The 144179-nt window shown below is 43.1% G+C and overlaps 1 protein-coding gene across 1 annotated transcript; it reads right to left on the reverse strand.

Annotated features, from left to right (window-relative positions):
• Positions 1-18996: 18996 nt before the first annotated feature.
• ISM1 (isthmin 1) lies at positions 18997-116304 on the reverse strand. The gene is made up of 6 exons (XM_077282575.1): positions 116013-116304; positions 52527-52748; positions 31888-32152; positions 25916-26059; positions 20396-20485; positions 18997-19667 (listed from the first exon to the last, which is right to left on the reverse strand). The coding sequence occupies exons 1-6, from the start codon at positions 116127-116129 to the stop codon at positions 19150-19152; spliced, it is 1356 nt and encodes a 451-aa protein (XP_077138690.1). The 5' UTR covers positions 116130-116304; the 3' UTR covers positions 18997-19149.
• Between the last annotated feature and the right edge of the window lie 27875 nt (positions 116305-144179).

Raw genomic sequence — 144179 nt, forward strand, 5'->3', positions numbered from 1 at the left:
TCTTGTGCGTTTATTATTTTTCCAAGCGAGGGTGTTCCTGATGGATTGAGAGAACAATAAATTATTACAACAACCGCTGTGTTTATTTCATTAAACTACTTTTAAATCATGTGTGTGTGTGTTTTTTAACCCTTTCCAACAATTGGATTAATAATGGATAGGTGTCATAATTGACGCCTCTCCATTATTAATCTGGCTTAATGTCACCTTCCAATAGCAAGGTGGCATTAACCCTTCATTACCCCATATCCCACCGCTACAGGGAGTGGGAAGAGAGTGGCCAAGTGCCAGAATAGGCGCATCTTCCAGATGTGCCTTTTCTGGGGTGGCTGGGGGCAGATGTTTTTAGCCACGGGGGGGCCAATAACCATGGACCCTCTCTAGGCTATTAATATCTGCCCTCAGTCACTGGCTTTACCATTCTGGCGGAGAAAATTGCGCGGGAGCCCACGCCAATTTTTTCCGCCATTTAACCCTTTATTTTAGCAGCTACAGCGCTGAAATTTTGCACATACACACTACTAACATTAGTAGTGTGGAATATGCAAAAAAAAAGGGGATATGAGATGGTTTACTGTATGTAAACCATGTCTCATATCCTGTCGGGTTTGTGCAGGAGAAATGAAAAGCCGGCAATTGAATTACCGACTTTTCACTAACACCGCTGCGTATTTCTCGCAAGTCACACTGCAGGTCAGTGTGGAATCCGTATTTTTCTCACCCCCATAGACTTTCATTAGCGATTTTTTTGCGCAATATGCTGACAAACGCAGCATGCTGCGATTTTGTGCGGCCGTAGAAAGCCGTATAATACTGAACCGTAATATACGGCTAATAGGAGCAGCCCCATTGAGAATAATTGTGCCGTTTATTTTGCGAGTTTTACGGACGTAATTTCTGCGCTCTTACGTCCGTAAAACTCGCTAGTGTGAGGCCGGCCTAAGTGCATGTAGGGGTTGCCTGGTTGCTAGGGAATCCCCACATGTACTTATGCTGGCTAACAGATGTAAATCATTCAGCTGTGCACTGAAAACTAAATCTCCGAGCAATAAAAAAATACTTGGAGGACCCCCGAGCATGCTCGGGAAATCTCGAGTACCGAGTATATTCGCTCATCACTAATAGTGACCAATAACAGTGCTAGTCATTTACACACTAGAGAATAGTGGCATCCATAAAGCCCATACAATCAGCTAACCAGGTACCTAACATAGTAACATAGCAAGGCTGAAAAAACACATTTGTCCATCCAGTTAAGCCTATATTCCGTCAGAATAAATCTCCAGATCACCATCCTTCTAAAGAACGTAATAACTGTAAGATACAATATTGTTACGCTCCAGGAAGACATCCAGGCCTCTCTTGAACCCATCGACTGAGTATGCCATCACCACCTCCTCAGGGAAAGAATTCCAGATTCTCACTGTCCTAACAGTAAAGAATCCTCTTCCATGTTGGTGGAAAAACCTTCTCTCCTCCAGATGCAGAGAATGCCCCCTTGTGATCATCACCTTCCTCGGTATAAATAGATCCTCTGAGAGATATTTGCATTGTCCCCTTATATACTTACTAGCTGAAGAGCCCGGCGTTGCCTGGGCATAGTAAATATCTGTGGTTAGTTATAGCACCTAACTTCTCTTATTTTCCCATCACGCCTCTCATTTTCCCCATCACATCTTTCATTTTCCCCCTCACATCTCTCATTTTCTCCCTCACACCTCTCATTTTCCCCCTCACTCCTCTTATTTTCCCCCTCACTCCTCTCATTCCCCCCTAACACTTGTCATTTCGACCTCACATCTGTCATTTTCCGATCACTCCACTATTTTCCCTCACTCCTCTCATTTTGCACTCACACCTTTTCATTTTCACCTCACACCTCTCATTTTCACCTCAGTATATACATGTTTGTCATCTCCTTTATATATAGTATACACCTGTATGTCATCGCCTGTATATAGTATATACCTGTATGTCATCTCCCCTGTATATAGTATATACCTGCTGTGTGTCATCTCCCCTGTATATAGTATATACCTGTATGTCATCTCCTCCTATATATAGTATATACCTGTATGTAATCTCCTGTATATAGTATATACCTGTGTGTCATCTCACCTATATATAGTATATATCTGTGTGTCATCTCCTCCTATACATAGCATATACCTGTATGTCATCTCCTCCTGTATATACTATATACCTGTAGGTAATCTGCTCCTGTATATAGTATATACCTGTGTGTCATCTCCTCCTGTATATAGTATATACCTGTATGTCATCTCCTCCTGTATGTAGTATGTACCTGTATGTCATCTCCTCCTCTATATAGTATATACCTGTGTGTCATCTCTCCTGTATATAGTATATATCTGTGTGTCATCTCCTCCTGTATATAGTATATACCTGTGTGTCATCTCCCCTGTAAATAGTATATACCTGTGTGTCATCTCCTCCTGTATATAGTATATATCTGTATGTCATCTCCTCCTGTATTAGACCTTGTTCACACGTTATTTGCTCAGTATTTTTACCTCAGTATTTGTAAGCTAAGTTGGCAGCCTGATAAATCCCCAGCCAACAGTAAGCCCACCCCCTGGCAGTATATATTAGCTCACACATACACATAATAGACTGGTCATGTGACTGACAGCTGCCGGATTCCTATATGGTACATTTGTTGCTCTTGTAGTTTGTCTGCTTATTAATCAGATTTTTATTTTTGAAGGATAATACCAGACTTGTGTGTGTTTTAGGGTGAGTTTCGTGTGTCAAGTTGTGTGTGTTGAGTTGCGTGTGGCGACATGCATGTAGCGACTTTTGTGAGATGAGTTTTGTGTGGCGACATGCGTGTAGCAACTTTTTGTGTGTCGAGTTGCATGTGACAGGTTAGTGTAGCAAGCTGTGTGCAGCAAGTTTTGCGCATGGCAAGTTTTGCGCGTGGCGAGTTTTATGTGTGGTGCCTTTTGAGTATGTGCAAGTTTTGTGTGAGGCAACTTTTGCATGTGTTGCAACTTTTGTGCATGTGGCAATTTTTCCGCGTGTGCAAGTTTTGCGTGTGGCGAGTTTTCCATGAGGTGAGTTTTGCACGTGTGGCGAGTTTTGCGCGTGGCGAGTTTTGAGCGGCGACTTTTGTGTTTCGACTTTTATGTGGCGAGGTTGGTGTATGTGTGGTGAAATGTGCGCTGAGGGTGGTATATGTGTTCGAGCACGTGGTAGTGTGTGGCGCATTTTGTGTGTGTGTTCATATCCCCGTGGTGGTGTGGTGATTATCCCATGTCGGGGCCCCACCTTAACAACTGTACAGTATATACTCTTTGGCGCCATCGCTCTCATTCTTTAAGTCCCCCTTGTTCACATCTGGCAGCTGTTAATTTGCCTCCAACACTTTTCCTTTCATTTTTTCCCCATTATGTAGATAGGGGCAAAATTGTTTGGTGAATTGGAAAGCGCGGGGTTAAAATTTCACCTCACAACATAGCTTTGACGCTCTCGGGGTCCAGACGTGTGACTGTGCAAAATTTTGTGGCTGTAGCTGCGACGGTTCAGATGCCAATCCCGGACATACACACATACACACATTCAGCTTTATATATTATATATATGGTTATTAGATCGCCCCTCAGTCATCTTTTTTCTAGACTAAATAATCCTAATTTTGCTAATCTCTCTGGGTATTGTAGTTCCCCAACTCCTTTATGAATTTTGTTGCCCTCCTTTGTACTCGCTCTAGTTCCATTATATCCTTCCTGAGCACCGATGCCCAAAACTGTACACAGTACTCTATGTGCAGTCTAACCAGGGATTTGTACAGGGGCAGTATAATGCTCTCATCACGTGTATCCAGACCTCTTTTAATGCACCCCATGATCCTGTTTGCCTTGGCAGCCACTGCCTGGCAATGGTTGCTCCAGGTAAGTTATCATTAACTAGGATCCCCAAGTCCTCCATGTCAGATTTACCCAATAGTTTCTCGTTCATTTCTCGTAATGGTGATATTGTTTTTTTCTTCCCATGTGTATAGCCTTACATTTATCATTGTTAAACTGCATCTGCCAGCTCCCGGCCCAAGTTTCCAAATTATCCAGATCCGTCTGTAGCAGAATACTATCTTCTCTTGTATTGACTGGACTGCTTTACATAGTTTTGTATCATCTGATACCGACAAATATCGATATTTTACTGTGTAAATCTTCTACCAGATTGTTAATAAATATGTTGAAGAGAATAGGTCCCGACACCGACCCTTGCGGTACCCCACTGGTCACAGCAAGCCAGTCAGAGAATATACCATTTATAACCACCCTCTGCTTTCTATCACAAAGCCAGTTACTTACCCATTTACACACATTTTCCCCCAGACTCAGCATTCTCATTTTCTGTACCAACCTCTTGTGTGGCATGGTATCAAACGCTTTGATATACCACGTCCAATGACTCACCTTGGTCCAGTCTATAGCTTACCTCTTCATAAAAACTGATTATATTGGTTTGACCGGAGTGATCCCTCATAAACCCATGCTGATATGGAGTTAAACAGTTATTCTCATTGAGATAATCCAGAATAACATCCCTCAGAAACCCTTCAAATATTTTACCAACAATAGAGGTTAGACTTACTGGCCTATAATTTCCAGGTTCAGTTTTAGAGCCCTTTTTGAATATTGGTACCACATTTGCTATGCGCCAGTCCTGTGGAACAGACCCTGTCGCTATAGAGTTCCTACATTTAAGAAATAATGGTTTGTCCATTACAATACTTAGCTCTGTTAGTACTCGTGGGTGTATGCCTATTCCATCATGTTCTCATGCAGCTTTCAGCTACAGACGGTTACTTTTCAGCATAATTGGCCAGCGTTACATGCAATAGATTGCCAGATAATTAGGTGACATAGACATCTTGCCTGTTGCATAAGCAGCTCCAGGCGGGCACTGACTACTCTGCATGAAAAATTAGATTAGCCCTTACAGGTGACCATTTGACAGTGGGTGGGCAAGGGGGGTAGAGCTGTGAAATTTTGAGCCTGCATAGACTTTGAGAATTGGGCCATGCGCCCCATCCACCCTACCTCCCCATGCTACACCACTGATAGAGACAATTAGCATTTGAAGACATTAAAGACCCCAAAAAGCATTAAAAAGCATTGAGGTTGTAGGTAACATTACTGGCTCACTATCGATTTTTGGGCAATTAGGTTACTTTTGCACAATGAGCTATTTTTCATATTGAGCAGTCTTCTTGTAGACCACATCTGTTTGAGGTGGTAACTCAACTTCTCAGTAGAGTACCAGCCTAGAACCATCTGTAGCCAATTGGTCTGAACTGGTTGAGCAAATTTGAATTTCTTAGAACTGATTATTAAGACAAAAAAGATTTCCTGCTGGATGGAGTACATGGTAAATATGCAATGCCAAGAATGTTCTAAAAAATGTCAGAAGTGGTTCTAATAACCAGCAGAAAGCATTCCATCCTTTTTTGTGCTGTTGACTTGGCTATTCTTTTACGCTTACGGATATCATCTATTTTCTTCTGTTCATCCAATACCTTATGCTTCTTGCTTTTTCTTGGTCAATAGACACATCTTTTATGCAGTATGCCTGCTTATGCTTCTATTGATGTGGGTTATATTATACAGATGGTAATCATCTCATGAATGTATAAACTACAGGGATGCAAGGTATGAGAAGGGGTGAAGTATGGCGTGCTTACGTGCAAACAAGAGATTCTGTGTAATAGGAGAAGACTGTGCTTTAAGCAGAGTAGACATTCAGTCTTCAGATTTTCTTGATTTCAGCACATTACAAAACTCGCAAGATTACACACAACAATAATTGGTGTAATCAAATGGATTCCCTCTCTTTCGTTGATGCCATTTGCAGGAGAACCACTGATTGACATGGCGGTAGAGCAGGGATGCACAATTTTCTGAGGGGCCAAGGGCAATGACTGAACCAATTCCAGGGGCTGCAATAAAATGTAAAGGCTTAAAGGGAACCAATCAGGTCCGATTACACTATTAACCTGCAGATATAGGGTTAATCTACAGGTTAATAGCGCTATAAAGGTGTTAGGCTCCTGTAATAAAAGTGCGAAAACTGGGAGAAAATGAACTTTATTTCTCCTGGGAGACGCCGGCTTTCTGTCATGCCACACGAGAGTGTGGGCTCTAAACACACCCTGGTCCTTGGATTGAGATTAAGAATGGATTAGGATAGTGAAATTGTGTATGAAATCTCGAAGTCAAGGCCCTCATACACATTAGACATAAGTTGTACCAAAAGGACGATTTTGACCAAATCAATCGTTCGATATACAGTAGATGGTGAATGTTCGACTTTTGGTCAACGAATGTTCGTAGTCATCCGAAATATTGATCGGGCATGTCTGATATTTTGGTATGACTATTGTCCATGGCATATGTTTATGTGGGTCGTTCGGAAAACGATAGATCATTTATTTCTCTTAACCCGTCCCATCAATTATAATGTAAAACATGACAATCATTCCTAGAAGTACTTTAATAATCTATAATAATAATAATAATCTTTATTTATATAGAGCCAACATATTCCGCAGCACTTTACAATTAAGTGGGGACATATACAGACAGATTCAATACAAGTTAAGACAATTTAAACAGTGACATTAGGAGTGAGGTCCCTGCTCGCAAGCTTACAATCTACAAGGAAATGGGGGGGGACACAATAGGTACTTTATATAATTGTTTAGTAATGGCAGGCAAAAACAAAAAATATACTAAAAAAATTGGAAGAATTTTATATCTGTGGTGCACATGGTCTAGTAGATCTCTATTCAGGCCTCTGAGCTATACGACGCCTATAGACTTCTATAGGATGCTAATATACCTCTAGATACCTCTAATACAAAACATGTCATATCAAACTCATCGCTTTTAGGGAAAAATCTCTTTATACCATGCTGCCTGCAAGGAGCACCATACAGCGGCACACTGAGTGTCTACTGTACAGTCCCAGAGTTTTGAGCACACGGATCATTTTTGTATCTATACTTGCAGCACATAATAAATAATGTACTTTCTGTATATCTCTTTTTATGACTGTAAGTGCTAAGTTGGGCAGCACCAAATAAAATGACATATAAGATAATTAGCCTTATTTTTAGTGTTAACTCAAAGTTGCCAGAATAACCTGCGACGCATTTGATGTGAAAGTGGCCAAAAGAAATATTTATTTTTAAAAGGGAGAAAACATAGGCTGAGTTGTATGAAGTTTACCCTCCTTGCTTCCTCCAAGGTTTCTTTTGGCTGCTATATATTAGAAACAGTCATAGTCTTCATTCATTTTCATGGTCTGCTTGGGAGGGAGCTGAGTGTTTTTGCATTTAGTGACTGGCAACCCTTAAGCGCTATGCATTTGAATGGTTTCTCTCTTTTACGTACACAGGTTGCAGTCAAGAGGCTATAAAAATGCAAAACACATTTGCTCACGACTGACAAACAAAAGTTACGTGTTCCAGATCCTCCGGATAATTTTTTCACTATGTCAAGTCAATACGTTAGTGAGCCATTTTCATAAACTCTGCCCATCCGTTGACCTGTAGCTCTTCTCTAACATCTTCTATCCTTTTACAAAGTTTGGAAACTTGTCAAGAGCTGAACAATTCTGCAAAATTCCTTGGCTGGCAATTGTTTGATGGTGAAGTTCCAAACGTTTTTTTTCTTTTTTTACTAGCAATGCTGTTTGGAGTCTTCAAAGGAAACTATTTCTGTAGCTACTCCAAGAACGACCTACTCACATTCCTTTTCATAAATTTGCTGCAGGTGATTTTGTAAGGATAGGATGGATGAGATTGTCAAAAGTTCTGCAATTGCTCTCCGTCTCGTACTTCTAAAGAATTATTGAGGGTGTTGGAAAATTGGAATAAAATGATACAGTAATTCTGTGCTGACAGAAACATACAAGAGAACCTCATACTCGGAGAATTCAGCAGAGCAGTATTTTCTTTCGCCATGAATTTAATGATAAAGTATGACAGGTATTTGTTTAATTAAAAACATCAGAAAATCACATTATTTCAATCTGCGTTCATTATTTTACTTTTTTGTGACGCTGCATATATAAAGATAACATAACCGGTTAACTGACGTTTCCCATTTTCTGCAGCTTTGCCATATAGACTGGGACAGAATCAACAGTTATCTTATTATCATTACAACGCAGAGAGTGTGACTGATCAGGCTGCGTTCACACATTATAGAAACCCTAATGTACTGCTCTGCTGAGAGTACTGTATCTGTACGGGTGGGACGTTACTATAACAGCTCTCTTGTACTGCTAGAACACTAGACTGCAAGACAAAACAATAAACCCATACTCTCAGATAAGGCACTGCATGCAGCACCCATTGCTACACCTAATTACTAGGAGATAGGCTTTTCTCTATCTTTATCAAGACGGTATTAATCATTTTCTTACCAAGTCCACAAGTCGATCAGACGCTTCAACAGGTGCAGTTCTGATCGACGCGAAACGGCCGTCATCCTCCGCTCCACCTGCATCCATGTACTACTTGTATTGAATAAAGATAGGATAGTATTACTGCATCACAGAGTGCCATGTATTTGTTCCTCTTTGGCCTGGAATTTCTACGACGCTGATTGTTTCAAGTATTGAATTCATCAAAGCAATTTAGCCTGAATTCTGTTGCAAATTGCTTAGAACACTTGACAATTTTTTGTACAACTTGGATTGTGCAAAAATTTTGTCTAGTGACTTTTGGCATTTTCACACCAGTTTCCAAAATGGTCAGAGCTGGGATGGGAAGAGGATGGGAGAAACCACAGCTCAACTAATTCATGACCAACTGTGGCATTAATTACTCCAGAAACCTTAGTGCAGTCTGGGACTGGAGTACGATTTTTGGTGTGGTATCTCCTAATGAATAAGGAGTGTCTGACTCCAACACACCCGTTCATTAAGGCCAATGCGGAAGTCATCGTTCTCAATAAGTCGGGGCCAAAGTATTTCCAACTTAGACTATGTTTGGCCACTGCTCTATTAAACTAGGGGGCTCTAAACCTCCTTTGTCGTGATCAGTTGCAATGAGAAAGTAATCTTGTAGTCTTGGTACAACCCCTTTAATTTTTACATTGAATATACACTCTTCAGCATTAAAACTGCAAGTCGTGGAATTATGGAAATCTCCGAATTGATAAAAATATTAATAATATGAAAATAAGAAAAAACTGGAAACTAACTTTTCAAAACTTCTCAATTTATTCAGTATTGAGTATTAGTGCCACACACAGAAATACACACATTACATACCTTGCTTCTATCAACGAGGATATTAATGGTTGTCTAAAGAATGTTCTGCCACGCTGAATGCACTTGAGCCAATCATCAAAATTTACTGCTGGCAGCTCCCTTAGCAAATGATGACCGATGTTTTCCCAGATGTGCTCGATGGGAGACAAGCGCTACAGGCCATGGTAGTACATTTAGACCATGCAGGCTGTTCTCAGTAGCACCATGTGGCCTGGAGTTTTTGTGTTGAAAGATGATTCCTGTGATACTTTCACATTCCCCTGATGAAGGTCTTTTCATGGCGGTGCCCCCTTGTCTCTAGAACAATTTCGGTCTGTCAATGCGTCCAAGACAAAAGCGAGACTCATCAATGAACTGGACAGAGCTCCATTCAAGCCTCCATTGCCATCTTGCTCTGCACCATGATCGTCTTTACAAGTGGTGGTATGTGGAGCTCAACAGAACTGTTGATGGACAATATCGTGTAAGAGCCTTCTAATGTCACTGCTTTACGCCTTAGGCATGATACGTGAAATTATTTTCACTTGCAGTACAGAATAGATCAATACGTTCCCTTCTTCAAAATAGACGAGACCACATGGAAAACCCCCAAATGAGGTTTTGAGGAGAGATCGTCACACCAGTCCTGTCCTGGGATTATGGTGCAGGGTCACATCACATACAATAGCCAGACCCTGCTAGTCTTCATTGCAGGAACACTAACAGCTTTCTGATGCATTGATTTGATCAGGAAACCAGTGATGTGTCCATTTCTCCAAAGAACCAGAGGAGCCATTTTTCAACAGCGCAACACCAGGCCACATCTTGCTCATGCTACTTTGAGCAACCTGCATGGCCTAAACGTGCTATTTGCAACATCTCCGGACTTGTCTACCATCGAGCACAAATGGAATGTCATTGGTAAGGGATTGAAAAGGGAGCTGCCAGCAGCGGATCTTGATGATTTGCTGGAGTTCATTCAGCATGGCAGAACATTCCTCAACCATTAATAACCTCATTGATAGCAGCCAAAGTGTGAAAGCGCATGTATATTTGTCTCTCATATTTGATACTCAATAAATCGAGATGCTTTGAAAATGTTTCCATTTTTTCATCATTTTCATATCATCAACATGCTCTATCCATCCTTTGATTTACATAATTCAACAACTTTTCCAAAATGGTGTTGCCATTTCAATGTTGAGGAGTATATTTGAAAATAAGAATTGTAGAATCTGTTTTAAACCTTCATTGAAATAAATGGGACCTGTCACTTAATACTTGATTTTTTGTTTCATTATAAAAGAAAAATGCTAGCGCGAACAAGGTCTTACATAATGGGAACACAATTTCATGTTCAGTGGTGTGGAAAGAAAGATTTATGGATGAAGTCATTTTAGCTGCTTGTAAAGAAAAAACATAAAATATTTTTTTTTAGCGGCCACTATGTTTTTTCTTTTTTGTTTCTCCTATACATTTCAGTACTTGCCATTAGTTTATGTTCTTTGAGTCTACATTTCTTAGAAAGTAGGAAATCTGTCAATCATCGAAGTATTTCCAGAGTTTGTTTCCAAATAGCCTGAGTTGCTCTTTTACAAATGTGGAGATCTATCAGCAGCCCCCGAGAGTGTGGCGGTCATTAAAATAGCTTTACTTGTGTTACCAGCGTAGTCATACAGAAGTCGGCGAAACACAAGAGCACTTTGTGACATGGACTCGTGTTCAAGTCAAGATATTTTATGGCTCTACCTGCGCACTTTATTTTTCCTTTGCTGTATAAAAATGGATTCTGAAATATGAATGGATAAACGAGACATGGAATGACTGGCTGAACGTCTGAAGCCGGAAAGGTAGAAAAAATAAATATGAAGTCTAAAATCAGTCATTTCCACTTGAAACAGAAAGTTTCTGTCACATCGCCAACAAAAATACAGAGGATGTTGTTTTTTAAGGCACAGAAATCTCCTTTTTTTTCCTTTGGCAGAAATACCTTGACTGTGAATAAGGGCGTGATTGTCATATTAACGTAACTTGGAGGAGGACTATGAATGACTATCTAATCAAATGGTTTACAAATCAACATAAAAAATGTAAAAAAAAATAAAAATAAAAAAAAACACACCTTACAAAAAAAAATATTGATAATCCAAACCTGGAAAAGGTTAAGAATTAGTGATGAGCAAATATACTTGTTACTGAAGATTTCTCGAGCACGCTCGGGGGTCCTCCGAGTATTTTTTAGTGCTCGGAGATTTAGTTTTTCTTGCCGCAGCTGAATGATTTACATCTGTTAGCCAGCATAAGTACATGTGGGGGTTGCCTGGTTGCTAGAGAACCCACACATGTACTTATGCTGGCTAACAGATGTAAATAATTCAGCTGCGGCAAGAAAAACTAAATCTCCGAGCACTAAAAAATACTCGGAGGACCCACGAGCATGCTCGAGAAATCTCAGGTAACGAGTATATTCGCTCATCACTATTAAGAATGATTTCATGTACAAATATAATATTTCTACAAAAGAACTAAACGATAGATCCAGTGGCTAAATTGCATGATTTATCTGTGTCCTCTAGAGCCCAACACTCAAGAATATATGGCACCCATACATTAAAATGTAATCAAGAAGAATGGTGCCAGGGATGTCTAGGAGTTATCCATCTCTGCAACAAAGGAATTAATATTCAAAGGATTTCCCACGTAGAAAGGGCATAAATGTCTTACTGCGAAGGTCTGATGGCTGATGCTCCATATCAGGAGATTCCCTGACCCAAGTAGGACTGACAACTATCCTATCCCAAATACACCCATATAAACAGAAGGAGAACATGCAAACTCCATGGAGTAGTTAACCTTGTCAGATTCAAACATATACAGTGGGGAAAATAAGTATTTGATACGCTGCCGATTTTGCAAGTTTTCCCACCTACAAAGAATGGAGAGGTCTGTAATTTTTATCGTGAGTACACTTCAACTGTGAGAGACAGAATCTAAAAATAAAAAACAGAAAAATCACATTGTATGATTTATAAATAACTGCATTTTATTGCATGAAATAAGCAATTGATTACCTACCAACCAGCAAGAACTGATTCTTACAGAACTGTTACTTTTTCTTTAAGAAGCCCTCCTACTCTGCACTCATAACCTGTACTAATTGCATCTGCTTGAACTTGTTATCTGTATAAAAGACACCTGTCCACACACTCAATCACACTCCAACCTCTCCACCATGGCCAAGACCAAAGAGCTGCCTAAAAACACCTTTGCTTGGGAGAGACCTTGCTGATGCTGTATAACTACCTTGTGGTCAGTCTTGCCATGGCACACAATGCACAAAAGGCCACGGCACTCCTTAAAGGCAGCGAAGAAAATATTATTGATGACAACATTTCATGTTTGAGGGTACCATGCTTTACCTGATGGCCATTGTATCTGCTCTGCCCTTAAAGGGACTGTCGGCACAGAATAACTGTTCAAACTGAGCCCTGCCACTCAGTGCTTCATGGCAGGGCCAAACATTTACCTACACTTTCCCACATGCTTGTTGTCCCTCTATCTCTAGTCTCCCTCTTCTTTGGCTGACCATTCTGTCTTCATAGAGCAAGAGAAGGGTGGAGATCGATGGAAAATAAGCAGGTGCGAAGGTGTAGTTAAACGATTGTTCCCCGCCAAGAAGCACCGATAGCAGGCTTGAATAGTCATTCTATGCTGACACTCCGTTTAATCACAGCCATAATAGTCGTGTGGTGGACGCTCAGTAGAGAGGCTGACCGCACACAGATTCTTATTGAGCATCCACCACAATTCTTCTAACAATCTGATCAAGGGCAGTGAAGACTGAAACATTGTCCATCTTGTAAAATGTGGTTCCCCTGAACATAACATGGACAGATCAATAACAGTTTCTTCACTGTAACTAATGATTTCTGTGGTCTTGTGTATGGTCTAGATATCCATTCCACCAATGTGCAGCACCAGCCACACGGAGTGCCGATTATAACCTATTGTTTTGTGGTATGATTGTGACTATATTCTCGTCTTTGTCTGTTCCTCACCCAATTTTTAAGAATCCCACAAAGCTGTTTTTCTTTCAATTACTGTGTTTCAACCTACAAGAAAAAGTTGATCATTTTCCCCTGGTCGGTATAGTTGGTTACTAACGGTGATGAGTGAACGTGCTCGGACAAGAGGTTAGCCCAACATGCGCGGGTGCTTACCAACTGTCTTCGGTGTGCTTGAATAATATGTTCAAGCCCCCGATTTTGCATGTCTCGGGGTTGTTCAATAAATAATACAAAACCAGGCGCTCAACTTTGTAGTGAGAAGAAACGAAAGATTTATTACATCCCAAAGCAGTAAACGTTTCGGTCACACAAAGGGACCTTCATCAGTAACGTATACTGGGATAACGGATAAGTTCAAGTGGCTATATGGCCTGCCCATAGATTGCTACCAAATCATATTGGATACCGGAAGAGGAAGAGAGACTACAGCCTATATATGAGCTGTCATCTCGGCATCCACCGCTAAATTTTCACCTGGTCGGTATAGTTGGTTACTAACGGTGATGAGTGAAGGGGCTTGGACAAGAGGTTAGCCCAACATGCGCGGGTGCTAACCAACTGTCTTCGGTGTGCTTGAATAATATGTTCAAGCCCCCGATTTTGCATGTCTCGGGGTTGTTCAATAGCCTCAACACATGCGGGGATTGCCTAACAGACAATACCTGCGTGTGTTACGGCTGTTGAACAGCCACGGGGACTCGAACATATTTTTCGAGCACGCCGAAGACACTTGGATGGCACACGAGCATGGTCAGGTAAGGTGTTCAGTTCTTCTAGGTAGACTCGTGCATCTATTTAGGGATTCTGTAGAACTAATGAAAAGCGATGTTGTTTTCAAGGCGGCCACACCAAACATTGATTTGATTTAGATTTCCATTTTGATCACTTTATTTTTATCAGTTAGAGAATGCTAACTATTAACACTTCTATCTTTGGAAGCATTCTTACTTTACCATACAAAAGTTTTAGGCAAGTGTGTGAAAAAATGCTGTAGAAAAGAATGTGGAAAGGAAATTGATGTCTTTTTTTTGCCATGGAATACCTGATGAAACATGGAAAAGTGTTTGAAATAATGTTAACATTTTTTTGGGTCAGTATTTTTATTAGAATATTGCCAGCAACAATTAGAAAAAAATAACCAAAACTGTAAAAGCGTGTCAAGCAACTTTTGTCTTAAAGGGTTTGTTAACCTATGTAACAATTCTTTTTATAGTTCAATGTCTCTAAAAAGAGGAAAACTAAGCAGCTTGAAATTTTTTTTTGTAGTCAAGGCCATCTTACATTTAGCAGATTATACATAATATTAACAGACAAACATCTCTGATCATGCAGATTTGGACAATGGCAGACTCAGTCCTGCGAGATCAGAAATGCCTTATTTAGTTAGAAATTTTCAGATCTCATCTGACCCAATAATTTGCTTTAAATATAAAGCTCATAAAACGACTTCATTGTGCACTGGTGGGCTTCACTGGAGACCTATACTATGGTGCTCCAAGAAGGCACCTTAGGTTTTTCAGGCAAAGTCACTGCAGCCAGCGTGGACTGTATGACTTGATTGTTAACTGATGTTTCACTCTATCTTTACGTGTCTTTTAGCACTTTTTTTGGGGTGGTGAGGAAGAGAGAGACAAGGAACCTGAAATTTTTATCTATTATGACATTTACTCCCCCCCCCCCCGCATATTTTCTAGATTTTCCCATGATGAGGCCTAACATAGATTTAAAAAAAAAAAAAAAAAGAACCTAAACAGGCCACAAAAACAAAAAACAAAACTGTGCATGAAAATAAACCACAAAAACCCTTGGGAAAGAGAAAACAAACAAAAACACAACCCATGAAATTCATGGCACTTGTTACTTTGACAGTAAAATGTAGTCTAAATTTAGGTTCCTAAGTTTTCCAGATATATTCAATTGATTTGAATGAAAACAAAATTATAGATGTTAAAAAAACAAACAAAAACAAAATAAAATAGACAGAAAAAACAACTCTTTGGGTGAATTTATTTAGCATTGCTTTCTTAATGGACATCAAAAATAACAGATGACCAGCTTCAAACGTGGTGGTTGTGTTCCACATATGTGATGACATTCCAGCAGAGGAAAAAGTAAAGACAAAGCAAAAAAAACATAAAGTCACAATACAATAGACATGCGCAACGCATGATATAACTACAATGTAATAAATACTTTACAAAAATATTGTAGTATCTGTAAACAGCAATAACCGATGAACCCCACACATTCTTCAAATATTCTCTTCTTTTAGACTCCATTTGGTTGAGGCCTACCCCAGAAATAGAAAATAAATGCAAGGACTAAACATTAAAATAATGTAGAACAAGACAAAACACTGAATTTGCTGTATTTTTGAGAAAGTGCCACTTTTCTTTATATTTTTAGTCCCTGAAAAATAAGTCACATGACATAAGCTACCCTGAATTCTCCTAGTTGTGTATAAATAACCATGGTGTCCATTTTGAAAAAAGGTAGCATGTGAAAGGTCACCCCCTATATTAGGAAGGATTTTCATTTATTTAAAAAATAGAATACAAAGATTTAAAAATAACCCTCTATTTTTCCTTCACTTATGTTTTTTTTTTTTTTTTTTTAAAAAGGGAGTCTGTCACTAGCTTTTGCTATGCAGCATGAACTAGAGGCTGGGACCCCGATTCCAGTGATGTGTCACTTACTGGGCTGCTTGCTTTCATTTTAAAACAATCAGTTTTCTCTGCTGTAGACCTAGCAGTTCTCTTCTGAATGCTGAGCCCTGTTTAAATACGCCCACACCACTATTTGCAGTTTTCTGTGTACATTGTATATTGATAGAAAGTTACTAATCAGTGGTGGAGGTGGGGTTGGACCACGAGGCACAAGACACCTAGTCCTGCAGTGATAATCTCCTGATGATAAGTCACTGATTTTATTGAAACAGCAGTCTAGTAAGTGACACATCACTGTAATCAGGGTCACTGACTGATCTCAGATTACATAGCAAAAAACTGCTGTCAGATTCCTTTAAAGGCCCATCTTGAAAGCCAAAAATATATGGATAAAAAAAAAATGCAAAGAAATGGAAGCTCCGTTAAACAACTACTAAACCTGATAGATATGGGTGGCAAACAGTCATGATAAATATATACAATTTTTATGACCAATTCAGAATGAGCATGTTTGTCAGACAGGACTGGGAGAGGAAGGATTAAAAAAAAAAAAGAACTATGTGTACTTAGTTGTTAAAACCCATAAAATACCAAGTTTTAAGAAAAGACCCAACTAGTCTTGAACGTTTGCCAGTAATGATGTGCTCGTTACGAGAATTTGCCAAGGGTGCTCGGGTATGCCCAGAGTATTGCGGGTGCTTGAGTAAAATGTTCGCGTCCCCAAGTTTTGGGTCTGTTTTCGGGCATTGCCCGTGTTCGTCAGGTAATACCCGCATGTTTTGTAGTTGTCTAACGCCTTCGGCAAAGTCGAGTAACGAGTACTTGTGCTCATCACTATTGGCCACTTGTCCTTTTCCATTGGCTACTAAAATTAAATATCTGAAGACTCTGGAGCCGATCCACTTACACTAGTTTTCTGGTGTATAACTGCTTTAAACGTTAGAATTTTTTGAGCAAAAATCTTGCAACTTTTGGCTTTTTTTTTAAATATATTTCTTTTTTTAAGCAGTCCTGGTCAGTGCTACCAAAATTTTAGAAAAGTGTCCAGAACTCAAGATGGGATGGAGCGTAGATGAGTAAGCCCGACAACTTCATCATCATTTATGCTACTAATGAAGGGAATGTACTCCAGTCGCTGACTGGAGTACACGTATTGCAGAGGCGCACGTCTCCTAATGAATATGGGGCATCTTACTCCAGCGCACTCTCCATCAATACTGGAGTACAAAATACCAATCTTCATGAATCAGGACCACTGCCTTCCTCAGGTCTATACACCTGGATACAAAGACATTTTCAAGAGGAATAATTGCTGTACCACAAACCAGTTTTTCCGACCCATAATCAATTTTAAAAGACACTAAAGTCGTCCCTGCCATTACTTATAGCGACCAATCAGGTTTGATTTTATTTTAAATAGCTGACAAATCTGACAGATGCAATTTATTGGGGTAATAGGATCAACCAGTGGAAGGGTAAGGCTCCTCTATTGCCATTCACAATCCACCAGAATACATTGCCTGTGGATTTGATTGCAAATTTTGCTTTCCAAATAGGGAAAATCTGAAATAAATACCCGCACAGTCCACAACAGAAACGGACATATCGCGGATATAAAAATTCGTACCGCAGCTCAATTTCCATGTGAAAAATGTTACAGCGTGTGAATTACAAATGGTAAAATCTCATTCTCTTTCCTTGTACTGTATTCTGCGGCAGAACATTTTTTTTCTTGCAGAAAAAAATCCACCACCATTCCGTCCTGTGTGAATTTCTTCTTATAGATATGTAATTAATAGCTAATTACAGGGCTGTGGAGTCTGAGTCATGGAGTCGGAGCCCATTTTGGTGGAGTCGGTGTCATGGAAATTGAGGAGTCGGAGGTTTGGCTTACCGAATCTACAGCCCTGGCTAATTAAATAGGTTTTTCCACTACCAAATTTTCTCACCTCATTGGCTTGTCCTATTTACCCATCATAAAATCCGCCGTACCTACCTCCCCCTGCTCAAGTGCCAGCTCTCCACCGCTTCTCCCGGTGATGGGGATGTTGCAACTACAGAGCACATTACCGCTGCAGCCAATCACTGGGTTCAGCGATGATGATTATGATGTAGAGGGCACAAGCGACTGAGCTCAAGAATTGGCTGCATCAGTCAAGTGCGCTGTAGTCGTGAAGTCATGGCTGCCGCTTGTAACCACCACCAGGAGCAACGGTGGACAGCCGGCGATGGAGCAGGGGAAAGCAAGTATGGCTGCTAACAAACCCCTTTAATAAAAACAATAACTTATTTTTTTTTTTTGATTAGCTGGCCATTAACAAGGATGACATGATGGTTGGAGAGCATGGGTCCAAGCCAGCAGAAGGAAGTCCGAAAATTAGTTTTGTGCATTAGAAACACTATTTGTGAATTTATATTAGAAAGTTAAGTTAATAGATGAGAATTGTTAATGGAGGCATCCCCCGTCTGTTAGCCATATCAGGCTCTGGAGCACCCAACACATACTTCCCATCGATTTCAGTGAAGTATCAGTAGAGTATCACCTCCAGCACGCTATTAAGGTCAGGTTATACACATTAGAAACATGGGGTAGCGGGAAAGTCGTTGCCAGATTATGAATACTGCTTACTTGGGAAGGAGCAAAAAAATGTTTCTAGAACAATGGGAGGACGGTGGGATGTAGGCGTGCCGACGTTGGCCTGTTCATACATAAATATGCAGTGGCAAAGGGGTTTTCTGGGCCACATGTATGATGTGCCCACAGACTTTAGAGTCAGGGCCATCATCAATAAATCTCATGCAGCAACTGGAGGGCTATCTGGCCATTGCAGCAGCAATACAAGCTGTCTACGCAGCGGAAAGCAACGGCAGGTCATTGGATTACCGTAACCAAAAGCGCTTGATGTCTTCAACACTGAGCTCCGGCTTTAACACGGTCGGTATAAGCATCATGTAAATAATTCACAGGATCCAGATTAAAAATTGCCATCTGCCAAATTTTTATAGCGATGCCTAGGTAATCTAGATACAGACACTGGGCTACAAACAAGGTCTTATACACCCCACAGGACTAGCACTGAAATGGTGACTCCGTCCTTCTATAAATATCTTTCCAGCACGGCAAATGTCTAGAATTCTTGAGCTTCTTGGAACTGTTTTAAATAGTCTTCTTCGGAGGGGTTCTCTGTGCATTTCTGTCCATTGTTTGGAGGTCGTATCTCATTATACCGACTCCAGTCCCCTTTGCACATGATCCATGGCAGTATGTCCACTTTGTAATGTAGTTCTGCAGAAAACTCTACGCTGATCAGATTTGGGGTGCCAGCACCTTTACCCCTGGTGATTAATTGCATGCTGTCATCGAAGCAACAGTGCTGGGCAGCTAGAGTGGTGCTCTCCAGAGAAAGCATTGAGCGGATGCAATATCTGGCTGTTGGCTTGTAAATCTCAAGTTTCTCTTTCGGACCGCTTGCGTCCTTCCAACGAAATTCCTTCCGTTTTATGCGGTCATATATGTCAGCGGTGCTGTAGGCGACTTCTGTAGGATAAGAGCAAGGACAGCTTGGAAGATCGTTGGCCACTTTATGCATGTACTTCTTGAGGAATTCGCTTTTGCAGTTCATCCAACGTTCACAACTATCAGTATCTAGGAGCAAAAAAAAAAAAAGCAGATACGCTATATTACAATTGCCGGCCAGACTGGTACCATCCAAAGCCCAATTCTTACAGCTACCACTCTTGTAGAAGTAGAATTTCTTGACAAATATCTTTTTAGGGTCTGCCAATAGCAAACCTTAAAATAGGAAAGGTAACTTCTGGTCTGGAAAATACATTTTCAAAAACCCTTGTTCAATACCCATATCTACTAAATAAGAGAGGCTACAAATAGTGTAGAAAAAAACAAAACAAAAATAGCAAAAAAAGAAACAAACAGTCCATAAATTGTAAAGGACACTAATACTCTTTTTCTCCTGCGGAGGCACTGCAGGGTAAATGCATATTTGCTACAAGTTGCAGTCACATATTCCATCTAATTCCCGGGAGTTCCTGCACTGGAACACTAAGTGATGACTTTATAGTGAGTCCATCAGCACAAAATGACTTTTCAAACCAAGCACAGGCGCTTGGTGCACCCTTGGCAAGGCCAAACATTTCCGAGCACCTTCCTTCTCTGGGCTTCTGTAAAGCCAGAGCTGTCAATCAACGAAGAGGGCAGAGATAGATGCAAAAGAAGCAGGTGAGAAGGTCCAGAAAACTGCTGGGCCAAGTGTGACTGAGCCCCTGTGCCTGACCAGTGATTCTGTGCTGACAGACTCCTTCTAACCATCAGGGATTGATCAAAGCAGGCAACATCTTTCACATTATACCACTTACCAACTCCAAACAACTTTGTAGCATTAAATTCATCATTCCCCGCGAGGAGACTCACTTCTGTCGCTGCCGTCCTGAATGTGTCTTCAATTCCTGGAGAATCGGAATGAAAGGCAGTTAATAAATGGCAGCTCCAGCCTTTCTTGCACATACAGATCTGATTTGCACACAAGTATTTGCAGGTGGCTTAAACAGTTCAAAGCAGGTGGTAACACATGGCTTTCACTGACTCACAGGGGAGAAGGTTATTCAGAACAGACGCTAAAAAGTTGCATCGCCCCTCACAAAGTATTCGTTCCTAAAGCCACCTTGTTCTTCTTCGTCCCAAGCCCTGTGTAGTAAATGAATGCGCAGACAGGAGGCCCGTACAACTTGCTCTAGCAGTTGATTAAGAACACTGAACCCTGCAATTTTTTGTAAGGCAAGACAAAATGGCAAAAAGCCAACAGTGATGACAAACAATTTATTAGAGGAGTTATCCGGTTGCTAATTTGTCAGTAATCTGAAGCCATGGGACGGGAGCAGAACCACTTCTTACCTCGTGGCATTCATGGCTCTCCTTTCGATTAGCCAGCCTGGTACAATACCACATTTGTGTCACCACATGACAATGCCAGGCCCTCTAATCTAAAGAAGAGGACATCATTATTGGCTATATACGCTTGGTTGACGCTAGATTCAAGACGTAGTCGACTATGTCTTGCTGCCTGCCTCCAACAGACGTAAATGGCCAAAAATAATGTCTAACAGCACACCGACTCCGTCTGCATCATTATAGTCAATGGTCCGATCAGAACATACGTCTGAATTCCATTTTTGCGGGACTTCATATGTAACCCTCGACTAGGCGACTGAATGTAGGGTCAAATATTAGGTGAACATAGCCTCAGAGAATTCAAGTGCTGTGATTTTATGAAATATATAATGAAACTGTATGTGACGCCCCTAGAGAGAACCTGTCATTGATTCCCAAACTCCAGGCAGCACAAATCGGAACTTGGCTGCATGACAGCTGGACCGTTCCAGAGAAAATATAGTTTAAAGTTCTGTCGGGGGACTGTAGTCAGAGACCAAACTAGTCCGACTCTGCCCCCGGCCGGCTCTAGCCGTTGTTGCTGCAGGTGATTGACAGGTCTATCCTATGGCAAAAGACATATCAATCACCTCAGTCATGAGCAGAAACACTAATTACCTGCAGATATAGATGGAAAATGAAGGTTCATTCTTCCTGCAGCTATTTGCCTACTGTCATGTCATCTGAGCAGGGGCCCTCCCCTCACTTTGATTGACAGCCTGCTCTCCACACACATGCTGAACACAGAGCAGATGGTCATTCAAAGTCAGGGGAGTGATTACAGCCACGCTCACTGCGTATCAATATACGCCCCGATGACTGGAAGCGAGCAGCTGCAGGGAGAACAAAACTTAATTTTCTCCCTGCAGCTGCTGCTCCAATAAGCCGGAAGGACAGGATTTAAAGGCTTTTAAGAATCAAATTAACCCTGTATATGCAGGTAAAGGAGAGACAGGTTCCCTTTAACTAATATTAGCAACCTCGAAGAGTTTACGGCTGGCCGTCCACTATTCTGTAAGTTCGAGGGAGGTGGATCAGCTGCAAGTGAAGTCAACGAATCCTGTCGTGATCATGTTATTTTTGTGACTAAGCCAGTAACAAAGAGACACCAACACAATTTTTTGCCCTTGTAATTGGTGTTATAAAGTACGGCAGTGCTTAACTGTACCCAGACATGTTCTGCCATTAGCCAAAGACAGCAATACGTGTATTAGTATAAAAATCAATCTTAACCCTGCATCCTGTGAACCATAAAATCTTACTTACTGTAAATGTATTGTGCTGGAAATGGCAGCTTTGGAGAAATCTCGGAGGCTCAGAGACCACACAGAACTTTAATTACAAACACCTCATTGGATATGAAATGCTACACTTTTCTTACCAACTTTAGGAAACGCCCTGAACTGCCAAAAAATGACTTATTTGAAAGGAATTAAGTGGTACTGGACTATAAGTGGAGAAATAAAATAACATTTTTATACCAAATTCTCCATTACGCCTGCTGTGCCTCCGTGTAAAATCTGATCACCAGATGCCACCTGTGCTCTGGAGAAAGCCGTGAACCCTATGAAATGAGGCAGGAACTTGTAATCTTCAGGGAAGATTTTCCTACTTTTCACGGCTATGATTTATTCGTCTTTGTAACACAAAAAATGTTAACTAAAAAAACAGCTCCAGACTTCTGTGAACTTTATGGTACGTGGACACTTGTGCACTTAGAGTAGAGTTCCTGACATATACTGTAGGCTAACTTTGCCATAGTCCCCCATTCACCAGATGGAGGCCATAAGTGGGTGCGTTCGGTCTGTGTCTGGTAGGTAGGAGTCTGCCTACCGTTTGTTTTACTGTAAAGCACAGCAAACTGTGATGTCTATAAAGGGAGTCATGCAGTATATGCTTCTTTACAATGGGACCCTATGGTGGAGAGATGCCTCAGCATCAATGCTCATGGTGCCCACTGGTGGGCGAATACCTCCAGAGTGAGCACAGACGCCGTGTGATACTTGCAGGCTTCCAAGAGTTTGCAGCATACGAAGGAACCATATCAACATCATTTTCAAAAACATTAACAACATATATATTAAAGGGGTTGTTCCATCTCAGAAATTATTGCATACCGATATGATGAGACCCAAATTTATCTTATTACAGGGCCCTGGTCTCAACACATGGAGAGGTGGCGGCATATATATGGTTCATTAAATTAATTTCATGCCATTAATATACTATAAATGTCTCTAAACTTTGGTAAACTTTTAAAAATAATTTTGGGTCCTTTAATTCCTTGAACAGTGAGGTCTGGGTCCTAAGTCCCCCTTAGCAAACATTCAATAGACTATTCACAAGGGTGCAGCTCAAGAGGTAGATGTGCATGCCCCCTGTGTGAGCATGCGCACAGCGGAGTGTAGGTTCAATAGAAAGCCTATAGATTCTGCACGCCGCTCTGGCAGGAGTTTTGCACTTTTGCCTACTGACCTGCACACTTCTGAGCAGTCTTTTCAGTGATCATATGGAGGGGGGGGGGGGGTTCTGAGGATCCGGACCCCACATGATATGCAGGGAATTTAAGGGCCTAAAAAAATATATACATTTTGTGAGAAAAAGTGTTTGACCCTTTCCTGATTTCCTGATTGCAAGTATTAGACAAAGATTCCACAAGTAATCACAAAATGCAGTTTTTAAAATGAAGGTCTTTTTATTATGAGAAAAAGAAATCCAAACCTACAGGGCCCTGTGTGAAAACGTGATTGCCCCCTAAACCTAATAGCTGGTTTGGTCACCCTTAGTAGCAACAACTTCAATCAAGCGTTTGCTATAACTGGCAAGGAGTCTTTTACAACGCTCTGGAAGAATTTTGGCCCACTCATTTTCGCAGAGTTGTTGTAATTCAGCCACATTGGAGGGCAAAACAGCGCCAGACCATCACACTACCACCACCATAATATTTTACAGCTCGCATTTCAGAAAAGGAACATCTTACAGTGTTACTTCTAAGCCAAATGTAATGGGACTTACACCTTCCAAAAAGTTCAACTTTTGTATTGTCAGTCCACAGATTATTCTCCCAAAAGTCTTGTGGATCATCAAGATGTTTTCTGGCAAAACTAAGAGGAGCCTTTATGTTCTTACTGTTCAGCATCGGTTTTCACCTTGGAACTCTGCCATGCAGACCATTTTTGCCTAGTCTCTTTCTTATGGTGAAGTCATGAACACTAACAAAGGCAAATGCAGTTTTTTGGATATTCTTGTTGTAGAGTCTTTTATGACCTATTGGATGAGTCTTCACTGCGCTTTTGAGGTAATTTTGGTCAGCCGGCCACTCCTGGGAAGGTTCCCCACTGTTCCATGTTGTCGCCATTTGTGGATAATGGCTCTCACTGTGGTTCACTGGAGTCCCAAAGCTTTAGAAATGGCTTTCTAACCATTTCCAGATGGATGGATCTCAATTATTTTGTTCCTCATTTGCTGCAGAATTTCTTTGGAAATGAGGTCTAGCTTTTGAGGAGCTTTAGTCCATTTCATTTTGTCAGTTAGGTCCTTTTTAAGTGATTTCTTGATTGAGATCAGGTGTTTCAGTAATCAGACCTGGTGTGGATAGGGAATTTAAACTCCGCTTCCCAAATATATGATATATGTGTGTGTGTATGCGGGGGGGGGTGCAAACACTTTTTCACACGGGGCCCTGTTGGTTTTCTTTTTCCCTTAAAGGGGTTGTCCACTACTAGGATAAAATAAGGCGAACCTATACAATACACACTTCCTGTGCCAGCTCCGTTACAGCACTCGCGGTCCCGGGGTTGTGACATTGGGCGCCGGGCACCACATCAGCGCTGGCATCACTGTCCCTGCATCCTGTCGAAATGAATATGAAGAGGAAGTCCAAGATCAGCTGCAGCCCCGACTTCCGCTTCATGTTCAGCTCATACAAAGGCAGTGACAGTGATGCCAGTGCAGATTAGGCACCAGTCATCACGTGGCATTCCACCGCATCACAGCTCAGGGACCACGAGACCTGACACTGCTGGAACGAAGCCGATACAGGAGGTGACTATAGGTTGGTTTATTTTATCAGGGCCAAACATTTAGTTTAAGAAGGGTTTTTTTTCTGGTAGTGGATAACTCCTTTACTATTAAAAAAACCCCTTAATTTAAAAACTGCATTTTGCCTTTACTTGTGTTATTTTTGTCTAATATGTACATTTATTTGGTGATCTGAATCATTTAAGTGTGACAAACATGAAGAAGAACAGGAAATCAGGAAGGGGGCAAACACTTTTTCACACAACTCTAAATAAAATAAAACTAGTGTTATGAAAGAAAAGAGACAAAACAAACAAAAACAGATTACATAATGGTATGTTTTCTAGAAGAATTTTAAGGAAGCACCTGGCAGCCCAAGGATGGTCTGTCTGTAATACAGAACCGGAGTAACACCTACTTTTATACACTTGGTAATGATTCTTGTGGTGATGAGTTTGTACCACGAGGAATGAGAAGGAGTTGCGTTTTTCCATATTTGGCCCCATTAAAATAAAAACACCCATACTCGCCTCTGGTGCCAGTACCATTCCAGCGGTGTCAGCATTCACGTTCCTGCGGCTCACAGGAGGTTGTTACGCCACATGAGCCCTGTGACCATTCAGTGCCGTCGTCACTGTCTCCGCCTTCGGATAAATCAAACGGAAGTCAGATCAGTTGCAGCCCTCAGTTCCTGTTGATGTTCAATACGATCGGAGGAGGGGACGGTGACGCCAGCGCAGATTGGGCGCAGGGCTTGTGTGACGTAACTATCTCATGTGGGCCCCAGGAACGCGAGTGCCGACACCGCTGGAGCGACACCGGGGGCGAGTATAGGTATTTTTATTTGTTTGGCGGGGCCAAACCTGACGAATGAGAAGGGGGTTGTTCTAGTCGTGGACAACCCCTGCAAGTAATCCTCATTCACGTACCAGGACAATTTGGCATATCACACGTCCGGGACTCTGTGGCTGTGCAGGCATATCCGCAAGACCTTGTACGCTTCTGGTTTCCACTGCCGCAGGTAACGCTGCACACAGACCATGTGCTCCAGTCTCCTTCTCCATCTGCGTAATCTATGGAGAAAAGCAACAACAACATCATTTTTCAATAAAAGTCAATAAATGATATAGATAATACATATACGAATGCAATTAAACTGTGAAAGTTAAAAAGGTCATTAAAGGGATTGAACATCTCAAAGATTTAGGTTTAATTAAACGGAATCTGTCAAAAGGTTTTTGCTACTCCATCTGAGAGGAGCATAACGTAGAGACAGAGACCCCGATTCCAGCTCTGTGTAACTTATAGTGCTGTCAATTTGTTAAAATCATTGTTTTCTGTGCTGCAGATCTAAGGTTCTCTGACTGTCCGAATGCTGAGCTCTGTATAAATCCACCTCGCCCCTGATTGGCAGCTTTCTGTGTACACTGTGCATAGGTAGAAAGCTGCCAGTCAGTGGTGGGGCTGGAGTTACACAGAGATCATAAATATGGAGGACTACCTGGCAGTAGGTTTACTAGTCCTCTAGTGATAATCTCCTGCTAATAAATCAGCGATTTTGTCAAATCTACAGCAAGCATCCCACATTGCTGGAATCAAGGGCTCTGTCTATACATTATGCTGCTCTCAGATTAGGTGGGAACAAACTGGTGACAGATTCTCTTTAAAGGGGTTGTCCACTACCAGGAAACATCACTTGCTGGAACGGTGTTGGTGCATTAGATGAGTATATGTTATTTTTATTTTACAAGGGGGACAACTGTATTTAAAATGCAGTAGTCCATGTAGTGGACAATCCCTTTAACGCCTCTCTGTCATTGGTTTACTGCAACACAGAGATGCTAGTAGACCGCGTTGTCTGATTTCTCCTGCACTAATTAGAAGCCCGTCACCTGCATATTAAAAGGGATTTTCCTGTGAACAAAAGTTGATTTTAAATCAACAGAAGTTCCACAGTTGTGTTTAAATATAATGTCCCTGTGCAGAGATAATCTTATATATGTGCCTCTGCTGTGTAATGGCTGTGTCTGACCGTACAGGAACATGGATTAATGTTTTTCAACCAGTGTGCCGCGGCACACTAGTGTGCCGCGACACATGGTCGGGTGTGCCGCGGGGAACGGGAGTCAGCTGTTCTCTGTGCCGACTGTCAAGCTGACAGCCGGCACAGAGAAGCTGCAGCGCGCCGGCTCCCGGAGATCAATTGTACTCGCAGACATCTACCAGCTGCGAGTACAATTGAGGCTCTGACTGCCGGGTCAGAGCGACGCCAGCAGCGTGATCAGGTCATGTGATCACGCTGTGACGTCACTATCCGGCGTGCAGGAGAAAGAAGAGACTTGGTGGTAAGTGCTCCTGTGCTGTGGAGCTGAAGACACCGAAGATTCAGCGTGGGGTGGGTTTATGGGGAGTATGTGTGGGGATTTATTAAGTGTGTGGGGGGATTTATTAAGTGTGGGGGGATTTATTCAGTGTGGGGGGGGGATTTATTCAGTGTGTGGGGGGATTTATTCAGTGTGTGTGGGGGATTTATTCAGTGTGTACGTGGGGGGGGCTGGAATTTATTTAGCATGTGTGGGGCAGGGTGCATTTATTCTGTGGAAGGGGATGGATTTATTCTATCGGAAGGGCAGTGGATATATTCTGTGGGGGTGAGTGGGGAGATGGGGGTGGACACAGTAGCGAGGGGAAAAATGTGTGCTGACAGTACTGGGAGCAACGGTGATGGGATGTGTGAGGACAGTATGGGGAGTCGGGGGAATGTGTGAGGGGGGAATGTGTGAGGAGGAAATATGGAGAGAGCAAAGGGGTATGTTAGCAGGGGGGGGGGATGTACAGGAGGAGGCTATTAGAAATGTGTGCAGACAGTATGGGGGGATGAAAGTGTGAGTGGACACATAATAGATACTGAGTAGTGTGAGGGTAACAGCCAGGAGGAGACAGTATGCCAAGTAGGAGGAGTGTAATGAAGGGGCACAGTAGAGAGACTGGGCTCTCTATGAGGGACACCGTATGAGAAGGCAGTGTGAAGTATGGAAAAGAGAGAGAGGGTAGTGTGGATGGCATGTACCATAAGAGGGACAGTGAGGGTCATATTATGTGCTGGGAATAAAGTGAGGGGCAATTATTTACTCAGAGGCTCAGCCTAGGGCAGATATTGTTATTCCGGAGCATTATAATAACACTGCTATCTTTAAGGGTGTTGTGTCGGGATGTGCTGCAGAAGACAGGAGAAGATGGAAGTCTGCAGAAACGAGCTCTGCCGGTGGATGAGAAGAGTCATCATGGCATCTGGACAAGGTGAAGATGAAAAGAAAGAGGCGACTCCACAAACAACGTCATCTATCAGGTACCTGGATGTAAATGTGTTTTTTTTGTGATACTAATTCTCATTTTTATTTGTTAGGAACATTAAAGGGGATGTCCAAGGTTGTGATGAGTCTGCAGTCATACTATGTGACTGCAGACTTCTGAATTCTCACAGTGCACACTGCTATCACAATTCTCTGATGTTGGTGATTTACATACATGCGGTCACGTGCTGACTAGACATGTGTGGCCTCATTCAATGAAAATGAATTGACTGAGGCCGGACACGTCTAGTTAGAATGTGACCAGAAGTATCCAAATCACATACTTGTGCTGTCATGACCGTCCACTCTGGCCACCGGCAAGGGAGAATCCTGAAAGTGTGCAGTGCTTGCGCTGTGAGAATTCAGAAGCCTGCAGTCACATAGAATGACTGCGGACTTTCATCTCAAACCTGGACGCACCATTTTGTGCCATTTTGGTTGGTGGTGTGCCTCGGGATTTTTTAAGTATAAAAAGTGTGCCGCGGCTCAAAAAAGGTTGAAAATCACTGGTCTAATCCTACCACAGCTCCTGGGCAGGGGAGGAAGCAAAAGAGTATTCAGACAGTACAGCAGGGAATAGCAGCTAAATTCTTTTAGAGAGATAAAATATTTCCCTGCTTGTATTTACACAAAGTTTTACTTCAAATAAATAATCAGTTATGATTCTGTGCTGTAATGAAACTTATCATTCCAAGATCGATTGATTAAAATCAACTTTTGTTCGTGGGAAAACCCCTTCAAACAGTGCCGGTGTCTGCTAGCAGTGCAGGGTTAATCTGTTCAGTTGGGAGCTCCTGGAGCTTTCCTGCCTTGATGATCTCAGCTGTTCAGTATTGGCCACTCCCCTCTCCTATATGTACTAGCTTCTAGAAAGGAGGCATTGCCAGTGTTAGTTTCACAGTGTCTGGTTCTGGAGTTTAAGGTCTTGTTTGTTTGAGGGGGCATTTAGAGTGTTTCTCAAGAGACTGTTGCTTGGTGTTTTGTCAGTGTACATATCCTCATCCTCTCCTATTTGGTTTTTCCTTCATTTACTTCCACTCTGTTTGTGAGTGCCAATTTGTAGCTTTGGTATTTTCATTTATCACTGTAGGTCTTCCCTTGCTAATCTGGTTTGTGTATTCATATACATAAATACCCACTTTCCTGGGTGGGAGAGGGGAAAGATAATGGCCGATTCAGGAGCTCAGTAAGGCATGTAGCCCCGGCATCTTCACCATCAGGAGTAATAAGGGGAGCAGGGATAGCTACAACGCCTGTAGCTTTAGGGATAGGGAAAGAGCAACTGTGCCGTGACTCTCAAAATGGTGCAAAAGTAATAGAATTTACAATATCTATCTTACAGATCCCTCGATACTCCAGATCTGACGATTTCTTGTTCGCTCATTAATTTCTGTAGATTCTACTCAGTGACATCCCCCTGTCTGTGTCTGACTGCAAACAACTATCCTCACGATAAAAGTACAGACACAGAGGGAGATCCTTACTTTTATTATTTTATACTATTGTGAGAAGTAAAAGAAGAAATTAGGAAATAAGAATAGGAGATTTACTGATCCATTAGAAGAAAACTGCAACGTTTCGCCAGATTTCTCTGCTTTTCTCAAGAGCGATAGAGAAAAAAAAAAAAATTATATATATATATATATATATATATATATATATATATATATATATAATTTATATATATATATATATATATATATATATATATATAAATAAAATCATATCCATGTGAAGTGATAGTACTATAGAGGTCTTGTTTTTCAATCAATGCAAAAATCCTACTAATACAACCCCTGGCAAAAATTATGGAATTACTCAATTCTGAGGAAAAATAAATAAATTATGGAATCGTCAAAAACAAACAAAAAAACACTCCAAAACATCACCAGTGTTTTGTTGCACCACCTCTGGCTTTTATAACAGCTTGCAGTCTCTGAGGCAGGCATGGACTTAGTGAGTGTCAAACAGTACTCTTCATCAATCTGGCTCCAACTTTCTCTGATTGGTGGAAGTTGAAGAAAATGGTCCATGACAAGGCTCCAACCTGCAAAGCTGATCTGACAACAGCAAAGATTTTCAATTGGATTGAGATTCGGACTATTTGCAGGCCATGACATTGACCTTACGTGTCTTTTTTCAAGGAATGTTTTCACAATTTTTGCTCTATGGCAGGATGTATTATCATCTTGAAAAATGATTTAATCATCCCCAAAAATCCTTTCAATTGATGGGATAAGAAAAAGTGTCCAAAATATCAACATAAACTTGTGCATTTATTGAAGACGTAATGACAGCCATCTCCCCAGTGCCTTTACCTGACATGCAGCCCCATATCATCAATGACTGTGGAAATGTGCATGTTCTCTTCAGGCAGTCATCTTTATAAATCTCATTGGAACGGCACCAAACAAAAGTTCCAGCATCATCACCTTGCCCAATGCAGATTCGCGATTCATCACTGAATATGACTTTCATCCAGTCATCCACAGTCCACGATTGCTTTTCCTTAGCCCATTGTAACCTTGTTTTTTTCTGTTTAGGTGTTAATGATGGCTTTCGTTTAGCATTTCTGTATGTAAATCCCATTTCCTTTAGGCGGTTTCTTACAGATCGGTCACAGACATTGACTCCAGTTTCCACCCATTCGTTCCTCATTTGTTTTGTTGTGCATTTCCTGTTTTGGAGACATATTGCTTTCAGTTTCCGGTCTTGACGCTTTGATGTCTTCCTTGGTCTACCAGTATGTTTGCTTTTAACAACCTTCCCATGTTGTTTGTATTTGGTCCAGATTTTAGACACAGCTGACTGTGAACAACCAACATCTTTTGAAACATTGTGTGATGATTTACCCTCTTAAGAGTTTGATAATCCTCTCCTTTGTTTCAATTGACATCTCTCCTGTTGGATCCATGATTCATGTCAGTCCACTTGGTGCAACAGCTCTCCAAGGTGTGATCACTCCTTTTTAGATGCACACTAACGAGCAGGTCCAATTTGATGCAGGTGTTATTTTTGGGTATGAAAATTTTCAGGGCAATTCCATAATTTTTTCCTCAGAATTGAGTGACTCCATAATTTTTCCCCTATGCCTGGTTAAAAAAAAGTAACCATTACGGACTACCACAATTTTTGTTCATGATTTCTTTTAGTGTTTCTTAAAGCCAGAAAGTTGCCATTTGAAATGACTGAATGAACATCCTCCAAGGCCGGTGATTCCACTATTTTTGCCTGGGGTTGTACAAGCTTTTCAAAATAATTATAAGAATAGACAGAAAAAACACCAACCCCGCAAATCCCTACACAGCCTATCCTAAAAATGACCAAACAATGACACTTTGAGGTACAGCTCACCATGGTTTCATTGCACTGAAAACGTCTTTCAACCGCACACACACACACACACACACACATTTATGACGTATCCTCATCCATGATCTTTACCTATAATTTTCAAAACTGATTCCACCTTCTCAAGAACGACCTGGACACCATTTTATTGACCCCTTATCTGTGAGTACAGGGCGAACTGTGTAACATGAACTTACCATACTCTGGCTGTTCCTTCAGATCAAGTGTACGATGACTGGGAACTTGTCTGTTCCAACCACTCAGAGGGTTTAAGAAGTTGCTATCCTCAGTGGTGCTGTCATATTTGTAGTCTTGGCCTCCATAATTTATCCTGGGTAGTGTTGATGACCTCTGCCACCAACTTCTCCAGTCAGGTGATGGAACTGACCAGCTGGGCTTGTTGTCCTTTGGCATGTCATTTTCCGGCTCCATGTCTGCTCCGTCAACTACTTCAATTGTAACCTGAGAAAGTACAAAGAGTAATGGGATAAAAAGTGAGGCCTAGTTGATGTACAGGACAGTAATCGCCTGCCATGACTGATCGCTTATAATCCAGGTTCTGCATAGATTTTATAGATCATATGAGAATATCCAATGTATAGAAACATTACATCCCCAAAAATTAAAGTAATGAATGGGGGCCATTTTCTGTCTGTGTTCACCAGTGTAGTAATATACAACAATATTTCAAGAAACTTAGCATAGACATTGATGGATTGCTAGATATTCAAGACATTACATTGGCAAGTTCTAGATCATGGGCTAACTTTCTTTTGAGAAAATACATGTGCGTCACAGATGTTGCAGAATACCAGCAATTTCAAGGACAGTAACATCTGCATTAAGAGCAGGATTTTTGACACATGTGCGCATACACCTAGAGGTCAGACCATTCTTTCACTCGTAAAACAAGGTTTTTGATATGACAAAAAAGCAGACATAGTGAGTTAATATTTCTTTTTTTTTTTCTGGAAGTCATCGTAAAGAATATGATTTGGGATTTGTATGGCTGAAAGCTAAAAGAAGTCTTGAATAATTTTGCTGAACTTGTTGCCAAAGCTGAAAATCTAAAGACAGATTCTTCATCCTTTAATGGGAAGCCAAGACCCCCTTCTTCACACGTAATTGAAATTCAATTGGATCCATATTTAGTTGTTGCTTTAAGACAGATCTACGGGAGAAATAGGGAATAGGATGGCTTATAACCCCCGTGGCCAACATTCAGATGTCAAATTCAAGCACATCATGAGGTCTTAAATTTTCCAAACTTATAAAAAATCTCCACCATTCAAGGTGGCAAAATAATACTGGAGTAATAGTTGGAGAAATAAGAGGACACCCACCAATAGTGATCAAATCAAAAATGTAAAAACAGAAGATTCTAGAGAAACATTGTTTCTAGATTACGGTACTTTAATTTGCCTTTGTTGCAGTATACTTAGAGAACTTTCTAGATATGATACATGCATCTGAAACTCAATAAAACCAGTAGTCCAAGTTGAATTAGATAATTTGGGGATGTGTTTTAGGTTTTTACAGGCTGGTTGCAGTAAGAAATCAAAAGTCAAACTAGTAACAATTAGGATCCATTGCTAAGGGGATAAGGGAATGTAATCCGGTTTTGCAATTACTGTCATGTTGCGCAGCCTGGCAGCTCCCCGGTGAGGTAATTATAGTTGTACAGTCAGGTGTAGACGAGTCTATATTCTCTCATCCCAGAGAATCGGGACAATTGTGCAAATCACTCACTGATCAAACTATGATCAGAGTGTGATCCAATTCCCTCGGATCAAAAGAAGATGGAGAAAATGTTTTTCTCCATCTTCTCCATTGTGTCAGTGCGTCATCTGAGTCTGGTTTCCATGGACTGATTGACTTGCATGGCAGAGTGCGATCCAAACATCGGATCAAATTCGGACATGCGGCAATATTATCCTCAGACTGCCTCGGTTTGAGAAAAAAAAAAATCTGTACAGTCCCATTGGTCAGAGTGAATTCCAATGTTTTGTCAGATTGGACGCACACCAAAATTACAGCCACATGTGTGAGCCCTTAGAGCAGTGTTCCCCATCTCCAGTCCTCAAGAGCCCTGACAGGTCACTTTCTCAAGATTTCCTTCGTATTGCACAGGTGGTCTTTGCATCACCTGGCAGATAAGAATTCCATCATCTGTGCAATACTACAGAAATCCTGAAAACTTGACTTGTTGAGGACTAGAGTTGGGGAAACACTGCCTTAGATTTCTGGCTAAACAAAAAAAATTAATCTACTTCTGTGTGCATTGGATAAAAGTTGCAAAAACTGGGCACAAAGCATGGCTAACGGGGGCCATCACCAAATGAAACCAATATATCCAAAGATTTTCATGGTTAGGTTGCTAGATGGTAATTAGTATTATTCTATCAATATTATTCTACATTATCCCCTCTAAGAGTATGGCATTTCGTTTTTTAAGGGAGGCTGTTACCACAAATTTACAATTCAAACCAAGCACAGGCGCTCTTCTGCACCCTTAGCGTGGCCATACAGTTCCAACTGGTTCTGCAAATATCTGAGCCTTCTTCCTTCTTGATTGCCCTTCTCTGGCTCCTGTAAAACCCGAATTGTCAGAGATGGATGAAAACCTATTAGTTGAGGAGGTGCATTGACCTGTACGGCGTTTTAAATCCAATAGCCATAAAAAAAATTAATTAAAAAAAGAAAAAGTTATGGCGCTTGGACGAATTGGAGAACAAAAGCAAAAATGGAAATTGGCCATGTGGAGAAGGTATTACAGAAAAAAAAAAAAAAAAAAATAGACTAATAATGTGTTATCTATCACACATGTGGTCATACATGTAGATGGACCATTACCCTGGACTTTGCAGAGCTGTATGATCCATAGTAATACGTTTGACTTCATCAGTGCATTTCCATCCTGCCAGTGACACAGTTCTGGAATTCGCACTTTAAAGACTTTCTAAAATGACATGTCGACATAACCCACTTCATTGCTATTCAAGATAAACCGACCAGATTAAAGAAATTATAGGCATTACTGAAATAACTGTTTACATTACTAAAGGTAGGAAATTGCACTTAAAACAAGACGTTCAAATTGTTAACATCTGTATTTGGATCTAGCCTGAAAAATTGCACCGTGTCTAGTCTTCAACTCAGTTCCTAGTAAATGCCATCAAATACGAGCGAAGGGGAGGTCACTTCTTATACCTTCACAAAAATATTACCGGTATGATCGTTCACTTCTGTTCCAAGTCACGCAAATTCTAGCTGCACAAATATAACAGTTCATATAAATTTACAGTGGGTACGGAAAGTATTCAGACCCCTTTACATTTTTTTCACTCTTTCATTGCAGCCATTTGGTAAATTTCAACAAAGTTCATTTTTTTTCCTTAATGTACACTCTGCACCCGATCTTGACTGAAAAAAACAAACAAAAAAACAAACAGAAATGTTGTAATTTTTTGCAAATTTAATAAAAAAGAAAAACTGAAATATCACATGGTAATAAGTATTCAGACCCTTTGCTCAGATTCTCATATTTAAGTCACATGCTGTCCATTTCCTTGTGATCCTCCTTGAGGGCTGTCCCACACGTCCAGATAATTCCGGTACCGGAATAAATCGGTACCGGAGTTATCCGTGTCCGTGTGCCTGGGAACTCACGGAGGCCATACGTGCGGCACACGTGTGCCGCCCGTATGGCGAGTGGGTACCACACGGAGCGTGTGGTACCCACTCTGCATGGTGCTGAAGCTGCTGAAGCTGCGATTCATATCCTCTCTGCAGTAGCGTTTGCTGCAGAGAAAATATGAAGAATTGTGTTAAAAATAAAGATTTAGGTGTCCGCCGCCCCCCCACCCCCTGTGCGCCCCCCCGCTGGTCAGAAAATACTTACCCGGGTCCCCCGTCGGCTGTCGCTCCTTCCTGGTCTGGCCGCGGCTTCTCCTGCATGCGGTCACGTGGGGCCGATCATTTACAGTCATGAATATGTGGCTCCACCTCCCATAGGGGCGGAGCCGACTATTCATGATTGTAAATGATCGGCCCCACGTGACCGCATACAGTAGGAGGCGCGGCCAGACCAGGAAGGAGCGAGGGAGCGGGTGAGTATTTTCTGACCAGCGGGGGGGCGCACAGGGGGTGGGGGGGCGGCGGACACATGGATCTTTATTTTTAACACTATTATTCATATTTTCTCTGCAGCAAACGCTGCTACAGGGAAGATATGAATACCGGCTTCAGCACCATGTGGGGGGGACAGCGCTTACTGTAGCGCTGTCTCCTGCACGCACACGGACCCCAGACGGAGAATGTCCGTGTGAGGTCCGTGTTTTACGCGGACCCATTGACTCTATTGGGTCCGTGTAATACGTGCGCTCCCACGAACACTGACATGTCTCCGTGTTTGGCACACGGAGACACGGTCCGCAAAAAATCAATGACATCTGAACAGATGCATTGATTTTTATGGGTCTACGTGTGTCAGTGTCTCCGGTACGTGAGGAAACTGTCACCTCACGTACCGGAGCCACTGACGTGTGAAACCGGCCTGAGATGGTTCTACTCCTACATTGGAGTCCACCTGTGTTTAATTAAACTGATAGGACTTGATTTGGAAAGGCATACACCTGTCTATACAAGACATCATTAGGGTTGAGCGAAACGGGTCGTTCATTTTCAAAAGTCGCCGACTTTTGGCAAAGTCGGCGTCTCATGAAACCGAGCCGATCCCAGCATTGCATCGGCCATGCGGTACGCGACTTTCGCGCCAAAGTCGCGTTTCAATGACGCGAAAAGCGCCATTTCTCAGCCAATGAAGGTGAACGCAGAGTGTGGGCAGCGTGATGACATAGGTCCTGGTCCCCACCATCTTAGAGAAGGGCATTGCAGTGATTGGCTTGCTGTCTGCGGCGTCACAGGGGCTATAAAGGGGCGTTCCCGCCGACCGTCATCTCTCTGCTGCTGATCTGAGCTTAGGGAGAGGTTGCTGCCGCTTCATCAGAAGCAGGGAGAGCGTTAGGCAGGGTCCATTAACCACCAAACCGCTTGTGCTGTAGCGATTTCCACTGTCCAACACCACCTTCGGTGTGCAGGGACAGTGGAAGCTCCTTTTTTTTTTTTTTTTTTCTCAGCGCTGTAGCTCATTGGGCTGCCCTAGAAGGCTCCCTTGCTGTGTGTACGCCACTGTGCAAACCAACTGCTTTTTTCAAAGCACATATCCTCTTGTTCCTTCCTTTCTGCACAGCTATCTTTTTTGTTTGTCCACACTTTTTATTTAATTTGTGCATCAGTCCACTCCTTATTGCTGCCTGCCATACCTGGCTGAGATTACTGCAGGGAGATAGTAATTGTAGGACAGTCCCTGTTTTTTTTTTTTTTTTTGTGGGAGATTAAGATTGGCATTTCTGCTAGAGTGCCATCCCTGTGTGTGCCATCCCTGTGTGTGCCATCCCTGTGTGTGCCATCTCTCACTCAGTGGGCCATAGAAAGCCTATTTATTTTTTTGCTTGATTTGGGTTCTAAAATCTACCAGAAAAAAAAATAAAACATCAATCAGTGGGAGATTAATATTGGCCTCAGGGCTTGTGTGCCACTCCTGACTCCTGTGTGTGCTATCTCTCACTCAGTGGGCCATAGAAAGCCTATTTATTTTTTTGCTTCATTTGGGTTCTAAAATCTACCTGAAAAAAAAAAAAAAACATCAATCAGTGGGAGATTAATATTGGCATCAGGGCTTGTGTGCCACTCCTGACTCCTGTGTGTGCCATCTCTCACTCAGTGGGCCATAGAAAGCCTATTTATTTTTTTGCTTGATTTGGGTTCTAAAATCTACCACAAAAAAAAATAAAACATCAATCAGTGGGAGATTCATATTGGCCTCAGAGCTTGTGTGCCACTCCTGACTCCTGTGTGTGCCATCTCTCACTCAGTGGGCCATAGAAAGCCTATTTATTTTTTTGCTTCATTTGGGTTCTAAAATCTACCTGAAAAAAAAAAATAAAACCTCAATCAGTGGGAGATTAATATTGGCCTCAGGGCTTGTGTGCCACTCCTGACTCCTGTGTGTGCTATCTCTCACTCAGTGGGCCATAGAAAGCCTATTTATTTTTTTGCTTGATTTGGGTTCTAAAGTCTACCAGAAAAAAAAATAAAACATCAATCAGTGGGAGATTCATATTGGCCTCAGGGCTTGTGTGCCACTCCTGACTCCTGTGTGTGCCATCTCTCACTCAGTGGGCCATAGAAAGCCTATTTATTTTTTTGCTTCATTTGGGTTCTAAAATTTACCTGAAAAAAAAAATAAAACATCAATCAGTGGGAGATTAATATTGGCCTCAGGGCTTGTGTGCCACTCCTGACTCCTGTGTGTGCCATCTCTCACTCAGTGGGCCATAGAAAGCCTATTTATTTTTTTGCTTGATTTGGGTTCTAAAATCTACCAGAAAAAAAAAAAAAACATCAATCAGTGGGAGATTAATATTGGCCTCAGGGCTTGTGTGCCACTCTTGACTCCTGTGTGTGCCATCTCTCACTCAGTGGGCCATAGAAAGCCTATTTATTTTTTTGCTTCATTTGGGTTCTAAAATCTACCTGAAAAAAAAAAAATCAATCAGTGGGAGATTAATATTGGCCTCAGGACTTGTGTGCCACTCCTGACTCCTGTGTGTGCCATCTCTCACTCAGTGGGCCATAGAAAGCCTATTTATTTTTTTGCTTGATTTGGGTTCTAAAATCTACCAGAAAAAAAATAAAACATCAATCAGTGGGAGATTAATATTGGCCTCAGGGCTTGTGTGCCACTCTTGACTCCTGTGTGTGCCATCTCTCACTCAGTGGGCCATAGAAAGCCTATTTATTTTTTTGCTTCATTTGGGTTCTAAAATCTACCTGAAAAAAAAAATCAATCAGTGGGAGATTAATATTGGCCTCAGGGCTTGTGTGCCACTCCTGACTCCTGTGTGTGCCATCTCTCACTCAGTGGGCCATAGAAAGCCTATTTATTTTTTTGCTTGATTTGGGTTCTAAAATCTACCAGAAAAAAAAATAAAACATCAATCAGTGGGAGATTAATATTGGCCTCAGGGCTTGTGTGCCACTCCTGACTCCTGTGTGTGCCATCTCTCACTCAGTGGGCCATAGAAAGCCTATTTATTTTTTTGCTTGATTTGGGTTCTAAAATCTACCTGAAAAAAAAATAAAACATCAATCAGTGGGAGATTAATATTGGCCTCAGGGCTTGTGTGCCACTCCTGACTCCTGTGTGTGCCATCTCTCACTCACTGGGCCCTAGAAAGTCTTTTTATTTTTTTAGTATTTGGTTTCTAAATTGTCCCTGAAAGAAATCATTTGATCTTATTTGGTTTCTAAAGTCTCCCTGAGAAAAAAAATAAATAAAATAAGGTGTGAGATTAATATTGACATTTGTGCTTGAGTGACAGTCCTGCGTGTGTGGCATCTCTGTGATTTGGTGCCACAGAAAACAGAGTGTGTAACATTGTGCCTGATTTTCCTTGTGGTCTCACCAACCTGTTAAGGGATATTGAAATCATACTGAAGTTATAGCTCACCGTGTAAGTTGTTTGACAGCAACAAATAAAGTTACTTTGGTTAATTTTAAAAAAAAATTAGGAAGTCTGGTGCAAGAGGTCGTCGTGGCCGTGGGCGTTCATTGTCAGCTGGTAATGATGGTAGTGGTAGTGGAGCATCAGGTGGTCGTGGGGATAAAAATATTCCACCTAAGTCTGGAGCTGTGGAGCCAGTTTCGTCGTCTGGCTACACAAGGCCTCGAACGCTCTCTTTTCTGGGAGTCGGAAAACCGCTTTTAAAGGCGGAGCAGCAACAGCAAGTTTTGGCTTACATTGCAGACTCAGCCTCTAGCTCTTTTGCCTCCTCTTCTGAAACTGGTAAATGTAAAAGCAGCGCGTCGCTTGTGGATGTTCACGGTCAGGGACAAGTCGCTTCCTTGTCCTCTTCAGCAAAAACTACAACAAGAGAGAAGGATGCAGCAGGCGACACAACGGTTTACTCCATGGAGCTCTTTACACATACCGTCCCTGGCTTAGAAAGTGAAACACTTAACAGGCCATGCCCATTACAAGTAGATTCTGACATGGAGTGCACTGATGCACAGCCACAGCCAGAGTACTATGCTGCTCCTTTGACTCAGACCACCACATTGCCCTCTCAGGGTACTGATCCACAATCAGACCCTGATGAGACTATGTTGCCCCGCCACGAACGCTATACCACCGACCGACACAGTGACACAGAGGAAGTTGCACACGAGCTCGAAGAGGAGGTAATAGATGACCCAGTTGTTGACCCCGATTGGCAGCCATTGGGGGAACTGGGTGCAGGCGGCAGTAGTTCAGAAGCGGAGGTGGAGGAGGGGCCGCAGCAGGCATCAACATCGCAACAGGTTCCATCTGCCGTGCCCGTATCTGGCCCAAAACGCGTGTCAAAGCCAAAACCTGTTGGAGGACAGCGTGGCCATCCGGTTAAAGCTCAGTCTGCAATCCCTGAAAAGGGATCCGATGCTAGGAAGAGTGCAGTCTGGCATTTTTTTTAAACAACATCCAATTGATCAGCGCAAAGTCATCTGTCAAAAATGTTCAACTAGCTTAAGCAGAGGTCAGAATCTCAAAAGTCTAAATACTAGTTGCATGCATAGACACTTAACCACCATGCATTTTCAAGCCTGGACTAACTACCAAACGTCCCTTAAGGTTGTAGCACCCTCGGCCAATGAAGCTAGTCAGCAACGCAACATCCCTTACGTCACTGTAAGGCCACCATTTTCCGCACCACCGGCAGTATCTGTGCAGGTTTCTTTGCCAGCCAAAAGCAGTCAGGGTCAGGGAATCACCAGTTTTGTAGGAGGAAATATTGCATCTAGGTCACCGGCGGAAACAATACCGTCTCCAACCGTCTCTCAGTCTGCCATGTACACCGGCACACCCGCAAGTTCCACGTTCTCCATCTCTCCAGTTCAGCTCACACTACATGAGACTCTGGTTAGGAAAAGGAAGTACTTATCCTCGCATTCGCGTACACAGGGCTTTAACGCCCACATAGCTAGACTAATCTCGTTAGAGATGATGCCCTACCGGTTAGTTGAAAGCGAAGCTTCCAAAGCCCTGATGTACGCTGAACCACGATACGAGCTACCCAGTCGACACTTTTTTTCAAGAAAAGCCATCCCAGCCCTGCACCAGCATGTTAAACAGCGCATCGTCCATGCACTCAGGCAATCTGTGAGTACAAAGGTGCACCTGACTACAGATGCATGGACCAGTAGGCATGGCCAGGGACGTTATGTGTCCATCACGGCACACTGGGTGAATGTGGTGGATGCAGGGTCCACAGGGGACATCAATTTCGGGACAGTTGTGCCTAGCCCACGGTCTAGGAAACAGTTGGCTGTAGGCGTTCGCACCCCCTCCTCCTCCTCGTCCTCCTGCAGAAGCTACAGCTCTTCCACAGACCGCAGTCGGCCAACCACTCCATCGGCAGATGACACTGTTGCACACCAGTTGTCCCATTATGGGCCAGCTACTGGCAAGCATCAGCAGGCTGTATTGGCTATGAAGTGTTTGGGCGACAACAGACACACCGCGGAAGTTCTGTCCGAGTTCTTGCAACAAGAAACGCAGTCGTGGCTGGGCACAGTAGATCTTGAGGCAGGCAAGGTAGTGAGTGATAACGGAAGGAATTTCATGGCTGCCATCTCCCTTTCCCAACTGAAACACATTCCTTGCCTGGCTCACACCTTAAACCTGGTGGTGCAGTGCTTATTGAAAACTTATCCTGGGTTCTCCGACCTGCTCCTCAAAGTGCGTGGACTTTGCTCACATATCCGACGTTCGCCTGTACACTCCAGCCGTATGCAGAACTATCAGCGGTCTTTGAACCTTCCCCAGCATCGCCTAATCATAGACGTTGCAACAAGGTGGAACTCAACACTGCACATGCTTCAGAGACTGTGCCAACAGAGGCGGGCTGTTATGTTTTTGTGGGAGGATACACATACACGGGCAGGCAGTAGAATGGCAGACATGGAGTTGTCAGGTGTGCAGTGGTCGAAGATACAAGACATGTGTCAAGTCCTTCAGTGTTTTGAGGAATGCACACGGCTGGTTAGTGCAGACAACGCCGTAATAAGCATGAGCATCCCCCTAATGCGTCTGCTGATGCAAAGTTTGACGCACATAAAGGATCAGGCGTCTGCACCAGAGGAAGAGGAAAGCCTTGATGACAGTCAGCCATTGTCTGGTCAGGGCAGTGTACAGGACGAGGTAGCGGGCGAAGAGGAGGTGGAGGACGAGGAGGATGATGGGGATGAGTATATTTTTAATGCGGAAGCTTTCCCGGGGGCACTGGAAATTGGTTGCGTGGCAAGGCCGGGTTCTGTTTTTTTGAGGGACAAAAGTGACGTAGATTTGCCTGAAACTGCCCCTCAACCAATCACAACCGGAGATTTGACAACTGGAACTTTGGCCCACATGGCGGATTATGCCTTACGTATCCTAAAAAGGGACACACGCATTACGAAAATGATGAACGATGACGATTACTGGTTGGCCTGCCTCCTTGATCCACGCTATAAAGGCAAATTGCAAAATATTATGCCACATGAGAACTTGGAACTAATATTAGCAACCAAACAATCAACTCTTGTTGACCGTTTGCTTCAGGCATTCCCAGCACACAGCGCACGTGATCGTTCTCACACGAGCTCCAGGGGGCAGCAGACTAGGAGTGTTAGGGGTGCACACATCAGAAGTGGCGTTGGACAGAGGGGTTTTCTGACCAGGTTGTGGAGTGATTTTGCTATGACCGCAGACAGGACAGGTACTGCTGCATCAATTGAAAGTGACAGGAGACAACATTTGTCCAGTATGGTTACTAACTATTTTTCATCCCTTATCGATGTTCTCCCTCAACCGTCATTCCCATTTGATTACTGGGCATCAAAATTAGACACCTGGCCAGAATTGGCAGAATATGCATTGCAGGAGCTTGCTTGCCCGGCAGCAAGTGTCCTATCAGAAAGAGTATTCAGTGCTGCAGGTTCAATATTAACCGAAAAAAGGACTCGTCTGGCTACCCAAAATGTTGACGATCTAACATTCATTAAAATGAACCACAACTGGATTTCGAAATCTTTTGCCCCACCTTGCCCGGCCGACACCTAGCTTTCCTATGAAAAGCTCTTGCCTGTGGACTACTGTGAATTACTTTTCTAATGAATAATTTGCTGCAGCTGATTGTCCAGCATACGACATGTTTACACCTCCCTAAATGGCCAAACTCCCCACACGGGGCCGTGGTATCGCGACTTGGCGCAAGCACCCGTGAGACTGCTGTTTGTCTGAAGAGGTGGGTGTGCTCGCTTTTGGTCGACGGCATTGCTACTGGGTCCCTCATAGTACAATAAAGTGTCTCTGGCAGTGGTGGTGCGCACCCAACGTCAGACACACTGTTGTAACATGAGGGGCCCTGGGCCTGTACCGCCGGCCACAAGAGAGTTCACCCACCCCCAGGTCAAACATTGCTCTACCACTTCCACAGTTATCTCTCACACTTCCACCAATGTTTAGTCTATGCGCTGACATCCTTCCATACCTGCCACTGACAATACCATTGTGTTGACATGTATGATGGTACTTAACATAGTCAGGGGCATTTTCCTCTATTTACCACAGTAAATACTTTGCGCTAAATTAGTAGGTCTGAAACAACGCAGAGGATCCCACCCCTGAACCTAATGATTGCACCCTTTAGTGTTTTTGTTTTGTTTTAATGCGAGACATTCACATTTATTTGTTGTTTTGGACTACTATCTGCGGTCCCTCCTTCCACTCGGCCTCCACTGACCAGACCACTGCTGCCCGTGTCCCCTGGAACCAATTATAAAGTGCCTACAGCCAGCCCATTTTATTGTGTTAGGCCTTCGAAGCCTGTCTGCGGTCCCTCCTTCCACTCGGCCTCCACTGACCAGACCACTGCTGCCCGTGTCCCCCTGGAACCAATTATAAAGTGCCTACAGCCAGCCCATTTTATTGTGTTAGGCCTTCGAAGCCTGTCTGCGGTCCCTCCTTCCACTCGGCCTCCACTGACCAGACCACTGCTGCCCGTGTCCCCCTGGAACCAATTATAAAGTGCCTACAGCCAGCCCATTTTATTGTGTTAGGCCTTCGAAGCCTGTCTGCGGTCCCTCCTTCCACTCGGCCTCCACTGACCAGACCACTGCTGCCCGTATCCCCCTGGAACCAATTAAAAAGTGCCTACAGCCAGCCCATTTTATTGTGTTAGGCCTTCGAAGCCTGTCTGCGGTCCCTCCTTCCACTCGGCCTCCACTGACCAGACCACTGCTGCCCGTGTCCCCCTGGAACCAATTAAAAAGTGCCTACAGCCAGCCCATTTTATTGTGTTAGGCCTTCGAAGCCTGTCTGCGGTCCCTCCTTCCACTCGGCCTCCACTGACCAGACCACTGCTGCCCGTGTCCCCCTGGAACCAATTAAAAAGTGCCTACAGCCAGCCCATTTTATTGTGTTAGGCCTTCGAAGCCTGTCTGCGGTCCCTCCTTCCACTCGGCCTCCACTGACCAGACCACTGCTGCCCGTGTCCCCCTGGAACCAATTAAAAAGTGCCTACAGCCAGCCCATTTTATTGTGTTAGGCCTTCGAAGCCTGTCTGCGGTCCCTCCTTCCACTCGGCCTCCACTGACCAGACCACTGCTGCCCGTGTCCCCCTGGAACCAATTATAAAGTGCCTACAGCCAGCCCATTTTATTGTGTTAGGCCTTCGAAGCCTGTCTGCGGTCCCTCCTTCCACTAGGCCTCCACTGACCTGACCACTGCTGCCCGTGTACCCCTGGAACCTATTTTACAGTGCCTACAGCCAGCCCATTTTATTATGTTAGGCCTTCGAAGCCTGTCTTCGGTCCCTCCTTCCACTAGGCCTCCACTGACCAGACCACTGCTGCCCGTGTCCCCCTGGAACCAATTATAAAGTGCCTACAGCCAGCCAATTTAATTGTGTTAGGCCTTCGAAGCCTGTCTGCGGTCCCTCCTTCCACTAGGCCTCCACTGACCAGACCACTGCTGCCCGTGTACCCCTGGAACCTATTTTACAGTGCATAGAGCCTATTTTTTTATTTTATTTAATATTAATAAAGCAAGGATGGACTACGATGTACCACGCTATGAGCTACCCAGTTGACAATTCTTTTGCGAGAAAAGCCATCCCACCCCTCCACCAGCATGTTAAAGACCGGATTGTCCTTGCATTCTGTCAATCTGTGAGTCCAAAGGTACACCTGACAACAGACACATGGACCTGTAGGCATGGCCACGGAAGGTTACGTGTCCTTTGTGGCTCGATGGGTTAATGTATTGGATGCATGGTCCACACAGGGGACAGCCTGCTAAGTCTGTCTGCAGTCCCTAATTCAAGTTGTCCTCAACTGAATAAAGCTGAGCTTCTACCTTCTGGCTCTGATTAACTGCTGTTTTTTAAAAAAAATGGTGGTTCCGGCCTACTAACGGTGTCTGCCCCTGCCTGGTGTTGTCCTCAACTGAATAAAGCTGAGCTTCTATCTTCTGGCTCTGATTAACTGCTGTTTTTAAAAAAATTGGTGGTTCCGGCCTACTAACGGTGTCTGCCCCTGCCTGGTGTTGTCCTCAACTGAATACAGCTGTGCTTCAACCTTCTGGCTCTCATTAAGTACTGTTTTTAAATAAAAAAAATTGGTGTTTAGGGACTAATAACGGTGTCTGCCCCTACCTGGTGTTTGTCCTCAACTGAATAAAGCTGAGCTTCTACCTTCTGGCTCTGATTAACTGCTGTTTTTTAAAAAATTGGTGGTTCCGGCCTACTAACGGTGTCTGCCCCTGCCTGGTGTTGTCCTCAACTGAATAAAGCTGAGCTTCTACCTTCTGGCTCTGATTAACTGCTGTTTTTTAAAAAATTGGTGGTTCCGGCCTAATAACAGTGTCTGCCCCTCCCTGGTGTTGTCCTCAACTGAATACAGCTGTGCTTCAACCTTTTGGCTATCATTAAGTGCTGTGTTTTTAAAAAATGGTGTTTAGGGCCTACTAACGGTGTCTGCCCCTGCCTGGTGTTTGTCCTCAACTGAATACAGCTGAGCTTCAACCTTCTGGCTCTCATTAAGTGCTGTTTTTAAATAAAAAAAATTGGTGTTTAGGGCCTACTAACGGTGTCTGCCCCTGCCTGGTGTTGTCCTCAACTGAATACAGCTGAGCTTCTACCTTCTGGCTTTTGGCCTATAGTATCAGATATTAAACTGCATTTGGCCTACTGGTGTGGTTGGGCCCTTGAAAAAGTGTTTGCTGCTCTTGGGTTTGCTACTCCACTGAACAAAGCAATGCCGCCTGTTTAGTCCTGTTACCAATTTTGAACTGCATTTAGCCTAATTTATTCTTTGGCCCTATATCTGTTTCCTCCTCATCCTGCCCATTGCCCAGCCACTGCTAGATGAGTCTGCTGGTACATTGACCTAGACCACTACATTCCCCTTGCACTCTACACAGCCAGAATCTGACCCTGCTGAAAGTAAGGTTCCCCTTCCCGCATGTTATACCACCTTACACAGGGACAAAGAGGAAGGTGCAGATGAAAGTGCAGGTTCCTTCATCAGGTGGGGGGGGGCATACTCGTTGGCGACGTCACTGGCACAGGGCCCCTCAGAGTACGCAAAAGTGACGCTGCTGGTGGGAGGCGCCCCCGCCATGCAAACACACCGCCTTACTTTGAGGGGCCCTGTGCCAGTGCCAATGCGAACTAGTGGGCCCCCCCTGCTTGCTCAGGATCACAGCACTTGCAACGTTGAAATACTTACCTCTCCCTGCTCCACCGCCGTGACGTAGTCCACGTTTCCTGGGCCCATTAAAACCTTGAACCAGCCCTACCCCCAACAACTTTTGCCAAATGACCCCCAAGTTCCAATGCCCAACTATTATTATAAAGTTAATTAAGATTGACAAGCTTCAGAAACAAGAATGGATGTTTTTGGCATTAAAATGGGCACTGTAGGTGTTTTCCTGGCCTCCACTCACTGCCGACTATGCTTCCCCATTGACTTGCATTGGGTTTCGTGTTTCGGTCGATCCCCGACTTTTAGCGACAATCGGCCGACTGCACTCGACTCGACTCTGGACAAAATCGGGTTTTCCAAAACCCGACTCGATCTTAAAAAAATGAAAGTCGCTCAACCCTAGACATCATAGCTCACAGTGCATGTCAGACCAAATGAGAATCATGAGGTCAAAGGAACTGGCCAAGGAGCTCAGAGACAGAATTGTGGCAAGGCACAGATCTGGCCAAGGTTACAACAGAATTTCTGCAGTACTCAAGGTTCCTAAGAGCACAGTGGCCTCCATAATCCTTAAATGGAAGAAGTTTGGGACTACCAGAAGCCTTCCTAGACCTGGCCGTCCAGCCAAATTGAGCAATCATGGGTTAAGAGCCTTGGTGAGAGGTAAAGAAGAACCCCAAGATCACTGTGGCTGAGCCCAAGAGATGCAATAGGGAGATGGGAGAAAGTTTCACAAAGTCAACTATCACTGCAGCCCTCCACCAGTCGGGCCTTTATGGCAGAGTGGCCCGACGGAAGCCTCTCCTCAGTGCAAGCCATATGAAAGCCCGCATAGTTTGCGGAAAAAATAAAAATAAAAAAAACACATGAAGGACTCCCAGACTGAGAAATAAGATTCTCTGGTCTGGTGAGACGAAGATGGACCTTTTTGGTGATAATTCTAAAGCTGTATGTGTGGAGAAAAGCAGGCACTGCTAATCACCTGCCCAATACAATCCCAACAGTGAAACATGGTGGTGGCAGCATTATGCTATGGGGGTGTTTTTCAGCTGCAGGGACAGGACAACTGGTTGTCATTGAAGGAAACATGAATGTGGCCAAGTACAGAAATATCCTGGATGAAAACCCTTCCAGAGTGCTCTGGACCTCAGACTTGGCCGAAGGTTCACCTTCCAACAAGACAATGATCCTAAGCACACAGCTAAAATAGCAAAAGGAGTGGCTTCAGAGGAACTCTGTGACCATTCTTGACTGGACCAGCCAGGGCCCTGACCTAAACCCAATTGGCAGTCCACCAACGTTCACCATCCAACCTGACGTAACTAGAGAGGATCTGCAAGGAAGAATGGCAGAGGATCCCCAAATCCAGGTGTGAAAAACTTGTTGCATCATTCCCAAGAAGACACATGGCTGTACTAGCTCAAAAGGGTGCTTCTACTCAATACTGAGCAAAGGGTCTGAATACTTATGACCATGTGATTTTTCAGTTTTTCTTTTTTAATACATTTGCAAAAATTACTACATTTCTGGGGTTTTTTTCAGTCAAAATGGGGTGCAGAGTGTACATTAATGAGAAAAAAAATTAACTTCTTTGAATTTACCAAATGGATGCAATAAAACAAAGAGTGAAAAATTTAAAGGGGTATGAATACTTTCTGTACCCACTGTATGTAATGTCTTGTTCACGTGCCAATATCTGAAATTATCCCTTAAAGGGGTTGTCCGGGATTTTAAAATTGATGGCTTATCCTTAGGATAGGTCAACGTCTGATCAGTGGGGGTGAAGCAACTGCCACCCCCTGCCGATCATCTGTTTTCCGATGTTGGAGGAAACAAATTGCACAGCCATGTGAACAGCCAGATACTGAACATCCGCCCACTATATAAATTAATAGAGTGCGAACATGCAAAACCCGGTCACGTCCACTATTCCATCAATGGAGCATTCCGCCCCCTGACGATATCAGGGGATTCTGGTTGTAGCACCCCCAAATTACTAAGTGGCTCCCTGGTCATCGCTAGAGCCTCTGATTGTGAGGATAGGCTTGGTCCACGGACTAGTCATCAGGTGCCACTCCAGGGCAGTACCGGATATCCAGCAGCTCACCAACGGGTCAAGGCAGGAATACGAGGTACAGAGGGTACAGGCAGAAACATAGACAGGCAGTCTGATGTCAGGACAGATAGCGCAGGTTCAGGATACAAAGCCAAGGTCAGGAGCAGAGAGGACAGACAAAGTGAGTAGACAAGCCGAAGTGATAAGAGGAGACAAAACAGGAACACACCTAGATTGGAAGCTAGTGACAAACTGCTAACTAGTGGTGATGGGTCGTTCGCGAACGATCTGGTACAAAGAGCCGGCTCCTTGCTGTGAACGATGGGAGCCGGCACCCCAGCGAGAGCCACTGAATTCTCTGACTGGCTCTTACTGGGTGTAAAATCCCTTTGTTCAGAAGACATAACTCCGCACACTCAACTGAACTGTTACTAGAAAGTGGGCGCAGTTTCTGCGATAGGAGGGCGTGGTTTCAGATGCGCAAACACATTTAATAGGGATCCATTTAGGATCCAGAAAGAGCCGGCTGGTGAGCGGAGCCATGAGAGCTGGATCACCAAAAGGAGCTGGACTGCTCATCACTACTAACTAGAACCAATGCTCAGGCAAGGAGTTGAGGGAGTAGCTGCTAATCTCTGCAGGACACAGGAGACTGGCCACGCCTCCCTATAGCCATGGGAAACAGCAGGAAGATGCAGCAGTGCAGAGGAGTGCTGCAAGAGGCAAACTGAGTGAGACAGCCTGACACAAGGAGAAGCAGAGCAGTAACAACAGTGAGTAGGACGGCACTGAGAAAGCATGAGAATTAGGCTGCCGTCACACTAGCAGTATTTGGTCAGTATTTTACGTCAGTATTTGTAAGCCAAAACCAGGAGTGGAACAATCAGAAAAGTATAATAGAAACATATGCACCACTTCTGTATTTATCACCCACTCCTGGTTTTGGCTTGCAAATACTGATGTAAAATACTGACCAAATACTGCTAGTGTGACGGCAGCCTTACCGTACTATCAGCGTGACAAAAATAATTAAAAAGAATGTGCCAAGTAATAGTGGATCAAAATTGTTGAAAAACAAAAAACAGAACAACGCAATACATAAAACACAATTACTACTACTGGACACTTAATATGGATCTTGTGGATATACCGTATTTTCTGGCATATAAGATTACTTTTTAACTCCTGAAAATCTTCTTAAAAGTCGGGGGTTGTCTTATACGGTGGGTGCGAAGCTCTGCGGTCGCCGCATATGGTGCGGGGAGCGGTCCCGATGAAGACATGCGTCACCAGGAAGGTGTAAGTGAATCAAGCCCGTCCTTGTATCCTATTACCTCATCTTTCACCTGTCTGGCCCGCCCTTTTCTGCCGCTCAAATCTCGTGAGGATGGAAGTGAAGTGGCTCCTTCTCTTCCACCTGTCTGGCCTGCCCTTCTCTGCCTTTCCAGGCGCGCATGTGCCACTACACTTCCATCCTCGCGAGATTTGAGAGGCAGAGAAGGGTGGGCCAGACGGGTGAAAGAGAAGGAGGTAATAGAATACAAGGACGGGCTTGATTCACTTAAAAAAGAAAAACTGATCCGTTGCATCATTTTTTAGACTATTTCCAACGGATCCGTTTTTTGGTACATTAGCCGGATTCTGCCTGAAACAAAAATCCTGATGTGTGAAAGTAGCCTGAGTGGTAATAATAAAAATGTCATGTTTTTGCCTTCCTTGATAAATCTAACAAAGTGGAATTCCAGCACTTGTCCGCGGAGCGTCAACAAAATTTTATTCCTTAATCTTCAAAGTAATATTCACTCATCTTCAGAGGAGACTCCTGCGCTTCAAACCCCAATCTTGGTCCCAAGTAATATTTCAGAGACAAAATACCCATATGGCTGCAGAGTGGAAGTCACCAGCCACATGAAGACCCAAAAATGACCAACAGATGACCCCAAAACTTAGCCGTTCTTTGCAATGGTACCACAATCCCACAACGGCTGATACAAATTCAGGATCTCCAGCTGCTCTTTTATACAATTGCAAACAAGATAAGAAATGAGACAGAGCTACGTCAAGTCTTCTCCGTGTAGTCACCATCCGGCAGCATGTAATGTATCATCAGACCCCAGACAGCTGTTGTAACTAGTATCCCATACAGATCACAAAACGATCTGCTACTAACGTCAGCACATGTAAACATGCAGTCTGTCTAGTATTCATGAAATGGCAAAGCTAGGTCAGCAGAACGACAGAACTAACGGAAGAAAACACAGTCCATGCTTCACGCTGCCAACACATACCATGCAATCAATTCATTGTATTAGACTCCAACAAGTCTCCTCACACTATATTTGTCACATTGCACAAAAGGGAACCAAAGTAGCCATCCGCAGTCTGCACTGCATCAAAAAATAGTTTTGTTAGTTTATAATCTTACGGATGGGCCTCTCTAGCAATAATCATGGGGGCGTAACTGCCGAGACCCTCCTGGATGCTGAGAACAGAGAGTTCATATTGCACAATACTTCAAGACAGCTGCTTTGCATTGGGAAAAAAAAAAAGATAAAGAGGAAAAATATGAATAAAGAGCAAAAATATGAGCTAATTAGTACCACAGCCCCTTCTTAAAGGGACGGTGTCAGCACAAAAATGATTGTTCAAACCACACACGCGTGCTCTCAGTGCCCCCTTGGCGAGAACTTGCAGTCTGGTGCACCTTCCTACCGACTACTTTCCCCATTTAGCGCCACCTTTTTTCTGTCTCCTAAAAAAGCCAAAACGGTCAATCAAGAAAGAGAAGGACGAAAATAACTTAAAGACAAGAAGGTGGGAAGGTGCACTGAAATGTTTAGTCTTGCCGAGGGTGCACCAAACACACAATTCTTGCTTTGAACAGTCATTTTGTGCTGACAGTGTATACAAAAGAAATCAATCAATTGGTAAAATTGATTAAAATATATCCCAAACATCATGCATGTGTTACCCCCTTTACCCAACTCAAAATCACTGATAAATGTGACAAATGTAAAGAATACCATTTTTTAGATAATAAATAGTGATGAGCGAACATGCTGGGATAAGGTGTTATCTGAGCATGCTCCATTGTCAACTGTGTGCTTTCAGCGTGCTCAAAAAATATGTTAGCACCCACACAGCTGCATGTCTCGCAGCTGTTAGACAGCCGTGAGACATGCATGTGCGGGGACTCAAACACATTTTTCGAGCACGCCATTTGGTTAGCACCCGAGCATGCTCAGATAACATCTTATCCGATCACGTTCGCTCATCACTAATCATAAAGCTCCAAAAACACTACAGTGGAGTCAGCTTTATTTGTAAATCTAGTTATAAGGTTTGATTTTACAGGGAATCTGTCACCAGGTTTTTGCTGCACCATCTGCATGTATAATATAGGGGCAGAGACCCAGATTTCAGAATTGTATCACTTGTGAGGCTGCGTGTTGTATTTTTTTTAAACCACCATTTTATCTTCTGCAGATATACCAGATCTCTGAATGCTTTGCTCTGTATACCCTGCCAACACCACTGGTATGCAGCTTCCTGTGTACACTGTGCATAGGCAGAAAGCTGCCAGTGGTGGAAGCGGGATTAGAAAAAGCTCATAAATATGCAGGAACACATGGCAGTAGGTTTTCTAGTCTTCTAGTGATAAAACCAGTATGAGATTATCAAAATTACAGCACCAGCCCAGTGACACATTGCTGGAATCAAGGTCTCTGTCCCTACATCATGCTGCTCTAAGATTAGGTGGCAGATTCTCTTTAAGACATTAGGGTACAAGTCTTTATTATATAATAAGGTGATCTAGACTGTAGGCAAATGCTGTGGGATTATAAGGAAGCTTCCGCCTGTAGAATGATGACAGAGCCTGTGCCGCTATGGTGCACGGCGCTTTGCCACCTAAACTTTGAACATCTGCCATTTACCTGAATATTTGGATTCTGTCCATCAATATCAGCCTTGGACAGATCCGGAAAGTTTGGAAGATCCAAAAGGAATGAACCTGGTCCATCTCTTTGTAAAGAGGAGTGTCCATTGGTCAGAAGATGATGTTTAGGAAGAGACCTGCGCGCTGCCTGGTCCTCTAGATATCCTTGTCTTTCAACATGGGAAAACGGAAAGCTGGATTCAGAAGAAGACTCGCCGTTCTGCATAACAAAAAAAAATAAAAAATCACACAAACTAAACTTCATGTTCAATATTATTAAGGCAAACTATTATAATATATATATTAGAAATTCCAGTGGTGGCAGAGATTTCAGAGGTCAATCTGGCCTATAATTATGAGGTGAGATGTATACATTAACATTAACAATTCAGAGCCATGAACCTGAGGTAGAAGAGCGCTTTCTCTGACTTTGGTGATGATAGATAGATAGATAGATAGATAGATAGATAGATAGATAGATAGATAGATAGATAGATAGATAGATAGATAGATAGATAGATAGATAGATAGATAGATAGATAGATAGATAGATAGATTGAAAAACTCAGATGATCACCTAAAAATTATACTGAGAAATGGTTTTCTTAGGCTATGTTCACATGTCCTCTCCAGTTCCATTTTTTTTTTAGTATTGTAATCTATGGAAACTGGATCCAGTAAGCAAAAAACCAGATCCGCCACAAATAAAAAAAAAACCCAAATAATAACCAGATCCGTTTTCCATAGACTTCAATGTTAAGATAAATGGATGCAGCACAGATCACTTATTGAAAAATGGACTAAAAAGTTGTGTTTGCACAAGATTGGCCAAGGGATGGCTGCTGGATCCCTTCTAAAAGGATCCCTACTGGACATGTGAACAAAGCCTTACAGTATATACTGTACATGATAAACATTAAATTCTGTCCTAGTAAAGGTAAGCACATTATTTGCTATGGACATTTCTGCATCAAAAACGAGTTTCTAGGCAGGAAAATTGCTTCATAAAAAATAATTTTTGTAATGCTTTTTTCTTATGCATTAGAATGGGTGAAAAATGGTCAGCAAGTTGAACTGTAAAGCGCTGCGGAATATGTTGGTGCTACATGGGCTGTGGAGTCGGAGCCCATTTTGGTGGAGTCGGAGTCTTGGGAATTGAGTCGTCGGAGGTTTGGCTTACCGTCTCCACAGCCCTGCGAAAAATGCAGCATAAACGCGACATGTGAACATACTTTAAGGCTACGTTCCCACGACGAGTTTTTGTTGTTGCAGATTTTCTGCCCCTATTAAGTAAATGAGGTGACTTGCGTTTTCGTTGCCTTTTTCATGCTGTGGTTTTTTATCTTGTCACGCTTTGTTTTTGGTGCTTCCTGGTATTTGGCTTTGACAAATCTTTATTGATACAGCCATGGGAGGATTACATGAGTTTTTAATGCGCTTTTGCAGTGGAAATGCACGAAAAACACATGTGCGTTTGTTACCTGCGGATTTTCTGCATCTAATACAAGTCTATGGGGAAAATCCGCACATAAAACTCTGTGTACAGGAAGAGAAATTGACACGCTGCAGATTAGAATCCCGCACCGCAGGGCAGATTACGCTGAGTAGAAAAGCAGCTCAGGCACGAGATTTCCATAAATCCCATTCAATTTGCTGGAACTGTAAGATGTAGCATTTTTTGACTTATTAAAAATATGGTGCATCAAAAACTCCTCATGGGAACACGGCCTAAAACGTGTTAGAGAGCAGGTGGCATTCTCGAAGAGGTGGTCTTGTAGAGTGGATTCTATGTAATGGTTACAAAAAGAAGGGGACACAGGTCCTGCAAAAGTGTTGCAACTTCTTTTAATTAGAGTTGAGCGAATATGTTCGGAATCGGTCGCTGAATCTGAATTTGCCATATTGGTGCCCAATTTATGGTTGATGATCGACTCCGAACATTATTCGTTCATTTCTACTCCCATTGACTCCAATGACGTTCGGCGAATATCGCAAATACAATACTCGCTGCCGATCGTAATCGGATCAGAATTTTGAAAAATTCGCTCAACTCTACTTTTAACCCATGATCAACTGGGGGTGTGTGGAGAGCCAGACCCCAAACTGTTTAAGGTTATTGGCATATATTACAGGCCCCCCATACACATTAGACTAGAGCTGGCCTGGAGGGAATGACCAGCAGACTAATGCGTATGGGGCCTCCTGACAGAGGATTTTGGGGAAGAAAAGGATCTGCACACAAGATTTACAAGGGCCGATCCTTTTGTTCTCTGGGAGATAAGCCACCGGCAGAGGAGTCTGGCAGCAGCTCTATCATAGAGAACATAGGAGCTGGAGCTCGTGTATGAAGGAGTCAAGGGAAATAGTTGTTGGTTAAACGACTGCTCATCTGACACCTATCTTATGTGTAAGAAAAGGGCGCGGGGGGTAAGGATTGGGAAGGACACCAATTTTAAAGAATTGGACAATCACTTTGAACTTTGCCAAACACTATGCCATAAGCAATGGCGTCCATTGGAGGCAGAGCTTGTAGTAACAAGGGTAAGCTACATTTTGGAGATTAACATTTCATACGTCTTTTTTTTTTTCGATAAAAAGAATGATTGTGTCAAAAAGGGAAAGAGGAAAAACAATTTCTCCTTTCTTTTGTGCCAGTCTCCATGTGTGATGTGCGAGGGGGATTGTTCAATTCTATGGAACAGTTTCCTTCATGAAAGTCAATGAGAAAAACCATTAATCGCAAGGAACATAGCAAATGGGATTTTTACTAATCCTGCCCGAAACATCTGGCTGTTGCAGGAAAATAGAAAGCATGCACAATTTTTTAATTTTATTTTTTTAAAGAAAAACGTGGTGTGAACAGAGCCAATAATGGGAGGGATGAGGTTGGATCTTCTATGCGGTTTACGTAGAAGTGTAATATTCGCTCTGAATGCCGCCTCTACACGTCTCCCATTTACCACCACAAACATTTGGACAGGGAGCAGACAATTACATCTCTGTGCTGACAAATAAACCCATCACCGCACAGACCTGTCAGATGGCCATTCCTGCACTGTAAATGAGGAGTTTAAATAACCTTGCACCAACACACAGGAATGACAGGAATGTCCGAGCCAGCAGTGTGCGGTGCTCCCTGCAGAGCGCATTAAAGAGGTGTCCACGGTACCACCGCGACACCACCAACCACACAATCACTGGATCCCAAACTTAAAAGCACTACTCCAGTGCAGGAAAAAAAAGACAAAAATACCATGCTGGAGTGGTGCTTTCAATATACTGTAATAATGGTAATCTGTCAGAAGTTAGTTACCATGTAATCCGACAGCAGCATTGGGTAGGGACAGAAACCCTGATTCCAGTGAAGTGTCACTTAGAATAAGAGTTTTCTCTGTTGCAGATCTTAAAGGCTGAGCTGTGTATATCCCTGCCCACATCAGCACTTTCTGTTTCCATTGTATAGTGACAAAGCTGCTAATCAGTGATGGGGGTCTCAATTGGACCAGGAAGCACAAGTCACCTAGTCCTGCAGTGATAATCTCCGGCCAATAAAACACTGATTGTATTAAAACAGAAAAACACAGCCCAATAAGTGAAACATTGCTGGAACCAGGCTCTCTGCTCCTACATCATGCTGCTCTCAGATTACATAACAAAAATCTGAGGACAGATTCCCTTTTAAATATTTTAATCCTTACTTGGGACCTCAAATTACAATCCTTTCCACTGCAACGGATTGTCATTAGTATATTACAACTTGTACCTCATGTGCCGGTGACATCCACTAGGCATACTATTACGTCCCAATGAATTCAGAAGACTATAATCAGGTCATAACGGTACACTCAATTAAATCATAGGGTCAAGGAGGACCTGGATTACTGGATTGTTGACTGCTTCCAAAAAAAAACAAAAAACAAACAAAAAACAGGCAGAATTGTGAGTGCAGCTCTGAAGTACTGAAAAAAAAACAATAGTTATCTTGTACTGGTCCTATGAACTTTGAATGTTACATAGATTTTAGTGTTGGTTAAACCTTGCTGAATTTATTAAAATAGGTGGAGTAAAAACAAATTAAGTCTATAGACACATACCGTACTTTTGTTCTCCCAGCATATAATTTTAAGAAATTTGAGAAAAGTCTATTTAACATAAAGCCGGAATTTCTTTTAACCCCCAAGGATATTAAAGGCTTCCTGTATTAGAAACGGTTTAGTTTTGATCATTTAATATATGTAACACTCTTTAAGCCGTTAACAACCAAACTATCTTAGGGGGTATCAAGTGATGGATGTTTTCCAGATCCAATTTCTTTCAGAATTCGGTTAGTGCTTCAAGATTGTGTTATTGAACATGTTCCTGGATTTTGGCAAACACATTCCAGCAGCTTTCCCTCCACACCCTCCTCACAATTATCACCAGGAAGCACTATGGTATCACCAGATAGGAACCGTGCGGATCTCCTCCACCGCCCCCAAGAGACGGAATGGAGAGGGCTTTTGTGGGGAAAAGCCGAATGGGTCTCCACTTAAAGCGACTGGCTATAAAATGTTTCAAGTCGATCCAAATATCTTGAAGATATTTTGTACAAGGCTCAGTCTTTTAGGCATGAAACCTTTATTCCATATGAGTAAAATTGATAACGTTTAATACGGTTAGAAACGTGTAAAAATCTATAAAGCAAAACAGATTTTCAAAAGAAAAAGACAAGGAAATATAGACAGAATAAAGTCCGCTGTTGTCGTCGTCATATTGTTCATTAATTATGGAGAACATGACCGTATTTTAAAAGCCAAGGTCGTAACGAGCCTGGACATCGGGGGTGAGACCTCAAGAAAGCCCGTTACGGCAAGAGCTATTTTCGACTGAAAGTGCGTCCTCAAACGCACGTCCTGTTAGAAACTATGGTGGAGCAAGGAGGAGAAGGCTCCCTGCCCCGCAGTTACCCTCCACCTGCAAAGCACAACGGCGGTGTTACATGACACGCGCTGGGGTCACCGAGATCTGCGGCTATGGAATAAGAGTAGCAGTGCAGCACTGTGGAGGCACAATGGGGGACATAGACAAGGTATTGGAGGACATTATTACTGTATGGGGCCATATAAAGGAACATTATTCATTTATGGGGCCACAAAGTGAAATATTCTTATTATATCAGGGCTACAATGAAAGACGTTACAGTTTGTAGGACCATAATAGGTGGACAATACTACGGTACAATTCCCATAGTGGGGGAAATTCTACTGCATTTGGGCACATAGGGGACATCAGCATTACTAGTGTATGGGGGACATAGGGGCAAATCACTACCGTATGGTTTTTATTTTTGAGGATACGGTTATTGTGGGACAGAGTGGAGGTACTGATACTATAGAATTGGGAAAAGCAGAAAGGCTACGTTCACATTTGCGTTGTGCGCCGCAGCGTCGGCGACGCAACGCACAACGCAAACAAAAACGCAGCAAAACGCATGCACAACGCTGCGTTTTGCGCCGCATGCGTCCTTTTTTTGATTGATTTTGGACGCAGCAAAAATGCAACTTGCTGCGTCCTCTGCGCCCGGACGCGTGCGCCGCAGTGACGCATGCGGCACAAAATGCAAGTGCGATGCATGTCCATGCGCCCCCATGTTAAATATAGGGGCGCATGACGAATGCGGCGACGCTGCGGCGCCCGACGCTGCGGCGCAGACCGCAAATGTGAACGTAGACAAACACATTGCTTCCACTGTAAGTGTTACCGTTGAGTATCTGGAGCTCCTTGCACTGTATATATATATATGGATACCTTCTACTATATGGGGGTAGTATTAGGGTTAGTACAGTAATTTTTATTAATCAGTATAGTGCTATTTTTGGTCACTATCTGGTCGTAATATATGGACTGGCTATGGTGTGGCGCCATTATTTGTTTCTTGTATGTGGTATTATTGATGTACTGGTCTCGGTATAGTGGATTTTGTTCAGTAATAGTATATGAATAATGTGTATGCATATTAGTCCAAAGAATATATATGTGAACACATTCAAGATAACATAAATACCTAAGGGCCCGCTAATGAAATAGACAAACCACCAGAATGTATAGTTCAGAAATAAAATAAACCTTTATTAATACAACATCATTAAAATCAGGTGTGAATATAACACCATTGAAACATTAAAAGGTGCCTCCAGTCATAGTGATCAGGGCTCAAACAACCCCCACTTAACGCCTAATTTACTGACACACAGTAAGTGACTATTCTAATGGCAATGGAATAAACAGTTAAGGAGAGAAATGATGAATAGAGATACAATATTATAGTGAATCTACCGCCATATAGCCCATATAGCAAAGCAAAAAAGGTTCGAGTATATATATATATATGTTACACAAGTAACTAAAACTAATGCTGAATGAGGGTGGCAGCAAAAAAACTAATATGGATTGTAAAACTACTAGAAAAAATCTCCTGAACAAATTTACCCAGTGGAGGCTGCACGAGACCTGAAGGTTCCCCAACGCGCGTTTCGAGTTGAATTCTTCTTCCGGGGGTGTGAAGAAGAATTCAACTCGAAACGCGCGTTGGGGAACCTTCAGGTCTCGTGCAGCCTCCACTGGGTAAATTTGTTCAGGAGATTTTTTCTAGTAGTCTTACAATCCATATTAGCTTTTTTGCTGCCACCCTTATTCAGCATTAGTTTTAGTTACTTGTGTAACATATATATATACTCGAACCTTTTTTGCTTTGCTATATGGGCTATATGGCGGTAGATTCACTATAATATTGTATCTCATATTCATCATTTCTCTCCTTAACTGTTTATTCCATTGCCATTAGAATAGTCACTTACTGTGTGTCAGTACATTAGGCGTTAAGTGGGGGTTGTTTGAGCCCTGATCACTATGACTGGAGGCACCTTTTAATGTTTCAATGGTGTTATATTCACACCTGATTTTAATGATGTTGTATTAATAAAGGTTTATTTTATTTCTGAACTATACATTCTGGTGGTTTGTCTATTTCATTAGCGGGCCCTTAGGTATTTATATGAATAATGTGTATTATTCTTTATCTACGACTGTTTTATTCAGATTTATAACCGAAAAATGTTTATTACCATGTTCTGTCACATTTACAAATTGTATTTGTAATAAATATATACATATATCTAATATATAAAGCTGAATGTGTGTGTGTGTGTATGTATGTATGTATGTATGTATGTCCGGGATTGGCATCTGAACCGTCGCAGCTACAGCCACAAAATTTTGCACAGTCACACGTCTGGACCCCGAGAGCGTCATAGGCTATGTTGTGAGGTGAAATTTTAACCCCGCGCTTTCCAATTCACCAAACAATTTTGCCCCTATCTACATAATGGGGAAAAAGTGAAAGGAAAAGTGTTGGATGCGTCGCAGCTACAGGCACAACATTTTGCACAGTCACACGTCTGGACCCCGAGAGCGTCATAGGCTATGTTGTGAGGTGAAATTTTAACCCCGCGCTTTCCAATTCACCAAACAATTTTGCCCCTATCTACATAATGGGGAAAAAGTGAAAGCAAAAGTGTTGGAGGCGTCGCAGCTACAGGCACAAAATTTTGCACAGTCACACGTCTGGACCCCGAGAGCGTCAAAGCTATGTTGTAAGGTGAAATTTTAACCCCGCTCTTTCCAATTCACCAAACAATTTTGCCCCTATCTACATAATGGGGAAAAAGTGAAAGGAAAAGTGTTGGAGGCAAATTACCAGCTGCCAGATGTGAACAAAGGGGACTTAAAGAATGACAGCGATAGCGCCAAAGAGTATATACTGTACAGTTGCTAAGGTGGGGCCCCGACATTAGATAATCACCACACCACCACGGGGATATGAACACACACACAAAATGCGCCACACACTACCACGTGCTCGAACACATATACGACCCTCAGCGCACATTTCACCACACATACACCAACCTCGCCACATAAAAGTCGAAACACAAAAGTCGCCGCTCAAAACTCGCCACGCGCAAAACTCTCCACATGCAAAACTCGCCACACGTGCAAAACTCACCTCATGGAAAACTCGCCACACGCAAAACTTGCACACGCGGAAAAATTGCCACATGCACAAAAGTTGCAACACATGCAAAAGTTGCCTCACACAAAACTTGCACATACTCAAAAGGCACCACACATAAAACTCGCCACGCGCAAAACTCGCCATGCGCAAAACTTGCTGCACACAACTTGCTACACTAACCTGTCACATGCAACTCGACACACAAAAAGTTGCTACACGCATGTCGCCACACAAAACTCATCTCACAAAAGTCGCTACATGCATGTCGCCACACGCAACTCAACACACACAACTTGACACACGAAACCCGCCCTAAAACACACACAAGTCTGGTATTATCCTTCAAAAATAAAAATCCGATTAATAAGCTGAAAAACTACAAGAGCAACAAATGTACCATATAGGAATCCGGCAGCTGTCAGTCACATGACCAGTCTATTATGTGTATGTGTGAGCTAATATATACTGCCAGGGGGTGGGCTTACTGTTGGCTGGGGATTTATCAGGCTGCCAATTTAGCTTACAAATACTGAGGTAAAAATACTGACCAAATAACGTGTGAACGAGGGCTAATACAGGAGGAGATGACATACAGATATATACTATATACAGGAGGAGATGACACACAGGTATATACTATTTACAGGGGAGATGACACACAGGTATATACTATATACAGGAGATGACACACAGATATATACTATATACAGGAGAGATGACACACAGGTATATACTATATAGAGGAGGAGATGACATACAGGAACATACTACATACAGGATGAGATGACACACAGGTATATACTATATACAGGAGCAGATTACCTACAGGTACAGTATATAGTATATACAGGAGGAGATGACATACAGGTATATGCTATGTATAGGAGGAGATGACATACAGGTATATACTATATACAGGAGGAGATGACACACATATATACTATATATAGGTGAGATGACACACAGGTATATACTATATACAGGAGATTACATACAGGTATATCTAATATATAAAGCTGAATGTGTGTATGTATGTATGTATGTATGTATGTATGTATGTGTGTATGTCCGGGATTGGCATCTGCACCGTCACAGCTACAGCCACAAAATTTTGCACAGTCACACGTCTGGACCCCGAGAGCGTCATAGGCTATGTTGTGAGGTGAAATTTTAACCCCGCGCGTTCCAATTCACCAAACAATTTTGCCCCTGTCTACATAATGGGGAAAAAGTGAAGGGAAAAGTGTTGGAGAAAAATTGACAGCTGCCAGATGTGAACAATGGGGACTTAAAGAATGAGAGCGATGGCGCCAAAGAGTATATACCGTACAGTTGCTAAGGTGGGGCCCCGACACAAACACAAAATGCGCCACACACTACCACGTGCTTGAACACATATACGACCCTCAGCGCACATTTCACCACACATACACCAACCTCGCCACATAAAAGTCGAAACACAAAAGTCACCACTCAAAACTCGCCACACGCAAAACTCGCTACATGCAAAACTCGCCATATGCAAAACTAGGCTCACGCAAAACTCGCCACACGCAAAACTCACCTCATGGAATACTCACCTCATGCAAAACTTGCACACACAGAAAAATTGCCACATGTACAAAAGTTGCACCACATGCAAAAGTTGACTCACACAAAACTTGCACATACTCAAAACGCACCACACATGAAACTCGCCACGCGCAAAACTCGCCATGCTCAAAACTTGCTGCACACAACTTACTATACTAACCTGTGACATGCAACTCGACACACAAAATGTTGCTACACGCATGTCGCCACACAAAACTCATCTCACAAAAGTCACTACATGCATGTCGCCACACGCAACTCAACACACACAACTTGATACATGAAACTCGCCCTGAAACACACACAAGTCTGGTATTGTCCTTCAAAAATAAAAATCTGATTAATAAGCAGACAAACTACAAGAGCAACAAATGTACCATATAGGAAATACGGCAGCTGTCAGTCACATGACCTGTCTATTATGTGTATGTGTGAGCTAATATATACTGCCAGGGGGTGGGCTTACTGTTGGCTGGGGATTTATCAGGCTGCCAATAGCAACCAATCACAGCTCAGCTTCTATTTTGCTACAGTTAATTAATCTGAGCTCTGATTGGTTAATATAGGCAACAAAGACATTCTCAGTATAACAAAGCTAATATATGTTGTGAAATTCTTCTATTAGCTTAGTTTTTGCCTTTTAATAATTACATTTCTATCTATTTGTTTTGTGGTTTTTGTGTGCAGAATAAATTTTTGTTAACACATTCTATTTTGCTAACAGCAGTCATTAACCCGGGCGAAGCCGGGTAGTACAGCTAGTCTAATATATAAAGCTGAATGTGTGTGTGTGTGTATGTATGTATGTATGTATGTATGTCCGGGATTGGCATCTGAACCGTAGCAGCTACAGCCACAAAATTTTGCACAGTCACACGTCTGGACCCCGAGAGCGTCATAGGCTATGTTGTGAGGTGAAATTTTAACCCCGCGCTTTCCAATTCACCAAACAATTTTGCCCCTATCTACATAATGGGGAAAAAGTGAAAGGAAAAGTGTTGGAGGCGTCGCAGCTACAGGCACAAAATTTTGCACAGTCACACGTCTGGACCCTGAGAGCGTCAAAGCTATATTGTGAGGTGAAATTTTAACCCCGCGCTTTCCAAGTCACCAAACAATTTTGCCCCTATCTACATAATGGGGAAAAAATGAAAGGAAAAGTGTTGGAGGCAAATTAACAGCTGCCAGATGTGAACAAGGGGGACTTAAAGAATGACAGCGATGGCACCAAAGAGTATATACTGTACAGTTGCTAAGGTGGGGCCCCAACATGGGATAATCACACCACCACGGGGATATGAACACACACACAAAATGCGCCACACACTACCACGTGCTCGAACACATATACCACCCTCAGTGCACATTTCACCACACATACACCAACCTCGCCACATAAAAGTAGAAACACAAAAGTCGCCGCTCAAAACTCGCCACGCGCAAAACTCTCCACATGCAAAACTCGCCACACGTGCAAAACTCGCCACACGCAAAACTTGCACACGCAGAAAAATTGCCACACGCAGAAAAATTGCCACATGCACAAAAGTTGCAACACATGCAAAAGTTGCCTCACACAAAACTTGCACATACTCAAAAGGCACCACACATAAAACTCGCCACGCGCAAAACTCGCCATGCGCAAAACTTGCTGCACACAACTTGCTACACTAACCTGTCACATGCAACTCGACACACAAAAAGTTGCTACACGCATGTCGCCACACAAAACTCATCTCACAAAAGTCCCTACATGCATGTCGCCACACGCAACTCAACACACACAACTTGACACACGAAACTCGCCCTAAAACACACACAAGTCTGGTATCCTTCAAAAATAAAAATCTGATTAATAAGCAGACAAACTACAAGAGCAACAAATGTACCATATAGGAATCCGGCAGCTGTCAGTCACATGACCAGTCTATTATGTGTATGTGTGAGCTAATATATACTGCCAGGGGGTGGGCTTACTGTTGGCTGGGGATTTATCAGGCTGCCATTTTAGCTTACAAATACTGAGGTAAAAATACTGACCAAATAACGTGTGAACGAGGGCTAATACAGGAGGAGATGGCATACAGCTATATACTATATACAGGAGATGACACACAGGTATATACTATTTACAGGGGAGATGACACACAGGTATATACTATATACAGGAGGAGATGACACACAGATATATACTATATACAGGAGAGATGACACACAGGTATATACTATATAGAGGAGGAGATGACATACAGGTACATACTACATACAGGAGGAGATGACATACAGGTATATACTATATACAGGAGGAGATGACACACAGGTATATACTATATACAGGAGCAGATTACCTACAGGTATATAGTATATACAGGAGGAGATGACACAGGTATATGCTATGTATAGGAGGAGATGACATACAGGTATATACTATATACAGGAGATGACACACAGATATATACTATATATAGGTGAGATGACACACAGGTATATACTATATACAGGAGATTACATACAGGTATATCTAATATATAAAGCTGAATGTGTGTATGTATGTATGTGTGTATGTCCGGGATTGGCATCTGTACCGTCGCAGCTACAGCCACAAAATTTTGCACAGTCACACGTCTGGACCCCGAGAGCGTCATAGGCTATGTTGTGAGGTGAAATTTTAACCCCGCGCGTTCCAATTCACCAAACAATTTTGCTCCTATCTACATAATGGGGAAAAAGTGAAGGGAAAAGTGTTGGAGGAAAATTGACAGCTGCCAGATGTGAACAATGAGGACTTAAAGAATGAGAGCGATGGCGACAAAGAGTATATACCGTACAGTTGCTAAGGTGGGGCCCCGACATGGGATACTCACCACACACGGGGATATGAACACAAACACAAAATGCGCCACACACTACCACGTGCTTGAACACATATACCACCCTCAGCACACATTTCACCACACACACACACCAACCTCGCCACATAAAAGTCGAAACACAAAAGTCACCACTCAAAACTCGCTACATGCAAAACTCGCCATATGCAAAACTAGGCTCACGCAAAACTCGCCACACGTGCAAAACTCACCTCATGGAAAACTCACCTCATGCAAAACTTGCACACACAGAAAAATTGCCACATGTACAAAAGTTGCACCACATGCAAAAGTTGCCTCACACAAAACTTGCACATACTCAAAATGCACCACACATAAAACTCGCCACGCGCAAAACTCGCCATGCACAAATCTTGCTGCACACAACTTGCTACACTAACCTGTCACATGCAACTCAACACACAAAATGTTGCTACACGCATGTCGCCACACAAAACTCATCTCACAAAAGTCGCTACATGCATGTCGCCACACGCAACTCAACACACACAACTTGACACATAAAACTCGCCCTAAAACACACACAAGTCTGGTATTGTCCTTCAAAAATAAAAATCTGATTAATAAGCAAACTACAAGAGCAACAAATGTACCATATAGGAAATACGGCAGCTGTCAGTCACATGACCTGTCTATTATGTGTATGTGTGAGCTAATATATACTGCCAGGGGGGAGGGCTTCCTGTTGGCTGGGGATTTATCAGGCTGCCAATAGCAACCAATCACAGCTCAGCTTCTATTTTGCTACAGTTAATTAACCTGAGCTCTGATTGGTTAATATAGGCAACAAAGACATTCTCAGTATAACAAAGCTAATATATGTTGTGAAATGCTTCTATTTGCTTAGTTTTTGCCTTTTAATAATTACATTTCTATCTATTTGTTTTGTGGTTTTTGTGTGCAGAATAAATTTTTGTTAACACATTCTATTTTGCTAACAGCAGTCATTAACCCGGGCGAAGCCGGGTAGTACAGCTAGTCTAATATATAAAGCTGAATGTGTGTGTGTGTGTATGTATGTATGTATGTATGTATGTCCGGGATTGGCATCTGAACCGTCGCAGCTACAGCCACAAAATTTTGCACAGTCACACGTCTGGACCCCGAGAGCGTCATAGGCTATGTTGTGAGGTGAAATTTTAACCCCGCGCTTTCCAATTCACCAAACAATTTTGCCCCTATCGACATAATGGGGAAAAAGTGAAAGGAAAAGTGTTGGAGGCGTCGCAGCTACAGGCACAAAATTTTGCACAGTCACACGTCTGGACCCTGAGAGCATCAAAGCTATGTTGTGAGGTGAAATTTTAACCCCGCGCTTTCCAATTCACCAAACAATTTTGCCCCTATCTACATAATGGGGAAAAAATGAAAGGAAAAGTGTTGGAGGCAAATTAACAGCTGCCAGATGTGAACAAGGGGGACTTAAAGAATGACAGCGATGGCGCCAAAGAGTATATACTGTACAGTTGCTAAGGTGGGGCCCCAACATGGGATAATCACCACACCACCACGGGGATATGAACACACACACAAAATGCGCCACATACTACCACGTGCTCGAACACATATACCACCCTCAGCGCACATTTCACCACACATACACCAACCTCGCCACATAAAAGTAGAAACACAAAAGTCGCCGCTCAAAACTCGCCACGCGCAAAACTCTCTACATGCAAAACTCGCCACACGTGCAAAACTCACCTCATGGAAAACTCGCCACACGCAAAACTTGCACACGCAGAAAAATTGCCACACGCAGAAAAATTGCCACATGCACAAAAGTTGCAACACATGCAAAAGTTGCCTCACACAAAACTTGCACATACTCAAAAGGCACCACACATAAAACTCGCCACGCGCAAAACTCGCCATGCGCAAAACTTGCTGCACACAACGCTAACCTGTCACATGCAACTCGACACACAAAAAGTTGCTACACGCATGTCGCCACACAAAACTCATCTCACAAAAGTCCCTACATGCATGTCGCCACACGCAACTCAACACACACAACTTGACACACGAAACTCGCCCTAAAACACACACAAGTCTGGTATTATCCTTCAAAAATAAAAATCTGATTAATAAGCAGACAAACTACAAGAGCAACAAATGTACCATATAGGAATCCGGCAGCTGTCAGTCACATGACCAGTCTATTATGTGTATGTGTGAGCTAATATATACTGCCAGGGGGTGGGCTTACTGTTGGCTGGGGATTTATCAGGCTGCCATTTTAGCTTACAAATACTGAGGTAAAAATACTGACCAAATAACGTGTGAACGAGGTCTAATACAGGAGGAGATGACATACAGATATATACTATATACAGGAGGAGATGACACACAGGTATATACTATTTACAGGGGAGATGACACACAGGTATATACTATATACAGGAGGAGATGACACACAGATATATACTATATACAGGAGAGATGACACACAGGTATATACTATATAGAGGAGGAGATGACATACAGGTACATACTACATACAGGACGAGATGACATACAGGTATATACTATATACAGGAGGAGATGACACACAGGTATATACTATATACAGGAGCAGATTACCTACAGGTATATAGTATATACAGGAGGAGATGACATACAGGTATATGCTATGTATAGGAGGAGATGACATACAGGTATATACTATATACAGGAGGAGATGACACACAGATATATACTATATATAGGCGAGATGACACACAGGTATATACTATATACAGGAGATTACATACAGGTATATCTAATATATAAAGCTGAATGTGTGTATGTATGTATGTGTGTATGTCCGGGATTGGCATCTGCACCGTCGCAGCTACAGCCACAAAATTTTGCACAGTCACACGTCTGGACCCCGAGAGCGTCATAGGCTATGTTGTGAGGTGAAATTTTAACCCCGCGCGTTCCAATTCACCAAACAATTTTGCCCCTATCTACATAATGGGGAAAAAGTGAAGGGAAAAGTGTTGGAGGAAAATTGACAGCTGCCAGATGTGAACAATGAGGACTTAAAGAATGAGAGCGATGGCGCCAAAGGGTATATACCGTACAGTTGCTAAGGTGGGGCCCCGACATGGGATACTCACCACACACGGGGATATGAACACAAACACAAAATGCGCCACACACTACCACGTGCTTGAACACATATACGACCCTCAGCACACATTTCACCACACACACACCAACCTCGCCACATAAAAGTCGAAACACAAAAGTCACCACTCAAAACTCGCAACGCGCAAAACTCTCCACATGCAAAACTCGCCACACGTGCAAAACTCGCCACACGCAAAACTTGCACACGCAGAAAAATTGCCACACGCAGAAAAATTGCCACATGCACAAAAGTTGCAACACATGCAAAAGTTGCCTCACACAAAACTTGCACATACTCAAAAGGCACCACACATAAAACTCGCCACGCGCAAAACTCGCCATGCGCAAAACTTGCTGCACACAACTTGCTACACTAACCTGTCACATGCAACTCGACACACAAAAAGTTGCTACACGCATGTCGCCACACAAAACTCATCTCACAAAAGTCCCTACATGCATGTCGCCACACGCAACTCAACACACACAACTTGACACACGAAACTCGCCCTAAAACACACACAAGTCTGGTATCCTTCAAAAATAAAAATCTGATTAATAAGCAGACAAACTACAAGAGCAACAAATGTACCATATAGGAATCCGGCAGCTGTCAGTCACATGACCAGTCTATTATGTGTATGTGTGAGCTAATATATACTGCCAGGGGGTGGGCTTACTGTTGGCTGGGGATTTATCAGGCTGCCATTTTAGCTTACAAATACTGAGGTAAAAATACTGACCAAATAACGTGTGAACGAGGGCTAATACAGGAGGAGATGGCATACAGCTATATACTATATACAGGAGATGACACACAGGTATATACTATTTACAGGGGAGATGACACACAGGTATATACTATATACAGGAGGAGATGACACACAGATATATACTATATACAGGAGAGATGACACACAGGTATATACTATATAGAGGAGGAGATGACATACAGGTACATACTACATACAGGAGGAGATGACATACAGGTATATACTATATACAGGAGGAGATGACACACAGGTATATACTATATACAGGAGCAGATTACCTACAGGTATATAGTATATACAGGAGGAGATGACACAGGTATATGCTATGTATAGGAGGAGATGACATACAGGTATATACTATATACAGGAGATGACACACAGATATATACTATATATAGGTGAGATGACACACAGGTATATACTATATACAGGAGATTACATACAGGTATATCTAATATATAAAGCTGAATGTGTGTATGTATGTATGTGTGTATGTCCGGGATTGGCATCTGTACCGTCGCAGCTACAGCCACAAAATTTTGCACAGTCACACGTCTGGACCCCGAGAGCGTCATAGGCTATGTTGTGAGGTGAAATTTTAACCCCGCGCGTTCCAATTCACCAAACAATTTTGCTCCTATCTACATAATGGGGAAAAAGTGAAGGGAAAAGTGTTGGAGGAAAATTGACAGCTGCCAGATGTGAACAATGAGGACTTAAAGAATGAGAGCGATGGCGACAAAGAGTATATACCGTACAGTTGCTAAGGTGGGGCCCCGACATGGGATACTCACCACACACGGGGATATGAACACAAACACAAAATGCGCCACACACTACCACGTGCTTGAACACATATACCACCCTCAGCACACATTTCACCACACACACACACCAACCTCGCCACATAAAAGTCGAAACACAAAAGTCACCACTCAAAACTCGCTACATGCAAAACTCGCCATATGCAAAACTAGGCTCACGCAAAACTCGCCACACGTGCAAAACTCACCTCATGGAAAACTCACCTCATGCAAAACTTGCACACACAGAAAAATTGCCACATGTACAAAAGTTGCACCACATGCAAAAGTTGCCTCACACAAAACTTGCACATACTCAAAATGCACCACACATAAAACTCGCCACGCGCAAAACTCGCCATGCACAAATCTTGCTGCACACAACTTGCTACACTAACCTGTCACATGCAACTCAACACACAAAATGTTGCTACACGCATGTCGCCACACAAAACTCATCTCACAAAAGTCGCTACATGCATGTCGCCACACGCAACTCAACACACACAACTTGACACATAAAACTCGCCCTAAAACACACACAAGTCTGGTATTGTCCTTCAAAAATAAAAATCTGATTAATAAGCAAACTACAAGAGCAACAAATGTACCATATAGGAAATACGGCAGCTGTCAGTCACATGACCTGTCTATTATGTGTATGTGTGAGCTAATATATACTGCCAGGGGGGAGGGCTTCCTGTTGGCTGGGGATTTATCAGGCTGCCAATAGCAACCAATCACAGCTCAGCTTCTATTTTGCTACAGTTAATTAACCTGAGCTCTGATTGGTTAATATAGGCAACAAAGACATTCTCAGTATAACAAAGCTAATATATGTTGTGAAATGCTTCTATTTGCTTAGTTTTTGCCTTTTAATAATTACATTTCTATCTATTTGTTTTGTGGTTTTTGTGTGCAGAATAAATTTTTGTTAACACATTCTATTTTGCTAACAGCAGTCATTAACCCGGGCGAAGCCGGGTAGTACAGCTAGTCTAATATATAAAGCTGAATGTGTGTGTGTGTATGTATGTATGTATGTATGTATGTCCGGGATTGGCATCTGAACCGTAGCAGCTACAGCCACAAAATTTTGCACAGTCACACGTCTGGACCCCGAGAGCGTCATAGGCTATGTTGTGAGGTGAAATTTTAACCCCGCGCTTTCCAATTCACCAAACAATTTTGCCCCTATCTACATAATGGGGAAAAAGTGAAAGGAAAAGTGTTGGAGGCGTCGCAGCTACAGGCACAAAATTTTGCACAGTCACACGTCTGGACCCTGAGAGCGTCAAAGCTATATTGTGAGGTGAAATTTTAACCCCGCGCTTTCCAAGTCACCAAACAATTTTGCCCCTATCTACATAATGGGGAAAAAATGAAAGGAAAAGTGTTGGAGGCAAATTAACAGCTGCCAGATGTGAACAAGGGGGACTTAAAGAATGACAGCGATGGCACCAAAGAGTATATACTGTACAGTTGCTAAGGTGGGGCCCCAACATGGGATAATCACACCACCACGGGGATATGAACACACACACAAAATGCGCCACACACTACCACGTGCTCGAACACATATACCACCCTCAGTGCACATTTCACCACACATACACCAACCTCGCCACATAAAAGTAGAAACACAAAAGTCGCCGCTCAAAACTCGCCACGCGCAAAACTCTCCACATGCAAAACTCGCCACACGTGCAAAACTCGCCACACGCAAAACTTGCACACGCAGAAAAATTGCCACACGCAGAAAAATTGCCACATGCACAAAAGTTGCAACACATGCAAAAGTTGCCTCACACAAAACTTGCACATACTCAAAAGGCACCACACATAAAACTCGCCACGCGCAAAACTCGCCATGCGCAAAACTTGCTGCACACAACTTGCTACACTAACCTGTCACATGCAACTCGACACACAAAAAGTTGCTACACGCATGTCGCCACACAAAACTCATCTCACAAAAGTCCCTACATGCATGTCGCCACACGCAACTCAACACACACAACTTGACACACGAAACTCGCCCTAAAACACACACAAGTCTGGTATCCTTCAAAAATAAAAATCTGATTAATAAGCAGACAAACTACAAGAGCAACAAATGTACCATATAGGAATCCGGCAGCTGTCAGTCACATGACCAGTCTATTATGTGTATGTGTGAGCTAATATATACTGCCAGGGGGTGGGCTTACTGTTGGCTGGGGATTTATCAGGCTGCCATTTTAGCTTACAAATACTGAGGTAAAAATACTGACCAAATAACGTGTGAACGAGGGCTAATACAGGAGGAGATGACATACAGCTATATACTATATACAGGAGATGACACACAGGTATATACTATTTACAGGGGAGATGACACACAGGTATATACTATATACAGGAGGAGATGACACACAGATATATACTATATACAGGAGAGATGACACACAGGTATATACTATATAGAGGAGGAGATGACATACAGGTACATACTACATACAGGAGGAGATGACATACAGGTATATACTATATACAGGAGGAGATGACACACAGGTATATACTATATACAGGAGCAGATTACCTACAGGTATATAGTATATACAGGAGGAGATGACACAGGTATATGCTATGTAGTATAGGAGGAGATGACATACAGGTATATACTATATACAGGAGATGACACACAGATATATACTATATATAGGTGAGATGACACACAGGTATATACTATATACAGGAGATTACATACAGGTATATCTAATATATAAAGCTGAATGTGTGTATGTATGTATGTGTGTATGTCCGGGATTGGCATCTGTACCGTCGCAGCTACAGCCACAAAATTTTGCACAGTCACACGTCTGGACCCCGAGAGCGTCATAGGCTATGTTGTGAGGTGAAATTTTAACCCCGCGCGTTCCAATTCACCAAACAATTTTGCTCCTATCTACATAATGGGGAAAAAGTGAAGGGAAAAGTGTTGGAGGAAAATTGACAGCTGCCAGATGTGAACAATGAAGACTTAAAGAATGAGAGCGATGGCGACAAAGAGTATATACCGTACAGTTGCTAAGGTGGGGCCCCGACATGGGATACTCACCACACACGGGGATATGAACACAAACACAAAATGCGCCACACACTACCACGTGCTTGAACACATATACCACCCTCAGCACACATTTCACCACACACACACACCAACCTCGCCACATAAAAGTCGAAACACAAAAGTCACCACTCAAAACTCGCTACATGCAAAACTCGCCATATGCAAAACTAGGCTCACGCAAAACTCGCCACACGTGCAAAACTCACCTCATGGAAAACTCACCTCATGCAAAACTTGCACACACAGAAAAATTGCCACATGTACAAAAGTTGCACCACATGCAAAAGTTGCCTCACACAAAACTTGCACATACTCAAAATGCACCACACATAAAACTCGCCACGCGCAAAACTCGCCATGCACAAATCTTGCTGCACACAACTTGCTACACTAACCTGTCACATGCAACTCAACACACAAAATGTTGCTACACGCATGTCGCCACACAAAACTCATCTCACAAAAGTCGCTACATGCATGTCGCCACACGCAACTCAACACACACAACTTGACACATAAAACTCGCCCTAAAACACACACAAGTCTGGTATTGTCCTTCAAAAATAAAAATCTGATTAATAAGCAAACTACAAGAGCAACAAATGTACCATATAGGAAATACGGCAGCTGTCAGTCACATGACCTGTCTATTATGTGTATGTGTGAGCTAATATATACTGCCAGGGGGGAGGGCTTCCTGTTGGCTGGGGATTTATCAGGCTGCCAATAGCAACCAATCACAGCTCAGCTTCTATTTTGCTACAGTTAATTAACCTGAGCTCTGATTGGTTAATATAGGCAACAAAGACATTCTCAGTATAACAAAGCTAATATATGTTGTGAAATGCTTCTATTTGCTTAGTTTTTGCCTTTTAATAATTACATTTCTATCTATTTGTTTTGTGGTTTTTGTGTGCAGAATAAATTTTTGTTAACACATTCTATTTTGCTAACAGCAGTCATTAACCCGGGCGAAGCCGGGTAGTACAGCTAGTCTAATATATAAAGCTGAATGTGTGTGTGTGTGTATGTATGTATGTATGTATGTATGTCCGGGATTGGCATCTGAACCGTCGCAGCTACAGCCACAAAATTTTGCACAGTCACACGTCTGGACCCCGAGAGCGTCATAGGCTATGTTGTGAGGTGAAATTTTAACCCCGCGCTTTCCAATTCACCAAACAATTTTGCCCCTATCTACATAATGGGGAAAAAGTGAAAGGAAAAGTGTTGGATGCGTCGCAGCTACAGGCACAACATTTTGCACAGTCACACGTCTGGACCCCGAGAGCGTCATAGGCTATGTTGTGAGGTGAAATTTTAACCCCGCGCTTTCCAATTCACCAAACAATTTTGCCCCTATCTACATAATGGGGAAAAAGTGAAAGCAAAAGTGTTGGAGGCGTCGCAGCTACAGGCACAAAATTTTGCACAGTCACACGTCTGGACCCCGAGAGCGTCAAAGCTATGTTGTAAGGTGAAATTTTAACCCCGCTCTTTCCAATTCACCAAACAATTTTGCCCCTATCTACATAATGGGGAAAAAGTGAAAGGAAAAGTGTTGGAGGCAAATTACCAGCTGCCAGATGTGAACAAAGGGGACTTAAAGAATGACAGCGATAGCGCCAAAGAGTATATACTGTACAGTTGCTAAGGTGGGGCCCCGACATTAGATAATCACCACACCACCACGGGGATATGAACACACACACAAAATGCGCCACACACTACCACGTGCTCGAACACATATACGACCCTCAGCGCACATTTCACCACACATACACCAACCTCGCCACATAAAAGTCGAAACACAAAAGTCGCCGCTCAAAACTCGCCACGCGCAAAACTCTCCACATGCAAAACTCGCCACACGTGCAAAACTCACCTCATGGAAAACTCGCCACACGCAAAACTTGCACACGCGGAAAAATTGCCACATGCACAAAAGTTGCAACACATGCAAAAGTTGCCTCACACAAAACTTGCACATACTCAAAAGGCACCACACATAAAACTCGCCACGCGCAAAACTCGCCATGCGCAAAACTTGCTGCACACAACTTGCTACACTAACCTGTCACATGCAACTCGACACACAAAAAGTTGCTACACGCATGTCGCCACACAAAACTCATCTCACAAAAGTCGCTACATGCATGTCGCCACACGCAACTCAACACACACAACTTGACACACGAAACCCGCCCTAAAACACACACAAGTCTGGTATTATCCTTCAAAAATAAAAATCCGATTAATAAGCTGAAAAACTACAAGAGCAACAAATGTACCATATAGGAATCCGGCAGCTGTCAGTCACATGACCAGTCTATTATGTGTATGTGTGAGCTAATATATACTGCCAGGGGGTGGGCTTACTGTTGGCTGGGGATTTATCAGGCTGCCAATTTAGCTTACAAATACTGAGGTAAAAATACTGACCAAATAACGTGTGAACGAGGGCTAATACAGGAGGAGATGACATACAGATATATACTATATACAGGAGGAGATGACACACAGGTATATACTATTTACAGGGGAGATGACACACAGGTATATACTATATACAGGAGATGACACACAGATATATACTATATACAGGAGAGATGACACACAGGTATATACTATATAGAGGAGGAGATGACATACAGGAACATACTACATACAGGATGAGATGACACACAGGTATATACTATATACAGGAGCAGATTACCTACAGGTACAGTATATAGTATATACAGGAGGAGATGACATACAGGTATATGCTATGTATAGGAGGAGATGACATACAGGTATATACTATATACAGGAGGAGATGACACACATATATACTATATATAGGTGAGATGACACACAGGTATATACTATATACAGGAGATTACATACAGGTATATCTAATATATAAAGCTGAATGTGTGTATGTATGTATGTATGTATGTATGTGTGTATGTCCGGGATTGGCATCTGCACCGTCACAGCTACAGCCACAAAATTTTGCACAGTCACACGTCTGGACCCCGAGAGCGTCATAGGCTATGTTGTGAGGTGAAATTTTAACCCCGCGCGTTCCAATTCACCAAACAATTTTGCCCCTGTCTACATAATGGGGAAAAAGTGAAGGGAAAAGTGTTGGAGAAAAATTGACAGCTGCCAGATGTGAACAATGGGGACTTAAAGAATGAGAGCGATGGCGCCAAAGAGTATATACCGTACAGTTGCTAAGGTGGGGCCCCGACACAAACACAAAATGCGCCACACACTACCACGTGCTTGAACACATATACGACCCTCAGCGCACATTTCACCACACATACACCAACCTCGCCACATAAAAGTCGAAACACAAAAGTCACCACTCAAAACTCGCCACACGCAAAACTCGCTACATGCAAAACTCGCCATATGCAAAACTAGGCTCACGCAAAACTCGCCACACGCAAAACTCACCTCATGGAATACTCACCTCATGCAAAACTTGCACACACAGAAAAATTGCCACATGTACAAAAGTTGCACCACATGCAAAAGTTGACTCACACAAAACTTGCACATACTCAAAACGCACCACACATGAAACTCGCCACGCGCAAAACTCGCCATGCTCAAAACTTGCTGCACACAACTTACTATACTAACCTGTGACATGCAACTCGACACACAAAATGTTGCTACACGCATGTCGCCACACAAAACTCATCTCACAAAAGTCACTACATGCATGTCGCCACACGCAACTCAACACACACAACTTGATACATGAAACTCGCCCTGAAACACACACAAGTCTGGTATTGTCCTTCAAAAATAAAAATCTGATTAATAAGCAGACAAACTACAAGAGCAACAAATGTACCATATAGGAAATACGGCAGCTGTCAGTCACATGACCTGTCTATTATGTGTATGTGTGAGCTAATATATACTGCCAGGGGGTGGGCTTACTGTTGGCTGGGGATTTATCAGGCTGCCAATAGCAACCAATCACAGCTCAGCTTCTATTTTGCTACAGTTAATTAATCTGAGCTCTGATTGGTTAATATAGGCAACAAAGACATTCTCAGTATAACAAAGCTAATATATGTTGTGAAATTCTTCTATTAGCTTAGTTTTTGCCTTTTAATAATTACATTTCTATCTATTTGTTTTGTGGTTTTTGTGTGCAGAATAAATTTTTGTTAACACATTCTATTTTGCTAACAGCAGTCATTAACCCGGGCGAAGCCGGGTAGTACAGCTAGTATATATATATATATACATACATACACACATACATGTAGTGGGGGCCAAGAGAGACTGTATCACCCTGATTGGGGTCCAAGCATATGAACATGCTACTGGGGGTACAGGGTCCAAATTGTGTCCTGGGCCCGATAGAACTTCACTTCTACTTATGCTACTGTAAAAAGCCAAACACCCTTGTTTGAAAAATGGAACCATTCTGAAAACGTTGGTTGCTTGGTAAAGGCTTTAACTTTTCAGGAAACTAACATGCGGTGTGGAATTTAAATCCAATGCAAATTTTCAAAGTGGTTTGAAAATCTGCAGCATTTGCACAATAAAATAAATCTTACACAAAAACTTCATTATTCGATGCAATTTTTGCTGTTGAGGGAAGTCCACAGCATATGAATCACATGTGAAAATACCCTTAAAGGGAATCTGTCACCAGGTTTCTGCTACCTCTTCCGAGAGCAGCATAATGTATGAAAAGAGATCCAGATTTCAATAATTTATCACTTAGTTTATTGGATGCAGCAGGTGTGACACAGTGTTGTCTATTGACAGTGAGCTGCTCATCACAGGAGGGGGTGTGGTCAGTCTAGCAGTCCCCTGAGCTGTAGTCTAGGCAGTGATAATGTCCTGGTGATAAAACTTTCATTGTAAGTACCAGTAATTAACAGCACACAGCATAATAAGCGACACATGGCTAAATTTAGTGTAATAATCCCTATATCATGCTGTCCTCAGATTACATAGCAAAAATCTGCTTAGATTCCCTTTAAAAGTTCTACCAAACTGAGCTTCAAATCACGCTCCCTGGGTCCAGTGATGCCGTTCTACTGCTGATTCAGTTTTTGATAATTGCAGGGGGTATGAGCACAGTAGAGCCGATATCACTGCTGCAGCCAACCACTGGGCTCAACAGCTCATGTTGTGCTTTCCTCCTTTTCTCTGCCCTCCCTAAAGTTATAGATACATTCTCCCCTCTCAACAGCAGATCTGTGTACATCCTCACTTCTTTCTGCTATCTCTAACACTGAGAGTTTTGACAGCTGTGTATCAGTTTTGCAAAAGCACTCATCTAGATATAGGATTTGCAGATATTCTGTGGCAGCAATATGAAACTTGCTTAATTTTGTATTTAGAAAGCAAACGAACAATGAAACAAATTTATCTGATTATTATGCTTTGCTTATTTAGTGCCATTTATTCCATAGTGCGTTACAGACATCATCATTGCTGTTCGCATTAGGGCTAAAAATCTAAATTTCCCATCAGTAGAGGTCTTTGGAGTATGGGAAGAAACCGGAGAACCCGGAGGAAACCCACGTAAATACAGGTAGAAGATGCATACTCCTTGCAAATGTTGTCCTTGGTGGGATTTGAACCCAGGACCCCAGTGCTGCAAACCAACAGTGCTAACCACTGATCCACCATGCTGCACTAATCTGCGCAAAGGACTGCTGAGCGATGGGAGTCCAGGTCCTGAAATCGCCACTGATCATACAAACGCATAGTGTGTGTGTGTGTGTGTGTGTGTGTGTGTGTGTGTGTGTGTGTGTGTGTGTGTGTGTGTGTGTGTGTGTATGTATATATATATATATATATATTTATTAAGCTTAACACTTGGAAATGATATTTTAAGTATTGCAGAATTTGTGTCCCGCAAAAGAGACGCCATCACAATATTCTAACACAGTATGAATGGGCTCTTTTTATTCCTCAAGGGTCCTAGTTTTTACACCATGTCCATCTGCTATTGTTACAAGATCAAAGACCCCATGCTGGGAGAAAGGGTCAATGTGAAAAGGGTGAGCAGTGAATTTACTGCTTGACTTCATTCCCTTTAAATAGGACAGTCACACTCACCAAATCCTAAAGAAAGGTCTGTCCGGTGTAACCTCCCGGTAGGATCCTTTACTTTTCAAAAGAATCGCCACATACGGTATATGAGCAAAAACCACAGGACTACTGAATAATAGTATTTTGAAAAGGGCTTCCGTAAATCAATCTTCATTAATTTGAATATATCTATATCATCATTGGGATCGCAAGATAAAATATTGCTTGTATGATCTTACTGAAGCAATTTTAGACACACTTATGGTGCTAAGTGGCACCATGCTATACAGAGTGTGAGAAAGAAACTTTATAACAAACAAAAAGAATTTATATTACAGAAAAACATATATATTCTGGTATTTTCTGCCATTCAGTTTGCAGCTGGATCCTAATCACTAAGATCTCTGCCATCTATCCCTTATAGGTTTCATACAAAAAACTTTGGTGGATGGATTTATTTCTATCATTCAAAATGCCCAGACCAGCATCGTTAGTACTAATGATGCTTCACCTTACTAACGTACTAAACAGCACCCAACAGTATAAGCATGGACCCCTAAAAAAAACAAAAAACAAAAAAAAAAAAACAACAACCATAGTGTCAAGGTATTACAGCATATACAATATAAAATAACCGGAATACATGAACTAACAGATAAATAATTTGTAGTTAACTTTACCACATAAGTACAACAATATTGTCACTTTATTACCCGAATATCAATACAAAATGTGAAAAGATCAAAACCGTTTAGGACCGATTTAAAATGTAGTAGAGTATGATGTTCCAGCTCAGAAAGATAGAAACATATCAAGGCATATCAGTTTCAATAGCGTATGAGTATTACACTAGACAATGAAAGACTAATAAATAATTATGCCGAAAAAGAGTACGAGTTCAGCACAATGCATATTCCAGCAGTGTGTTAAAGTACTGGAATCAGAAAATGTAGTGACCACAAATACTATGAGTAAAAAAGTATAGCAGCAAATCAATAAAGTGGAAGCTCCTCTCTATGCCCCGACGCGCGTTTATCATGGATTCTTCGTGGCACGATGTCTATATCAGTGTGTTGTGCCTATAAATATATGGTTCCCTTCAAGTGTACAGATGCAGTCTGATAATGTGGTGCATGCTCAGTGTAGTCCATGCCTCCAGCGTTGTGATGTGCCCTACAAACCTGGTGATGTGAGAGGATCAAAGGACAGACTTCCAGTGACGGTTCTATAGTTTGAGCTCTAATTGAGAACCTCATACTGTACCAGGTATCATGCTTTTGATCTTTTCACATGTTGTATTGATATTATTCGGGTAATAATTACTTGGATCTTTTTAAGTGGTTGTTAATAAAAATGTATTTTGTTAGGTTTATTCAGTATCTGGAGTGCTCTCCTTTTTCGCAAATGTTTTTTTTTTGTCCAGAATATGGTACTTTGTTTTTGACATGGTCACTTTGTCTCAGACTGAGGGCTTATGAACACAACAGTGATCTGCTCATATGAGAAACAGCGGTAAGAGTTTCATCAGGGTTTTTGATCAGTTCCACCAGATTTCTCTGTTGGGGGGGGGGGGGGAGAAAAACTATTTGGTGAAAACCAAATAGCACTTGCATGGTATCTGAGTGGTGTCCGATCTATTTTTCATAGACCCATAGACTTTCACTGCACAGCGTCATAAGACACCAGACTGACATAAGACATGTTGCTGCGATTTAGCACTAATCACTCTGTATTTTATGAGAACACTATACGAGCAGGGTCGGACTGGCCCACCGAAGAACTGGAGGATTCTCCGGTGGGCCCAGGCACTGACACCTGCTGACATATTGGCCAGCAGCTGCCTAGGGCCCCCACTGCTCCAGGGGCCCCCCAACCAGTGGCGTGTCGCTAATAGCGGCACATCCAGCTGCTATGGAGCCCTTGAGTCAAGGGGGGCCCTCCCGATACCAGAGAGTAGCAGCTGGAGATAGGAGCCTGTCCCCGGCGCTAAAGAGAAATGAATATTCACGCTTCCCGACGCCCTTATGGGCATGTAAAGGAGTGAATACTATTTCACTTTAATAGCGGGCAGCGTTAGCCGCATGCTGATTCCAACACTGCCCGGCGATGCTGCTGAATCGGGGCCCCGGAGCCGATCTGAGGTGATCCAGCACCGTCCTCCTTCCTGCCTGCTGCCTGGCAGTTTCAGAGAGGAAGCTCAAGCTGCCGGGATGTGCTGCGGGGAATGTGCAGAGAGGCAAATAGGGTGGGTGTGTGTGTGTGTGTGTGTGTGTGTGTGTGTGTGTGTGTGTGTGTGTGTGTGTGTGTGTGTGTGTATATATATATATATATATATATATATATATATATATATATATATATATATATATATATATAATTATCTAAGGGGTACTTCCGTCTTTCTGTCGGCAACTTCCGTCACGGAAATCCCGCGTCGCTGATTGGTTGCGCCAGCTGCCTGTCATGGCTGCCGTGACCAATCAGCGATGGGCACAGTCCGATTAGTCCCTCCCTACTCCCCTGCAGTCAGTGCCCGGCACCCGCTCCATACTCCCTGCAGTCAGTGCCCGCTCCATACTCCCCGCAGTCAGTGCCCGCTCCATACTCCCCGTGTGCCCCCTCCATACTCCCCTCCAGTCACCGCTCACACAGGGTTAATGGCAGCGGTAACGGACCGCGTTATGCCGTGGGTAACTCACTCCGTTACTGCCGCTATTAACCCTGTGTGACCAAGTTTTTACTATTGATGCTGCCTATGCAAGAAAATCATCTTTTACGATTTGCTAATTAGCTGCTTGGTGCACAATCCTGGGTCTCTGTCATTCTTCTTGTCCAGCTCCTTCTCCACCTTAAGGCTTTGCTCACATGTCCAGTAGTGATCTATTAGAACAGATCCAAGGCCGGAGTCACACTTACGAGTGTGATGAGAGTCTCTCGCATCAATACCCGGCACTGCCGCCGGCACTCGGGACCGGAGTGTGTGGCTGCGTGCATTTCTATGCAGCTGAACGCTCCGGTCCGAGTGCTGGCGGCAGTGCCGGGTATTGATGCACGAGTTTCTGGCATTGAACTCGCAAGTGTGACCCTGGCCTTAGAGCTCAATCCGTATGAAGGCGAAGACAGTGACATCAGCGCTGATTGGGCGCTCATGAGTCATAACACCGTAAAAGAGCCCCGAGTGCCAACACCGCTAACACGGCGCAGTCACAGGAGTGGAGTATACGTTTTATATTTTAATCGGCCCAAGCATTTAGATCAAGAAGGGCCTCGACCAGACGACTGTCATAAGAGAGAAGGTTTCGGCATGCTCAATTTCAGACTGCCGATCCTTTGTTTCGGAGAAATTCCACCTCCAGAGGACTCCTACAGAGAACACTGGAGTGGGACAGTTGAGCGAGACAGCTCCCAGCCCAACGATGGCATATGGGGGGAATTTAGACCAAAAAAGGTCTAAAGAGAAACACCCAATATCAAGTTCCAAAATGATTTTGTGCAATATACGTAACATACACAACACCGCCAGAAAACAAACCCAAGTTCCCTTCGGCAAGAATACATATATTATCTGGGTTTTATTTTAAATTTGACACGGGCCCCGCTATAGATCCATTCCTTCAGATCAAGGTGGGCTTGTTTAAGAATGAAAAACAAATACTTTAGAGAATATGTGGACCTCTGTAAAATGGAAAATGTATTAACGCAGCAGTTAAAATAGAACAAGAAAACTGACATTTGCCCCCTCCCAAAAAGAAATATAGTAGTATGCCGGTATTTGGTATATTTGCTGAAAAGCACATTTTTTACCACAAATAAAAATTATTCATGGTTTAATAAAATCGCATTTGAACATTTTATAATCTCCCATATTTTTTATGGTCTGCCAGCACCTGCTTTAGGATGCATTGGAAAAGAGCTACAGAGCTAGAAAATATGTTAATTGCAATAATTTAAACCACCTGCATAAGCCATGAAACCCCCCAAAATACATTTTCTGGAGGATATACTGGGAAGTTGGGAGGTTTAAAATGAAATTAGTAGAACATATCCACAATTCAAAGCATCATCACCAGAACTCCTAAAATACTGACATAAAACATTCCAGCGATGTATCACTTCGCTTACTGGTTGCAGCAGTTGTGATAGAATCACAGTTTTCTCCCTAGTGCTGATCTAGCAGAGCTCAGAATGTTGAGCTCTGTATAACCCTGCCCGCAGCACTGATTGTACACACAAATCTGCCATTGACTGAAAGCTGCCGATCAGTAGTGGGGGTGTGATCAGACTAGGAGGCACAAGCCACCTAGTCCTCTAATGATAATCTCCTGCTGATAAAACACTGATTGTACCAAAACTGCAAAACACAGCCTAATAAGTGACACATTGCTGGAATCATTGTCTCCGCCCCTGCATAATGGCGCATTCAGATTACATAGCAAAAACCTGGCAACAGATTCCATTTAAAAGCCCCACAGATCAATTCCATACGTTTTGGACCACTAAACTACAGGAGATGCCTGAGTTTTTAGGAATTTGCTAAGTTTAAATACGTAATCCACTACTAACTGGGAACAGCCAGTACCACTATTTTACCTTCTAGGTCACATTTATCTCTATTTTGCAGTCTAGACACACAAAAAAGAGAAAAAAACCCTAAAAGATTAACTAAAAACACAATTTTTGGTATTTTTCATGCAAGTCCATAAGAGTCAAATTGGTTTTAAGATTCACTGGATGGTAAAGTGCACCTTTAAGCTTCACCGCTTTGTTCATCTGTACACAGAAATATTACACCTGTTGGATTAAGAGAGACTTAAAATGGAAGCTTTACTTATCCGGGGGAGAGAGGCTCAAGCTTCCACCCTCTGCAGGTGCGTAGAGCAGTACGTTGTACAGGAAGACGTCCTGCAAAGGCGGATTGTATAAAAAGCATGTTATCCGAAAGGCAAAAAATAAATAAATAAGAGTTAGGCTGCCGTCACACTAGCAGTATTTGGTCAGTATTTTACATCAGTATTTATAAGCCAAAACCAGGAGTGGAACAATTAGAGGAAAAGTATGATAGAAACATCTGCACCACTTCTGGATTTATCACCCACTCCTGGTTTTGGCTTACAAATACTGATGTAAAATACTGACCAAATACTGACAGTGTGACGGCAGCCTTAGGACGGAGTTACATTTTAATCCAGACTGAATTCATTATTTGAGGCCGGAGACACACTGGTGCGAGAGACGGCCGAGTCTCGCTGGTTAAAAGCAAGCTGTGGCACCTGCATTCCGGAGCTGAGCGTGCAGCTCCATGTATTGCTATGGAGCCGCACGCTCCGCTCCGGAGTGCAGGTGCCACAGCTTGCTTTTAACCAGCGAGACTCGGCCGTCTCTCGCACCAGTGTGTCTCCGGCCTAAGACATGTAATAGTGGTTGAACAACAGAATAAAATGTTTGTTTTTCCATATTACCTCTCCATTGCAGAGATGACGGCAAAAAATAAAAAGAAAGGTGAAATATCCTCTTTAACCCCCAGAGGTATTTTCGTATTTGCGGTTTCATTTTTTTTGCTCCCTTCTTTCAAGAGCCATGACTTTTAATTGTTGGTCTAAATGGTCATGTGAGGGTTTTTTTTTTGCGGCACGAGTTGTACTTTGGAACGACAACATTGGTTTTAACATATCGTGTACTGGAAAACGGGGAAAAAAAAATTCCAAGTGTGGCGAAATTGCAAAAAAAGTGCAATCCCAGAGTGATTTTTTTTTTTATAACCAGGTTTACTAAATGCTAAAACTGACCTGCCAATATGATTCTCCAGGTCATTACGACATCAAACATATCTAGGTTCTATATTATTAATGTGGTGAGAAAAAAAAAAGTGTAAGTTAAGAATAAAAAAAATTGCACCATTTTCCAATACCTGCAGCGTCTCCATTTTTCGTGATCTGGGGTCGGGTGAGGGCTTAGTTTTTGCGGGTCGAGCTGACGTTTTTAATTATACCATATAATTAGGCCGGTTTCACACGTCAGTGGCTCCGGTACGTGAGGTGACAGTTTCCTCACGTACCGGAGACACTGACACACGTAGACCCATAAAAATCAATGCATCTGTTCAGATGTCATTGATTTTTTGCGGACCGTGTCTCCGTGTGCCAAACACGGAGACATGTCAGTGTTCGTGGGAGCGCACATATTACACGGACCCATTAAAGTCAATGGGTCCGTGTAAAACACGGACCTCACACGGACGTTCTCCGTCTGGGGTCCGTGTGCGTGCAGGAGACAGCGCTACAGTAAGCGCTGTCCCCCCCACATGGTGCTGAAGCCGCGATTCATATGTTCCCTGCAGCAGCGTTTGCTGCAGAGAATATATGAATAGTGTTTAAAATAAAGATCTATGTGTCCGCCGCCCCCCCACCCCCTGTGCGCCCCCCCGCTGTTCTGAAAATACTCACCCGCTCCCACGTTGGCTGTCACTCCTTCCTCTCTGCCCCGCGCCTCCTACTGTATGCGGTCACGTGGGGCCGCTCATTTACAATCATGAATAGTCGGCTCCGCCCCTATGGGAGGTGGAGCCACATATTCATGACTGTAAATGATCGGCCCCACGTGACCGCATACACTAGAAGCCGCGGCCAGACCAGGAAGCAGCGAGGGAGGCGGGTAAGTATTTTCTGAACAGCGGGGGGGCGCACAGGGGGTGGGAGGGCGGCGGACACATAGATCTTTATTTTAAACACTATTATTCATATATTCTCTGCAGCAAACGCTGCTGCAGGGAACATATGAATCGCGGCTTCAGCGCAATGCAGGGTACCACACGCGTGGGTACCACACGCTCCGTGTGGTACCCACTCGCCATACGGGCGGCACACGTGTGCCGCACGTATGGCCTACGTGAGTTCCCAGGCACACGGACACGGATAACTCCGGTACCGATTTATTCCGGTACCGGAATTATCTGGACGTGTGGGACAGCCCTTAATTGGTGCAGATACGTTCTTTTGATCGATCATTATTGCATTTTAATGCAATGTTGTGGCGACAAAAAAAACCCCGTAATTCTGCCGTATTGACTTTCTCACTACACCGTTTAGCGATCATGTTAATCTTTTTTTATATTGATAGATCGGGTGATTCTGAAAGCAGCAATACCAAATATGTGAATGTGTTTTTTTTATTGTTTCATTTTGAATGGGGCGAAAGGGGGGCGAATTGAACTTTTATATATTTTTTATTTTTTTTTAAAAAAAATTATTTTACTTTTGGCATGCTTCACCAGTCTCCATGGGAGACTAGAAGCTGCCATAATCCGATCGGCTCTGCTACATACAGGTGATCTGATACTTCACCGCTAAAAATGAAGGGAAGGTGTTTAGGGTATTGAAGTTATGTGGTTATTCATAACGAAATGTCTAGATTTTGGATTGAAGGTGCCAAGTTTCATATCCACTGCATGTACTATTTGACAGATTCCCTTTCAAAAGGGAACCTGTCAGCAACGCCCCACCGAAAAAAAAAGTTTATATTGCTGTGTTTCTCTTTAAAATGTAAGCCATTTTAAACTTTTAGGGTATGTGCACACGTCCGGATTTCTTGCAGAAATTTCCTGAAGAAAACCGGAAATTTTCTGCAAGAAATCTGCATTTTTTTTTTTTTGCGTTTTTTTTTCAGTTTTTTTCGCGTTTTTTTAGCATTCTGCAAGCGTAATTAGCTTGCAGAATGCTAAAGTTTTCCAAGCGATCTGTAGCATCGCTTGGAAAACTGACTGACAGGTTAGTCACACTAGTCAAACATAGCGTTTGACAAGTGTGACCATCTTTTTACTATAGATGCTGCTTATGCAGCATCTATAGTAAAAGATAGAATGTTTAAAAATAATAAAAAAAATAAAAAAAAATGGTTATACTCACCTGCAGGCGTCCGTTCCTATAGATGCCGGTGTGGTTCAGGACCTTCCATGACGTCACAAGACCGCGACGTCATCGCAGGTCCTTCACCGCACACCAGCTATAGAAACCGAAGCGGCAGCATGCAGCAGAGAGGCGGGAAGACATCGAAGGTGAGTATATGACTATTTTTTATTTTAATTCTTTTTTTTTGACCAATTATATGGTGCCCAGTCCGTGGAGGAGAGTCTCCTCTCCTCCACCCTGGGTACCAACCGCATATAATCTGCTTACTTCCCGCATGGTGTGCACAGCCCTGTGCGGGAAGTAAGCAGATCAATGCACTCCTAGGTGTGCGGAATCCCCGCAATTCTGCATTTTAAGGCCATGTGCACACGATCAGGATTTTTTGCGTTTTTTTCCCTATAAAAACGCGAAAAAAACGCTTACATATGCCACCTATTATTTACAGGGTATTCCGCATTTTTTGTGCAAATGTTGCGATTTTTTCCGTGAAAAAAATCGCATCGCGGAAAAAAAAGCAACATGTTCATTAAAAATGCGGAATTGTGGGGATTCCGCACACCTAGGAGTCCATTGATCTGTTTACTTCCCGCACGGGGCTGTGCACACCATGCGGGAAGTAAGCAGATTATGTGCGGTTGGTACCCAGGGTGGAGGAGAGGAGACTCTCCTCCACGGACTGGGCACCATATAATTGGTCAAAAAAAAAAGAATTAAAATAAAAAATAGTCATATACTCACCTTCGATGTCTTCCCGCCTCTCCGCTGCATGCTGCCGCTTCGGTTTCTATAGCTGGTGTGCGGTGAAGGACCTGCGATGACGTCGCGGTCCTGTGATTGGTCGCAAGACCGATCATGTGACCGCTCACGTGACCGCGACGTCATGGAAGGTCCTGAACCACACCGGCATCTATAGGAACGGACGCCTGCAGGTGAGTATAACCATTTTTTTTATTATTTTTAAACATTCTATCTTTTACTATAGATGCTGCATAGGCTGCATCTATAGTAAAAAGTTGGTCACGCTTGTCAAACGCTATGTTTGACAAGTGTGACCAACCTGTCAGTCAGTTTTCCAAGCGATGCTACAGATCGCTTGGAAAACTTTAGCATTCTGCAAGCTACTTACGCTTGCAGAATGCTAAAAAAAAATGCGAAAAAAACGGAAAAAAACCGCAAAAAAAAAAAATGCGGATTTCTTGCAGAAAATTTCCGGTTTTCTTCAGGAAATTTCTGCAAGAAATCCGGACGTGTGCACATACCCCTTAATGAACATGTTGCTTTTTTTTCCGCAATGCGATTTTTTCGCAGAAAAAAAATCGCAACATTTGCACAAAAAATGCGGAATACCCTGTAAATAATAGGTGGCATATGTAAGCGTTTTTTTCGCATTTTTATCACGTTTTTATAGCGAAAAAAACGCGAAAAATCCTGAACGTGCGCACATGGCCTTAAGTCCCCAAAGTGCTGCTCCAGTGTCAAAAAAATTGCTATTTGAAGGTATACGTACATGAGGGAGGTCGGAAGTGAATTGTGGCGTAACAATGTACTTGCAGCTTCTCTGTCTCCCTCTGCAGTCTCCGCCTATCACCACCCTCCTCTGGTTGACTGTCAGGTCTTTGGTTTCATGACGTAACATATCCAATCAACCAAGGAGTGTAGCAGTAGGTGGTGAATACAGATGGTGGCCAAAAGAGTTGGAAGTACATGGTTCCTCCACAATTTACAATACATATATATAATATCAATATACATTAAACAAGGAATATCTGGTCTCTGAATAAAGATCTTTGCAGACACAAAAAGGTATTAACCATCTTTTCATTTAAAGAGCTATACAGGCATGTTAACTATTTGGGTGAGTGGTAAAAGACACTGACAGGCTCCTTTAAAAGGTTATTCTCAAGTTGTCTCTTAAGCAGCTCACAACTCTGTAGTCTCCTAACTTCTAGTAGGGCAGGCAATCCTCCTTGAGTAACAGTTCTGGTGATGACAGAGCTATAGTATTAGTAGAACTATGAAGCTCAGCACAAGTTCTGCTGTAACACTTTCAGTCATCAGTTGTTTGTTCTGGAGAGTACACTGACATAGAAAAATCAGGCTATTAGAACAAGCACATGGCTCAGGACAGTGAGAGCCATGATTAGGAGCACTGCTCTAGGAGCAGCTAATAGACGGGGCTACTGATTTAGCAAGATTTATACCAGTGCCTTGTCAGGAGCGGAGAGGGAGGGAGAAAGGTGAGCAGCTAACTACTATACATAAATCAGTAGGCTGGAGACAGGCGACTGGGCGTTAGGAGTTAACTCCTCTCATGGAATGTAGGGAAAATGCACATTAAACCCCAGCACTAGTGACCAAGCTCCATGGAATCTATCCAGCATGTAAATCGCTCATTTCTATCTGCTGTCATTCTCCAGAAAAAGCAAGTCAATTACAAACTTGCTTATTTTCATGCTGCCTATTTATTATCATGGGAATGTTTTAAAGTAGTAAATATCTTTAGATTACTGGTTGAGGTAGAAGTTGATTTAAGGGGTTCTCCACTACTTGGACAATAGCTTCTTAATTCAATTTATATTTTTCCCCCAGTAAAATAGTACAATTATTCCCATCTCTGGTATCGGTGCCATTCCATTAGTGATGATACTAGCTCTCCCATGGCTTGTGTTACATTATGTCACGCAATCCCTGTGGCCAATCAGCACTGTCTTCACTCTCCCCACCTTTGGAGGAAACAGACATCAAGAGGAAGTGAGAACTGCGACTGCTCGCTCATCTCCTCTGGACAGCTGATTCATCCAAAGGCGGAGCGAATCCAGGGCCGATAGTCTGCAGGGATCATGTGACAAGATATAACACGATTCCTGGAAGAGCGATTGAAGACGCAGCTGGAAGAACACCAGTATTGTTTTATTATTTTATTGGGGGGAGGGAAAGGGTGCAGAAATATGCTGATTGAGAAGGGACTGTCCGAGTAGTGAACAACCTCTTTAATGACGTCTTAGCATAACCAAAAGACCCCAATACACATGAAATTAAAGTCTAAATTCACCGATATTGGCAGGATAGGCTGATAGTCTAATGTGTATGGGCCCTCCCCGAGTCTTCCCCAACAGAGGAGGTCGATGGAGAAAAGGATCTGGCCTGTATGATATCTAAAGGCCGATCCTTTCGTTCTCCGGTAGTCTCCCAGGGAAGCGCGCCTCTCATAGAGAACACACGAGCGCTTGGCCGAGTAGTGTTCCTCTGTATGGGGGAAAGTCGGGAAGAGATAGCTGTTGGCCTAACAATCGTTTCGGCCAACAGCTTTCTAATGTGTTTGGAGGCCTTAACACGCTGTGACCGTTACTAAAGCAAAAAAACAAAACTATTTGTTCAAAGAAATTAAAGCATGTAATTCCTGAAGTCCAAAACAGAGGCACACCCAGAGTATAGACACCCATATAAACCACCCAGAAGTCCTCAGAGATTATTACGACTGAAGATTTACCAGTTTTTTCGCCATTCTATAAATATCCATCCAGCCCTGTGGTTGCACAACCATGCAGGCCCATATAATAACGTAATACAGGTGTCAATTCTGCTGCACAAGCTGTGATAATGGATAGCAAATAAGGTCTGCTTTTATAATTAGCATAAGGAAACGTCGGGGTCTGGAAATGCCATATTTATAGACACAAAGCATTTACAGTACCAGTAATGCCACCTGACACTTGTTAAATTGATTGCACCGGAAAAACTGTACTTTAAAATACTTGTGGTCAAAATTTTTTTATAATGAATGGACCAATAATACTTCGGAGCTAGAAGCCAAGTTTGAAGTGTATATAGGATAATCCTCCTGTATTTCCAGCCACTTGTTCAACACTTTTTTTTCCTTAATTTCATCTGCAAAAAACAGACAAGGCCTTGGTGTGAAAAGAATGGAAACTGTAAGAAACCCAAGACCCGGATTGTAAAGAGCCTTCATCGGTGCCATGTGTATGGAGATGCTCTCTCCGAGATCCAATGTGTCTACCGGAGATTACCACTATACAAAAAGAGTTTGATGAAACATGCCCCCCCCCCCCCCCAAAAAAAAAAAAAAAAAAAAAAAAAACCATCATGGACATGAGCCCCAAAAGGTGCCTTCTTCATTACATCTATTACAGGACGTCGTAGAAGCTAGATACTAAAAAGAAAATTCATGGCAGGGGGCAGGTAGGAGAGGTGACATCTTCTGCAGTAGTTGACGCTAGGACTTCAGATGGTGGGAGGATTGCACCAGAGCTACCCCGTCCATACACTATAGGTGCGTGTCCACGTTCAGGATGGCCGGCGGTATCGCCGGAGCGGCGAAGCCGCTCGGTGCTAAGCCCCGCCCCCTTTCCGGGACGCGATGATGCCGGATGTGTTAACTGTACACATCCGGGATCATTGCACCCTCGCATAGGGCCCTGTGATATTACTTGCGGCGACGCAGCGTCGCCGCAGGTAACACGGACATGCTGCGATCTGAAAAGACGCGCAGCATGTCCGGAGTCGCAGGGCCGACGCGTGCGTGTTTCCACGCATAGTGGACACGGGATTTCAAAAAATCCCCTCCACTATGCTGGAACATCTGGACGCTGCGTGTTTGACGCTGCAGCTCTGCGCAGCGTCAAACAAGCAGAGTTTACTGACCATGGAAACATACCCTAACTCCCAGGGGGCTCTAGTTTTATGGTAGTCTCCAATAGAAATAATGAGGCTGCAGTATGGTCATCGGGCTAACATATTTAGCTCACTTGGGTGAGTTTAACACGGCAGTTCCCCTCCCCCGATACATGTGCTACCCATTATTTTTAGATAGACCACAGACCCATTACAACAAATGTGCCTTTTCACATGTATTTTGTGATTGTCTAGAGAAAAAACAAACAAACAAACAAAAAAAAAAACTAGACACCTGTCCTACATTTAGATCGGTTTTGCGGTTCAAGCTCGCCGATGCAACTCCTTGGCACATGATAGCACATAGATGTAGTCCGTTGACTGTGCTCTTCACATTTTACTCTATAAAGGCCATGTTCCAATGAGGAGTTTTTGACGCCACTTCTTTTCACATCGTCAAAAACTCAGGATCTTACAGTTCCAGCAAAGTGGATGGCATTTATAGAAATCCGCGTTCTAAGGAGCAACGTTTCTCCTTGTGGAGAGTGACAAGTCAGGCCTGGCATATCAGAGTGAGGAGACTTACACGCCATACATGCTCCTTTGGGAAATTAAATATGCAAATTTTCTCTTCAGAGGAAGAGGACTAGAACTCTAGCTCCACCTAGTGGAAGTAGTAATCCTAAAGGTACCTTCACACTGAACAACTTAAAAACGATATCGCTAGCGATCCGTGACGTTGCAGCGTCCTGGATAGCGATATCATTGTGTTTGACACGCAGCAGCGATCAGGATCCTGCTGTGACATCGCTGGTCGGAGCTAGAAGGCCAGCACCTTATTTCGTCGCTGGATCTCCAGCAGACATCGCTGAATCGGCGTGTGTGACGTGGATTCAGCGATGTCTTCACTGGTAACCAGGGAAAACATTGGGTTACTAAGTGCAGGGCCGCGCTTAGTAACCTGATATTTACCCTGGTTACCAGTGTAAATGTAAAAAAAAAAAAAAACACTACATACTTACATTCCGGTGTCTGTCGTCCCCCGGCGTTCGGCTTCCCTGCACTGTGTCAGCGCCGGCTGGCCGTAAAGCAGGGCACAGCGGTGACGTCACCGCTCTGCTTTACGGCCGGCGCTTACAGTGCAGGGAAGCAGAACGCCGGGGGACGCGACAGACACCAGAATGTAAGTATGTAGTGTTTTTTTTACATTTACACTGGTAACCAGGGTAAACATCGGGTTACTAAGCGCGGCCCTGCGCTTAGTAACCCGATGTTTACCCTGGTTACCCGGGGACTTCGGCATCGTTGGTCGCTGGAGAGATGTCTGTGTGACAGCTCTCCAGCGACCACACAGCGACGCTGCAGCGATTGGCATCGTTGTCTAGATCGCTGCAGCGTCGCTAAATGTGACGGTACCCTAAATGTCATTATCGACCCTTTACCGAGCCTTGCCATATGACTGCAGATACAAGCTTAACCAGAATCTCAAGAGTTTTAAGCCTCTCAACTAGCCAAACTACATCTCATACTTTGCACTGAAAAGGGGCAATACCCCAAAACAGTCTGCAAACTGAGATTCTGGTTTGCCATTTTTTTCCTAACTCATATGGCAAGGCTTGGTAAAGGGTCGATATTGACTCTTTTATTGATGTCCTCTTCTGGTCTTCATGCCGCGGCTGCGGCGCAGGCGTACTTTGTCTGCCCTGTTGAGTGCAGAGCAAAGTACTGCAGCGCGCAGGAAACGGGAAAGGTCAGAGAGGCCCGGCGCCTGCGCACTGCAGTACTGTTGTGAATTCCGTCTGGGCTCCCTCTGGTGGCCTTTAGCGATACTGCGGGTCTGGAGATGGGCTCAGCTGCCTCATTTCCTGCTTTGCTGGTTCCTATTTAACTCCACCTGCACCTTTGTTTGTGGCCTGCTGTCGTTGTATTCAGTACTGGTTCTGATCTCTCTGGACTTCCTTGTGACCTGTCTCCATCCGGAGAAGCTAAGTCTTGCTAGTTCATGTTTGCTCATTTTTCTCTTGAAAATATGTTTCATTATATGATGAGTTCAGTCCAGCTTGCTTATATGTGATTTTTTGCTTGCTGGAAGTTCTGGGGTGCAGAGTGCGCCCCTCACATCGTGAGTCGGTGTGGGGGTTCTTGTATTTTCTGCGTGGATAGTTTTTGATAGTTTTTGTACTGACCGCACAGATCCCTTGCTATCTTCAGTCTATTTAGCTTTAGCGGGACTCATTTCCTTAAACGTGTCTTTCATTACTACGTTTGTATTGGTGAGTATAATAACTCACCGTTATTATTTGTGGGGGCTGTCTAAACTTTGGGGTCATTTCTCTGAGGCAAGTGAGGCTTGGCTTTCTCTCTAGGGGTAGTTAGTTCCTCAGGCTGTGACGAGGCGTCTAGGTTTTTAGGTAACGCTCCACGGCTGCCTTTAGTGTGTATTGGATAGGTTCAGTGTTGTGGTCAGTATAGTTTCCACATCCCCAGAGCTCGTCCTAATATTCTGGTTTACCTATCAGGTCAGTTTGGTGATCCTACCACCGGATCATAACACAGTACTTTGCTTTGCCCTCAACAGGGCAGACAAAGTACGCCTTCGCCGCAGCCGCGGCGTGTAGACCAGAAGAGGACGTCATGGAATGAAGATAGGAGGCTCTGGACCGGACCTGAGACACCCATCGGACCCGGACCGCAGCGGGACCGCCCCTGGGTGAGTATAATCTAACCTCTTTTTCTCCTCTTTCAGGTAACATCGGGGGCTTATCTACAGCATTACAGAATGCTGTAGATAAGCCCCTGATGACGGTGAGCTTACCTAACCATCGATTTTGGGGGTGACAGGTTCTCTTTAACAACTGCTATCTCCTATCTCAGTAATGTAATAATCTGTCTTCACTGAATACAGATTTTATCCGTGAATTGAACATTTTGAAAATGACTGATCAGTCCTGGAGGAGGAGAAAGAAGCAGATTTCTCTGATAAGACATATTACAAAGTTGCTTATTTTCATGTACACTACCAATTCCCAAAACAAAAAATTTAAAAGTTACTATTTAAATATAATAAGACTAAAAAGCATGTACATGAGCTGAACTCCAAAGTTAAATCCACAAAAATAAACAAAAAACACACTAAAGACAGAAAATGGTTGCTGCCGCAGCATTTCTGCATGTGGCTTAAAGGGGGTATTCCAATAAAGTGATTTACTGACATGTCATATAGAAGCCTCAACGCAGATCGTGGCTGAGAGCTGCCAAAATACTGTCAATTTATTTTAGATGATTTAAATAAATTCAGTGCATTCTGCTAAAAACAAAACCATTCTCCTTACATCGCCCACCCAAAAAAATATTCTGGTCCTGCAAAGACTTGCCGTGCCCCTTATCACTACAATTCCAGAGCTGTCTGTTATGACATAAGGGGAGAGGGGAGAATGGAGGCTGTTGACGAAAACCCTTTAAATATTATTTTTTTTTGCAGAAATAAAATTCATCCGAGATGAGGCATAGCAATCATTCCTGGAACATGCACGTTAAATAGTGATGAAACGCAACAGCGAGGCATAATGAAATATCAACAGACCTGCTAGATTCATTATAGGGTGCAGAAAGAAGGGCCTGCATTGTGATCTCAAATATCACACACCACGGCACATGCTCCCTCAGAAGAAAGCCACTTCAATACCGCACAGATGTTCACTTAAATTGTCAGGGGAAAATCAATGATCTTTTCAACAGAAGGATTTTGTTCCGGGATGGTCAGTGGTTTTCTTTTTGGAAGTGCCATCATTTCTTTATCACTTCTCCAGCTGTGACTTCTCTTCTCCAATTTATCAGGAGCAAAGTCAAGTTCAAAGCTACTGGCAAAATCGCTTAAGGAAAATCCTCCTGTTTATCTGCAGACTACGTCTGGTCTTAAATAACACTGAACACATTTCCGAATCTACATACATGTTAGTAGTTCCTTCGTCAACATTACGATTTTCTTAAAGGAGCGTCGATTTAGATCTTAAGGCTATGCCAACAGATTATTCTTGTGTAACAGAAAGAAAAAAAAAATTGTATGTAGACTATTTTTGAAAAAGAGTTGCGAACGTGAAAATCACAATGAAGTTACTATCAAGTACTACCACAATGTGGAACGACTCCTTTTCCAGCAGCAGCGTGGTCAACCAGAAACGGCCATCTGATTTTACACAACATGTCATTCTTGGCACTTGTTGTTCAAAAAGCATTAGATAAAAAAAAAAAAACACAACACATCTTACGCTGTCAGGGGACTACATTTAAAAAAAGTAAATTTTTACATAAAAGTTGCAATTGATGAACTGACTGTAAACAATTGCAAAACCAAATCTACATCTACACTTAAACAACGAACAAAAAAAAGGTACAAAAAACTCCAAAACACATGAAACAGACTTAAAAAAAATTAAAAAATATGGTGCAAATTAAAGAATTTGGAGCAAATAAACCCCTCCCCCATCAAAGACTAGGTAAAAGAAAAAAAAAAGCTGCAAATGCAATGAATAATCAGTCATTTAGTGTTCTGTACACAAAATTAAAAAAAAAAAAAATCATAAGGCCATAATAATAATAAGAATAATTTTATTTATATAGCGCCAACATATTTCGCAGCCATGAGGATGAGTTTTTTTGGGGGATATTTCGTGCTTATTGTAAACTCTAACTGTATATTTTTTAATTATGTCCCTAAGATTATGATTTGATGGCAATAAAGCCATAACCGAATTAATATCAAAAGCTATCAAGTGTCCAAAAAAAAAAAAAAAAGTACAGTACAGACCAAAAGTTTGGACACACCTTCTCATTTAAAGATTTTTCTGTATTTTCATGACTATGAAAATTGTAAATTCACACTGAAGGCATCAAAACTATGAATCAACACATGTGGAATTATATACTTAACGAAAAAGTGTGAAACAACTGAAATTATCTTATATTCTAGGTTCTTCAAAGTAGCCACCTTTTGCTTTGATGACTGCATTGCACACTCTCTTGATGAGCTTCAAAAAGTAGTCCGAAAATTTGGGCAAACTTTCAAAGTATCCCCAAGTGCAGTGGCAAAAACCATCAAGCGCTACAAAGAAACTGGCTCACATGAGGACCGCCCCAGGAAAGGAAGACCAAGAGTCACCTCTACTTCTGAGGATAAGTTTATCCGAGTCACCAGCCTCAGAAATCGCAGGTTAACAGCAGCTCAGATTAGAGACCAGGTCAATGCCACACAGAGTTCTAGCAGCAGACACATCTCTACAAGAACTGTTAAGAAGAGACTTTGTGCAGCAGGTCTTAATGGTAAAATAGCTGCTAGGAAATCTCTGCTAAGGACAGGCAACAAGCAGAAGAGACCTGTTTGGGCTAAAGAACACAAGGAATGGACATTAGACCAGTGGAAATCTGTGCTTTGGTCTGATGAGTCCAAATTTGAGATCTTTGGTTCCAACCACTGTGTCGTTGTGCGACGCAGAACAGGTGAACGGATGGACTCTACATGCCTGGTTCCCACCGTAAAGCATGGAGGAGGAGGTGTGATGGTGTGGGGGTGCTTTGCTGGAGACACTATTGGGGATTTATTCAAAATTGAAGGCATACTGAACCAGTATGGCTACCACAGCATCTTGCAGCGGCATGCTATTCCATTCGGTTAGCGTTTAGTTGGACCATCATTTGTTTTTCAACAGGACAATGACCCCAAACACACCTCCAGGCTGTATAAGGGTTACTTGACCAAGAAGGAGAGTGATGGGGTGCAAAACCAGATGACCTGACCTCCATAGTCACCAGACCTGATCCCAATCGAGATGGTTTGGGGTGAGCTGGACTGCAGAGTGAAGGCAAAAGGGCCAACAAGTGCTAAGCATCTCTGGGAACTCCTTCAAGATTGTTGGAAGACCATTTCCGGTGACTACCACTTGAAGCTCATCAAGAGAATGCCAAGAGTGTGCAAAACAGTCATCAAAGCAAAATGTGGCTACTTTGAAGAACCTAGAATATAAGACATAATTTCAGTTGTTTCACACTTTTTTGTTAAGTATATAATTCCACATGTGTTAATTCATAGTTTTGATGCCTCCAGTGGGAATGTACAATTTTCATAGTCATGAAAATACAGAAAAATCTTTAAATGAGAAGGTGTGTCCAAACTTTTGGTCTGCACTGTATATAATTGATTTTTTTTTTTTGTTTGTTTCTCCTTTCCTCCCTCCCCCTATGAAGGTTAGACCTTTGAGTAACCATGTGTCTATATGGGGGCTTAGTCCTATAAACCCCCCTCCCAAAAAAAAAACAACCCTGTTCTCATCTGCCCCATCCCTGCATCGTTCCTCTCCCTCCCCTGCAGCAGGGACACCAACATGCTCATCACTGCGGCCACTCAGCAGCATCTCCTGCTCCCAGAGCTCATGCATGTTGCGCAGGTCTCCGGTCAACGTGTTTAGGGAGCAAATACTTCCCACAAGTGTCCCCAACATTTAGCTAGGAGCCATTAGGTATTTAAGGCACCCTCCCCTGTAGGGAGGTGCCTGAGCAACTTCAGTACCTAGTGTGTCTCAAAGCTACTAGTCCATTATCAAGTCCCTGTTCCTGTACCCATTCTGCAATCCTGTACAATTACCTGTCCAGTGATCCTCAAACCATCCTGTCTGACAAAGCCATTATGTCCAATCCTGAATCCGTTCTGTCTGAACCAGCACCACTATCTATACTGCCAGTGATTCTGTCCTGGGTTTCTTCCTTTGTAAGAGGCAGAGTCCTGAAGACTAACAGATTGGGAAGGCAGCATGGTTACATCATTGGTCTGACCCAAGCTCTCTTCCAGGCACCTTTGCTTATGCAATATAGGTGAAGCGCGGCTGGTTGATTACACAATCTGGCCAGCTTTTCAATGTTGCAAGCAGACTCTAAAGCATAGATCCAGCAAGCAGTGTGTGCTCCTTATCTAGGGAACTGGCGGAGAGCCTGAGGCCGGCGTCACACTGGCGAGTTTTACGGACGTAAGAGCGCAGAAACTACGTCCGTAAAACTCGCATAACATACGGCACAATTATTCTCAATGGGGCTGCTCCTATTAGCCGTATATTACGGTTCAGTATTATACGGCTTTCTACGGCCGTACAAAATCGCAGCATGCTGCGTTTGTCAGCGTACTGCGCAAAAAAAATCGCCAATGAAAGTCTATGGGGGCGTGAAAAATACGGATTCCACACTGACCAGCAGTGTGACTTGCGAGAAATACGCAGCGGTGTTAGTGAAAAGTCGGTAATTCAATTGCCGGCTTTTAATTTCTCCTGCACAAACCCGACAGGATATGAGACATGGTTTACATACAGTAAACCATCTCATATCCCCTTTTTTTTTGCATATTCCACATTACTAATGTTAGTAGTGTGTATGTGCAAAATTTCAGCGCTGTAGCTGCTGAAATAAAGGGTTAAATGGCGGAAAAAATTGGCGTGGGCTCCCGCGCAATTTTCTCCGCCAGAATGGTAAAGCCAGTGACTGAGGTCAGATATTAATAGCCAGGAGAGGGTCCATGGTTATTGGCCCCCCCGTGGCTAAAAACATCTGCCCCCAGCCACCCCAGAAAAGGCACATCTGGAAGATGCGCCTATTCTGGCACTTGGCCACTCTCTTCCCACTCCCTGTAGCGGTGGGATATGGGGTAATGAAGGGTTAATGCCACCTTGCTATTGGAAGGTGACATTAAGCCAGATTAATAATGGAGAGGCGTCAATTATGACACCTATCCATTATTAATCCAATTGTAGGAAAGGGTTAAAAAACACACACACACGATTTAAAAGTATTTTAATGAAAAAAACACAGCGGTTGTTGTAATAATTTATTGTACTCTCAGTCCATCAGGAACACCCTCGCTTGGAAAAATAATAAACGCACAAGATACATACCTTCTGCTGTCAGATCAGGTCCCACGAAGTAATCCATCTGAAGGGGTTAACTAATATTACAGGCAGAGCTGCGATAAACCGCTCGCTCGTACCTGTAATCCCCGGGTGCTGAAAGGAAAGCAGTGATCTATACTTACATTCAGTTGCGGTGATGCGCCCCTGCTGGATGTTCTCATGAACTGCAGCCTGGGAACTTTTTCCCACGCTACAGGTCATATGAGGACATCCACCAGGGGGCGCATCACCGCGACTGAAGGAAATGTAGGTCAATGACAGCACCCGGGGATTACAGGTACGAGCGAGCGGTTTATCGCAGCTCTGCCTGTAATATTAGTTAACCCCTTCAGATGGATTACTTCGTGGGACCTGATCTGACAGCAGAAGGTATGTATCTTGTGCGTTTATTATTTTTCCAAGCGAGGGTGTTCCTGATGGACTGAGAGTACAATAAATTATTACAACAACCGCTGTGTTTTTTTCATTAAAATACTTTTAAATCATGTGTGTGTGTGTTTTTTAACCCTTTCCTACAATTGGATTAATAATGGATAGGTGTCATAATTGACGCCTCTCCTTTATTAATCTGGCTTAATGTCACCTTCCAATAGCAAGGTGGCATTAACCCTTCATTACCCCATATCCCACCGCTACAGGGAGTGGGAAGAGAGTGGCCAAGTGCCAGAATAGGCGCATCTTCCAGATGTGCCTTTTCTGGGGTGGCTGGGGGCAGATGTTTTTAGCCACGGGGGGGCCAATAACCAAGGACCCTCTCCTGGCTATTAATATCTGCCCTCAGTCACTGGCTTTACCATTCTGGCGGAGAAAATTGCGCGGGAGCCCACGCCAATTTTTTCCGCCATTTAACCCTTTATTTCAGCAGCTACAGCGCTGAAATTTTGCACATACACACTACTAACATTAGTAGTGTGGAATATGCAAAAAAAATGGGGATATGAGATGGTTTACTGTATGTAAACCATGTCTCATATCCTGTCGGGTTTGTGCAGGAGAAATGAGAAGCCGGCAATTGAATTACCGGCTTTTAACACATATCGCGCTGAATGAAATCTAAATACAGAATATATATATATGTGTCTCAATGACATATATATATATATATATATACTGTATATATGTTTTCCCGAACATTTGAGCACATAAATCCATTAGATGTCGGTTTTGCAAGCCTGCGCGAAAATCTCGCAGTACGGATGCCATACGGATTACATACGGAGGATGCCATGCGCAAAATACGCTGACACATCCTGACTACGGATCACTATTTTGGGAACATTTCACCGTATTTCGGCCGTATTACGGATGTATAATACGTGGCGTATTGTCTTACGCCGAGTGTGACGCCGGCCTGACTCTTGAAAACAGAGAGGATTTTTAATGCTAGATAAATCGCAAAGTTGCTTGTTTTTACAAGTACTTTTCACTTATAACTAGTTAAGATGAAACAACCTCTTGAAGGATCTCTTTAAGGCTATGTGCACACGTTTAGGAATTTTCGATTTTTTTGCTATAAAAACGCGATAAAACCGCATACATTAAGCATCCTATTTATTAGAATGCAATCCGCATTTTTTGCGCACATGCTGCGTTTTTTTTCCATGGCGGAATCGCATTTTGAAAAAAAAAAAAAAAAAGCAGCAAGTTCATTTTTTGTGCGGAATCGCGGGGATTCCGCAAACATAGGAATGCATTGATTCACTTACTTTCCGCATGGGTCTATGCCCACCATGCGGGAAGTAAGCTGATCATGTGCGGTTGGTACCCAGGGTGGAGAAAAGGAGACTCTCCTCCAGGCCCTGGGAACCATATAATTGTTAAAAAAAATTATATATATATAAAAAATAAAAAATTGTGATATTCTCACCTTCCGGCGTCCCCGGCAGTCTTCCCGCTCCTCGTAATGCTTGCGTTCCCAATAATGCATTGCGAGAATGACCTGTGATGACGTGCGGTCTCGCGAGACCGCTATGTCATCTGGGGTCATTGTAGCAAAGCATTACTGGGACCGAAGCATTGCGAGGAGCGGGAAGACTGCCGGGGACGCCGGAAGGTGAGAATATCACAATTTTTTATTTTTTTTAAATTATTTTAACATTAGATCTTTTTACTATTGATGCTGCATAGGCAGCATCAATAGTAAAAAGTTGGTCACACTTGTCAAACACTATGTTTGACAAGTGTGACCAACCTGTCAGTCAGTTTTCCAAGCGATGCTACAGATCGCTTGGAAAACGCTAGCATTCTGCAAGCTAACTACTATCCGTGTCATCCGTATGGCGAGATTCTCGTTGGCTTGCAAAATGTGGACATATAATGGATCCATGGGCTCAAATATTCGTGAAAATTATATATATTTTTTCTCTCTCTCTGTGAGACACACTTTTTTTTTTTTTTAATACAGAGCTGGATAGCATAAAAGCCGGTAATTCAATTGCCGACTTTTGCTAACTCCTTACCAAACCCGACAGGATATGAAACATGGTTTACACACAGTAAACCATTTCATATCCGTTATATTCTTACATATTCCTCACTAATTAGTTTGTGTGTGCAAAATTTTGGAGCTCTAGGTGTTAAAATAAAGGGTTAAATCACAGAAAAAACTGGCATGGGCTCCCGCGCAATTTTCTCCGCCAGAGTGGGAAAGCCAGTGACTGAGGGCAGATATTAATAGCCTAGAGAGGGACCATGGTTATTGCCCCCCCCCCCCCCCCCGGCTAAAAAGATCTGCCCCCAGCCACCCCAGAAAAGGCACACCTGTAAGATGCACCTATTCTGGCACTAAGGGTACGTGTCCACGTTCAGGATGGCCGGCGCTTTGGATGGAGCAGAAAACTCGCTCTGCCCAAAGCTCTGCCCCTTCTGTAGACGCACATCCGGCATCATCGCACCCCACACATAGGGCCCTGTGTTTTACCTTGCGGCGACGCAGCGTCGCCGCAAGGTAATAGGACACGCTGCGTTCAAGATACTCACCTGTCTGGATCATTCTCCAATAAACCATGAATTAGACGTGGACGATAAGCTTTCCACCCAATAGATTTCAGGATTCGCATGATGGAAGCTCGTGAAATTCCCAATTCTAAAGAGACTCTTCTGGTGGACTTTTTTTTGGACTCTGAACAAATGTTTCAGCAACAAGTTGTTTATTATTTTCTGTACAGACTGTTAGGTCTAGCGGAACGCACCGAGTAATGAGAGATAGATACGAGGTGCGTTTCCAGCCCAAGGTCCACCGTGCAGAGATACCTGCTGCTAAGTAATCGCTGATGGACACTGAGCTCACACGTTAACCTCACCCCGTGTGAAATGAAAGCGAGCTCTGTTACTTCGCAGAGATGCACTGTACACAGAAAACTATTACTCTAACTAGGGTTGTGCTTGCTCTGGAACTCTTCTGTGCTAACCGCACATGAAGGAACCAGATGCTAAGCCAAGGCTAATTGCCCCCACTGACGCTAGCTGCCTGCCTGAGTGTACAGCCCCAGAGCTGAACAGACTCTCCACATATGACTGAGTGGTAGAGTATCCACTGGCAACAACCAAACACAATTGATACTAGCGCAAACCTTTTATAGCTGTAGCTTCTTCAGGACCTTCCTAGTGGACCAATAGCAGCTGCAACAGGACATGAGCATGTGACCCCCGACCTCCAATGAGAGGTCTTTCCTTGGGCATGCTCAGAAGGAGAAAAGCAGGACTTAGTCCCAGAAGCATCTGCTTGCCGCTGACCAGTACTGGCTACAATGGCTGAGCCTGGAAGGGCAGCAGCAATCAAGCGCACAGTATCTGCCTGAGCCAGATGCTGGAACCGACGTCTCTGCTGAGCAGGCTCCACTGCGGCTGGAGAAGAATGGGAGACCGCAGCGAAGGTGGTTTGAGATTCCCCCTGTGCAGCAGCAGGAACTCAAGAGCTAACAGACTGTTTCGGTCGACCAGTTTTTGGAGCATTAAGGATTGAGCCAGTGGCATCGAATTTGTCACAAATGCGGTAAATGGTTTGTCTCTTTGGGGCTTGAGTACCAAATGTTTCAACCCAATTTGCTCTAACTGTTTCAGCATTTTGCGATTTCCAATACTCTTTTAAAATCCATTTTCTTTGATCTGTATTTAACCCCTTCATGACCTTGGGATTTTTCGTTTTTCCGTGTTCGTTTTTCACTCCCCTCCTTCCCAGAGCCATAACTTTTTTATTTTTCTGTCAATTTGGCCATGTGAGGGCTTATTTTTTGCGGGACGAGTTGTACTTTTGAACGACATCATTGGTTTTACCATGTCGTGTACTAGAGAAAGGGAAAAAATTCCAAGTGCGGTGAAATTGCAAAAAAAGTACAATCCCACACTTGTTTTTTGCTTGGCTTTTTTGCTAGCGTCTCCATTTTTCATGATCTGGGGTCGGTTGAGGGCTTATTTTTTGCGTGCCGAGCTGGCATTTTTAATGATAGCATTTTGGTGCAGATACGTTCTTTTGATCGCCCGTTATTGCATTTTAATGCAATGTCACGGCGACAAAAAAAAAAACGCAATTCTGGCGTTTCTAATTTTTTTCCCGCTATGCCATTTAGCGATCAGGTTAATGCTTTTTTTTATTGATAGATCGGGCGATTCTGAACGCGGCGATACGAAATATGTGTAGATTTGATTTTTTTTTTATTGATTTATTTTGAATGGGGCGAAAGGGGGGTGATTTAAAGTTTTATATTTTTTTTATTTTTTTTCACATTTTTTTTAACTTTTGCCATGCTTCTATAGCCTCTATAGGAGGCTAGAAGCAGGCACAACCCGATCGCCTCTGCTACATAGCAGCGATCTCATGTTCGCTGCTATGCAGCAGAATTGCAGGTGTGCTGTGAGCGCCGACCACAGGGTGGCGCTTACAGCTACCGGCGATCAGTAACCATAGAGGTCTCAAGGACCTCTATGGTTACTGTCCTGACACATCGCCGACCTCCGATCATGTGACGGGGGTCGGCGATGACGTCATTTCCGGCCGCCCGGCCGGATGCGGTAGTTAAATGCCGCTGTCTGCGTTTGACAGCGGCATTTAACTAGTTAATAGCGGCGGGTGAATCGCGATTTCACCCGCCGCTACTGCGGGCACATGTCAGCTGTTCAAAACAGCTGACATGTCCCGGCTTTGATGCGGGCTCACCGCGGAGCCCTGCATCAAATCAGGGGAGCTGACCTCGGACGTACTATCCCGTCCGAGGTCAGTAAGGGGTTAAATTATTTGCCATTATGGGTTATCTGAAAAGAAAACAGATTTGGGGGAGATTTATCTGTGAAAACTGGATCTGTGAAACTGACTCAATTGCACTCAGCAACCAATCATATTCCACCTTTGATTTTCCAAAGAGTCTATGAAGAATGAAAAGTGAAATCTGATTGGTTGCCAAGGGGAACTGAGTCAGTTTCACTTTACACCATGTTTGATAAATCTCCCCCTTCATAACCCTAGTACACATACTGTCCACCTACTTTTGGACCACACACACACACACACACACACACACACACACACACACACACACACACACACACCCACACACACCCACACACCCACACAATGTGTAGACAATTATTTTATCTATTCTATTTTTAACCGGCCAGTGTGACTTTACTGTACACCGCACTGCCGGTAGGCTTTTCTATAGGACACCGATGCGTATTTCTTGCCAGGCAGACGTGTGGTCCATGTGTAATCCGTATTTTTCTCGCTCCCATAGACTTTCATTGGCGTATTTTTGGAGGAATACCCTGACAATCGCAGCATGCTGCGATTTTCTCAGCCCGTAAAATACAGCCGAGAAATATACGGTTGATGGAAGCTGCCCCATAGAGAATCATTGGTCCGTGTGCAATGGGTCTCCCTCGTCCGTATTTCTCTCTAGTGTGACGCCGGCCTAACAGTAACTTCAGTTGTGTTATGTGATCATATTAGGCACTGTTCAAATTGGATTCTGAGGCTCATTATTGAAGGACCCTATTATATTCAAGAGGGTGCATCAGGTGCTTCTGGTGTCCATCAGGAGATGTATCACGCACTATCACTTTCGTTGTTCAGTTCTAGGGTGCAGCACAGTGGCTCAGTGGTTAGCACTGCATGATCACCGTCATGTCAACTACACAGATTCTTGTGAAGAAGGTCCACTACACAAAAGGCTCTTACAGTAGTCCAGAGTCTTGCATGTGTACACCCCAGTGTTTTCTTCAAAATCGTGGCTATATCCATATGAAGCACATAAAGTAAATGGTTTTGATGGAAAAGTTTAGCACTCCATTTGTACAAAAAAAAAAAAAATCCAGACAACGATCTTACGTAAACTGTCCACTTTTTGCCAATATGGAGACATTTTTTGATCGATCTACAGAATATCCCATGAACTTATGCTCGAGGGATAAGCAAACCTGAAAAGGAGAAGGCAGAAGTGGCTGTGCATGCTTGGTGACTTGTTACTGAAGTCTATGATACAGAACGGGTCAAGGTTTTCTGATCACCTATAGAACTCAATAGGTTCTTCTTGATATGTTTATGCCCCCAGACATTTATTGTATACCCCATTAACAAGTCATAAATGTCTCTTATGGCAACTTTAGGCTCCTCACCAAAATTTTCACAGCACATTTCCAAAACTGATAATTTGATTGTGGTAGGCCATATTCAGATGGTGCTGAACAGTAAAGTTGTTGTGGACCTCTGTAAAACCCTACACACTCACAATCAGCAGTATGCTCCACCTAGTGTGACAAGTGCTAGCCATTTCTCCTTAGCAGACGGCCATTTACATCAGCTGATTGGGACGTTGGGAGGCATACTCTCAGCAAACAAAAGATATTTGCTCATTTACCCAGCAATGACTTGGAATAACCGGTGACAGGACATATCTGCCAGAGCCAATGCTCGTAAGGGTCTCTTTGTGTTGACCTGTACTCAGAAGTTCCAAACCTTAATAGGGCTTTATGTTAAGAGTTACGGTAGGTGAAGATGCTGCTGGTCATATTTTTTTCTATTCTGGCATTAAATCGACTACTTCATGACATTTTAGGATCTTACAATAGGATGGGACAGTCAAAAACAAAATATCACCTCTCAATAGGATATCGCTAACGTATCGTAGGGGTCCAACTGCTGAGACCTGCACCGATCGGCAGATGGCACTGTATCCTAGTTACAAAATGGAGCTGCAATTTGGATGTCTGACTGATGCTCAATTCATTCTCTATAGGGCTGACCGCAGCACTTGGCAGCGCCATATTGAATAAATGAAGCTTCAGCTGAGCATGTGCACTGCTGTACCATCCTAAGAGGTAAAAGAGACCCATTCTGCCACGTCCCAGTAGTCAGACGTCCATTGATCCATAAGGTATCAACTATCCTATGAATATGTGATATCATGTTCTTCACCAGATGAGCCCATTAAGGGCTCATTTCCACATGCGAGGCACACGTCCGTATCTCGCATGTGGAAACCAAGCTGTGGAGCCGGCACTCCAGAGCGGAGCGTGCGGCCGCATAGGAACACATGGAGCTGCACGCTCCGCTCCAAAGTGCCGGCTGCACAGCTTGGTTTCCACATGCGAGATACGGACGTGTGCCTCGCATGTGGAAATGAGCCCTAAGGCTGAATTCCCATATATCGGTTGTGTTTGGCCAAATGGTTTTGGTCTAAGTCAGAGATAACCGATTTACAAAGTTGGGCACCGGTTGGGTGACCACAGTGCTTTTGATCAGCCTCCTGGATCAGTCAAGGGCAATAACGGATGTGGCAAATGCTAAAAACAATTCTAGAAAAAAAAAAAATAAATACAAACAAACTCTAAGGGGTCAAGATACCCCATGTAAATCTTTATTTAAAAAAAAAAAAAAACAACAACAACTATGATTTCATATTCGGGACTGCACAAACGAACCTGGAATAGATTACAGTATCCCAAAACTAAAAGGGGATGAAATGAAACACCTTGACTCAGCCCACCAGCACCCATGGAGACCACGGCATTTATGCAGACACTGGACCAAAATAAATAAATAATCTGATCTCATAGCAGAAAATGGTTTATGGAGGAACGTGAAATTACACAACAAATCTGTCTATTCCGTGCACGACCAACATCTGATTTTATACAAGATCCTTAAAGCTGATCTGAGATTATATATATATGTATACATAATAAATATGGTCATGCTAATATCTGTTATCATTACAATTTATAGTTATACAGCTGCTTCAACCAAAATAGTTTACTTGAAAAGACCCGAGGAGATAGAATTACAATGCGAAGCTTTCAAATCCTGTTACATTGAAGAGGATAATTTAAACCATTCACGACTAAAGGGAGGATTTTTAAGTAGAAGTTATTATGAATGTCAGGGTGTATTGGCGTGATCGATACAGTATATATACACCAGGAGCTGCATTCACGCTTCACAAGGGGGATTCATTTGTTGATCTTAATGTGGTCTGATCTACTGCAAAAAATGGTCAAGATGGTGAAGTCACCTTATCCTCAACACAAACATGGACTTCAGAACTGCCAACGGATCATTTTTTAAGCAAAACCTTCATATCTTTGCATCGTTTTGCATTGTTCATACGCTGAAAACTTTCCACATATGGCACCAAACACATTTTTGCTCCCGAACGATGATCAGCTTTTCACCTTGCTTTGGATTATTCTGACTGAGACTTTGACAAGCCTCCAGTCATACGCACCCAGCATGGCATTCCTAGGGTATTCTGCATACGATGTCAAACTTGGGTGAACCTACCTAGCTTTTTTCCCCCTTCAGGAAATTCTGGTATTTTTAAAGCGCTTCATGAGATGCCTGGCGTCTTCCATCTGTCTGTTGGGCTCCCTTTAGACTTTATTTAGCTCGTGGCATCTTCCTTAGGCACCATAAAAATGATCAGGTCACTTTTTTTTAAGCCGCTGTGTATGTTATGAAACCTGAAGTGGTTTAAAGACGATCATAAGACTTTACATACAACAGTAACTACCGTACTTTCTACATAGAAACGCACATGTTCAACCTTTTGCTCATTGTTTTAGGTCAGTTTCAGGGCGACGTTGCCAGAAAAAGATGTTGTGTGTACATAGCCTGACATGGTACCCTAGATGGCCATGTTATGCTCTTCCTGACAACTAAAAGGAGAAGTTGCTTTCCCGGAATATAGATTTCAACAGACGGAGCCCTGAATAAGGAGCTTTATGAAGATTTTTAGCCTTAAGTCAGGGGGTCTTCTAACTCTAACAAAATATTACAAAAAAAAAAAAAAAAAAAACCACCAACTCCCATCTTGATGTTGGATAAAAGTACCTTGTTGCCCGAATCCTACGAATCACTAGGAAATTAAAAGCCATGGTCTCTTAAGAGCTTTACTACTTCTAGTTAATATGGATTAAAGAAGTTCCATGATATACTGCAATCAATACATCTGCCGTTAACATTAACTGTCTTTAACATTTCCCACAAAGGCCATTTTCACACGGAATACCGGCCACAATGCATGAACTGACTGCAAACCGCACTGCATCATATGTGAAACTGACCTAAAACTTTGATTATAGAGATTGGTGGAATTCGTATGACAGAACCACTACCATCTTTATATATATCATATCACATTATATATCATCATATACACACACACACACACACACACACACACACACACACACACACGCTTTTGAGTGTTTAACTAAGGCATGATTCAATTTTTTATTAATTGGCTCACATACAAGGAAAAAAAAAAAAAGTGGAACAGGGTCTCTAAACACCTTCCAAAATCCAGATAACAATTGAAGAGGGTCTACATACATCTCCCAACAGTCAGATAACAGTGGAAGAGGGTCTACATACATCTTCCAGCAGACATGTAAAGGTACATGCCCAGTTAACAGATTAGCAATCTATAGTGCATTTCACGTAAAGATTATTAAAAGAGGATTTTATATTAATAGATCGTTGTACTTCCTAAATCAGTGACACTGTTGCCCATGTTTAAGATGAGCGCACAGTAGTAGCAGAACCCCACTGTGCGCCTTTCAACTTCCTTGTTACAATTGCTTCAATATGTTTTCATCCTAAATGGAGGGGGGGGGGGGGGGGGGTGAAGGGACAAACACATACCCGATTACCAAAACTAATGCTCGCTCCATGGTTATTAACTGCTTCACACACACACACAAAAAAAAAAAAAAAAAAAAAAACACACCAAACCATTCCCATAAAGAGGATATTAGAAATCTGAGACTGAAGATGACAGGAATGGCATCACTTCAAGGTCAAGCTGATGGGGTACAGCCTAAGTAATTTTTGCCCAGATTGGGTTATTTATCCCATGTTACCAACATCTACAATGAGTACCCTGGACGTAGCACTGACACTCTGATCTTACCACATTTACAGTAGCGTCATTGAGGATTTTAGAAAACACTTTAGGATCATGTTCTGGAAGAAATGACACATGAATTCAAGGTCAACTTTTGAAGTCCAACGTGTGATGGGGTTGTACAAGGAAAAAAAAAAAAGAAAGAAGAAAAAAAAAAGTCCAGAAAACCTTATAATCATCCAGTAAATCCACAGTGCAGTTGGACTATCTTATCTCTCCTCTATAAATGTAGGACCTTGATGGCATAAATTGGGACATTTCAGGAGACAGATTTTTATTCTTATGCCCAGTTTCTGACTTCGTGATAGCAATGATTTTACAAAATGTATCATTACTGTGGCTTCCAGAGAACAACACAACTTCAGGAGAGTTCAGTAGTAGGCAACTATAAAAAGTCAGGTGCCTGTAACAGATTTCTAGGCACATTGGCCACCTGGTCCCCGACACTTGTCCAGATATTGCTTAGGAAGGTGATAAAGTGATAGATCACAGATTTTATCACTGTGCCCAACTGTATCTAACAAATGAATGAGAAAAACAATTACGGTAATTTCGGGTCTGAAATTAAAAGGTTTACTGTTGTGAATTTGCTTTTTGCTCCCTCTAGTGGTTACTAGTTTTTTGACTCTGGTTTTTCTGTCATTCCTTTTATCCGCACCTGGGTCGTTAGTTAGGGGTGTTGCTATATAAGCTCCCTGGACCTTCAGTTCAATGCCTGGCAACGTAGTTATCAGAGCTAGTCTGCTGTGCTCTTGTCTACTGATCCTGGTTCCAGTTATATCAGCTAAGTCTGCCTTTTGTTTTTTGCTATTTGTTTTGGTTTTGTATTTTTGTCCAGCTTGTCCCAAATCTATATCCTGACCTTTGCTGGAAGCTCTAGGGGGCTGGTGTTCTCCCCCCGGACCGTTAGACGGTTCGGGGGTTCTTGAATTTCCAGTGTGGATTTTGATAGGGTTTTTGTTGACCATATAAGTTACCTTTCTTTATTCTGCTATTAGTAAGCTGGCCTCTCTGTGCTAAACCTGGTTCATTTCTGTGTTTGTCATTTCCTCTTACCTCACCGTTATTATTTGTGGGGGGCTTCTATCCAGCTTTGGGGTCCCCTTCTCTGGAGGCAAGAAAGGTCTTTGTTTTCCTCTACTAGGGGTAGCTAGATTCTCCGGCTGGCGCGTGTCATCTAGAATCAACGTAGGAATGATCCCCGGCTACTTCTAGTGTTGGCGTTAGGAGTAGATATATGGTCAACCCAGTTACCACTGCCCTATGAGCTGGATTTTTGTATTCTGCAGACTTCCACGTTCCTCTGAGACCCTCGCCATTGGGGTCATAACAGTTTACCAAGGGAATTTTCAAAAAGGGTAAACCGATGTAGCCATAGGGATTCCCAGTACTGATCACACTGGTATCCCAAAGGTTTCTTTACATAAGCCTCAACCTAGATCTTAGAGCAGGGGTCCCCATCCTGTAGGTCGGGAGCCACATGTGTCTCGAGGTCCCATGAACTGTGGCTCGCGGCTGTCTGACAGCTTGGTGCATTCGCTCCAGATTTAGTAAACTGGCATGAAGAGCACATCTCAAAATGGTGAACATTGTGAGTAGCCCTACATAGAAGAGCAGATTTGGGAACACTTCTACTGGTCTTGGGGGTTTAGAGATAATTTAAGTATGGTACGCTGGAGATAGGATGGTACTACCGGTCAGAGGAGGTGCTTGAAGATGGATGCGACTGTGTTGGGAGAATGCTGAATGTGGTGGGAACCCCTGGATCTTGGTATACTGCTTGGGGGGGATTTGTGTGGAAAAGCTTTGGTTATCATTATACCCGTAATGGAGGCTTTGGTTGCCACTATTATGAGGCAGTGGCTGGATGAGGCTCGCGACCCTCTTGCAGAGCTGAATGTGGCGCTCAAGGTCAGAAAGGTTGAGGACCACTGTCTTAGAGCACTGATGTCCTCCAAAATCTGCTCTGCTACACATCTGTGGTAGGACACAAGATTCCTAGTATTGATCCGTTTTGTCTCATACGGTCAGTGAAACCGTAACATACAGCAAAGTATCAGTCAGAATACAGGACAATATACCAGTATGCTGATAAATCACATCTAGGGTAGAGAAAAACCCAAACCTCAAACAGATCGATCTATCACATCCCAAAAAACACTCAGCTGCCCGTCTACAGATGGATTCCCCTACCCAAGAAAAGCTTAGATTCTATACATAGGGACGCTCCAGAAGTCTGATGAGAGTTGTGGTGATGGGATACTGGCCCTCTGGCTGTGAGCGATCATGAGAACATACACATAGGAAGAAAAGCCAGTTGTCAGCAAGTCACAAATAGTTAATTGTAATGGTCAGGGCTGATAACTGTCTACATTCCTCGACTGTAAAAAAAAAAAAAATTATGCGATTTTTATTTTCAGTACCTGAAAAATAAGTATTAGCTTTATGGTTGTGTTCATGTTTGATGCCATTTCCGTTTTTTTTGGTTCCACCGCGGAAACAGAACACTTAACATTATCGCAGCGTCGGATCAGTCACGTAACAGGCAGCAACAGTTTGAGATGGACCCTACTGACTATAATGGGGTCCAGAAGATTTAGGTCACCATGTCCATTCTTTTACTGGACAAACTACGAGAGGCTTTTCTGGCCAGATCTGCAACAGCCTCCAACACAGATGAGAGCGGAGCCCAAATTGGAGAAGATTGAAAGAGTTAGGCCAGCGTCACACTAGGCGTAAGACAATACAGTCCTCCTTTTTTTTTTTTACGGCCGTAAAAGAAATGTTCCCAAAATAGTGATCCGTATGTCCTCCGTAGGCAGGGTGTGTCAGCGTATTTTGCGCATGGCATCCTCCGTATGTAATCCGTATGGCATCCGTACTGCGATATTTTCTCGCAGGCTTGCAAAACCGACATCTAATGGATTTATGTGCTCAAATGTCCGTTAAAACATATATACAGTGTGTATATATATATATATATATATATATATATATATATATATATATATATATATATATATATATTCTGTATTTATATTTAATTCAGCGCGATATATGTGAAAAGCCGGAAATTCAATTGCCGGCTTTTCATTTCTCCTGCCTAAACACGACATGATATGAGACATGGTTTACATACAGTAAACCATCTCATATCCCCCTTTTTTTTGCATATTCCACACTACTAATGTTAGTAGTGTGTATGTGCAAAATTTGGGCGCTGTAGCTGCTAAAATAAAGGGTGAAATGGCGAAAAAAATTGGCGTGGGCTCCCGCGCAATTTTCTCCGCCAGAGTGGTAAAGCCAGTGACTGAAGGCAGATATTAATAGCCTAGAGAGGGTCCATGGTTATTGGCCCCCCCTGGCTACAAACATCTGCCCCCAGCCACCCCAGAAAAGGCACATCTGGAAGATGCGCCTATTCTGGCACTTGGCCACTCTCTTCCCATTCCCGTGTAGCGGTGGGATATCGGGTAATGAAGGGTTAATGCCACCTTGCTATTGTAAGGTGACATTAAGCCAGATTAATAATGGAGAGGCATCAATTATGACACCTATCCATTATTAATCCAATTGTCTGAAAGGGTTAAAACACACACACACACACACACACACACACACATTATTAAAAATGATTTAATGAAATAAACACAGGTTGTTTTAGTATTTTATTGTTCTCTCAATCCACCTGAAGACCCTCACTTGGCAAAATAATAAACCAACAATATACATACCTTCTGATGAACGGTCAGGTCCCACGAAGTAAATCCATCTGAAGGGGTTAAATCAATTTACAGGCAGGAGCTGTGCTAAAGCACTCGCTCGTACCTGTAATCCTCGGTGCTGAAAGGAAAGCTGGGTGATCTGTACTTACATTGAGTTGCGGTGAGGCACCCTCTGGTGGATGAACTCATATGAACTCGAGCGTGGGAACTTTTCCAAGGCTCCGGTTCATGAGGACATCCAGCAGAGGGCGCCTCACCGCGACTCAATGTAAGTACAGATCACCCAGCTTTCCTTTCAGCACCCGGGGATCGCAGGTACGAGCGAGTGCTTTAGCACAGCTCCTGCCTGTAAATTGATTTAACCCCTTCAGATGGATTTACTTCGTGGGACCTGACAGTTCATCAGAAGGTATGTATATTGTTGGTTTATTATTTTGCCAAGCGAGGGTCTTCAGGTGGATTGAGAGAACAATAAAATACTAAAACCTGTGTGTTTATTTCATTAAAATCATTTTTAATAATGTGTGTGTGTGTGTGTGTGTGTGTGTGTGTGTGTGTGTGTGTGTGTGTGTGTGTGTGTGTGTGTGTGTGTGTGTGTGTGTGTGTGTGTGTTTTTTAACCCTTTCAGACAATTGGATTAATAATGGATAGGTGTCATAATTGATGCCTCTCCATTATTAATCTGGCTTAATGTCACCTTACAATAGCAAGGTGGCGTTAACCCTTCATTACCCCATATCCCACCGCTACACGGGAGTGGGAAGAGAGTGGCCAAGTGCCAGAATAGGCACATCTTCCAGATGTGCCTTTTCTGGGGTGGCTGGGGGCAGATGTTTGTAGCCAGGGGGGGCCAATAACCATGGACCCTCTCCTGGCTATTAATATCTGCCCTCAGTCACTGGCTTTACCACTCTGGCGGAGAAAATTGCGCTGGTGCACACGCCAATTTTTTCCGCCATTTAACCCTTTATTTTAGCAGCTACAGCGCCCAAATTTTGCACATACACACTACTAACATTAGTAGTGTGGAATATGCAAAAAAAAAAAAAAAAAAAAGGGGATATGAGATGGTGTACTGTATGTAAACCATGTCTCATATCCTGTCGGGTTTGTGAAGGAGAAATGAAAAGCCGGCAATTGAATTACCGGCTTTTCACTAACACCGCTGCGTATTTCTCGCAAGTCACACTGCTGGTCAGTGTGGAATCCGTATTTTTCTCGCCCCCATAGACTTTCATTGGCGTATTTTTTGCGCAATACGCTGACAAACGCAGCATGCTGCGATTTTCTACGTCCGTACAATACCGTATACTACGGATGTGTAATATACGGCTGATAGGACCTGACCCATTGGGAATAATTGGGCCGTTTGTTAGGCGTGTTTTACGGACGTATTTTATGCGCTCTTACGTCCGTAAAACTCGCTAGTGTGACGGCGGCCTTATTGTGATTTTTTCATGGACAGAACATGTACTCATTCTAATCTCTAAGCATGTTCACGGGTCTGTTTTGTTTTTTTTGCAGTTAGATGGTCTGCATATAAAAAAAAAAAATTAAGAAAAAAAAAAAAAAGAAAAAGTAAAAAAAAAAAAGAATGCATGGGTAGGAAAAGCTTAGAATTTTGGGCAAAACAGATGTCACGATAATGGTAAAACTGGACAGAAAACACTGATTAAAATCAATCCGTTCTCTCATACCCAAGCACATTGTCTGAATATAGATATACAGATCTCACCTATAGATACTCATCACATCTAACCTACAGACACATCACATCTGACCTATACATTGTATCTGACCTATACACCGCACCTCATCTGCAGATACATACCGTAGATAGTGTATGTGACCTATAGCTCTACATATCTGACCTGTACATATATAGTGTATCTGACCTATAGCTCTACATAACTGGCCTGTACATATAGTGTATCTGCCCTATATCCATAGCTGCCCTATAGATATATAGTGTATCTGCCGTATATATATATATATATATATATATATATATATATATATATACACACACACACACACACACACACACTGTATTGGACCTGTACATATAGTGTATCTGCCCTATATCCATATCTGCCCTATATACAGACATCTGCCCTATAGATATATAGTGCATCTACTATATATATATATATATATATATATATAGTGTGTGTGTGTATGTATCTGCCCTATAGCTATACAGTGCATCTGCCCTATAGATAGTGTTTCTCGCCTACAGCCATCTGCCCTATAGATATATTATATCTGCCCTATATATATATATAGTGTATCTCCCCTATAGATAGTGTTTCTCACCTACAGCCTTTTTTCCTCGCTGACACATCCATCACTCACAGTCCCTCTCTCTCTGTGGCAGCTCAGTGCGGTTCCTCCGCCTACATTCCCCGTTCACACCGGGTGTCGGAGCCGCAGGTGGCATCTCCCATCACTTTCTCCCGGGCGCAGACTCACCTGGTGCTGGCTGCTGGCATTGGCCGGGCTGGCAGGACTCCCTCGCAGCACAGTGATGTGCAGTGTGAGCAGCACAAGTCCCAGCAGCAGCAGGAGCTCCGCTGCCAGCCGCACCATCCTCTTGATGCGTCCAGCTTTCAGTGCCCGCTCGCTCGGGCCGGCTGCACCCCCGTTCTCCGGGTCCAGGGGGGCCGGCTGGGTGGAGGAGCCGCCGCCAGCACCGCCACCACCACCGCAGCAGCAGCAGCAGCACTTGGGAGCCACTGCGGGACAGGAAGGAACAAAGCCCCAGGGAAAGCTTCAGGAGAGGGCGGAGGCGGCTGAGCGGCGGGCAGGACTTGTCGGAGCCAGCGGAGATCCACATGGGCTGCTCCCCACAACGGCGATTCCCCGAGTGTGCACAGGTGTGCAGTACCGCAATCCACCAGCTCCAGTGCGGGGGCCGCTGTGCAGCTCGGTGCTCAGTAGTCCTGTGTGACAGTCACATAGCAGGGCGCCTCAGGAAGGCTCTCCAGGCTCCGGCTGCTGTAGCTCCATCCCAGGACTCCATGCACTCCCCTACCTGCGTGCAGCACAGCGCCCTCCTCCGGTGCGCCCCTGTCCCGACTACTCCCGGGCACTGCGCTCTGTCAGTGCCTGCACACAGCGTGTCACTGGGCTTTATAGTGCGGCAGCCCAGGGCTGTAGTGCGCTCCCCTCCCCCTGTCATTACCGCCCATTCTCCCCTCTCTCCCCTCTCGCTCAGGGATAGTTTACAAACAATGTCCCTTCTCCGCACGAGGCTCAAGTTGGTTTCTTATTCGTCAGTTTCTTATTATCAACAAATAATAATCATCACAATAATAACATACAATGCAGCGAAGTTCCCTGATGTGAAGACACTTAACCCCTTAGTGACAGAGCCAATTTGGTACTTAATGACCGAGCCAATTTTTACAATTCTGACCAGTGTCACTTTATGAGGTTATAACTCTGGAACGCTTTATCGGATCCCGCTGATTCTGAGATTGTTTTTTCGTGACATATTGTACTTCAAGTTAGTGGTAACATTTCTTCGATATTACTTGCGATTATTTATGAAAAAGACGGAAATATGGCGAAAATTTTAAAAATTTTGCAATTTTCAAACTTTGTATTTTTATGCCCTTAAATCAGAGAGATATGTCACGAAAAATAGTTAATAAATAACATTTCCCACATGTCTACTTTACATTAGCACAATTTTGGAAACAATTTTTTTTTTTGTTAGGGAGTTATAAGGGTTAAAAGTTGACCAGCAATTTCTCATTTTTACAACACCATGTTTTTTTTAGGGACCACATCTCATTTGAAGTCATTTTGAGGGGTCTATATGATAGAAAATAACCAAGTGTGACACCATTCTAAAAACTGCACCCCTCAAGCTGCTCAAAACCACATTCAAGAAGTTTATTAACCCTTTACGTACTTCACAGGAACTGAAACAATGTGGAAGAAAAAAATGAACATTTAACTTTTTTTTGCAAACATTTTACTTCAGGACCATTTTTTTTAATTTTCACAAGTGTAAAAACAGAAATTTAACCACAAATTTTGTTGTGCAATTTCTCCTGAGTACGCCGATACCCCATATGTGGAGGTAAACCACTGTTTGGGCGCACCGCAGAGCTTGGAAGTGAAGGAGTGCCGTTTGACTGTTTCAATGCAGAATTGGCTGGAATTGAGATCGGACGCCATGTCGCGTTTGGAGAGCCCCTAATGTGCCTAAACAGTGGAAACCCCCACAAGTGACACCATTTTGGAAACTAGACCCCTTAAGGAACTTATCTAGATGTGTGGTGAGCACTTTGAACCCCCAAGTGCTTCACAGAAGTTTATAACGTAGAGCCGTGAAAAAAAAAATCGCATTTGTTTTCACAAAAATGATTTTTTCACCCACAAATTCTTATTTTCACAAGGGTAACAGGAGAAATTAGACCACAAAAGTTGTGCAATTTCTCCTGAGTACGTCGATACCCCATATGTGGGGGTAAACCACTGTTTGGGCGCACCGCAGAGCTTGGAAGTGAAGGAGCACCGTTTGACTTTCTCAATGCAGAATTGGCTGGAATTGACATCGGATGCCATGTCGCGTTTGGAGAGCCCCTAATGTGCCTAAACAGTGGAAACCCCCACAAGTGACACCATTTTGAAAACTAGACCCCTTAAGGAACTTATCTAGATGTGTGGTGAGCACTTTGAACCCCCAAGTGCTTCACAGAAGTTTATAACGTAGAGCCGTGAAAATAAAAAATCGAATTTTTCCTACAAAAATGATCTTTTTGCCCCCAAATTTTTATTTTCACAAGGGTAACAGGAGAAATTAGACCACAAAAGTTGTTGAGCAATTTCTCCTGAGTACATTGATACCCCATATGTGGGGGTAAACCACTGTTTGGGCGCACCGCAGAGCTTGGAAGAGAAGGAGTGTCGTTTTACTTTTTCAATGTAGAATTGGCTGGAATTGAGATCGGACGCATGTCACGTTTGGAGAGCCCCTGATGTGCCTAAATAGTGGAAACCCCCCACAAATGACACCATTTTGGAAACTAGACCCCTTAAGGAACTTATCTAGATGTGTGGTGAGCACTTTAAACCCCCAGGTGCTTCACAGAAGTTTATAACGTAGAGCCGTGAAAAAAATCAAATTTTTTCTACAAAAATGATATTTTTGCCTCCAAATTTTTATTTTACCAAGGGTAAAAGGAGAAAATGTACCCCAGAAGTTGTTGTACAATTTGTCCTGAGTACGCCGACACCCCTTATGTGGGGGTAAACCACTGTTTGGGCGCATGGCTGAGCTCGGAAGCAAAGGAGCGCCATTTGACTTTTCAATGCAAAATTGACTGGAATTGAGATCGGACGCCATGTCGCGTTTGGAGAGCCCCTGATGTGCCTAAACAGTAGAAACCCCCCAAAATTGACCCCATTTTGGAAACTAGACCCCCCATGGAGCTTATCTAGATGTGTAGTGAGAACTTTGAATGCCCAAGTGCATCACAGAAGTTTATAATGCAGAGTCGTGAAAATAAAAAATGGGGTTTTTTTAACAAAAAAGGTTTTTTTGCCCCCAAGTTTTTATTTTCACCAGGGTAACAAGAGAAATTGGACCTCAAAAGTTGTTGTACAATTTGTCCTGAGTATGCTGGTACCCCATATGTGGGGGTAAACCACTGTTTGGGCGCATGGCTGAGCTCGGAAAGGAAGGAGCGCCGTTTTGGAATGCAGACTGATAGAATTGTCTGCGGGCGTTATGTTGCGTTTGCAGACCCCTAATGTACCTAAACAGTAGAAACCCCCAACAAGTGACCCCATTTTGGAAAATAGACCCCCCAAGGAACTTATCTAGATATGTGGTGAGAACTTTGAATGCCCAAGTGCTTCACAGAAGTTTATAATGCAGAGTGGTGAAAATAAAAAATATATTTTTTTCCCACAAAAAATATTTTTTAGCCCCCAAATTTTTATTTTCACAAGGGTAACAAGAGAAATTGGACCTCAAAAGTTGTTGTCCAATTTGTCCTGAGTATGCTGGTACCCATTATGTGGGGGTAAACCACTGTTTGGGTGCACGGCAGAGCTCAGAAGGGAAGGAGCGCCATTTTGGAATGCAGGCTTTGATAGAATGGTCTGCGGGTGTTATGTTGCGTTTGCAGAGCCACTGATGTACCTAAACAGTAGAAACCCCCCACAAGTGACCCCATTTTGGAAACTAGACCCCCCAAGGAACTTATCTAGATATGTGGTGAGAACTTTGAATGCCCAAGTGCTTCACAGAAGTTTATAATGCAGAGTAGTGAAAATAGAAAATATTTTTTTTTCCACAAAAAATATTTTTTAGCCCCCAAGTTTTTATTTTCACAAGGGTAACAAGAGAAATTGGACGCCAATATTTGTTCTCCAATTTGTCCTTAGTATGCTGGTACCCCATATGTGGGGGTAAACCACTGTTTGGGCACACGGCAGAGCTCGGAAGAGAAGGAGCGCCATTTTGGAATTCAGACTTTGATAGAATTGTCTGTGGGTGTTATGTTGCGTTTGCAGAGCCCCTGATGTACCTAAACAGTAGAAACCCCCCACAAGTGACCACATTTTGGAAACTAGACCCCCTAAGGAACTTATCTAGATATGTGGTGAGAACTTTGAATGCTCAAGTGCTTCACAGAAGTTTATAATGCAGAGTAGTGAAAATAAAAAAATATTTTTTTTCCCACAAAATTTTAGATTTTTAGCCCCCAAGTTTTTATTTTCACAAGGGTAACAGGAGAAATTGGACCCCAAAAGTTGTTGTCCAATTTATCCCGAGTACGCTGATGCCCCATATGTGGGGGTAAACCACTGTTTGGGCGCACGGCAGAGCTCAGAAGGGAGGGAGCACTATTTGACTTTTTTAGCGCAAAATTGGCTGTCGTGTTTGGAGACCCCCTGATGTACCTAAACAGTGGAAACCCCCCAATTCTAGCTCCAACCCTAACTCCAACACACCCCTAACCCTAACCTCAAACCTAACCCTAATCCCAATACACCCCTAACCCTAATCCCAACCCTAACCTTAACCCTAATCCCTACCCTAACCCTAATCCCATACGTAACCCTAATTCCAACCCTAATCCCAAACGTAACCCTAATACCAACCCTAATCCAAACCCTAACCCTAATCCCAACTCTAACCCTAACTTTAGCCCCAACCCTAACCATAACTTTAGCCCCAACCCTAACCCTAATTTTAGCCCCAACCCTAACGCTAACTTTAGCCCCAACCCTAACCCTAAATTTAACCCTAACCCTAGCCCTAACTTTAGCCCCAACCCTAACCCTAAGGCTACTTTCACACTTGCGTCGTGTGGCATCCGTCGCAATCCGTCGTTTTGGAGAAAAAACGGATCCTGCAAATGTGCCCACAGGATGCCTTTTTTGCCCATAGACTTGTATTACCGACGGATGGCCACACGTCGCGTCCATCGTGCACTGGATCCGTTGTGTTTTGGCGGACCGTCGTCACAAAAAAAGTTCAATGTAACCTTTTTTTTGTACGTCGCGTCCGCCATTTCCGCGCATGCGTGGCCGTAACTCTGCCCCCTCCTCCCCAGGACATAGACTGGGCAGCGGATGCGTTGAAAAACTGCATCCGCTGCCCACGTTGTGCACAATTTTCACAACGTGCGTCGGTACGTCGGGCCGACGCATTGCGACCGCCCCGTACCGACGCAAGTGTGAAAGAAGCCTAAGGCTACATTCACACTAGCGTCGTACTCGGCCCATCGCAGTGTGTCGGGCCAACGTACCGACGCTAGCGTTGTAAGCGCCGCACAACGGGTGCAGTGGATGTTGTTTTTTCAACGCATCCGCTGCCCCATTGTGAGGTGCGGGGAGGCGGGGGCGGAGTTCCGGCCGCGCATGCGCGGTCGGAAATGGCGGACACATCGCACAAAAAAAGTTACATGTAGCTTTTTTTGTGCTGACGGTCCGCCAAAGCACGACGCATCCGTCGCATGACGGATGCGACGTGTGGCAATACGTCGCAATGTGTCGCTAATGCAAGTCAATGGAGAAAAAACGCATCCTGCAAGTACTTTTGCAGGATGCGTTTTTTCTCCAACGACGCATTGCGACGGAAGCCAAAAAACGCTAGTGTGAAAGTAGCCTAACCCTAACCCTAGCCCTAACCCTAAATTTAGCCCCAACCCTAACCCTAAATTTAGCCCCAACCCTAGCCCTAACCCTAACCCTAATTTTAGCCCCAATTCGTCTCTCCTGCCGACCGGCAGATGGCAGCAGATGGCGGGTGCACTGCGCATGCGCCCGCCATTTTCTTTCCCGAGGAAGAAGCCGGCCGGCAGGAGGAGATGCAGGAGGACCCAGGGACACCAGGTGAGTATGATAGGGTCCCCGAATCCCCCTATTTCTCTGTCCTCTGATGTGCGATCACATCAGAGGACAGAGAATTACAGATCGCTTTTTTTTTTTTGCGGTCGCCAGTAAACAGTTAATTACCGGCGATCGCAAAACAGACATGTTCTTTGGGGTCTCGGCTACCCCCAGCAGCCGAGACCCCAAAGATCTTCCGGGCGGCGCCCTGGAAAAAAGATGGCGGCGCCCATCGGGAGCCACGAGGAGCACGGGGGGGAGATAGGTGAGTATTGGGGGCGATCGGGGACCCTATTTCTCTGTCCTCCGATGTGCGATCACATCGGAGGACAGAGAAATTAAATGGCAAATTGCGGTTTGTTTTTTTTGTTGCGACCGCCGGTAAACGGTTAATTACCGGCGATCGCAACTCGGGGGTTGGTAAAAACCCCCCGAATCATGTTCTCTGGGGTCTCGGCTACCCTCGGCAACCGAGACCCCAGAGAAAATCGGACTCTGGGGGGCGCTATTCACTTTTTCCACAGCGCCGTTAATTAACGGCGCTGTGGTTTAAGTACCCTTAGTGGCCGCCGTTAAAAGGCGTATCGGTCATTAAGGGGTTAAACACAGCTACAAAAATGATAAAACTGGCACAAAAATGAGCATCAAAGTGGGCACTGAAGGGCGTTAAAGGGTTAAATGACTTTGGGCCATTGATATCACACTGCGGACATATAGAACAGGGAGCCCCACATCAAAACCAGATGTCTCCTGCCCGGCCCAAATGGGTTCTGGGCATCAGAATTGGCATCAAAGTGGACATTTGAATAAGTAACTGGTGTTTTTAAAGGGTTAAATGACTTTGGGCCACTGATCTCACACTAAGAATACATCAATACCGATGCCCACCATCAAACCCAGGTCCCTCCAGCCTGGCCCAAATAGGTTCTGGGCATCAGAGTTGGCATCAAAGTGGGCAAACAACCGTGCGGAGGAGAGGAGACTCAGGTGTGCGGAGGAGAGGATACTCCGGTGTGCGGAGGAGTGGAAACTTGGGGGTGTGCGGAGGAGCGGAAACTCAGGTGTGTGGAGGAGCGGAGACTCGGGGGTGTGCGGAGAAGAGGAGACTCAGGTGTGTGGAGGAGCGGAAACTCGGGGGTGTGCGGAGGAGCGGAAACTCGGGGGTGTGCAGAGGAGCGGAGACTTGGGAGTGTGCGGAGAAGAGGAGACTCAGGTGTGCGGAGGAGCGGAAACTCGGGGGTGTGCGGAGGAGCGGAAACTCGGATGTGTGCGGAGGAGCGGAAACTCAGGGGTGTGCGGAGGAGTGGAAACTCGGGGTGTGCGGAGAAGCGAAAACTCGGGGGTGTGTGGAGGGGCAGAGACTCGGGGGTGTGCGAGGAGAGGAGACTCGGGGTTGTGTGAAGCAGAAGCAACTCGGGGTTGTGCGGAGGAGCTAAGACTCAGCGTTGTGTGGAGGAGCGGAGACACGAGGGTGTTCGGAGGAGAGGAGACTCAGGTGTGCAGAGGAGCGGAGATTCGGGGGTGTGCGGAGGATCAGAGGCTCAGGTGTGCAGAGGAGCAGAGACTCAGGGTTGTGCGGAGGAGCAGAGACTCAGGGGTGTGCGGAGGGGCAGAGACTCGGGTGTGCGAGGAGAGGAGACTCGGGGGTGTGCAGAGCAGAAGCTACTCGGCGAGGAGCGGAGACTCGAGGTGTGCAGAGGAGCGGAGACCAAGGGGTGCGCCGAGTAGCGGAAACTCTGAGGTGTTTGAATCAGAAGCGACTTGGGGTTGTGCGGAGGAGCAGAGACTCGGCAACTTGGGGATGTGTGGAGACTCAGCAGTGTGCAGAGACTCAGCAGTGTACGGAGGAGTGGAGACTCGGGGATGTGCGGAGGAGCAGAGACTCGGGGGTGTGCAGAGGAGAGGAGACTAGGGGTTGTGCGGAAGAACGGAGATTCGGGTGTGCGGAGGAGAGGGGACTCGAGGATGTGCGGAGGGGCAGAGACTCGGGTGTGCAAGGAGAGGAGACTCCGGGGTGTGCAGAGGAGCGGAGACTCGGGGGTGTGTGGAGGAGAGGAGACTCGGGGATGTGCGGAGGAGCGGAGACTCGGGTGTGCGGAGGAGCAGAGACTCAGGCGTGCGGTGGAGAGGAGACTCGGGGGTGTGCAGAGGAGCGGAGACTTGGGGGTGTTCAGAGGAGCGGAGACTTGGGGGTGTTCAGAGGAGCGGAGACTCAGGAGTGTCTGGAGGAGCGGAGACTCGGGGGTGTGCAGAGGAGCCGAAACTCTGGTGTGCGCAGAGGAGCTGAAACTCGGGGGTTCGCAGAGGAGCGAAGACTCAGGTGTTTGGAGACTTGGTGTTGTGTAGAGGAGCAGAGACTCTGGGGTGTGCAGAGGAGCGGAGACTCGGGGGATGTGCGGAGATGGGGGTGTGTGGAGGAGCAGAGACTCTGGGGTGTGCGGTGGAGCGGAGACTCGAGGGTGTTCGGAGCAGAAGCTACTCAGGGGTGAGCGGAGACTCAGGGGGTGTGCGGAGCAGAAGCAACTCGGGGGTGTGCGGAGTAGAAGAAGTGACTCGGGGGTGCACGGAGCAGTGGAGACTCGGGGGTGTGCGGAGGACCAGCGAATCAGGCTATGTGCCCACAGTCAGTATATAGCAGCGTATTTTTGCTGCATTCTAATCACGCATGTAATGAATGGCTATGGGTGAGACTATGCAGCTGAGATAAATAATTGACATGCCAAGGCTCGTAAACCCGCACCGCGGGAGAGTTTACACAGCCTTAAATAGAAGCACCGTGGGCATGGGATTATAGAAATCCCATCCACTGTGCTTGTAATGTAGGATGCAGCGCAGGTGAGCTGTGTTCAAAACAATGCTATTCGGGATCGTGGGCACATGCCCTCAGAGCTGTGCGCAGGAGCAGCGACTCGGGTGTGCGCAGGAGCAGCGACTCGGGTGTGCGCAGGAGCAGCGACTCGGGTGTGCGCAGGAGCAGCGACTCGGGTGTGCGCAGGAGCAGCGACTCGGGTGTGCGCAGGAGCAGCGACTCGGGTGTGCGCAGGAGCAGCGACTCGGGTGTGCGCAGGAGCAGCGACTCGGGTGTGCAGAAGAACCCTGCACACCAAGGATCCAAAACAGTGTGCTAAAAAACTTTTACTCATAAAAAACTTTTAACATGCCATTGTTAGAGAGAATAAAATATAAACAAAATTAAAACAATGCGTTTTGGCTATCCAGCCTTCATCAGATGATACACCTGATGAAGGCTGGATAACCGAAATGCGTTATTCTCTCTAATAATGCCATGTTAGAAGGTTTTTTTAACATTAAAAGTTTTTTAGCACACTTTTTTGGATCTTTGGTATCTTGGGTGGAAGCACGCTGGCTTGGTTTTCTCCATTCTCTATCTATACCCCGTAGTAATCAATATATACAATACACCCCATAGTAATCTATTTCTACAACACATCCTCTAGTAACCTGTATGTACAATACATCCAATAATAACCTGTCTTCACCTGTATGTACAATACACCCCATAGTAACCAGTATATACTACACACCCCTAGTAACCAATATGTACAATACACTCCATAGTAACCAGTATATACCATACACCCCATAGTAACCAGTATATACCATACACCCCATAGTAACCAGTATATACTACACACCCCTAGTAACCAATATGTACAATACACTCCATAGTAACCAATATGTACAATGCACCCCATAGTAACCTGTATGTACCATACACCCTATTGCAACCAGTAATAATAATCTAATAATCTTTATTTTTATATAGCGCTAACATATTCCGCAGTGCTTTACAGTTTTGCACACATTATCAGTATATACTCTACACCCCATAGTAACCTGTATGTACAATACACCCCATAGTAACCAGTATATACCATATACCCTATAGTAACGAGTATATACCATACACCCCATAGTAACCAGTATATACCATATACCCCATAGTAACCAGTATATACCATACACCCCATAGTAACCTGTATGTATAATACACTCTATAGTAACCAGTATATACTATACACCCCATAGTAACTACTATATACCATACGCCCCATAGTATCCAATATATACCATACACCCCATAGTAACCTGTATGTATAATACACCCCACAGTAACCAGTATATACCATACACCCCATAGTAACCTGTATGTATAATACACTCCATAGTAACCAGTATATACTATACACCCCATAGTAACCAGTATATACCATACACCCCATAGTAACCTGTATATACCATACACCCCATAGTAACCAGTATATACCATACACCCCATAGTAACCAGTATATACCATACACCCCATAGTAACCAGTATATACCATACACCCCATAGTAACCTGTATGTATAATACACTCCATAGTAACCAGTATATACCATACACCCCATAGTAACCAGTATATACCATACACCCCATAGTAACCTGTATGTATAATACACTCCATAGTAACCAGTATATACCATACACCCCATAGTAACCAGTATATACCATACACCCCATAGTAACTACTATATACCATACAACCCATAGTAGCCAGTATATACCATACACCCCATAGTAACCTGTATGTATAATACACTCCATAGTAACCAGTATATACCATACACCCCATAGTAACCAGTATATACCATACACCCCATAGTAACCTGTATATACCATACACCCCATAGTAACCAGTATATACCATACACCCCATAGTAACCAGTATATACCATACACCCCATAGTAACCAGTATATACCATACACCCCATAGTAACCTGTATGTATAATACACTCCATAGTAACCAATATATACCATACACCCCATAATAACCAGTATATACCATACACCCCATAGTAACCTGTATGTATAATACACTCCATAGTAACCAGTATATACCATACACCCCATAGTAACCAGTATATACCATACACCCCATAGTAACCTGTATATACCATACACCCCATAGTAACCAGTATATACCATACACCCCATAGTAACCAGTATATACCATACACCCCATAGTAACCAGTATATACCATACACCCCATAGTAACCTGTATGTATAATACACTCCATAGTAACCAGTATATACTATACACCCCATAGTAACTACTATATACCATACACCCCATAGTAACCGGTATGTATAATACACTCCATAGTAACCAGTATATACCATACACCCCATAGTAACCAATATATACCATACACCCCATAGTAACCTGTATATACCATACACCCCATAGTAACCAGTATATACCATACACCCCATAGTAACCAGTATATACCATACACCCCATAGTAACCAGTATATACCATACACCCCATAGTAACCTGTATATACCATACACCCCATAGTAACCAGTATGTATAATACACTCCATAGTAACCAGTATATACTATACACCCCATAGTAACTACTATATACCATACACCCCATAGTAGCCAGTATATACCATACACCCCATAGTAACCTGTATGTATAATACACTCCATAGTAACCAGTATATACCATACACCCCATAGTAACCAGTATATACCATACACCCCATAGTAACCTGTATATACCATACACCCCATAGTAACCAGTATATACCATACACCCCATAGTAACCAGTATATACCATACACCCCATAGTAACCAGTATATACCATACACCCCATAGTAACCTGTATGTATAATACACTCCATAGTAACCAGTATATACTATACACCCCATAGTAACTACTATATACCATACACCCCATAGTAACCGGTATGTATAATACACTCCATAGTAACCAGTATATACCATACACCCCATAGTAACCAGTATATACCATACACCCCATAGTAACCTGTATATACCATACACCCCATAGTAACCAGTATATACCATACACCCCATAGTAACCAGTATATACCATACACCCCATAGTAACCAGTATATACCATACACCCCATAGTAACCTGTATATACCATACACCCCATAGTAACCAGTATGTATAATACACTCCATAGTAACCAGTATATACTATACACCCCATAGTAACTACTATATACCATACACCCCATAGTAGCCAGTATATACCATACACCCCATAGTAACCTGTATGTATAATACACTCCATAGTAACCAGTATATACTATACACCCCATAGTAACTACTATATACCATACACCCCATAGTAACCTGTATGTACAATACACCCCATAGTAACCAGTATATACCATATACCCTATAGTAACGAGTATATACCATACACCCCATAGTAACCAGTATATACCATATACCCCATAGTAACCAGTATATACCATACACCCCATAGTAACCTGTATGTATAATACACTCTATAGTAACCAGTATATACTATACACCCCATAGTAACTACTATATACCATACGCCCCATAGTATCCAATATATACCATACACCCCATAGTAACCTGTATGTATAATACACCCCACAGTAACCAGTATATACCATACACCCCATAGTAACCTGTATGTATAATACACTCCATAGTAACCAGTATATACTATACACCCCATAGTAACTACTATATACCATACACCCCATAGTAACCGGTATGTATAATACACTCCATAGTAACCAGTATATACCATACACCCCATAGTAACCAGTATATACCATACACCCCATAGTAACCAGTATATACCATACACCCCATAGTAACCAGTATATACCATACACCCCATAGTAACCAGTATATACCATACACCCCATAGTAACCAGTATATACCATACACCCCATAGTAACCTGTATATACCATACACCCCATAGTAACCAGTATGTATAATACACTCCATAGTAACCAGTATATACTATACACCCCATAGTAACTACTATATACCATACACCCCATAGTAGCCAGTATATACCATACACCCCATAGTAACCTGTATGTATAATACACTCCATAGTAACCAGTATATACTATACACCCCATAGTAACTACTATATACCATACACCCCATAGTAACCTGTATGTACAATACACCCCATAGTAACCAGTATATACCATATACCCTATAGTAACGAGTATATACCATACACCCCATAGTAACCAGTATATACCATATACCCCATAGTAACCAGTATATACCATACACCCCATAGTAACCTGTATGTATAATACACTCTATAGTAACCAGTATATACTATACACCCCATAGTAACTACTATATACCATACGCCCCATAGTATCCAATATATACCATACACCCCATAGTAACCTGTATGTATAATACACCCCACAGTAACCAGTATATACCATACACCCCATAGTAACCTGTATGTATAATACACTCCATAGTAACCAGTATATACTATACACCCCATAGTAACTACTATATACCATACACCCCATAGTAGCCAGTATATACCATACACACCATAGTAACCGGTATGTATAATACACTCCATAGTAACCAGTATATACCATACACCCCATAGTAACCAGTATATACCATACACCCCATAGTAACCTGTATATACCATACACCCCATAGTAACCAGTATATACCATACACCCCATAGTAACCAGTATATACCATACACCCCATAGTAACCTGTATGTATAATACACTCCATAGTAACCAATATATACCATACACCCCATAATAACCAGTATATACCATACACCCCATAGTAACCTGTATGTATAATACACTCCATAGTAACCAGTATATACCATACACCCCATAGTAACCAGTATATACCATACACCCCATAGTAACCTGTATATACCATACACCCCATAGTAACCAGTATATACCATACACCCCATAGTAACCAGTATATACCATACACCCCATAGTAACCAGTATATACCATACACCCCATAGTAACCAGTATATACCATACACCCCATAGTAACCTGTATGTATAATACACTCCATAGTAACCAGTATATACTATACACCCCATAGTAACTACTATATACCATACACCCCATAGTAACCGGTATGTATAATACACTCCATAGTAACCAGTATATACCATACACCCCATAGTAACCAATATATACCATACACCCCATAGTAACCAGTATATACCATACACCCCATAGTAACCAGTATATACCATACACCCCATAGTAACCAGTATATACCATACACCCCATAGTAACCTGTATATACCATACACCCCATAGTAACCAGTATGTATAATACACTCCATAGTAACCAGTATATACTATACACCCCATAGTAACTACTATATACCATACACCCCATAGTAGCCAGTATATACCATACACCCCATAGTAACCTGTATGTATAATACACTCCATAGTAACCAGTATATACCATACACCCCATAGTAACCAGTATATACCATACACCCCATAGTAACCTGTATATACCATACACCCCATAGTAACCAGTATATACCATACACCCCATAGTAACCAGTATATACCATACACCCCATAGTAACCAGTATATACCATACACCCCATAGTAACCTGTATGTATAATACACTCCATAGTAACCAGTATATACTATACACCCCATAGTAACTACTATATACCATACACCCCATAGTAACCGGTATGTATAATACACCCCATAGTAACCAGTATATACCATACACCCCATAGTAACCTGTATATACCATACACCCCATAGTAACCAGTATATACCATACACCCCATAGTAACCAGTATATACCATACACCCCATAGTAACCAGTATATACCATACACCCCATAGTAACCTGTATATACCATACACCCCATAGTAACCAGTATGTATAATACACTCCATAGTAACCAGTATATACTATACACCCCATAGTAACTACTATATACCATACACCCCATAGTAGCCAGTATATACCATACACCCCATAGTAACCTGTATGTATAATACACTCCATAGTAACCAGTATATACTATACACCCCATAGTAACTACTATATACCATACACCCCATAGTAGCCAGTATATACCATACACCCCATAGTAACCTGTATGTACAATACACCCCATAGTAACCAGTATATACCATATACCCTATAGTAACGAGTATATACCATACACCCCATAGTAACCAGTATATACCATATACCCCATAGTAACCAGTATATACCATACACCCCATAGTAACCTGTATGTATAATACACTCTATAGTAACCAGTATATACTATACACCCCATAGTAACTACTATATACCATACGCCCCATAGTATCCAATATATACCATACACCCCATAGTAACCTGTATGTATAATACACCCCACAGTAACCAGTATATACCATACACCCCATAGTAACCTGTATGTATAATACACTCCATAGTAACCAGTATATACTATACACCCCATAGTAACTACTATATACCATACACCCCATAGTAGCCAGTATATACCATACACCCCATAGTAACCGGTATGTATAATACACTCCATAGTAACCAGTATATACCATACACCCCATAGTAACCAGTATATACCATACACCCCATAGTAACCTGTATATACCATACACCCCATAGTAACCTGTATGTATAATACACTCCATAGTAACCAGTATATACCATACACCCCATAGATACTCCCCATAGTAACCAGTATATACTATACACCCCATAGTAACCAGTATATACCATACACCCCATAGTAACCAGTATATACCATACACCCCATAGTAACCAGTATATACCATACACCCCATAGTAACCTGTATGTATAATACACTCCATAGTAACCAGTATATACCATACACCCCATAGTAACCAGTATATACCATACACCCCATAGTAACCAGTATATACCATACACCCCATAGTAACCTGTATATACCATACACCCCATAGTAACCAGTATATACCATACACCCCATAGTAACCAGTATATACCATACACCCCATAGTAACCTGTATATACCATACACCCCATAGTAACCAGTATGTATAATACACTCCATAGTAACCAGTATATACTATACACCCCATAGTAACTACTATATACCATACACCCCATAGTAGCCAGTATATACCATACACCCCATAGTAACCTGTATGTATAATACACTCCATAGTAACCAGTATATACTATACACCCCATAGTAACTACTATATACCATACACCCCATAGTAGCCAGTATATACCATACACCCCATAGTAACCTGTATGTATAATACACTCCATAGTAACCAGTATATACCATACACCCCATAGTAACCAGTATATACCATACACCCCATAGTAACCTGCATATACCATACACCCCATAGTAACCTGTATATACCATACACCCCATAGTAACCAGTATATACCATACACCCCATAGTAACCAGTATATACCATACACCCCATAGTAACCAGTATATACCATACACCCCATAGTAACCTGTATATACCATACACCCCATAGTAACCTGTATGTATAATACACTCCATAGTAACCAGTATATACTATACACCCCATAGTAACCAGTATATACTATACACCCCATAGTAACCAGTATATACCATACACCCCATAGTAACCAGTATATACCATACACCCCATAGTAGCCAGTATATACCATACACCCCATAGTAACCAGTATATACCATACACCCCATAGTAGCCAGTATATACCATACACCCCATAGTAACCAGTATATACCATACACCCCATAGTAACCAGTATATACCATACACCCCATAGTAACCAGTATATACCATACACCCCATAGTAACCAGTATATACCATACACCCCATAGTAACCAGTATATACCATACACCCCATAGTAACCTGTATGTATAATACACTCCATAGTAACCAGTATATACCATACACCCCATAGTAACCAGTATATACCATACACCCCATAGTAACCTGTATATACCATACACCCCATAGTAACCAGTATATACCATACACCCCATAGTAACCAGTATATACCATACACCCCATAGTAACCAGTATATACCATACACCCCATAGTAACCAGTATATACCATACACCCCATAGTAACCTGTATATACCATACACCCCATAGTAACCAGTATATACCATACACCCCATAGTAACCAGTATATACCATACACCCCATAGTAACCTGTATGTATAATACACTCCATAGTAACCAGTATATACTATACACCCCATAGTAACCAGTATATACTATACACCCCATAGTAACCAGTATATACCATACACCCCATAGTAACCAGTATATACCATACACCCCATAGTAGCCAGTATATACCATACACCCCATAGTAACCTGTATATACCATACACCCCATAGTAACCAGTATATACCATACACCCCATAGTAACCAGTATATACCATACACCCCATAGTAACCAGTATATACCATACACCCCATAGTAACCAGTATATACCATACACCCCATAGTAACCAGTATATACCATACACCCCATAGTAACCTGTATGTATAATACACTCCATAGTAACCAGTATATACCATACACCCCATAGTAACCAGTATATACCATACACCCCATAGTAACCTGTATATACCATACACCCCATAGTAACCAGTATATACCATACACCCCATAGTAACCAGTATATACCATACACCCCATAGTAACCAGTATATACCATACACCCCATAGTAACCAGTATATACCATACACCCCATAGTAACCTGTATATACCATACACCCCATAGTAACCAGTATATACCATACACCCCATAGTAACCAGTATATACCATACACCCCATAGTAACCTGTATGTATAATACACTCCATAGTAACCAGTATATACTATACACCCCATAGTAACCAGTATATACTATACACCCCATAGTAACCAGTATATACCATACACCCCATAGTAACCTGTATGTACAACACACCCCACAGTAATCTGAACACCTAAAAGTAACCTGCTGACGGCCAATTTCGCCATCATCGTCATTCTCCTGGAAAGTTACACAAACCAAATATTTTTCTTTTCACAAATCTCAGATTTTGTTGTCACCATTCACTGAAAGTACAAAAACAGAAAACTATAATTTGTTATTGCCACAATTATGCTGATCAGAGAATCGTGTTGTTAGGTCATTTTTACAGAACAAAACAACACAGTAAACACATAAAACAATGGTGGAATAGTTTGGTTTCTTTTCACCACATACACATTTTTGTTCCTGTTCCCAGTACAGTATATGGTAAAATGAATAGTGTCATTCAAAACTCCAGCCGCCCCACAAATTACCAAGCCCATTACCAAGCCCTCTTATGGCTACGTTGCTGGTACCGTAAATTGAAAGCACAAAAAAAAAAAATTGACTGTGGTCCATACAGGCTAATATGTTCAAGGGCCATTAGATTAAATTCGAACATGGCAGATTTATTTATTTATAGCAGAAATTTGGGTGACAGCCTTAATAATCTGAATTGGTTTAGTCGGAATAATTACATTTTTCAAAAATTATCAAATCTTTGATTATCAATATTTAAAAAATGAAAATGGTCAACTTAAGAACATAGCAGCTCAAACTACTTTTATCTGCATATTTGTCTAAACATTGAATACGTATCCCAAAGTTTGGCCTGTTGTATGTTTGTTTCTGTTGTATTGTTGCACGTGCATGGATTTATTCATATGAATTTCCATCTCAATATGGTGGCAATGTAAAAGCTCTTTTGGTCCATTTTAGGGCTTATTCAGATGTCAGGCATTTTTCATGTATGCAAAAAAACTTTCTAAGTTTCATCTGTGTGTTTGATTTGATATTTATCAGGGTTTGGTCAAAATGTAATTTCTTACCATCAGAATTTCATCAATTTTTCTTATGCAAAAAAACAATGATGGAGGTTTCTCAGGCTTCTCCTGTCAAATAGTTTGTGAAAAACAGACACCAACACATGGCATCTGACCGCTGTCCGATTTTTACACATACCCATAGATTTGTATTGGCGACTTTGGTCCCTGCCACGGGTCAAAATTGGACATGCTGAAAAAGAGAATGGACCACACCTCCAAAAATCATACGTTGATCTAATGCCGCCAGGCAAAAATATATATGACTGAAAATCAGGTTCTTAGTTTAACATCTGATCAGACTTCACGGCGAACCTCTTAGTGTGTCCCTATCGCCCTAATAGAGTAGAGCCGTACGCCGACCACCACCGCAGCGACAATGCACCGGTAGGTCTGACTGCCTGTTGCCTCACACCTCCCATGCTGCAAAACAAAGTCTTGAAAAGGCGAGTTTCAATGCTCCTTTCGGCTAGTGTGGTAGCTGTGTGGTGGCCATTGTAGCTGTGGTTTTGTGCTGGTTGGGCGGCACGGTCTGGAGTCATGGGGACTTTATCTTGCAACATGGGCGCTGTGAGGCACCAGGCGATCCATCCTGCTGGTGCATTGTCGCTGCTACTGCGCAGGCGGCACCATATTGGAGGAGACATTTTTTTTCTTCTCCAGTAAGATGGCGCCGCCTGCTCAGTAGCAGCTATCGGATCACAGCTATATACACCAATAGCTGCTACTGCGCAGGCACGGTGTGGGCAATATTTTCAAATTGATTTTTTTTTCTAGCTGAATAACCTGAAAAACAGATATTATTGGCACACAAAACATGCAATTATGCCGCAGGGCACATTTTTGAGATCTGACCAGTGTCACTTTGTGTGGTAAAAACTCTGGAACGCTTCAACGGTTCCTACTGATTCTGATATTGTTTTTTCATGGCATATTGTACTTCATAGTAGTGGTAAAATTTGTTCAATATGACTTTATTTTTGTAAATATATCGGAAATTTGGCTAAAATTTTTAAAGAATTCGCAGTTTTCCAAATTTTAATTCTTATGCCCTTAAGTCAGAAAGTTATGTTACACAAAATAGTTAATAAATTACATTTCCCATATGTCTGCTTTACATGTGCATCATTTTTTAAACATAATTTTTTGTCAGGAAGTTATAAGGATTAAAAGTTGACCAGCAATTTCTAATTTTTCCAACAAAATTTACAAAACCACTTTTTTAGGGACCACAAAACATTTGAAGTCACTTTGAGGGGCCTATATGACAGAAAGTATACAACAGTGAACCATTCTAAAAACCGCACCCCACAAAGTGTTCAAACCCACATTCAAGAAGTTTATTAACCCTTCAGTTGCTTCACGGGAACTAAAGCAATGTGGAAGAAAAAATGAACATTTACATTTTTTTCACAATTTTTTTTACTGTAGCTCCAAATTTGTTATTTTTACAAGGGTAACAGGAAAAATTCATCCTAAAATTTGTTGTGCGATTTCTCCTGTGTATGCCCATACCCTATGTGTGGGGATTTCAAAATGACTGGAATCGAGAGCAGATGCCATGTAGCATTTGGAGAGCACTTGATGTGCTTAAACAGTGGAAACCGCCCACAAGTGACCCAATTTAGGAAACTAGACCCCTCAAGGAATGTACCTGGATGTGTGGTGAGCACATTGAGCCCTCAGGTGCTTCACAGAAGTTTATAACATAGAGCTATTAAAATAAAAAATTACATTTTACTCTCAAAAATGTACTTTATTTTCAGAAAGGGGAAAATGAACCCCAAAATTTGTTGTGCAATTTCACCTGAGTACGCCGATACCCCAAATATTGAGGAAAACTACTGTTTGGGTGCACAGCAAGTCTTGGAAAGGAAGGAGTGGCGTTTTGGAATGCAGACTTTGATGGAATGGTCTGCAGGTGTCATTTCACATTTGGAGGGCTCCTGATGTGCTTAAATAGTGAAACCCCCCCACAAGTTACTCCATTTTTTAAACTTCACCCCTCAAGGATTTTATCCAGGGATATTGTGAACATTTTGAACCCACAAGTTCTACACAGAATTTGATACCATTAGGTTGTCACATTGAAAATTTATATTTTTTTCATGAAAATGTTGTTTTAGCCCCAAATTTGTAATTTTCACAGTGGATAATAGGAGAAAACGGACCTTAAAATTTGTTGCGCAATTTGTCAGGAACACGACAATACCCCATATGTGGCCAAAAGCTTCTGCCTGGGCACATGGCAGGGCTGGGCAAAGAAAGAGCGCTTATTGTCTGGGATAGATTGTGAATGCCATGTCGCATTTGAAGCACTCCAGACATGTAAAAACAGCTGAAACCCCCCCATAAGTGACCTCCTTTTTGGAAACTATACCCCTCATGGTACCCCTCATCATCTAAGGTGTAATGAGTATTTTGAACCCATAGATGCCTTACAGAATTTTAGTGGTAAAAATGTAATTTTTGTGTTTGCTGCAACTTTGTCAGGTACACAAGGGTTAATAGATTAAACCATACCCCGCAATTTATTCCACAATTTCTCGCAAATGCGGTGGTGCCCCAGATGTTGTCAGAAATTACTATTATGCCACACGTCAGGGCTGAGATGAAAGGAGCGCTATTTGGCTTTTGGAGCATAGATTTTGCTAGATTCGTTTGCAAGCGACATTTGCAGAGTCCCGAAAATACTAGAGCAGCAGAAAAGCCACAAAAGTGACTCCATTGTGGAAACTGCCCCTCTCAATGAATTCCTCTACAGCTGCAGTGACTATGTTGTAACATCCATCCAAGCCATGCTTTTTTTCTGGAGAATTGCACATCTGCCAGTCTAGTACCCATACATTGTGCCCCCATACATTGTAGTGCCCCCATAGATTGTGCCCAGCTTGTGCTGCTGGTGATACCCACCCGTAAATTAAGTGCCTTCTCTCCATTACAATAATGCCAAACATGTGGCCACTTACTGTGGTTTAGGCACAGTGGGTTCAGGAGGAGGGGGGTATTTGGATTTGGGAGCGCAGAATTCACTGGATTTTATGTGAGAGGGCGGGAGCCATGTCGCTTTGCCAGATTGTTCTAGCAGTAACGTGGGAACCCCCTATAGTTCCAGTGACAGATGACGGACCTGAGTTGGGTCTGGTTTTGTGCGGGTTGAGTTACAGTTTTTATTGGTAACATTTTGGGGCACATAATATTGTTTGATCGTTTTCAGTATAACGCTGGATCACATTCTTGTGTTATACGCTGGGCACTTACCTTGGGGTTTCCGTATAAATCCCACAAAAATGCGATTTAGACTAGACTCCCAACAGAGCCACCCGCCATGAGGCAGAAGGAGACACTTCATACTCTAATTGGTATCTGCTCCAGTGGTCTCCATCTTTTAAGGCATGCACAGATCTGTGGTCATCCTCATTTGTGCACTAAAAAGGCGCCTAAAATGATGAGACACCGCTGGAACAGAGACCAGTCCAAAGTGACTCCATCTGCCTCATGAGTGATTGATTCCATCTGGGGTTTTGTCTGAATCATAGGAATTTACATGGAAACCCCAACATAAGCGATCAGTGAAGAGCACATGATAAATGTGAGCCGGGCCTTATTTCAATTTTTGGGAGGTAGAATGAACAAATAGAATGTAGCAGTACAAGAATAGTTCTTATTTATAATGCAGCACAGCCCCATAGAATATAATGCAGCACAGGCCCATAGAATATAATGCAGCACAGGCCCATAGAATGGAATGCAGCACAGGCCCATAGAATGGAATGCAGCACAGGCCCATAGAATACAATGCAGCACAGGCCCATAGAATATAATGCAGCACAGGCCCATAGAATGGAATGCAGCACAGGCCCATAGAATGGAATGCAGCACAGGCCCATAGAATGGAATGCAGCACAGGCCCATAGAATACAATGCAGCACAGGCCCATAGAATGGAATGCAGCACAGGTCCATAGAATGGAATGCAGCACAGGCCCATAGAATACAATGCAGCACAGGCCCATAGAATGGAATGCAGCACAGGCCCATAGAATACAATGCAGCACAGGCCCATAGAATATAATGCAGCACAGGCCCATAGAATGGAATGCAGCACAGGCCCATAGAATATAATGCAGCACAGGCCCATAGAATATAATGCAGCACAGGCCCATAGAATGGAATGCAGCACAGCCCCATAGAATATAATGCAGCAGAGGCCCATAGAATGGAATGCAGCCAGCCCCATAGAATATAATGCAGCAGAGGCCCATAGAATGGAATGCAGCCAGCCCCATAGAATATAATGCAGCACAGGCCCATAGAATGGAATGCAGCACAGCCCCATAGAATATAATGCAGAAGAGGCCCATAGAATGGAATGCAGCCAGCCCCATAGAATATAATGCAGCAGAGGCCCATAGAATGGAATGCAGCCAGCCCCATAGAATATAATGCAGCAGAGGCCCATAGAATGGAATGCAGCACAGCCCCCCCCCCCCCCCAATAGCTCCACAATCCAGTCATCACTCATTGATAAAAAAAAAACACCCTACTCACCTTTCCTCCTGCCCCGCGCTGCTCTGGCTTTGGTCTCAGCAGTCGCAGTCTGCCCGCCCGGTCACACAGCAGGTGCGCGATGATATGACGTCATCGCGCACACGCAGTGTCAGCGGCAGGCAGAGCGGGGAATGATGGGAGAGGAAGCGTCAGCAGACGCTCTCTCCTCCATCATTGCATTCAACTGTACCGGCGTCTATGACGCCGGTATAGTTGAATGCGGGGCCGGGAGTGCGCCGACAGCGGGGAGAGTGTGACGACAGCGGCACACTCGAGCGGCCCACTACTGCCACCGGCCCTTCTGGCATTTGCCAGAACTGCCCGATGGCCAGTCCGGCCCTGGGTAAAAGTGATAAGAACGATTTGTTCGTCGGGTCGGTATGATTACAGCGATACCATATTTATATTTTCTTTTTATGCTTTGCTATTTTTGCACACTAAAAACAATATTTTACAAAAATGAATTTGTTTTTGCATCGCCATATTTTGAGAGCTGTAACTTTTTTATTTTTTTCCGAATGAGCCATATTAGGGCTTGTTTTTTGCAAGCCATGCCAGTTTTATAGAGTTTGTCGTTCCGGATGTGGCGATACCACTTTTTTGTGTACTTTTTTCCGTTCATTTTTGTTGCGTTTTGAGTGGTGAAACGGCTTTTTGTGATTTTTGTGTGCTCTTTTTTGTTGTTTGTTTACTTTTTTACATGTTTTATTTAACTATTTATTTTTTTTCCCTTTTTACTTAGTCCAACTGTGGGACATGTATAATTTTTATTTTGATCACTTGTGTCATACACTGCTGTACTCATGTACATGGCGTCACTTCAATGACAGTTAATCCCATTTTCAGACAAAATAAAGCTGGCTGCCCACATACTGCCCATCTCAACAAGAGTGACTCCTTATATCCGGGGTCTTTTCCCTCTTCTGCTGGCACAGCTCCATCAGTTAAAAAAAACGGAACCCGTTGCCGGATTCTGTAATTTGACGGATCCGGCGTGCTAGGCTTCCATTCTAGCAAACGACGGACGGCGATGGATCCGTTGCTGTCCGTTTTTTCAACGTACACAAAAAAAATTACTTTGTCCGTTGTCTCCGGCCGCCGGACAGACAATTTTCGACGGATCCGGCGAATGACGGATGAAACGTGAGGCTATCCGTTGCAATCCATCGCTAATACAAGTCTATGAGAAAAAAATGGATCTGGCGGCATCAGTCGCTGGATCCGTTTTGTTCACAATTCGATGGTTTCCGACTGATGGCAAAAAACTGATGTGTGAAAGGGTCCTCAGAGAGAAAATAACACCAAGTGGCTGTACAGATAGGAACGAGGCCTAAGAAGATCGATCCCTCATAACATACCGATATGAGGCTATACATTTATTTTCATTGATAAAATCCAGGACACCATTTTACGTACAATAGAGCTTCTCTGTAAGATATTTCAAAATATTTTCTGAAAAAGGTGCCCCAAATTGGAATTTGGCACTGATTTTTTTCCTGTCAGTATCTATCAATGACTGGGATGTCCTTACTATTTCTGTCTCTCCTAGAGAGCATTTTTCACATGTGTAAGAGAACTGTAGTATAAGCAGCTTTAATTTCCTGTAAGAAAGGAAGATTCCATTTAATGCTTAAATAAGAAATGACAGGCCGGCATACCTACAGTACATACACCGTAACATCAGACACAAGGTCACAACACGTTTCAAATCAGTGTGCCAAAAAAATAAACTGTAGGAAACGACTGTGTGAAAGGTCAGTGAGGGCCGACCTGGGCAGCGCGTGTACAGGAGCCTCATTGTGGTTTTTGTAATTTTTGCCACATGGTTTCTAAGTACCATCCCTGTAAGTGTTCTCTGGGCCATCTTTATAGGAACGGAAATATGAATAAGAAGTGGGAATGTGGCCCCTTCTCCATGGGATTGTAAAAAGGATTTGCAGATGGTGCCTGGGCCAAATGGCACCATAAACAGAGGCAGTGGGTTCATCCTCACGTTCCGAGCATGCTGACTAATAGCTACTGACTTTCACATAAATATGGTAACTCATAACAAAGGAATGCTTGGTGCATAGTTAAAAGAAAATCACTTTTTCAGCAAGGACAATTTTTGGTGCCTCAGAAAAGCAAAAGAAAAATGTAACATATAATATAAAGTGCAATAAAGTCCTCATTTACATCCCACAGAACTGTGATTTTCATGACCTTTGGGGACACTTACTTATTCAATTATAAGGGCACTGTGGTGTAAATGTAGGGAGTACAGAGGCTGCCGTCACCCTGGTGCCTCTGGGGGAACCAAAAGCCTCTTTGTTACATAACAGAATCCGTACAGATTTTGTTTTGAAGTCTAGTAGTGTCAAGCCTTGCCAAGACCTGTGCATTTTGTAATGTTTCTTTAAAGGTAACAATAGAGAAAAAATCCAGGATTACGATCCGTATCTCTCATAAAGCTTCCTTTTATTCCAGCATATTAAAATGGACGGCATCAGCTGGAAGGTGCACAGGGCGGAAGTCATGGGCGAGGGGCAGCTGTGTTTCCACACCCTGGCACCCTACAAATGAATAATGTCCTGATTCCCGTGTGCCGTGCGTATGGTGCAGTACACTCAAGTTTCTGCCTCAGGCCTCCTCTGTCTCCACGATTCCAAATCCAGGGACATCCGCACACAAATCAGGGGACACTCGCTTCTTAACAAACAGTTCCACTTTACTTAAGAACATGAGTTCAATTGTAGTTACAGCACAGTATGTTTCCACGTTCGCTGTTTGTTCCGCCTGAGCTATCCCTTCGCTTAATGGCTCCCTCTTCGCCTGAGATACTCCATCCGGCTTCACAGTTTCCATGAGTCCTGTCCCATCTTGCTCATCTGTTTACCCATCTGGCTCCCAGTTATTGGGAGGGAATAAGGCACGTTTCCCAGTGCCTAGTTCGGACTGTAGGCACCGAGTATTACAGGAATGGAGACAGGTGCCGACGTTCTCATACTGCCAAACAGTCCGTACATCTCGTGCCCTCCAACCCTCTGGCCTTGAACTTCTGCTAACATTTTATCTATCTCAGATATAATCTCCAACTTTCCCTGTACTTTCCCTAAATGCTATACATAAATCACATAATATATTTATTACAGTACATTACATTAACCAAGTACATTAGTGCATATAAAACTATGCAGTTTCACATATCATAATAATCACAAAAAATGCAGTAAAATTACATACTTTGTATAAATGCTGTTTTGAGAGGGAGCGGCATATGACATCCCTCAGTTACACAGCCATCAGTGCAAACATGAAGCATTGTTTGCTCCAATTTACAAAGTTAACACCTACCAAGGGGATATATGGCAACTTCCTGATCCCACTCACCCTGTATGCGTCTGCTATTCCTGGTATGTCCACTGGCTGCAGTCCCATCACCCATCTTTCCTGATCCCACTCACCCTGTATCGGTCTGCTATTCCTGGTATGTCCATTGGCTGCAATCCCATCACCCATCTTTCCTGATCCCACTCACCCTGTATCCGTCTGCTATTCCTCGTATGTCCATTTTCTGCAATCCCATCACCCATCTTTCCTGATCCCACTCACCCTGTATGCGTCTGCTATTCCTGGTATGTCCATTTTCTGGGAATCCCATCACCCATCTTTCTTGATCCCACTCACCCTGTATGCGTCTGCTATTCCTGGTATGTCCACTGGCTGCAATCCCATCACCCATCTTTCCTGATCCCACTCACCCTGTATGCGTCTGCTATTCCTGGTATGTCCACTGGCTGCAATCCCATCACCCATCTTTCCTGATCCCACTCACCCTGTATGCGTCTGCTATTCCTGGTATGTCCACTGGCTGCAATCCCATCACCCATCTTTCCTGATCCCACTCACCCTGTATGCGTCTGCTATTCCTGGTATGTCCACTGGCTGCAATCCCATCACCCATCTTTCCTGATCCCACTCACCCTGTATGCGTCTGCTATTCCTGGTATGTCCATTTTCTGCAATCCCATCACCCATCTTTCCTGATCCCACTCACCCTGTATGCGTCTGCTATTCCTGGTATGTCCACTGGCTGCAATCCCATCACCCATCTTTCCTGATCCCACTCACCCTGTATCCGTCTGCTATTCCTGACCTCCTTCTCTCCTCCACGCTTATTCACTCCTCACCCAATCACCTCCAAGACTTCTCCTGAATATCCCCCATCATATGTAATTCTGTGTCCCAACACATCCGGTTATCCACCACATTTGGATCCTTCAAACTGAACCGGAAAACCCACCTCTACAAAGAAGCTTACAACCTGTAAGGACCACATGGCCACCTCAACACCATTGGAGGTACTGCAACCCCCGACCTACTGTCTCCTTCACCACAATCCTGTAGAATGTAAGCCCGCAAGGGCAGGGTCCTCTTCCTCTGTACCAGTCTGTCATTGTTAGTTTTGTTTACTGTAAGTGATATCTGTATTTTCATGTAACCCCTTCTCATGTACAGCACTATGGAATTAATGGTGCTATATAAATAAATAATAATAATAATAATAACTTGCTGATTGCTGGGGACTGAGACTCCTATTGATAAAAGATTGAGGCTTTGTAGGGCATTGTTTGAATATAGGGACGCACACCACCACACCAATTACTATGTATGGGACAGATGGAGATAGCGGAGCACAGCACTCCAATTGCTTTATTCAAAACATGTACTTCAGGATCTCGGGATTGGAGGGGGTCCTACACTGTGTGCACAATTATTAGGTAAGCGAGTATTTTGACCATATCCTTTTTATGCAGTTTTTCCAACTCCGAGCTGTATAAACTTGAATGCCTATTGGATGCAGCAGATCAAGCGATGTGTATTTGTGTAAGGGTGCTTTCACATTGCGTTCGGTGGCCCCATTGGGGCATATGTCCAAACCCACCCGCAAAACGGGGTTCGGACATATGTGCTGACAGGGCTATTGACTGTAATTATGTA

This window comes from Ranitomeya variabilis, chromosome 2 (assembly GCF_051348905.1).
Source record: "Ranitomeya variabilis isolate aRanVar5 chromosome 2, aRanVar5.hap1, whole genome shotgun sequence".
Taxonomy (NCBI): domain Eukaryota; kingdom Metazoa; phylum Chordata; class Amphibia; order Anura; family Dendrobatidae; genus Ranitomeya; species Ranitomeya variabilis.

Excerpts from the sequence above, each read along its gene's own strand:
- ISM1 (XM_077282575.1), bottom strand. The coding sequence starts at position 116,129 with ATGGTGCGGCTGGCAGCGGAGCTCCTGCTGCTGCTGGGACTTGTGCTG. Across the intron at positions 26,060-31,887 it reads GAAGGAACAGCCAGAGTATG|ATTACGCAGATGGAGAAGGA; the intron begins GTAAGTTCATGT and ends TTTTCTCCATAG. Across the intron at positions 19,668-20,395 it reads TACAAAGTTGTTTGGAGTTG|ATACTGATAGTTGTGAACGT; the intron begins GTAAGTGGTATA and ends TTTTGCTCCTAG.